The sequence below is a fragment of the Centropristis striata genome, chromosome 15, assembly GCF_030273125.1.
Source record: "Centropristis striata isolate RG_2023a ecotype Rhode Island chromosome 15, C.striata_1.0, whole genome shotgun sequence".
NCBI lineage: Eukaryota > Metazoa > Chordata > Actinopteri > Perciformes > Serranidae > Centropristis > Centropristis striata.
The window spans coordinates 27,195,776-27,318,766 of record NC_081531.1 but is presented as its reverse complement, the minus strand read 5'-3'; the positions used below and the strand labels follow the sequence as shown (position 1 = coordinate 27,318,766).

The 122,991-nt window shown below is 37.9% G+C and overlaps 5 protein-coding genes across 5 annotated transcripts; 3 read left to right on the top strand and 2 right to left on the bottom strand.

The window, feature by feature from the left end:
• Positions 1-13,019: 13,019 nt before the first annotated feature.
• ltn1 (listerin E3 ubiquitin protein ligase 1) lies at positions 13,020-27,149 on the bottom strand. Its single transcript, XM_059352091.1, has 32 exons — positions 27,009-27,149; positions 26,583-26,789; positions 26,310-26,408; positions 25,977-26,207; positions 25,839-25,891; positions 25,547-25,727; positions 25,110-25,283; positions 24,702-24,892; positions 24,241-24,388; positions 23,890-24,147; positions 23,420-23,731; positions 22,925-23,140; positions 22,787-22,828; positions 22,512-22,701; positions 22,165-22,404; positions 21,929-22,082; positions 21,613-21,763; positions 21,251-21,461; positions 20,170-20,314; positions 18,179-18,292; positions 17,946-18,073; positions 17,722-17,857; positions 17,463-17,607; positions 16,664-16,877; positions 16,200-16,437; positions 15,969-16,046; positions 15,694-15,880; positions 15,425-15,590; positions 15,114-15,334; positions 14,811-15,005; positions 14,426-14,593; positions 13,020-13,848 (listed from the first exon to the last, which is right to left on the bottom strand). Exons 1-32 carry the CDS (start codon positions 27,048-27,050, stop codon positions 13,786-13,788), a joined length of 5,298 nt encoding a protein of 1,765 aa, XP_059208074.1. The 5' UTR covers positions 27,051-27,149; the 3' UTR covers positions 13,020-13,785.
• Positions 27,150-28,653: 1,504 nt separating this feature from the next.
• tmem135 (transmembrane protein 135) lies at positions 28,654-44,065 on the bottom strand. The gene is made up of 15 exons (XM_059351755.1): positions 43,879-44,065; positions 38,746-38,873; positions 37,141-37,233; positions 36,918-36,951; positions 36,768-36,833; positions 36,538-36,584; positions 36,183-36,224; positions 35,918-36,094; positions 35,269-35,338; positions 35,000-35,167; positions 33,997-34,060; positions 33,816-33,892; positions 32,690-32,788; positions 32,543-32,610; positions 28,654-32,446 (listed from the first exon to the last, which is right to left on the bottom strand). The coding sequence occupies exons 1-15, from the start codon at positions 44,014-44,016 to the stop codon at positions 32,311-32,313; spliced, it is 1,407 nt and encodes a 468-aa protein (XP_059207738.1). The 5' UTR covers positions 44,017-44,065; the 3' UTR covers positions 28,654-32,310.
• A 3,037-nt stretch (positions 44,066-47,102) lies between these two features.
• Positions 47,103-74,792, top strand: hephl1b (hephaestin-like 1b). Its single transcript, XM_059351849.1, has 20 exons — positions 47,103-47,644; positions 50,105-50,349; positions 52,076-52,288; positions 54,581-54,796; positions 55,678-55,932; positions 56,639-56,807; positions 57,579-57,718; positions 57,829-57,960; positions 59,056-59,261; positions 59,933-60,077; positions 61,316-61,528; positions 63,436-63,655; positions 63,773-63,912; positions 63,996-64,121; positions 64,246-64,352; positions 65,166-65,400; positions 66,858-66,997; positions 69,541-69,694; positions 69,831-69,851; positions 74,371-74,792. The coding sequence occupies exons 1-20, from the start codon at positions 47,472-47,474 to the stop codon at positions 74,451-74,453; spliced, it is 3,333 nt and encodes a 1,110-aa protein (XP_059207832.1). The 5' UTR covers positions 47,103-47,471; the 3' UTR covers positions 74,454-74,792.
• Positions 74,793-77,756: 2,964 nt separating this feature from the next.
• On the top strand, positions 77,757-91,681 carry slc43a2b (solute carrier family 43 member 2b). The gene is made up of 13 exons (XM_059351730.1): positions 77,757-77,950; positions 80,884-81,172; positions 82,022-82,077; positions 82,176-82,252; positions 85,210-85,302; positions 85,401-85,534; positions 86,534-86,730; positions 86,821-86,964; positions 87,715-87,847; positions 88,022-88,154; positions 88,652-88,725; positions 88,834-88,957; positions 90,141-91,681. Exons 1-13 carry the CDS (start codon positions 77,791-77,793, stop codon positions 90,300-90,302), a joined length of 1,776 nt encoding a protein of 591 aa, XP_059207713.1. The 5' UTR covers positions 77,757-77,790; the 3' UTR covers positions 90,303-91,681.
• Positions 91,682-98,115: 6,434 nt separating this feature from the next.
• Positions 98,116-116,211, top strand: pitpnab (phosphatidylinositol transfer protein, alpha b). The gene is made up of 12 exons (XM_059351668.1): positions 98,116-98,294; positions 104,859-104,889; positions 109,745-109,890; positions 111,246-111,337; positions 112,316-112,323; positions 112,623-112,697; positions 112,881-112,964; positions 113,070-113,147; positions 113,686-113,796; positions 114,044-114,166; positions 114,303-114,385; positions 115,790-116,211. The coding sequence occupies exons 1-11, from the start codon at positions 98,278-98,280 to the stop codon at positions 114,348-114,350; spliced, it is 813 nt and encodes a 270-aa protein (XP_059207651.1). The 5' UTR covers positions 98,116-98,277; the 3' UTR covers positions 114,351-114,385; positions 115,790-116,211.
• The last annotated feature ends 6,780 nt before the right edge of the window (positions 116,212-122,991 follow it).

Here is a 122,991-nt window from a genome sequence, read left to right as displayed (position 1 = left end):
AGGAGGGGGTCAAAAATATTGTAAGATAATGAGGTGAAGGAAATTTTGACCTCCTCGTGTCTATAAAAACACCTGAAGCTAATTGTTTGAGCGAAGCTTCTAGTCTGGTGAAGGATCACGGACAACACAGATTATTTCATCTTAAAATATAAGAAAAAACGATGTAGTCTGCACGCACCCAGTTTGGAGAAGCAGACAGAAGTACTGGGGGCAGTCACAAAACAGCCACCTAAAAAAGGTCCACCAAAAAAAAAATCAATATCCGTTCCAGTGTACACTATATTTGGAATATTTTCACTGCTTTATCTTGCCGTCAGAAAGCCCTGTATAAGTTTACACAGGGGGAACTGAAGCTGTTATCTTTGCTCTTGTCATAGGTACCAAACTCCTTTTGACAAAAAACAGCAATTCACCTTAACACTGGTGTTACTGGTCTACTGCTGCTACAATAATTGTAATTGATACAGAGAGAAAGAGAAGAGAGAACTGTTTCAGCACCTTGGAGAGGGACACAAACAAAGAATGAAGGGTTTTTATTTGGTATTTTACATAATTAATCTCTAACTGTGCTATTCAGTTGCTCACAATAACTTTAAACAACTGTCATATCAGCTATTTTCTTTTTTTTGTAGTTAAAATCACAAATGTCAACTTCATTCATGATCAAGTAATATTTTTGTTTTCCTGTTTGCCTATTTTTTCAAATATTTTACAGAAGGCTTGCTGTCAGAAATGCTCAGAGTCAAACTGACTGACTTAATATGAAATACATATGTAGGTTAGGCCTGTGCATGCACTCTGTGCTGGGGTTCATGTCATTCTTTGGGACTTAATGTGATTGACACAAGGTCACAGTGGCCCTTGGCTAAAACAACATTGCAAATACAAAGTAGCATATATATTTTATATAAAGCACAATTTCACCAGAAATGAGTTAAAGGTTTAGAATATAATCAACAGTATAATTGTTTCATTCTTAACTTGTAAAACAATGTTGTATGGGTGTCCTTATTTAACTTTTACTCACACTGATGCAGTTTTCCTCCATAAAAATAACTCTTGTAATAAATCAGATGAGGAGGAAGAAGACACTAACAACAAACTTGCATTTTATTGCCTCACTAAGTGTGTGCTGACTGGACAAGATAAAGTGCCTAAAAAGGAGAAAATTTGGGACTGTTTGCATTAAAGCGCTCTTTTAAGTGATTTAACTCTGACAAAACAAAAAAGAAGAGATTTATACAGTCACAGTTTAAATACTCCCACTATGAGCTCTTGCTGAATAGACTTACTTAGAGCAATGAAATTCACATTCACAACATCATACTCTCTCTTCATATTCAGGTTTATGGAAATAATTTGACAGAATCTTGTTGGAAGTTAAGATACTGTACAGTGTGTGTGTGTGTGTGTGTGTGTGTGTGTGTGTGTGTGTGTGTGTGTGTGTGTGTGTGTGTGTGTGTGTGTGTGTGAGTGAGTGAAAGAGAGACAAAGGCAGAGGAGGAGTATCTGATCGTGGTTCAGTGAGTCTCCATGCATTCATGCATGTGTTCAGAGTGTGCTTACATGTGAATTTGATTATGTACATCTTCGTGTCTTCGGCATGGGGATCAACAATAACAACATAACCCTGGGGAGCATATTAAAGAGTAGGTGTGTGTGTGTGTGTGTGTGTGTGTGTGTGTGTGTGTATGTGTGTGTGTGTGTTAGAGTGACTGGTGAACTTGCAGCTTACTCAGGGGGACTCAATTAAAATTAGCATTTTTTTTTCCTACTGCCCTCACCTGCAGCACAAGGACTCAGGTGCAGGCCACAAGCATAGAGTTTGTGTGTTGTTTGTTTTACTCATGTTGTGGGGACATATATCAGTTTGCAGCCATGCTGTGGGGACTCTCCTTCCTTATGGGGACAAAATATAAGTCTCCATATTCTAAAACCTTAACCCTCTGGGGTCTAAGCCTATTTTGAATACTTTTAATAATTTTGCCCTTTTTGTACCACATAAAAAATGTTTACTATACCCATATTTGGTATCCATTTTGATCTGAAAATTATTTTCTCACTTTAACCTACTTTATCAACACATTGAGCCCAAAAATCGTGAAATCCGAGTTGAAAAACTATACTATTTATGACAATAAAAACCACAAATATGCTCAATGAACTGTTTTGGAAGTTGAAAATGTAAACAGGATACAAATATGAACATATAAAAAGGTAAAAATTTAAATATAATAAAACTATATACAAAAAAGTCCCATAAAAATGTATATTTAGAGGCTTTTTTTCCTTGTTAGCTGCAACTCTTCAAAACAAACTGAGCGAAATTACACAGAGAGCTACACCAATGCTCAAATATTTCTGTCCTATCAAATTAAAACTATCATATATTTGGTTTTACATGACTTAGGAATGTCAAACAAAAACTGGGAGAAAGTTTCAAGTCTGTACTTTGGAGAGAAGTTGATAGCAGCGCTCCATGTGACCTAGTTTTTTTGTTTAACGTCATGACGCCACCATCATAGACCCCAGAGGGTTAACTTTTAGACTATAAAGACTGGGTTTTAATGTAATGGTTAGGTTTGGACCAGGTTCATCTGCACAGCAAAGATTCCCTTTCTGAACTGCATCAAGAAAACATTGATTTGCAAAAGATATGATCAGGGGTCCCGATCCATAGCCTATATCCTGCCGGACTGGTACTACATCTCTCGACTCAGATGAGAAGGAAGTGAGATGGCTCACTTGTCAGCTACATACACTATATGCCATTTTATGTGTCATTTTGTACTATTCAGCCTTAGCTGGCTGTAAAATAAAAGGTGGCAGAAAATAGGCAACACCTCGCTGAAAACAGGTTCTCAAAAAATCTTAAAAATGAATATAATTATGAGAAAGGTACAATAGTAGAATCCAAATAAAGGTACATTCAGCTTACCTCACTACACACCAGCCTACACGTTTCATTTGCTGTACTATGATCCGCTAACAGAGAGCGGTGCGCTATCACAGTGGGACAGCTGTGCAGCCATGTCACTGAGGCATGCTACCACAGTGACACCGTGCTAATTCGACTGTCAGCATGTTCATTATAATACAAGGGAAACTGGGACAGAGGGACAGGGACACATTCTGTTCTGGTAAAATCCAACCAAGATGTCTAGTGTAGTAGCACGGTTCTCAAACACAGCACATTACAGTAATGACAGGGTCTCTTATCTTCAATATTGCATGGAGGAACAGCACAAGATTTCTGGCAGACAAACAGAGGAGGACAAATCTGAATGACTACAAGTCAATTTATTGTGTGTATGTGTATGTCGGTCTGAAGTTAAAACACTTACTGCTGAAAAGGAAAATATCCACTCAGATGTTTTGTGTGCACGTATTAAAGCACTGCATTTTTACACCTTAACTCAGTTTGTAATCAATAAAAATGGCAGATGGTGAAATGAATTGACTTGTGGTGATGGCTTACTTGTATTTCAGTAACCATGACACACAAATTAAGTTGTGATTTGCATATTGTGAAATATCAGTGTGATTAATGATTACCAAGCTGTCTGGTATCAACATGAGTTGATAGCAGCAACTGCAACAAATATAAACCATAAAATAAATTCATAAAAGTGTGTGTAATGTACTTGAATGTAATGTGAACAATACACTCAAACAGAATTTGTAATTTTAGTTTTCTTTTATTACCAAAAGTCCATGCTGTGCCATAAACATTTTGTTATGTGGCATCAGACTGTTGGGTTCAGCACTTACGTATCCATCCTTGTTAAAAACATAAGATATTAATGGAATATGACTAAGCCAAAAAAAGGATGTTTGGCTGATGATAGGTTACCATGACAATTTCACAGAATCAGGCTGCAAAAATGTGTAATTGGATGCTGCGTCTGATGTGAAACTAGGCTTTAAGTGGTGTTTTCTTCCTTTGTTGTTCTTGCATTGCACTGTTTCAAGTGCAGATTTTTGAGTATATGAAAATATATTTTCTCACCCCTGAGGGTCAGCATGCCTGAGTTATATATAAAGGAGTTCCCGGTGTTATCACAGTGTGACCATTGCCTTTCAAGTCTGGCTAACATTTCATGAAGAAACTCACGCAAGGGAATGTTATCTCAAATAAACAACATCTCAACACTGACATCTCTTCTCGTGTCTGTAGGATTTACGAGGCCTGCTGTGTTGTTGTTTCCATCAGCTGTTTATCTGTGCACAGTAAGCAAACTATCTAATGCATTCGTCTGTTAGATGCCCAAGCAATTTTGCTTTACTTCCTCCACAGCAAACAAAAACATACTTCAGTGCAATGATATAATCTTTATTTTTATGAAGATTCTATCAAAAGAGATTTAAGTCTATACTGCATTGGCTTAAAGAAAGCATCTCATTCCACTGGAACTTGTGTCCCTACAAACAGCTTCCTTATTCATGTTGCAGTCAGATGCATTATGTTGTTAATTTTGAGATAGGGGCCCACAGCAACCAGTGGGACTCCACTTTGCAGCTCTAACACTTGAGCTTCAAATGGCATTACTAACTCTGTAATCTAATCACTGGCCAGTGTAGTAATGCGGTCCACGGCACAAGCCCCAGGAAACTCTTGGGCATACAAGCAATTAATTAACTTAATTGCATGGTTAACTTAATTGATTACCTTGTTATTTTGCTAGCCTTGATATGGCTCCATTGCACAGAGAGATAATGTAGACATAATGTGAGTATTAGCCCACTGGCAGCATTGGTTTAAGGTATCTCTCCCCCCTCCTTTTTGCTCTTGACTCAGTGAAATACAAAAGTGTCCTAGTCGTGCAGTGACTGAATAATTGATGTCAAATTATCATTCCATTATCATAAGCTTAATTAGTTTTATTTATTGGCCATTAGCTGAATACATCCAATCCGACACAAAAATGATAAGCAGGGCATATGAGTGTACATGAGTGCTGCTGACTGGTGCCAGCGCGGCTGAGTCACGCAAAGATAAAGGCCGTGCAAGAACACAGCATGGGAATGAATTATGTTTCAGATCAGCCAATAATGGCCTCTTTTTGTGGGGAATTTATAATGATAGCTGAGATATAACTTATCTTAAACGGAAGTGTTACGAAAGAGTCGTTCTCTCAGACAGAGAAAAAGAGAAATAGTTGTGCATGCATCCCTCAGTGTGAAGGTTGGTAAAGCCAGAGGCATTTATCAGTGGAATGAGTTGGCCTCAGATTTGGCCTCAGACAACTGTCATATCAACACTGCTTTAGGGTAGGGCAGCTAGCTTCTCTCTCTTCCTCTCCGCTCTTCATCCCCCACTCCCTGCTCCAGTTCTCCATTATCTTGTTGCCTCCTCTCTCTGTCTTCCCCGTCTGACTTGTTCTAATCTCCTCTCCTCCCCTTCTGCTCACTCATCTCCATTCTTTTCTCGGTCTCACACTGTTCCTCCCTCCTTTCTCTCCTCCAGTCCTCCGTCTGCTGTGCGTATGAGGGATGACTCTTCCTCCTGGCCTGAGTATATTAGCTCCCCGGCCTCACTCTTTCCTGACAGCTCCGACCTTGTTAGAACTGGAGAGTGAGACGTCCACTTTTACAGCTGTAAAAAGCTGCAAGGGCAGATGCATGTCTTTTTTTTTTTTTTTTTTTAGGTTTTTAGTTTTACCCTTGAAGATGGATGTACATAAACACATCATCATCAGGGGATGATCATTAAGAGGAGAGCTGCCAGCGCCACAACATCTCACTTCAAAACTCTGTGTGTCTATTTTTATCCGGACTACAGCTGGGGTTTCGAGATTCTTTCCTAAACTTCTTTTGAAGAAAACTTCTCGTAATGTCTCATAATGGCTCGGCACATAAGTGGCACCACCCACCTCACAAGCACACCTTGATTTTTACACTTCTTATAAAAACCAATTACCATTCTCTATCATGCTCCATGGCACCATTAAATGAGCTCATTAAATACCTTTAGGATTACAAATCAAAGTAATTGGCAATTAGGATTTACCTAATTGTGTAAAAACTTCAAGGATCTGATGCTTTCTCACTTAGTTTGTAGCACTGCTTCGGGAAATATCACGCTGTATACTTGTTTATCACCTGAGCCATTCTGATGATTGATGCGGACAAGGAGAACCAGCCTGTATCAGACTTTGATATACTCACCACAGTAAATACTACAGCTGAAGCAGAGAAGAACAGCTAGTCCAGTAACTTAAAAAAAAGGTGTCTCTATCTTTCTGGATGACGTGTGCAACAATATCAGGGCAACGTTGATGTCAAGGTGAGAAAATGAGATGTTTTGTTTGAGCCTCATGTCTTCTTAGAGTGATACTTTGCACAAAAAAAGCTCTCTTTTGGATAAAAAGAGTCTACAGGAGTGGTGGATTGTAAGTAGGCTTTCATTTACTCAAGCCCTTTAGTTAAGTACACTTTTGAGGTACGGGTACTTTACTTGAGTATTTTCATTTTATGCTACTTTAAACTTCTACGCCTCTTCATTTTGGAGGCAAATACAGTTTTATACTTCTTACTGCCCTAGATTGATTTGGCAGTTTCAGTTACTAGATTTAGATTATTATACCAAACATAAATCAACTAGTGAATTCTGATACATTATTAGGAGTGAAGCTACCGAGCAGTATTTCATTATTATTATTATTATTATTATTATTATTAGTTTATTTAAAAGGGGACAGTGCAATTTCATAAAACACATGATCATACATGGTTAAAAAAGCCAGAGTTAGCCAGAAGGCTAGTTTTCATCTGTAGTCCCCTGGCCATGATGTAAAAAAGCAGAGAATTACAAAACAAAAAAACAAAAACAAACAAAAATAAATAAAAAAAGACGTACAATATACAAAATACATATACAAACACTTACAATACGATTAAGAAAAAATACAACATCATAACATTTTATCATAACATCAAAACAACACAACAGGCTTATCTTTTAGTGTGTGCAGCTGTAGGTCTTGATAAGCCACAATTTCAACTTTTTTGTAAAGGCCTTGTATGTTGTTAGCAGTTTAACCTCCTCAGGTACTGAGTTCCACACACTTGTACTCCTTACTGACCAGGCTGACTTGTACAATGGGCAGTACAATGACTTGTACTTGTACAGGCTGAACTGTACAATGGGCATAATGAATAACTTTACTTTTGATGCTTTAAGTATGTTAACTTTACTTAATGGAAACACTTCTTCCCAAAGCTGTAGCATCAACATTAGGGGGTGGACAACTTCTGCTGGGGGCCTGGGGATCAACCCCTCGGGGCAAAAATCTAATTTCCTACCATTCTAAAAAAAAAAAAATTACTTTGAAGTGTTATTATTGGTACAGTGTCATAATACTACACTGATACACTGATGGGAACATTAACTGATCCTAACTTTACACAAAGCTAGCAAGTAGGAAATACTCAGAATGTATGCTAACTAGCTCCCAGTCTCAAAGGCATTTAGGATAAAATTATTGTTTTGAACACTATCACAACTGGTAGTGGTCTAATATTACATTTTTGTTTTCCACTTATTTAATTAATTTGACAGGTATTAAACAATTAGTACAGTGATTGAATTTGCTTGTTTTTATTCAAAGCAGTCAAGCACTTCTTCTGCTGGGGTACGGCAACACTACTTGGACAAACTACATGCAGAACTGCAGTACATCATAATAAAAATAACAATTTGTGAATTTGTTTTCGGGATTATGATAACATTTGGGCTGAGAGTGCATGCTTGCCTGTTTTAGCATAGCATTTTTTTTAATTATGTTTGTATCAATATATTGGGGCAATATTTTGGGCATTTGAATTTGAATATTTAGAATTTTTGAATTGGAATTAATTTGAATATTGGGGATGATGGCAGTTTGATGGAATTCAGCAGTTTTCTCACTTAACCCTCTGGAGTCCATCTATTTATTGAAAATACACATTTTATTTACAGTAATAACTTTATTTATATATGATATGTAGACATGCTGAGAAAGCCAGTTAAAGTTCAATCATAGGAGCTTTCACAGTGTGCCATTTATATTTCTAAACCATTTTTAAAATGAGAATTTTCTTTCTACAATGAAAATTATTATTATTTTTAATTTACATGCAAATAGACTGTTTTGTAGTTTTATTATTTATTATCATTTCTGCTGTTTTTGTGTGTATAAATGGTAAAAAAGAAAAAGAAAAAGAAGAAGAAGACGAAGAAGAAGAAGAATAAATGGTACATTTACAAAGACACCTGTGTCTTTTGTTTGTATTTTCGGTTCCTGACAGCTTTATACTTTGTTAATTAAAATAAAATGAAAAATCTGACTGATAGCCAAGTTTGTGTCTAGAAAAAAGAGCCATGCATGTGATGTAAGGACAGACTGAAAGATGCTAAACAGAGACAGAAATTGAATGCATAGGAAGTTGACAAATTTCGACCAAATGTCCTGGACTTCAGAGGTTTAAGGACAACAACAACTGCTTATATGTGAAAAGTTTTCATTGAAAAAATCTATCCCTATGTTGGATTTAAATGCCGAGTATAATTTTGGTGAGCTAATTGCAGTGTTTTCCTTGTGTGCCTTCAGTGTTGTATGGTAAATGTCTGGTTACTTTATGGTATGATGTATCTAAACAGCCTGAGGCTAAGCAATGGAAACACCAACCTCTCTGAAACAGTGTGTCCATTTAAATAGAACAGTAAATCAAATTTTGCCGCAGGGAATAAAAGTCCATTTTCTTAGCCTCTATCACAATATATAGAACTTTTGTGCAATATATGGCATGCCTGTGGGTTTCTCTAAATTTAGGGAATGGGATGTGATTTAGGTCTGAATGTGATGTCTTGGTACCTAATTGCTACCTCTGCACTGTGAGTCATAAAAAGTGCTCAGTAGATCTGCTACTTTATATGACAATGACATTGCAGAATGAACTCAGAGTGAGCTGCTGCCAAAACTAAAAACGGCTTATTCACTGCCTCTGTTTAGCTCATGTGCAGGAGTTAACACACACACACACAAATACAAGCTAAAATATTCAGGAAGTACCACTCATGTGTGTTTGTCCTAGTTGTATCTAAAAGGATTTGGTTATGCTTGGATTCCTTCAACACTTCTCATGTGCTGTTATTTCCATGTAGACTAGGGCAACACTTTGGGGTCGCTTGGCTGCAGCTACATGCAGAGGGTTTTTCTGGTAGGACAAAAAGTACACTGCCAGTGTTATTTGTAGGCAGACTTGTGCTGCTGGTGCTTGACTGTGAACTTAAGCAGTGCTTCAGAATACTTAAACAGTCCTTTGCCATGCATTGCCCCTTTGGCTGATAAGTTTCATCATGGGAGAGAGTTAGTTGAAATGCACTTTTTAAAACTTTGATTTGAAGATATTGCGTGGATTTAGCCTCTTTGCAGTTATTCCGATAAAGTGTGTAATACTCGTTAAATGATCAAATTCAAACTTTGCATAACAAAGAGAATATGCACACAAGTAGCATCTGCTACAAAATACAATAAAGCACACAAAAAATATAACAAATCTATTAATTAATTGAATTATTACTTATTGTTGTGAGTATTGTAGGTTCGTGTTGCCAATTGTCAAATCTCTATTTGATCATGTGATGACATTATAGCCAGTCGTCAATTTAGTCGCATGAGCACATCTGCAAGCCTAGCAAGCAGTCAATCCTTTCAAACATAAAAGTGTCAGTTAAAAAAAGTAAAGGGAGAAAGGAAAAGGAGGAGAAGATAGCAAATCTCTGATAGCTTCCTGTTTGACCTCTCTACTTTCCCAATAACTCATTCGACTGTAAAATCCAGCTCATTGTTGGTACAAGATATATGCCTAATGGTGTGTGTGCTTCAGTGCACTGGGGCCCTTGATTGCACACATGCCCTATTCTTTACCAACTTGCTCTTTTTCATTTCTATGGTCTTAAAATATAGAATTTTCTCTTTAAATCTGCTCACTGTGGTTCTGTATCACAGCCATAGTCTTTTAAAAACAGCACACTCAGCCACCTGGTCTTTGGTGTCCTCCATTGCTGCTATAACATGGCAGCGGTAATAGAAAACCATAAAAGGCCTGTACGTGATGACAGAGTAATAACAGTAGATTTAAACTGTGGCAGACCAGGCGGCCTTTTCCCAGCCTTAATGACTAATACAAATGCATGTCTAGGAGCCAATAGTTTGAGGTCAATAATCATTGTTTATTACCTTCATTATATGAAAATGGCAAATGTTAATAAAATTGATCATATTGCTTTTGAGTGCAGTTGAGAGAATAGCCCCGATAGAATTGTAAAGTTCCCTGCTTTGGTTTAGGACGAATGAACCCGATAAATTCCCAGGATTACATTCAACAAATTCACATATTGATTGTATGCTGTGTGTAATTTCATAGAGTGCTATAAGATGGGGAACATGGGAGAGAGGAATGGAGAGAGAGGTGCAGGGGGTGAGGGAGGCTGGCTACACAGAGGTGATAGAACGAATATCAGCAGAGTCATATTGATAGGCACATGCACGAGTACATGCACAAAACACACACACTTAGTCAAAGCCGTTCCCTGAGCCAAGCAGTTGCCTGCAGTGCTAAGGAGTGGTGTGACTGGGATGTGACCAGCCTCCAACAAACAGCTTTGAATGCTAATAGGCTAACAAACAGGTGAGGGAGAGCTAACTAGACCCAGCTTCTAATGATTTAACCAAGCGTCAACCAATAAGTTCGAAGGCCATGAAGGCCAGTGACCTGACTGACTGTATACAGGTTGGATGCAAATTATCTTGTAGCAGTACAGCAGTTTCATGTAAGTGGGTCAGCGTGGGAGTGGGTGGATGGCATCTCAAACACTTTCAGTATTAAGGAGGAAGACACATGTATAATCTGATCTGAGCTCTTTGTCTCTTTCACCAAAGGAAATTTAATTTCATCACCTGATCGACATCAGTTCTGCAAAGACATGAATCATGCTTTGCATGTTTGAGTGTTTATATGGTGGCCTAAAAGAAATTATAAGTCAATTTACACTCGTACAATTAGGTTAATTACTCGACTAGTTGGTTTTATTGACCGATGTGCAAAATTGAGTTTTTCCATGAAGAATCATGCAAAAGCATCACATTTTAAATCTTGTGTTTTCAGAGATCTGATCATAAGTTCCTTGTAGTCATTCAGCATGACAAACATAAAATAAACAACAAATAGACTTTTTGCATTTTGTTTTGTTTGACCCGTTTGACTAATACCAGAAACAAATCAACTAAGAGTGGGCAGCCCTGCTGTATAAATTGACGTTTCACAATGAATTATCCGTTTTCAGCTATTTTCAGAATGTTTGAAGTCACTGATTTCCATGCTGACTGGCACCCAACCCTGGAAAACTATTTATATCCTTTAGCAACATTTAACCTGGGTCCCCAACTGTCAGATCGGTTAGGCTCCAGCATTGTGACTGAATTTATTCATCAAATTCATTTGAGTAATTAAAGATGGCACATTAATAATCCCTGTGGGACCCCTTATTAATTCCCTTTTAAAATTCCCCATTAATTATTTAGATGAACTGAAAAGTTATTAGTCTGAAAAGCAACGAGACAGAAAATTTAACAATAGAAATGTGATCTTTGTAGGTAATTTAATCTCCCGAGATAGTTCAGAACAATAATCCCATTTCTTTCAGATTAATATGTACACATCCTCTCAGATAGTAGTTTTATCCCTCACAGCAGAGTCCTGTGCTTATGCTGCCATCTTCTGGTCAGGATTGACCTATATTAGAAAAAGAATAGGCTGTACACAGGACTGTATTGTAGTTCATAACATTTGCGCCACTGCTTAATCAAGCAGATAATGAGCAATAAGATTTGAGGCTGTCTGTGTGAGTGTGTGTGTGTGTGTCCAAACTCGTGCAGGACGGGGATTTCAGTATAAATATTTATGCCTGGCAAACAGATCAATGGCCATTAAAAAGGTCAAGGGCAGATGATGATGGATGCTGGCTGTATATATTGATATATTTTGACCGCAATAATGAATTACAAATGCGCACAGGCTTGCACACACACATAGACAGGCAGACCAAATGATAGGGATTAATTCATTGATCATGCTTTAATCTGTCATAATTAATTCCATAGGAACAACTGTGATGAGAGCAAGCCTCCATTAAACAGATAAATTATTCAACATGAGGAGGAGGTGGACCCAAGATAAATGAGCGTAGCAGACTGGTGCCAGCAGTCACAGGCTGAGGCTAATTACAGTCTTTTCTTGGAAACTAGCACAGGTTAACTTACAGTAATGGTTATATGAAAATACCAAAGAACTGTAATTGGAGGCTCAGGTTAACGTAACAGTTCATAGAAGCACTTGGGCTTCATTACAGTTGACTTTGAATACAGCTATGTAAGATGAAATGGAAGCATATCATAAATATGTTGACCTATATTCCTTTATATAGCCACTTCCTTTTTCAGCAGAGAGGGAGAAAGCTGGTCCCAGTTGGAATCAATTCTCTAACCAACTCCCAATAGGTTTAACCTTAAAGCTTTGTATATGTTTCTTTGTTTCTTTTGTGATCATTAAATGTTTATACTTACAGAATGAAGCCCCAGAAACTTGGCAATATCCTCGATAATGATCATTAACATCATTAACTTATAAAAGAGGCTAGCTTTGGCAAAGGGATTTAATGGATCGAGGGGAATAACAATACACCTGGGGCCAGATGTATAAAACTTTGTGCATAAAAGACTTTTAATCTTGAATCCACATAGTAAAAAAATGCATAGGCAGTCTTTGTTCTAGATTTATACATCCCTGCATATGCATTGTCTTCTCAGTCTGGTAAAATCCTGTAAGGCTGCCTGATCAGCCTTCAGTGTTGTTTGCAAAGCCATTACATACTAGTATATATGTAATACGTCATAACTAAAAGTGAAAGACACATCTAAAGCTGTTATGTAACTTGCTATGCATGGTTTGTTTGTTTCAAAGAAGAATTGCACACATTAACAGTATCCATCCGGTTGTATTTTATTTACTTTGCAACGTAATTTACAGCTGTATGCAGGCACAGGAAAAGACATTGGGTTTTGAAATTTGTGAGCATTAGCATTTTAAAATAAAAAAAACTTCCTTCCCTGCTCTTCATAGATGATCTCCCCATTTCATAATGCTATAAGGCATGTCACGAATCAGACATTATCTCTTTACACTCCTAAATATTAGGAAATCTTTGTAGAACCTGTCCTTGGCATCACAAGAATTACAGCATCATCTTTTAGTTTGTTTGTGAAATGATTGATTTTGACAGGTCTTTATATATATGAGTAACACACCTGGCCAGCTTTGGTTTTCCCATTTTTGTGATTCAGCCTCTTCTAGACTTAATATTTAAAAAAATGAATTCCGCAAAAATATAAAAACTAATTATTAACAGGAAAGTATCAGCAGGGAGCTACTGATGCTGCATATACAGCACATTAAAGCACTGGTATAAACAAACTGTTGACAGCTTAACAACCCGCTCAGCTTAATATGGACATAAAATTTGCAGAAATATAATTATCACTAGATTTTACTGTAGTTTAGTTCAGACTTCCACCGAGCACATTAAACAAGATTTTCTGAACCGCATAATTTTAGCCATTTCAGTCAGAGATAGTCTCAGAGAATGAATTTCAAGTACATATTGTGTCTATTAAATCAGAGCTTATTAATAACCTCCTTCATCAAATCAACCTTGACTGGAGAGCTATCAACCCAAGTCGTGTGCTAGAAGAAAGTTTCTCTGCACAGTGGACAGGTGGACTTGTTGCTGGATGTGAACCATTTGTACTGTAGAAAGTTGAGAAAAAAAATATATGTTAGTGCAAAATAAAACAATGTCAAATAGCAAAGTGCGTTCCCTTTTAAACTGTATGTGGTCATTTATTAAATTGTATATAGGATTTGTGATATTTAACAGAGACAGTGTACAACAAAGCCAGTAGTGGACGGAACATTAATTACTTCTTTATGCACTTCTGAATTAATTTGCCTATTTCTTTTCTTTTCTGTTTAAATTTCCCTTCATTTATTTAAAAATATTTATTTATTTATATTTGCTTTTATTTTTCATTTAATCTACATGCATTTTCTGTAATAATTAATATAATTTTGGTACACTTAATGGTATTTTAATGTCTTTATTTTGCCAGTTTCCATCCTCAACATCAACTTATTCCTCATGAAATATTGTACCGTAGTTTAAATGTATATACAGATTGTTGCCAGTGCTACTGTTCTCTCTTTTTTAAAACATATACTCAAAGTTTTTAAATATAAATAGTACTTTTTTAATATCAGCAGGGATGCCACAGAATATCTTGAGAGCCCACCAATGAATAATATGATCCTGAAACAAAGATCTTACCAAACATGCAGAGTGGAATTTCTTTTTGCAGGTGCGGCAACCCTTCTTGGGCAGGGAGTAGTTGGAGCCGTGGATAACAGAGAAGCAGATCATACAATCCTCTATTCCCTCGAAACGCTTATCCACGTTGTTCTTCCAGAGAGCCAGGCCCTCCATTATACTTCCATTCTGAACATAAACAAACACACATTTACATTTTTTTCAACTGTTTTATCCTTATCATCTTTGCTGAGCCCTAAAACAAACGCATCTTCACAGCCTCCTTGGCCCTTATTGCTCAACTGCACACTGGTAGAGTTGAAATCTGGCTTCAGGTTAAAGAACAGACACTACTCTCTACACCAACTTATTTCATTTATATCCACCGTGTGTTTTGTGTTTCTACCTGATGTGTGAGATAGGTGCTCAGTTGCAGCATCCAGTTCCTCCACTGCTGTACAGAAACTCCCACGCGCCTCCCACTCTCCACAGTGATGGAGCCTAGAGGGTAGTTCTGTGGTAGCTGAATCACCAGCTCAATGAAGATGTCATCCACAGAATATGTAGCAATCACCTCCCGCGCTGCTGAGCGAGCCTTCACCTGGGGCGATAAGATAAATATGTACACTGTTTGCCTTTGCCATTGGGGGTCTGTCACTCTTACAGTAAGTAAAGTTGCAGATACAGTGCAGTGTATTTGCTAACTTACCGTCATGCTGTCAAACATTTGAGTGCTGGAGTGGACAGATGAGATCTCCTGGGCTGAGAGAACAGGGCTGACGTATTTAATGGTGAACTTCTCCACAGCGGCGCTCACCCTCTTCTCTTGGCCGTTCCACCACAGCCGCACCATGGCAGGCAGGTCCTGCACTGTGCTGTAGTACACACTGCAAGCCAGATGAGGGAGCTCCCACTCGACACTCTCGCTGTCTGTGGGCAAAAAGCACAGGAGGGGAAATATAAGCTTGTTTACAATTTCCACAGGCATGTATACATAAGTTGTGTGTATGTGCTACTTACTGTCAACAGCCAGAGACTGGCTCTCTGTAAAGAAGGTTTTGGTCTCTTTTGTCTCTGCCCCCTGGCTGGGATAGATGGGGTTCTCCGGCATCAGTTTGAAGAGGTGAAGGAGCAGCTTGTTAAGAGAGCAGCTTCTCTTAAGATACTGGGCATAGTGGGCTCGCAGCTAGAAATAAATCAGAGGAGCAGTCAATGCTGCTACATTAAGCTCTCATGCACTCCAATCTACTACCTAATATGTGATAATCTGAGAGCTTTTCATGACTCACATGGGAGGGAGAGGATTTGAAAAACGTGACAAGCAGCTTCCAAGCCAGCAGGTACCCCAGGATGCAGGAGTACTCCACACTGAGAGGCTGAACCACTGCAAACTCTCCTACTTGAACCCCTGCCAGGATGCTATCGCACAGTTCCTCACAGGTTGACAAGATGGCCATCAGAGATGCTGGAGGAGAGCTGAACACAGGGGTGAATAAGAAATTAGGAATAGTCCAAAATCCCCTGTGTGAAACCCACAGTAATAGACTTTCCTCCATTTACTTACAGACATGGCTCGTCTCTGTCATCATCAGACTTGTTGTTGTCTCCTTCTCCATCACACTCTGGCAGCTCAGGCATGACTCTGTAGCAACAATAAGCAACTATGTTAATTTTTCTTCTACATGCTGTGGTAAGAAAGAGGTGATCAGGATAGGTTTAACAGATTTTAGCGGAAATGTTTTTTCTGTTGATTCTGGGAAAAGTCAGTTTTCACACTCTGAAACAAAGCCCTTACTTTTCTAACAAGTGGTACACAGTGATCTGCAGGGGCCTGGCCTTAAACAGCAGCAGGGGGCAGAAAGTGTTGAGGAGCGTCTGGAGGGGCTCTGGCAAGTTTGTCTTCTGGTCTGCTATGAACCGTGGTGGCAGGGAGTTCTGTTTTAGCTGCTGCACAGGCACATATGTCAGAGCCACGCCGACTGACTGCAGCACCGCCAGTGGGAACACAGGGTCATCGGGTTCAGTGAAGGCATCTGCATTCAGACAACAGACAGATGGACTATGACTTGTGAACTCATGAGTGTTACATAAATTAAGAAAATAAATAAACGTGCCTTAACTCCGTAAATGTCCTTCATTTTTAAACTACCATGGGTCCTAGTGATATGCTAAATGGATAGTATTAGGCAGGTTTTGGTGCTTGACTTTTCAGAGTATGCTCAGAAATTGTCTCATAACCTGCTGAAATAAAATCAACACCTGTGATATTGACGGGCAGAGGAAGCAGCAGGTTGTAAATTCCCTCTATGAAGAAGTCTGTCCATTCAGCTGTCAGTTCAGACGGCAGCTTCTCCCGTATGTCGGACGAAGATGATGTAAAAAACTGGTTCAGGTTCACTATCAGTGCAGCGTTCTCACACACAAACAGCTGCACCCATGGGTTCCACAGACTGCTCACGTTCTCACTGGCAGTCTGAAATCAGAAGCAAGCAAATGCAGTCAAATATCGGGAAGGACAGCAGATGCAAACCATGAAATAGAATGGTAGCTGGGTGAGCGCAGACCTCCAGCAAGGCCAATGGTGCATTCACATGCAGTAGGGGAAGTCATTCTTACAACTTCTGTGCATTCATGAGCATTAAGTGGATTTTGCTTTATTTTACAAAAAATATATATTTTCATTTAATGCACATTTTAGTTGGATTTTAACAGTTTTATGGATATTTAAAAAGATCTTGATAATATTGGCTGTATAACAATGATATAAAATGTCCATATTATCACAAATCAAACACTAAATTTCATGAAAATAGAGTCAGTCAGATTTTCTGTCATCCCGCTGACGAATTAAAACCATGACCCCCATGGCAGAGGTAATTAGGAACAAAAAATATTTTTATTAAGGGGCAGCAGAGAAGCATAGTGAATACTCAACAATCAATCCAATTACCTGAGGTCAAGCGTTCACCCCATGAAAGGAAGCATCCAACCTCTGCAGCTAACAATGGTCTCTGACCAAAGCCACAAAACAACAGAGTGGCTAGGATCTATGTCTCACCTCCAACCAGGCTAACATGGAGCAGAGCAAGAAGTCCCAGTGGCTGCTCCCAAGAACTGTCGGACAATGAGTCACCAGCCAGGACAGGAAACGCATCATCTCCACAGCAAGGTTCAACTGTTCTGCAGTTGCTTTAGACAGGTCACTAAAATACCAAGATGTGACAAATGCAGATACATCAGTAAAATATCCAAACTTTGATAGTGTTTCAAGAGATACAATAAACACAACACAGTGTGTCCATGTGTGATTACAATACCTGCTAAAGAGGAACCAGTCCTCCTTGCTGGTTCTCCACTCCATCACGGTGGCCAGGATGGCGTGCACAACCTCCTCCTCGACATGAGTGTTGGCTGTCAAACAGCACAGCAGCACCGCCAGGCAGCCATACACATCTGTGACACACAGCCCAAATTATTATTTGCTTGGTTCAGGTGCAATATGTCCATGTATGTATTTGTGTGTTTACGTGTGTAATCTCACCATCATTCTCTTGCCAGTTGATTATTCCAGCAGTTGCCAGATCGATGAGGGTCTCTCTGTCCTCTTTGGTCATGGTGGGGCAGAGAACCTGCAGTGTGCTCAATGTGCTTTGAGACACGGGGAACAAACTGAACAAACACACATAGTTTTCAATAGACAACAGTGGCGAAAGTGGTCATATAACAGATTTAAATGTGAAAATTAGAATTGCACTAATAATGTTTTTTTTTTACCTGTCTGCACTGCCGTAAAGCTTCCTCACAGTTGCGCTGCCAGTGGCTGCCAAGTTGTTGGTGTGGATGTAATTTTCTAGAGTCAGAGACCATAGACCTCCATCCTCCACTGACCTGAGGGGAACAATACAATACATACATACATACATGACATGACATATATCATTGCCTGTGAAAATAAAAATTTGCATAAAAATCAGAGCTCATCTATTTCTGTTGATTGTAGGGCTGTAATGAATGGAACTTTTTCTTTACATTTCAAGCTACTACTGAGGTTTGTCAAATTAAGCTTCAAATGTCTGTCGACATGTTTTCAGTCACCAAAAAAAAAAAATGTAATCTTTTTTTTTTTACCACAGCAAAATTATTTTTGAAAAGCACCAATAGATTTAAGCAGCATATTCCATTTGAAATAAAACTAACAAACTAAGTAAAACACACTTTGGAGTTATTGGAAATGTTTTGCTGTACAAATAGTAGTAGTATACTAATTATATTAGTGTGGCTTAAGCTTGCAACTCTACATACCAGCTTTAAACAGAATTTATAGAAACTGTAAATATAAATACATTTAAAATGTCGGCACTTTTCTTTTTCTTGTTGCTGTTGTTTGGACACTGTACCCAAGTTGTGTGGTAATCCGCCATTTTGTCATATCCAATCTATTTACGTTTTAAGATGCTGCCTTGTTGTTGTTTGTTTTGTTTTTGTTGGTTTGTTTGTTGTTGTTTTGGTTTTGTTTTAACTTTTACTCTTTTTTTTTCTTGTATACCAAAAAAGCATATAAAACTATGATTGCTTTGTGTGAAACATGTATTCTAACCAATGTGAACTTGGCAATAAAAAGAATATTAACCCATTAAGGCCTAAAGCGCCTGGAAAAAAATGCCTGGAAAACCTATGGGCGATTTTCAAATGACCCCCTAAAACCTGAAGTTTTTCTGGAAATTCAACACCTACTAAATAGATTTTTCAGCCTCTGTAGCAGATAAAAATGAAATTAAAAAAGTATTTGAGAGCTTATACCCGTGACTTTCATACGAAGTTGAGTTTATTTGTCCAAACCTTCAATACATTTTTTTTTTTAAATCAACAAACTCAGCAAATGTTACATTTGACTGAATAAAAAATCCTATGCATAATACTAATACATGCCCATTAGCAAGATGCAAACACGATATGACCACTGGAAGAACAAGACATAGTTCTCATTAGCCTACTCTAATAAAAAATAAAAAATCATAAAAATAATAATAATAATAATAAATATTATATATTGCACTTTTCAGGGTACTCAACGACGCATTAAGTAATATAAGACATAAACAGTCATGATTTCTTATATCATCATCACAATCAATTAGCCTATTATTATTATTATTAATATTAATATATTATTAATAATATTATCTCCAGATGGCCACAAATCTGTCTGTTCTTTGGTGAAAATATGTCATCTAAAAACATATTCCTCATCCATAAATCCCGGTCGATTGGTTCCGAGGGTTCAAAGTCCGGATCAGCAATTAAATGATCGGCGCTGTTTCCGCCACTTACTGCCGAGCTCCTCCGCTATAGTCGTCTTCCTCCATGATTTCAAAGTTCTGGAAAAGTCCGATGTTGAATTGCGACACTCCCGCGTGTATTCTGATCATGTTCTGATGCATTTCATTGGCCAAGAGACCGAAAATAGGTGGAAAAAAATACAAATACTAAAAAATGACATATCCGCTGTCCCGGCCTTAATGGTAGAGTGACGCAACAGTGCTCCCGGCTTTAATGGTAGAAATGCGATAATGCTTTCCAATGGTTAAAAAAAACAAAAAACATTTAAAATAAATCTGTGAAGCATTCAACTGTTGTTTAAATGTCTGCGTTATGAAAAAAGTTTTGAATCTTTGCACTATTTGCTACAGCCTTAACTGATTGCATTAAATGTAATTTGAAGAAGCTCATTACATCAATACATGTTCATTCTGTGTGTAACTCACCTCGAGTAGAGGGTCCCCAGCAGACGTTTCATGGGAACCTGGCTCTGGAGTCCTTCTAAGAGCCCAGAGTCAGTCAGCAGGCTGTGATAGGCAGGCATGTACTCTACCTCCTTACACCACTGCAGTGCATACAACAGTTCTGAAACTGCCAAAGACAAGTATGCATAAACATATTACACAGGATCACAGATTGACATGGACAAAAAAAAACCATAAAAGGTTTTAACCAGACAAGCTTAACTCTGGATTCCAGTTGTAGGAAGGAAGTAAAATATTTGACATTCATAAAGAACACGTTCTAATGAAAAAATGTAGCATCCAGAGGAAGTAGAATACCTGCAACTGAGGAGCATCTCTACAATGCAAAACTAGTCTTAAATAAGTTCTTCCCTTTCATCCTTAGAAGAAATTATTATTTTTAAAAAATACATTATTAATGGTTAGATTTAATTAATATGCTTACATCTGGTTCAAGGGTAGATTTAAAGGACATTTCAGACTGATTGATCGGATTGGAACATAGTCTGTGAAGAGGCTCAGACGGGAGGCTGGCTTTAAATGTAATGAGGTTCAAAGGAACATTCATTTATACATTGAAAAGTGTGATGAAATTAGGAAATTCTGGAGGGATTTGATCAATAAAACAATAATCAATTTGTCTATGAATATTGGATTAGACCCCACAATGATATTGCTACACTGTGTAAAACATAAAAAAAAAACAGACTGCATCATATTCAGAATTTAGAGTTTATATTTTCATCAAAGGTTTCTCAGTTTGATCATAAAATATGTTGTTGGGTTTTTGTTTTTTTTTACATTTTCTTATTGAATATATGTCATAAAGGATAAGCCAACTATTCATCCCAGCTTTTTGTAAGGGGTTGTAAATGTATTGATTTTCTTATTTGCAGGCAAAACGAATAATAGCTTTTAACTGGAATAAAACATATGCATTTCTAACTGGCCTTTGGGTTAGGAAACAAGGGTTGCATGATGAAAAATCCATACAGACATTGTTAAAAAAAAAAAAAATAATACAAAGTTAAAAAAACATTTTGTTTCCCGTGTGTGTGTCTACCTGTGTACTTGAGGTTTGGCAAGTGTGAGGGACATTCTGCCTCCTTTTCATCATGAGGTGTGAATGCAACAGTCCGGGCAACTCTCCCCAACAAGGCACAGGCACATAGGTGGGCAGGCAGCCTGGTGGACACCCTAGACTTCCAGATGTCCATAGAGGGTTTTTCGCAAACTCCTCTGTGACGGCTGGCCAGTAAGGGGGTTTTGATCCACTGCACAGAGCAGAAAAAAACAAAATAATGCATGAATATAAAGTGTTTTGTGTGGAGTTACCAAATTAAAGCAGTAGTTCCACAGTAAGCTCTTCATTAGCAATGTATTGTAGTGGCTGAATTTGTTAGGATGACAGATTGGCCGACTCACCTGAGACGGTAAGGCTTGTCTGATTCTTGTCCATTCTGTCTGGCTGGGTGTCAGTTGTGTAAAGAACTGGACAAGGAGGGGGGAGTCTTGATCACAGACAGAGATGATTGTCTCCACTATGCTCTGTACTGCCAAAATTAGAACCTGCAAACTAAAACATTAGCGGAGTTAGCTGGAACCACAACAAAACCTTGCAACAGATTCTAAGATATGCCTGCACCAATTCGGTAACACCAAGCAGGCTCAAATTTGGGTGGGATTACTAACAAGCCCACCTAAAACCACGTGGGTTTAAAGAAATGTTTTGTTTCCTTACCTTTTAATATCCATAGAGACTGTGAGCAGTTGGTTTGTCACCCATAGGGCTGCACTGTGCAGGAAACCACCTTCCTTGACTTCACATTCAGAGTGCTGGACCAATGACCGGACCCCAGTCACACACACTTTCCTCAGCTTATCCAAAAGTGAGTCTTTAAATGCAATATGAACATATATTAGTTATCTAGAATTCTTGAGAAGCATATATACGTTTGGCACTGTGCAATTACTTACCAGACAGGTGAGTATGTGTTTGATCTTGGGCGGTGAGCTGGAAGACCGTGAGCAAGAGTTCCTCAGCAGAGAGAAGCAGAAGACAGTCTTGTACAGAAGAGAAGAATGTAGAAGCCACATCACAGATGAAGCAGATGAGTGGCTCCATGTTGCCTGCATCTGACAGACTCTTGGTCTCAGACAGAGTGGCATGGAGCCTCTCCAAGATCTTCTCCATGTACACCTCCCCTATCAGAACCTCTGTGCAAGTAAAGAAACAGATAAGATTATATAGTTTGATTACCGATAGGAAAATCCACTTCCACTGAAAAACAATAAAAAATGTGCTGGTGTGTGTATGCGTTTACCATTGTTGTGGTGCTGAGAGAGGACCAGGCTGATAAGCGTCCAGCTGTGTTTGCTGGTGGTAGAGGTAGAACTGGGAGAGGTGCTTCCCACCTTGCACAGCTCCTCAGTCAATCCAAGGAGTTGCTCGCCCAGAACTGAACCTTTCAGCCAATCACGACAGCTCTTAAGAGTCTCAGGATCTGTACATGCCTGACAGGACAGAATGTGACAGCAATGTAAATTTGATGTACAGGTTGATAACACACTTTGATCCGTGTAAACAAAAGATTCATACCCTCTGTATGATTTGCAGGATAATCCCCCACTGTAAGTCCATCTGTAAACCAGAGGGAGGAGGTCAATATCAGCAAAGGAACAACAGCAATATTGAAATTAATCAACAGCACATTATGATTTTTGAATCCTGTGTTACCGTTGTGATGTGGTTGAGGATGCGGGTGGTCTCTTGCTGGGTGCAGCAGCACAGTGAGCTGAAGACCATCTCCACCAGGTGCTCAGTGTCTCTGCGCCCTTTCTCAGCCAGCCACACCACCACCCGCTCCAGCAGGAACTGCATTGATGGATTCTTCATGGTCACATCGTCCCTTTCCTCACCGTCTGTTATTTTCTCATCCAATTCGACCAATGTCTAAGACGAGCAGAGTCAAAAAAATCACTTTTAAAAACATAATATTATCTGTATTCAATCCTTGGATTTTTGCATTTTCAAGCCAAATAATTGAAATTTAAAAAAACACTTTGAATATAAAATGCCAACAATTTGTTTTTGTGCCAAAAATATTTATACTGTATGCATCCGTTTCAATTGTACATTTTCCTCACAGATTTAGCCACAAAGTCAAATCCATAGCTCAAAATGACTGACACTGAAATACACTCTTGTCTGTAACCATCAAAAATGACTTACACTGAAGATCCTGGGTGTGTGGAAAGACTGCAGGAGAAGGGAGAGGAAAACAAGATGTCTCTCCGAGGTTTTCTCATTCACATGCACCAGGCACAGTTGTGCCAGCTGGCACACTACATCCTCAAAATGCTGGGTGTGTAGGGGCCCAAATGTCTTCTCATTCACTAGCTCAGACATTGTCTGAACAGGTTTCTCAACACAAGCCTCCTCAACTCCAGTTTTCTCATGGTCCTCTGGCTTCGAGAAACAGATCTTGACAGATTTCTTCTTCTGGGCGTGCTTTCTTTTTACTCTCTCAGGGTAGCGCATTACCTGGAGACATTAGAGAAAGTAAGAACTGATTTATTTTGGCATTGTGTTTTCTGTTTCACTTGGGCCTCTTTTAAAGACATGAATTGCTCTGACAGCTATATTGATCTTCTGTATCCTTGTTTGTCTAAACCCAGAGATGCCCCAAAAACCTAACTCACCTGCAGCAAGGTGGCTACCCCTTCCAAAGCCTGCGGATCTGCATCCTCATTGTCGGCATAACGCACAAACAAAAGACCAAGTCCCTCCCAGAAGTCTGCCAGAAGCCCTTTAAATACATCTCCGCTGTCATTAGCTTCATCTTCACTATGTAGGCCTGCCCTTTTCTCCCAGGACACAAGCATTTCAGTCACCAAAAGGAAAAGAGGACCATTTTGAAGGGAGGGATTTGCCAGAGCCTTTTCTAGTAGTGGCAGGAGCTACAAAAAGAGACAAGAAAACAATGTAAGACAGATAGGGACTTTAGTGGACGTGACATGATGGGGAAAGTATGTGCAATTGTGTGATCCCACCTGCTGTGAAATAAGCATGGTCCGCATTTTTTTCTGTTCCTCTTCCTCTTCTGTATTTTTCAGTATACAGTACCTCAGGCACTCAACAACAGAAGTCACTATAACTGCACTTTCCGATGGGCTCGTCGCTGCACGCTCACTAGAAAGACTGAGACAACATCACAATATATATCTCAACATATGGAAAATGTTTGCAAAACTTAGATGCAGTAAAATAGAACATGCAAACTTCACATGGTGCTAACCACTACACCACTGAGTAGCCTCAAGGATAATCATTTTTTTTTTTTAAATATGATTAAAATTAGCATAAAATCATTGATTTGAGCCATGTTATTCTAAAAATGATAACAGAATATGAGTAATATGATACTTTCACAACAAGGCTTCCTTGAAATTCAATAAATAATATCAATATGAAATTGTCATCCAACACAAGCACACTAACAATAACAAATTACCCTTGTATTAATGAAGAGAAGAATGTGGTGTAGAAGTCCAAGGTTGGATCAGTGACCTGTTGGGGCAGTTTACTGAGGAGTGGCATTAGATTAGGGTGGAGTGCTTTAGCCATTCCTTTGCCACCCTCTTTTAGGAGAGCCCAAAGTTTAGGTAAGAAGCCTTTCTTTGCATTCACATGTGTCCAGCAATCCTGAAACAGAAGCAGGAAAATCTAGGATTAGATGCCAACTGGCACAACAATATACTTGGATTCAACTCTACTGGTTAATATAACTCATATAACTCATTGTACTACCTATGGAGTCTGATGTAATAACATAGAGAGAGACAACATTACAGAGCACTTGACAATATGACAGCATAAGCATTACAGTACATGTTAAATCATCCTTTAAACACAAACTTACAGGGATTGTAGACACGACATAAAGAACAGCTTCCCACACAGGAGGCAGCACTACAGGGTCTGAGTCGTCGATGCTTAGGAGAACAGCGGTGCTGAGTCGTGCTGCTTCAGCCAGGACCAGTCCTGGAGTGAACTCACACAGAGCACACACCATCTCGAAAAATGCCCCTCTCACCTGTGGAGCAACACATAGTAGTAATTATTTTTCACAACACATTACTTCATGTATATAGGTGGCATTTGGCGGTACTCACATATATAATTTCATACAGACATCTCACATATTATCCCTTACAATCTGCACAAACTGCAGCCTTTTATTGAAATACAAAATCCACTCGAGATGTAAGATGAATGCAGGGAATTCAAATGGTAGAGGAATATTTAAATTGAGTAAAACTACATTATAAGCATGAGTCCTATTCAATGCCACAGTACCTGTGGTGTCTTGTTCTTGCTGTATTTCCAGAACTTCGCAGAGTTAAGGAGTTCTGCTAGTCTTTCCTCCATGGCCGTCCTGTCACTCTGGAGCAGCAGGGAGAGCAGTCTCTTCACTCCCAACAGAGAACTGGTCAGCATGCGTACATATTTGCCTTCTCTCTCCTCCTCTGTCACACTTCTAGAGAACAGGGGAAACCAGAGCCTCAGCAACGTTTATTCGAAATGTATTATCATTGGGAGAACTATACAATGAGACAAAGGCACAGAGACTATATTGAGCTAAACTTACTGTGGATCGCTCAGTGTGTCTGCTGTTTCCTTTAACAAAATATCTTGAAGTACCTGCAATATAAGAATAACAACAATTTAATGTTAAATTTAGCTTACAAATCACCTTGTCCACACCAAAGCCACTACCACTACTTACACTGAGGATTTCATCCTTGCAGAAGCTGAGAGCCTCTGGCTGTTTGGTGGGTGAGAATGCAGCCTGGAAGGCCTGGCATGCAGCGGAGGCTGCAGGTGTATAAGTGTCACACTGGGACAGAATCCAGTGGCCCATCAAGCTTTTCAGAAAGGGGGCCAAGTTGCGACGCACTTTCAGCACCAGCTGCTCAAAGGCTTGCTGGGTGGCCTCTCTGATCCTGCGATCATGGTCCTGATAGACATAATGATGAAGACAAAATTCTCATTAAGATGAACTGTTTACATACAAAAAATAATTTCATTAATGTGTGGAGAAATTACCAGCTTAGCTCACCACTGATATCTTGCAGTAAATCCTTGGCCAGTATGGTAGAACCCCTTTCACCTCTTCAGCATCCCGTTCCTGACACATGGTCCCAAAGTCCTGCACAGCCTGAAAGAGTCCACAGCTTTAAGACACATATTTGGGCCAAAAATGTCAGTAGTTGACTTAAACATTCCCAATGGATTGTTTGACATGTACACTGTGTGTTAAGTTGTTTTACGTGTATGTGCATTTTATGTGATTAGATCTGCATAGAAGACTGTAAATTAATTTCAGACTCACCTTCAGTCTGGTAACAACATCTCTCTTGGAGAGTTTCCTGAGCACCAGGCGGAAATCAGCATCTACCAGGTTGTCTATCTCCTCGGCACCGTGGACCGCAGGGACATAACTCAGCTCAGAAGTCACCGTGGTGTCGAAGCCCACAAACCCAGGAATGACACCTCCTTCTCGGGTAAGTACCTCAGCAGCTCGGCCGCTACTGGACGGCTAGTAGCGAGAAAGAAATACGCGGTAATAGAAATATGTTTTCATCAAAAAAAGTTCAGAAAATGTAAAAAAGGCAGAAACGTTGCGGTGTTTATGAAACAGTTGGGACACCACAGCCATATGTAGCCTAACGAGCTAACGTGAAGTTTACATTAGCTTGTACTCGTGTCGTAGCACTCTTTAACTTTAACACTGTAACGTTAGCTACTTTGTACTCACCCGAACATTTCCTTTAGTTCGCTGTTTATTCTTACCCCCCATGGATACACATTAACCTTAAAAGTATTAGTTTTCTATTTTAACTTGAGAGTTTTCAGCGGTGGCAGTAGTAAATGATAAAGAGCATGAGCTACTGGTCGTGCTAATGTGACGGAACTGACGATTTCCGGTTTAAGTCTTTCAAAATAAAGCAACATCTTCACAACTTTGAGAATACTGTATTTACTGTCTATAAACTAGAAATTGACTTCTTGCCCCAATCAAAGTCAACTATACTCGAATTACAATGGTGGCATTCTTTTCAGACTTTGGATTATCCAGAACGAACATAAGGCCATACAGTCTACAGTATACAGACATGTATGAACTAAATTAATCACTCATTCAAACCCAATATAATAATTAAAAAAGAAACCAAAAACAATGCATCAGTAATGGATCAGTTGAATTGACAAGTACATTCAACATGAGACTTGAGATCTCTATGCAATAATTCGGTGAGGGTGACAGCCTGATTCGTCTAAATCTACTGAATAGAAAGAGAAAACTGATTAAGTCTTTTCAAGAACAGGCTATGTAGGACATGTAATATTTTGTAGTCGACTAATAAATATCTTCAAGTCAAATTGCTTTGTATTAGAAACGTTCAAGTGGCCTTTTTATATAGACTTTAGTTAAAGAACGATATGCACAATAATGCTTCTTTGGTTACCCATTCTTGCTGCTACTTTTTCAGCAAGTTATTGTATGTATTTATAAATACATACAATAACTTGCCTGGGTAGTCTGATGTTGTTGTTTTTTTCTTTTATTTGAGTGGGAAGCCACAAGACAGAAGTGCTAACACTGCTTACATATGTCAACTTGACATCGATATAATTACTTCCGTTATGAATTTCTTCTTCTCCTCAACATGGAGCAAACCAAAAGCATTTTGCACTCATGCCTTCCCTCCATCAATATAATGCAGATACTGCAGCCCTGTAAATAATCCACATGATTGTTAGATAAAGAACATTTAGCCCGAGGGTGAGGGAAGAGGAAAGCTTTTGAGGTGCTCCCTGAAGCCCTCATGTAAATCAGGCTGCTAATTTTCTATACCAGGGATGGGCAACTTAAATGCTGGAGGGGGCCACCATTTTTCATCGACACTACCACAGGGCCACATATAGGGCCGTGCACTTAACCAGATATGATGAAACTGCAATTTTAGATATGTTTACAGTGCAGTAACTTAGCATATGTCATGCTCAAATGCATGTATAACAGTATAAATAGGAATACAAATGGTTTTTCAAACAATAAAAAAATAACCACTTCCTGTGATTTCTTTTTTTAGTGCAAGAACAGCAGGCCAACATTAATTGCAAGAAGTAATTTTGTGCATTTTTACACTGCACTTTCAAGATTTCATGCGGTGCGGGCCGTATGCGGGCCCCGGACCTCCAGTTGTCCATCCCTGCTCTATACCTTTAGACCACTACAAACAGAAATAATATTTATAGTAAATTACTGGAAAGTGGAAGTCCTGCAGCCTTTTCACAAGCAAAAACAGAGAAAAAGATGCTCTTGGTAATAATAGAATTTATATAACATTATGAGATTAAACTCAGCAGAGAAAAAACAAACAAGTCATGCATTTGGATTAAAAAAAGAATATTTTAATATTCACCCATTTTGCATAAATCAAAAAGAAAAACATTTGCTGAAAATTATATTATAATTCTATTTCATTGCTTTAGTTAATATATTACACCTCCACTGTCGTCTAGGCAATAATTCTGCACTGTGTCTATTACAATCATGGCTTCTGGTATGGAGGTAAGCTGTGTCTAAAGCTGGGTTGGGCTGAAGATCTGAATGCAATATTCGAAGTAAACAAAGTTGCAGTTCAAATAACTTCCAGAAATATGAGATATGTACAAAAAGCTGTCACAATTTTACAGTGTACTTATATGGAATTTCACATATGGAATGGAGTTAACTGTGTGAAATGCAACACTCTAATTTACACAGACATTTCCACAAAAGTATTCACTGTTGCCATTATTCCATTAACTGCAGAACCACTGGTACTATTTATCACTAATGCATACTTTTCAGAGAACATGGAATATGTAAAACTCTTTTTGGCAGATATCCTCATATCTCAGTAACAAATATCAAAAACAAAAGCAGATTGAGCCGTGTGCTTTTTATTCACAAAAACAGGTTAATTGTCGCCTTCAGGTAAACACGTCGATGTGGCACCTAATTCCCCAGTAAACAATGTTTCAATCAATGAGGCTTTTAAGCTACAGGGTTCACCTTGAGACTGACAATATTAATTAATATGCCAGTATTAATTAACAGCCAACACATTTTTTTTCCATTTTATGAGCTTATGTGAATCAACCCAACATTTAATTTGAACTATGTTTGGGTCTGGGAATTGGCCTGTATTAGTGAGTATTAAATATTTAGTTAGTCTTTTGAAACCCAAACACCTCGGGGAAAATGAAAAGGATGGATCAGCTTTACTGTGGCAATGACTTATTGGAATTTGTGTAGATAATATAATTGTTTGTGACTCAGAACTTTGAATAATTTGCCAAATCACTAAAAAAAAAATCAGACTTTGAATTATATGAATCTGTAAATCTAGACTACCTTGATCATAATGTATCCCATTCCAAAGTCTCTCAGCTCATGTTATGAATTTGTCAATTAAAGGCCTTTGTTTTTTTAAACCTAGAAGCCAAGTCTCTGATGAAACCATTTCTTATGTAATTTAAATAGTTGTCTGATCTGGTTGCAACTAGGGATGGGTACCGTTCACATTTGAACCGATACGGTACCGATACCCGGTACCTGGGAATCGGTATCGGTGCTCAACGGTACCAATTTTCGGTACTTTTGCGTTTGAAAATATAAACTTTAAAAAATCTATCAAAACAATATAAAATCCAGGATGAGCAGTGCTTTATTGTTGAGTGAATGTGCATTTTTGGAGTGTTATCAAAGAATGCAGAGGAGCGCTCTCAGGTGGCAAGTGCACGGAGAAAAAAAAAAAAAAAAAAAGGTTGGAAGTGCACGTGTGATTTGTTGTGATTACGTCGTAGTTGTGCGGCGCAGCACCGGTCAGACAGTATTGTGGGCATAGCATGGTTGGAATAAACAAAGTTGAGTCGGGCTCCTCTGTGAACATATCGAGGATGACGCAGGAGTCTGAGGGATTTAATTTCAGCGAGGCAGTTTGGAATAAAGTGGCAGGTAATATTCCTGAGTTGAAGATCGGAGTTTTAGCGGAGGACCAGAGATGCAGCTGCTAGCTGTTAATGACTGATCTACAGAAGAATGGAGAAAGCAAACGGAGTAAGGAAGGTCCAATCTGGAGGTAGACTAAGGCCAAGCCCGGGTACAGACATTGGAGAGATAGCAGCTGGCGGCTAGCAGGCCGAGAGCCGGCTGTTCGTCTCTGCGCCGGGGTGGAAGAGGGCAGCAGCTAGTGGCTAGTGGCCGCGGTGAGCAGACAGGACCAGACGAGGAGGTAAATAAAAAAATAGTGCGATCGTCAGCACGCTTGTTAATCAAGACGTCAAATGAAAACAGGTTGAAATCAATGATCAGTTTAAAGGTAACGCCGTTTAGGTACCGAAACATGGTACCGTTTGATTTTACTTGAATCGGTACTCGGTAGTACCAACTGAATTCGGTCGGTACCTATAAAAGTACCGAATTCGGTACCCATCCCTAGTTGCAACCAGGTGTCAGACTGGGGAAGTATCACTGTGACAGCAGGGCAGTGGGAGGAATAGATCATAACTTGTGGCTGTACATCAATGTAACCCACAAAATTAGACTAAATCTAAGGGTAAAATAATTAGTTCCAAGTAAGATTGCAGTTAAAAACAGGCCATTCGTAACATTTAGACATATACTGTATGCACACAGTGTGAAGAAAACGGCACAATCAACATCTGACAAGATAATCTCTTCATACAATTTGGGAGAAATGTGATGACTGACAATTTGCAAACTGTAAATGCAGGTTTTAAAGTGATCACTGCATGTGTATCATAAATGCATTCTCTGATTTCCTGCCTTAACCGTAGACTGTATATATAGTTCACCCAAATAATCTGGCTTCTTATGTGCAACTATAATCATTTAAGTGATATTTACTTGTCCATAAACATTTCCTAAATTACAATTGCTCCCAATTTGTGTCTTAAATGTGAAATTATTGGTACTTTAACCCCTAAATAAACAAAAAGTAACCTTGTAAACCTGTTGTTAAGGTTTCACCATGTTCTCCTTAAAACTTCCAAACCTCACCGCTCCCATTACCACATTATCTATATAGGTGACTCACTCCATTGCAGTAATTATTGTTAAGTAGAAAAACACTCAACACAGTATAAGATTTAGGGGGAAAAATCAATGGAAACAAAATCAATTCAAGTAACTGGTTAAAAACAGTGACTTTCCACTTCTGTTTCACTTCATAAACCACAATCTAAATACATCTCCGTCTGTCTACTAAAGAATAATATATTTCATAAGGCTAGGTAATAAGATATCATCAGCCCTATCTATTGACAAAGTACACATTCAGAAAGTGTGATCGCAAATTCCTTCTCCTTTTAAAATCAGAGTGAAAATCAGGTTTCATGGTGCCTATTTGAAAAAGATTAGTCAGAGGGTGACACCCTCAGTCGTGAAAACAACCATCCAAATAACCAAAACTTATTTCAGTCAGTAAAAACGAACAGGTAACTTGCAAAATGAAGAAACATTACGATTGATGGATATCAGGAATGATTTATTATATTACTTCTATTTTCCTGTAAACTCATTTTTGCATTTATTTGTGATTTGAGTGAACTGACCTTATATGGTTATCTACCTTACTACTACTACCATCCATACTTAGCAGAACAGGTTAATAATAAAAATATAAATAAACTATTAAAATTGATCATTATTAATACTTGTTTTGTATTGTTAAGTGCTTCATTAGACTAAGAAATACTTGTTTTATTGTATGTTTCATTCATTTTACTCGTTACCTGTTATCACACAATCCCGGTCAGTAAATGTGCCTGTGCAGCACCACACTTAACGCTCAAGACGCCCTGCTGTGGACAGATCTCGGGCTTCTTCGTCCTCCAAAGCATATCTCATCTCCTAACATGACATCACCACTTCTGAGCTGTTACAACACCTTTTAAAAACCCTTAAGTTACTCAGAAAGAACAGTCAAACTGTCCATTTCCTGCTGAGGTAACCCTAGAAGCCCCTGCCAGAGCCTGGTCCCAAGTCAACCGAGTTGGATGTCGGCTCCTGGAGGAAGCATCGTGGTGAAACGGGGGTCCAGTTTGGGCACAAAGCCTTTAAAGTCCCTGGAGGCTTGAGTCCCAAACACATCTAGCAACTGTCGGTTCATCAGAGCAAACCTAGGAGAGGAGACAGAAAATAATCTCTGTACCATTATAATACATAAAACGCTCACTGACAGATTAACTATTGAAAACTACAGAAGACATCCATACCTGCCCTTCGTTAAACGCAGCAGGAACTTCCAGTATGTAGGTCTGAGGTTCTGCACTTCCATCACTGCCTGTGTAACAGTAACAAGTAATAAATTATACATGTGAAGCATGTTAACATGAGTAGATATGTGCGTTTGTGTCACTTACAGCTTGGAAACAGATAGCAGTGGAGATGGCATATATGAGCGTGTCTGCATGAGGAAAGTAAGGGAACCGTCCAGCCTCAATTCCCTTGAAGTACATGGTCTAAAGGCAGATATTATTACACATTCAGTTCATGACAAACTGTCCAAATAAATCAGTTTCATATTAACAGACAACATGGTAACATTTTACTAAAAAGCAAGTAAGAATTTGGAGTTAGCCAGGGCGAATCCAGAACTAACGCTAATACGAGAAAAAAAAGATCCCTTTGTGTGCCAAAAAGGTATATTGTTTTGTTCGGAGTATCATTTTTTATATATTATAAATATTTATTAATATAAATAATATATTAATCGAGCTGCAACAATAATCGATTATTAAATTAATCGTCAACTATTTTGATAATCGAATAATTGGTTTTTAGCAGTTTTTTACAGACAATAAGTCCAAATTCTCTGATTTCAGCTTCTTCAATGTAAATATTTCTGGTTTATTTGTGCCTTTATGACAATAAACTGAATATCTTTGGTTTGTGGACAAAACAAGAGATTTGAGGACGTCATCTTGTGGTTTGGGAAACACTGATCGATAGTTTCCAACATTTTATTGACCAAACAACTAATCGATTAATCGTTTAAATAATTGACAGATTAATCGATAATGAAAATAATTGTTAGTTGCAGCCCTAATGACAACCTTAAATGCAACTCTTGCAATTTTCTGACATTATGCTAAATTAGGAGCTACAACAATGTCCATAATATTGTACAAGGCTCTTGTATGAGTAAAAGCTGAGTAATGCTTATTCCTGGCCTGCTGCATGGATACACAGATTACAGTAACCAGGTTACTACAGTGCATGTAAATGTAATCTCAGATTTCCTATGGAGCCTTATTTCTTGCATGCATGTTATGATACCCAGGGAGATTTGTCTGGATTAGGTTGAAAATGCAGTACTAATCAGTAAACCCATACATATTAGTATTTTACATTAGAGAATTAAATTCTATTTTTTTTTTTGTATTTTTTTGTCTTTCCTTGAAATTAATGCTGGATTGTATATTATCTTGACAATGAAATAGTCTTTTTAATGTGATCAATATTACATGTGTTTGAGATTGCTTTTACCTCCACCAGCTTGGAGAAGAGATACATGGATATCGTCGTGCTTTTGTAAAAGAACATGGAGATACCGGCCAGGAAGCCTAAAAGACAGAAAGAGAAAGAGACAATTGTCAAGCAGATTAAAATCAGCTGAGACAATCTGGAGGAGAATGGCGCCACAAGAATTTTGACAATCCTGCCTCACCAGCTATCAGTGCATGGAGTTCATCATCAATGTTACGCAGCCAGCGCAGCAAGCAGCTTGTTCCCTGAGTGAAAGAAAAACAAAAAAACAAACAATACATTATACTCACATGACATCACAATAGATACTAAGATGTTTGATAAGAAAATATGCCAAAACAGTATACAAAATATGTGAGGACGAATCAGAATCAGAGATCACAAATCAAATGTGTCCTTAACCCTCTGAACCCCAGTGGATTTGAAAGGCCTGCTTCTTTCATTAAAAAAAACACTAAAATGGCACCATTTATCATAGCTAGAGACTGTAAAAACATAAGTTATCATCAGATTTTCAGATTTCCAACGGTCAACGAATCACTTGTGACAAGCTGTTTAAAATGGTGATATTTCACCAAAATCCCTATGTTCCACATGTCTTGTTTGAAAAAAATCAACAACAACAAAAAAAAAAACCATTTGCACTATTCAGATCCTGTAAAAGAAACAATAGATTCTGTGCTCCCCAATGCAACAGGTCAGATATGAGTGACTTGAGAAGGGAGGACAAGAGAGGCTGAAGGTAGAGACTATGAAAATATAACTTTGTATAGCATGTGGAGGGCCACTCCCTTTTTATTCCAATGTTGGCATTACTTGTGGGAACTTGGAAAAATATTGGATTTCTTATTTAGATTTTTTAATAATTTCTAAACAAACTTTTTATAATGGTTTGTGGCATTATAACTGTGTTATATATATATATATATATATAACTAATTTGAAGTTATCATTAATTCTATCCACGACTGTGTTATTTCCGTAAAGGTGCAGGACTTATATAGTGCTGTAAAAACTTACACCACAGTTAAAGCAATAAAAAAAGCCATAAAATTGGCTTGAGGTTCATAGGGTTAAGGAGATACAATTGAGATAATTGTTTGTCAATATTTTTGCCAAACTTAAAGCAAGAAAGGAGGCAGGGAAGGAAAAAACAAATAGTGCAACAAAAGTATGAAATGTACCTTGTAGATGCTGACGAAAGATCCCAGAAATGCCCCTAGCTGGAAGTTCTCCTTGTTGTAGAAGAGCGACGGGAGCCGTGATGGTTTAGTAAACAGGTGCCTGAACGCTGAAGGCACTTTGAGACAACACTGAATCAGGTAGCCAACACTGAACATCCTGACAAAACCCTGGACAATGAAAGAAAAAACAACAATATTGTATTATTATTGTATGAATAATACAGAATTTAAGTATTATAAATCCATCATTTTAACAAAAAGTATCTTACTTTCACACAGTAGGAAATGCAGTTGTCTTGGTAGTGTTTACAACATCTGTGTCTTGGACCCTTTTTGCATCTGGATTATTTAAGAAACAGAAACAGCAAGTCAATCCAGGGCACTCTGTAGAAATGGTGTCAGTGTAAAGGTGTATGGGCTGAAATCTGTGCCACCAGAAACTGAATCTGAATTATTTATATTTGAATTTGAATCACATAATTTGAATTTGTATTGTTCAGTTTTAATCATTGCATTGAAAAACTGAATCTGAATTGTAATTTGAAATTGAATTTATTAGTTTGGAACTGAACACTCAGTTCTCACAATTCAATTTAAATTTTCTGTGAAGAACATCCGGGTAGTTGAGGCAGAGCAATCGAGCGCAGATACACAGAGCACATCCGTTTTCTGCGCTTGATAGTTAGAATTGTGAGAACTGAATGTTCAGTTCCAAACTAATTAAATTTCAAATTACAATTCTGATTCAGTTTTTCAATGCAATGATTAAAACTGAACAATACAAATTCAAATGATGTGATTCAAATTCAGTTTATAATGCAATTATTCAAGTTAAGCGATTCAAATTCAAATATAAATAATTAAAATTCAGTTTCTGGTGGCACGTATTTCAGCTCATAAAGGTGTGTATTCTCTCACATTGACTCTAGCATCTCCCTGGTGTAGGCGAGCAGAGTTTTCCTCCTGGAGCCGGGCCCTTCTGCAGACACTTGTGAACCCTCCGCCTCTACAGCAGCTGTCCTCTCTGGTGGCCTGGTGGAGCTCTGTTCTGCTGCAATAGACTGGGTTGGAAGCTCTTCTTTCCCGACAATGAACCTGTGACAGAAAAGGCACAACACCTCTGTAAGATTTACCACAACACAATCAGTCAATCTACATGAAGGCGCAATGAGAGACAACTTACTTTAACGCAGAGAATGCAAAGCCTTTCAGATCATCTTTACTCCTACAGGATAAAACACAAAATTTAACTCAATTATAAGATTTGACTTAAAATTTTTAATATCTGAAGGCTAATGATAATACAATAAAGGCTCGAACATTGTGCAAAACTTTGCTAATCCTAAACTGTACAAAGATAATATATTTTATGCTAATAAAAACATTTAAATGTTTATTTTTATTTTTGTAAATATAAATTCTGAATTTGATGCATTCTATTTTCATTTACATTTTAAATAGCATCCCAACTTTTTTTACAATCCGAGGGTGTTATAAATGGACAATTTTTTTTTCATTTTTCACTTTAAGAATCTGACCTGAAGAAGAACATGTAGAGCGATGCAGTTATGCAGAACAAGAGCACCTAAAAGGAAAGCAGAAGGAATGTAATTATTAGGTACATTTAATCTCCAAGGAACACAAGATTAATAACAAGTTACTTCATAATCTTTACTGACATATGCATATTTAGTGGTCAGTGGTTTTAAAAAAAATATTATTTAGTCACCAACCCCAAATATTTAGCTCTATCTAGCTGTCATCTTACCTCGCCATGTTTGATGGGCTTGACGATGCCTCGTGTCACTGCCATACGGAACAAAGTCTCAGTGGCCTGAAAACAAGATTACGCTGTTAAAGGCAGACATGTCACTTTGCATGTAACAAATAATATTTAAATGAACAGGGTAGCTCTTACAAGATTCGTCATGTATATTGTCAGCAGCCCTCTCCTGGTGGAGGGAGAGAGGGAGACATAAATTCTCAATAAACAGAGAATCAATAATTACAAGGCCACGTCGGATTATACAACAATTTAATTAGGTTCCAAACAATAGGTGCCATTTTTGTGCATGAAAAGACTTTGAGAGGGTAGGAAAAGCATGAAAAGTCTAGTGAAAAGACACAGATGGGAATCTCACCTGCTCTTGCGCTCCAGGAGGATGGCAATATAGGAGGCAGGCAGTGCCGAGCCGAACCCGGCAGACCAGGAGTAGAACCCTCCCAACAGTTTCCTAAAGTTAGAAATATACAGTATTATTTCACGGGTTCTTTTTTTCAACTAGAAGGTGGACTAAAGTCAGCCTAGATTTTATTTAAAGAATCAATGTTTCTGTTAGATTTTTCCTTTTTGTTATTTAATCAATTTAAGTGGAAATGCTATCTAATGGTCAAATATTAGTATGACTTTGGTCAGTCTAAAGCACTTTGTGCTTTAAAGCACCGTTCACCCCCAAAAAACCAAAACTACATATTTTATTCATTTTTATCAATACAATAATTATTCTGGTACGAGTTGCTGGGTGATGGAGATATTGACCATAGATATGTCTTGGCTTCTCTCCAATATAATGGAACTCCATGGCACTTTGATTGTGGTGCTCAAAATGCCAAAAAAAAACCATCTGATAAACTCAACAGAAATGTCTTTCATAAAAAAATTTACACAGTTTTTCAACATAATCCTCAGACCTTGTTGTCAGCAGTTTCATGCAGGAACTATATTTTTTCTACGAAAGTTTCGACATGAAACTGCTCACAGCAAGGTCTGTGGATTATCTTGAGTAATCAGGGGCCTCATGTATCAACGCTGCGTACACACAAAAACATTGCGTACGCTGTTTTTTTCCGCACACACCACACATGTATGAAAAGTGAACTTGCCGTGAGAATGTGCGGACCGCTCCGCAACCTTTCGAGGTGCCGTGAGGATGTGCGGTGGCACCGCAAACTTTTGTTTGGCAGAAACTACTGTCTTTTATGCTCTATTTAAAACTTGATTCGTGTCTAAACTCATACTACACACAACTGGCATTATTTTTATAGTTTATAGCTCTCGGAAAATGGAGGGAAAATGCCGTTTTCCACCATCAATAACCCGTTCTAAATATGAGGGGATAGATGATTTTTTTTCATCTATAATCATATTTTAGACTTCACCTGCTGCTTACTTGTGCAATGATAGTATCTTGAAGTCTATATGTTTTGATGTTAAGATTGTTTATTCTATATATTCTGCTATTTCCACTATTTTTATACATACCGAATTTCACTCCGGGGATCAATAAAGTACTTGTGATTCTGATTATGGATTATGGATTGTGGATTTTTCACAGTTAACCTGCCTTAATTACTGTGTCAAAGTCCCGATCGCCGACTGTTTCCCCTTTGGTTTAACATGGAGATGTTAACACTGCAGGTGCACATCGATCCATGATGCACAGATCCCTCTCCCCGGAGAAAAAACATGTGGGAAATCCTTTCAGAATAAGTCAGGTGTGGTGCATATTTGATCCCGTATGTGATGTTTAATTGGGACAACAAGTTAAGTGAAGAACTGTTCCCTTAAAGAGACCCTGAAGGGTTGAAGAAGTACAAAATGTTATGTTGGGCTAACTTAATATTTGTTTTGTGCCGAACCACCGAGCCTGAGATAATAATGATTAAACCATTAAGCACGTGTCCCCCATATAACCACTTTAGCTTCGGCTGAGCTGTGTGGCTGACTGTGGACTGTACCTACTAACCTGAGAATGCAAAAGAAAACGATGTAGAGACCTCCATTGGCAGTGAGGAAAGAGGTAGACCACAGAATCTCTGGGAGAAGCTTTTTCAAATAGTAATCCTTCTTCCTCCTCCTTAGAATTGCTGCTATCTGCAATACAGAGAGGTAGATGCATTACTGTTGTTACTTGGGTTCACCCCACTTGGGTAAAACTCGGGACATGGGAGATGGGGGAAGGGCAGGGTGCGCTTACTGTGTTTACAAGATGCATATGTAACAAGGCTAATTGTACAGACGTAATGCAAATAAGAGAGTAAATATTTGGTTGTGATTTATTGTATTATAATTACCCAAAATCTGTATATATAGTTCTTACCTGACATGTTATCCTCTTTACACTGTGTTCCAAATTATTATGCAACTGAGTTTTTTCTCAGATTTTCCTAAATAGTCGATGCAAATGACAGTCAGCATAATTTAAGTCATCAACCATTAGTTTAATGAATTGTAATGTGATTGGACAAACCTCTCAATGATAACAGTATTTTAAAAAAAACAAAAAACTTAAAATGCACTGTTCCACATTATTACGCACGACAGAGTTTTATAACATTTTATAGGTTTTTAAGAACTGAAAATGCTCATTTTTGGATTTTCCAGCATTCGGAGGTCATATTTACTGAAATCAAAAGCTATTTCAATCAAAATCATCTTAACAAGTCAAGTTACATTTTAACATAGGACCCCTTATTTGATAGCAGCTTCACAATTCTTGCATCCATTGACCTTGTGAGTGTTTGGAGAGTTTGTGCTTGAATTTCTTTGCAGGATGTCAGAATAGCCTCCCAGAGCTGCTGTTTGGATGTGAACTGCCTCCCACCCTCATAGATCTTTCGCTTGAGGATGCTCCAAAGGTTCTCAATAGGGTTGAGGTCAGGGAAGGATGGGGGCCACACCATGAGTTTCTCTCATTTTATGCCCATAGCAGCCAATGATGCAGAGGTATTCCTTGCAGCATGAGATGGTGCATTGTCATTCATGAAGATGATTTTGTTACTGAAAGCACGGTTAATCTTTTTGTACCATGGGAGAAAGTGGTCAGTCAGAAACTCCATATACTTTTCAGAGGTCATTTTCACACCTTCAGGGACCCTAAAGGGGCCGACCAGCTCTCTCCCCATGATTCGGCCCAAAACATGCCTCGCCACCTCCTTGCTGACGTCGCAGCCTTGTTGGGACATGGTGGCCGTCCACCAACCATCCACCACTCCATCCATCTGGACCATCCAGGGTTGCACGGCACTCATCAGTGAACAAGACTGTTTGACAATTAGTCTTCATGTATTTCTGGGCCCACTGCAGCCGTTTCTGCTTGTGAGCATTGGTTAGGGGTGGCCGAATAGAATAACTGATAGAAAAACGCATAACTGCAAGCCTCTGGAGGATGCTACACCTTGATGTTCGTGGGACTCCAGAGGCACCAGCAGCTTCAAATATCTGTTTGCTACTTTGTAATGGCATTTTAGCAGCTGTTCTCTTAATCCGATGTTTTTGTCTGGCAGAAACCTTCCTCATTGTGCCTTTATCTGCACAAACCCGTGTGTGCTATGAATCAGCCACAAATCTCTTAACAGTACGATGATCACGATTAAGTTTTCGCGAAATATCTAAAGTTTTCATACCTTGTCCAAGGCATTGAACTATTTCACGCTTTTCGGCAGCAGAGAGATCCTTATTCTTTCTCATATTGCTTGGAAATGGTCATCTGCTTAATAATGTGGAACGCCCTTCTTAAGTAGTTATTCCTTAATTGGGCTCACCTCGCAAACAAATTATCACAGGTGTCTGAAATTGATTTCAGTGATCCAAAGAGCCCTGAGACACAATACCATCCATGAGTTTAATTGAAAATCAAAAAATTTAATCTTTATGACACTTAAATACAATTTGCGTAATAATTTGGAACGCGGTGTAGTCTGCTTGTGGAATATTTTATATTAGGCTCCTGTAACCCATGTCATTTTTGTGTGTCATTCTACAGTATATATAGTTGGCCGTCGCGCTGACCTCTCCCCTATTGTCACTATAAATGGGAGTGGTGAGCTGCATTTTTCCCTGTGTATGTTCGTTAACCTTAAATCAACCGTTATGCTTAAATGTTCTATAATATACTTTTGTACATTTGCGTAGGAGCTGAAGTTGAGGGCAGGACTGAGGGATTGTTGAGGGCACTGACTGAAGATTGTTTTTGTTTACTGTATCCGTCAGAATAAATGGAGATCGCCTCCGTAAGGATATCTGGTCGTCAAATCACACAATGCAGAGTAGCCTCCACTGGTTACACATAAACCATGTCTCATTTTAAACATCTAAGATTATTAGTCAGACACAGGAGCTTACAAACACATTTTTACATTTACATTTAGTCATTTAGCAGATGCTTTTATCCAAAGCGACTTACAGGAAAAAAGGGGAACAATCAAGGTATAGTGCAGTAAGAGTCATTAGTGCAGCAATAAGGTCTAGTGACAATTCTTTAAGGGGTAGAATTATCGTGTGGTGCTAGGGAAGAAGATGCTCTCTGAGGAGCTGGGTCTTCAGGAGGTTTTTAAAGGTAGAGAGGGACGCCCCTGCTCTGGTTGGAACTGGTAGTGTGTTCCAACAGCGGGGAACAGCCAACGTAAAGAGTCTGGATTGCCTTGGACCAACGGGGGGCAGAGCCAGGCGCCGTTTATTGGAAGAGCGCAACGGTTGTGAGGTAGCATATGTCTGAATCAGGGCGTTCAGGTAGGTAGGAGCAGTACCGGAGACAACTTTGTAGGCCAGCATTAGAGATCTGAATTTGATGCTTTGGGCTGAAACAGGTAGCCAGTGGAGCTGGATGAGCAGCGGTGTGACATGTGACCTTTTTGGCTGGTTGTAGACCAGGAACACCGCCACGTTCTGGATCACCTGAAGCGGTTTTGTTGTGCAGGCTGGCAGGCCTGTCAGGAGGGCGTTACAGTAGTCAAGTTTTGAGATGACGACAGCTTGTGTCAAGAGTTGAGTGGCATGTTGAGTTAGGTATAGGGTTGCAAAGGGGCGGAAAATTTCCGGAAAATTTCCGGTAAATTTCCATGGGAAGTTAAGCTTGGGAATTTTGGAAATATTCCATATTGGAAGCTTTCCATGGGAATAATGGGAATTATGGGAATTTAGGAGAACTAATTGGGAATATATTATATACAAGCATAAATATAAGCAGAAGTCATAAGAAAACATCCATACAAAATGTTTTCAACAGATTTATTTGTAAGTAGAGTAGAACACGTTCTAATTACTTGTTTCATGGATGAACAAAAACAGGAGTGTTGGGTTTAATATCACCCATCCCCTAACCCCACTCATTCAAAAATGCACCCCCCCCTCCAAAAATCTCCACAAAGTCCCATTCAAAATGTTAAATGAAAAATGCCACTCTTCCTCCAAAACGTTCCATTAAACATGCAAATCTTCCTTCAAGCAATCCTCTGCATTTTTGCTCAGTCAATAGACTCTTCCTGCTCCTCATCAACATCCAACTCTGAGAAATCTTCTGTACATGTGATGGAGGCATGCACAGTGCCAGTAGGGGGTGTGGTCTCAATAGCCATGCAGTAAGCAGTGTGCTCTGTGCATGTGATTGAGGAATGGCATGGATATTCAAGTGTATTTGAATGGCATCTGTTTGTTTTAGTCAAGATTATGCTAAAATATACTTTCCTCAACTATATTTAAGTTCCCTAAGAAGAGCCAACCTTCAATTTTGAAAATTCCCAGTTTTTTCCCATAAATTCCCGTTAATTCCCATTAATTCCCGTTAATTCCCTTAAATTCCCATGGAAAGTTTCTGTCTTTGAGAATTTTGCAACCCTAGTTAGGTATGGTCTGATTAGTCTGATGTTGTAAAGTTCAAAGCGGCATGACTGGTAACTGAGGCGACATGACTTTAAAAGGTGAGTTGGTCATCAATCATTACCCCTAAGTTTCTCACCACCCTGGTGGGGGCCAGAGACAGGGAGTCAATTTTGATGTTGATGTCGTGGTGTATTGTAGGTTTGGCAGGGAGGTCCAGCAGTTCAGTTTTTGAAAGGTTTTTTCACAAATCCCCTTGCAGTGGCAGCTGTCCTCTCCATCATCGATTTTAAATCAGGTCAAATATATAAAAGTAGTTCCACAGATTCATAGTTAGAGCTAGAAATAGGTTTAAAAATGTATTTGATCATTTAATAAAACGGTTGTGTGGTTTGCAGCATATTGTCTCCTCAGCATTTTTAGCGTTCCAATCCATTAATTATTTATGACGATTTGGTTAAGTAGTAACTAGTTGTAATAACTAATTGACAATAGTTAGGTGCAGCATTTATTCTTACAACATACAGATAGCATTTCTGCCCTACAAAGTCTAACTGCAGTAACTACACAAAGGGTAAAACTGCTTTAAAGTTTAACATTTTTTAACCAGCCAAATGTGTTACAGGTAGGTTAATGATATAACGAAGAATTTGAAATGTTGCAAATGTGAACAAAGGTTCCAAATATAACATATAAGAGGGTTACATCCAGTTCTATCATTTTATACTAAATATATTTGAGCTTGTCTCCAATTTTACTTGATATTTCTCATCATCAAACTGAAACTGGCCTCATGGAGTTTACAGCCAGAACTTTAGAGGTACATTCATGTCAATCTTTTGGAGACTCCAGAGGGTTAAATCATTGCATGAGAGTTGAGAAATACTTCCCTGTTGAAGCTGATAATGTTTTGGACAGTAGAAAGCATTCAGTGCACCAAAAACTAGTCAAACGAGTTTGCAGAGGAATTCTTCGGACGGGAGCAAATTGACTTGTATCATGTTTTACAGTTGACAACTGTAACTTGGCCGGTTATTCATGAGTTTATCCTGCTGTGTTTTTAAATGACAAAGTAGTGTGTGCAATGTTTGCACCTTTCAGCCAGTTTCTGCACGTGTGAGAACTTGAACTTTGTCCCCGAAAACCAGATAACTAGCTAATCTTTACCTATCTACATAAATGAAGTTGGCCTTACTTGATTTGACTGTTAGCTAACGTTAGCTCAGTTTAGCCTCAATAGTCTCCAAGTCCAAACATTGCAGGTCAAACAGCAAAAACTCACCAGGTAAAGAGGGGCGTATATTTTGAAGGAGACCTCCAAAGCACCCCTGGCTACATCCACGGCAGCCCCCACACACGACGGGTCCCACGTATGACCGATCTCGTAGCAGTTGTGTGGTATTTTGCTGAGAGCGGCCATGTCTGTACGGTCTGTACACTGACAACCAACAGCAGGAAGACGGCAACCAGCCAGCGTGCGCGTTCACTCTGAGGAGAGCGCGGGCACGCAAAAATAGCCGTGAACGTGCACGGCGCTATTAGGACTGGACCATCCAATCGTCCAATAATAAATGCAATATAAGACATTGTTTTATTGAAGTGTATCAACTTCGATTCAAATGTTAATTTACTTAATCATTACTGTCAATATAACGTGACAAACAAATATCTGGAACGGCTATCATTTTAATCAAATGACAAAATGTATAGGCACTTTTTAACCCTTTGGAGTTTGGGATTATTTTGTTGGTTTTTGACTCTTTTTCATTCTGCCTGTATATGCAACTTAAATAATGATTACCATACCATGCTGGTATCATCTTTTTCAGCACAACCTCACCTGATTATTGTTTTGTCATTTTGACTTACCGGATTAACATTTTGAAACACACCAAAAATAAAAAATAAAAAAAATAAAAACACATAAAAACACAAAAAAAATGAAAAAAAAAAACCCACTAAAAAAACACTAAATACTGAAAAATTCAAAATGACAGATAAGACACAGAGAACAAACACATAAAAAACACCAAAAAAATGATTTAAACAAAACAGTAAAAACACAATATTTAAAAAAAAAAAACACAAAAAAAACAGTTAACACAAAAGATTGTATGTGTGTGTGTGTGTGTGTGTGTGTGTTTTATAAAGTAGCCTACATGATACACCTTGTCTTTTTAAGCTGTTCAGTTTTTTATGTGAAGTGATAAATATAGATATAAAAAAACCCTATGTAAAAGTCTTTGGCACAAATATGTCAACAAAATGACATAAGAATTTTTTTCAATTCTCTGGAAATGTATAAAAATGAACACACATTTAATAAGATATAACCTAATTTGCATATTTAAATGTGACATTTCAAAAACTTTTTCAATCTTTTTTTTAACCTTTGCCTGAAGTGTCTCCCATTAAGTGTAAATCATAAATGTTTGGAAAAATGAAAACAAAATGTAAGATTAAGTTTTTTAAAAAAAAGTCAAAAGAGACTCTATGATAAGACAAAAGAGAGGTGTCTTCTTTCTTCAATGATACAAAACATCACAGGTTCAATTCTCCACCTGCTCACTGTGGATAGACCTTCAGCTTAGTATGTAAATCTGCCCAAATCTTCAACTAAATACCTAAATCTGGAATCTGATTAGGTTAAATCTGACACTGGCCCTGTGGGTGCTTATGTAAAGCATGCTTTTTTCTAGTGGTTTAGTTGTAATTGCCTACCTACACATTAAATTTGGATTTCTCGTCTCTTTTGTTAGCCTGTAACATAAAGTAACAGCACAAAAACTACAGATACAAACTTGAGAATGACTCTGGGATCTGAAATAATTACTGTAATGAAATGTAGCCTGAATAGATATAGAAATCAGTCAGCAGGCATCAAATTTAATTTAAAAAGTGCTGGACTGGAGCCTGACTGAGAATACTTTCAAGAACAGATGATCTGGTGAAACAATGTGTTCTTTCAGGGGCACAATGGTGCTACAATGGGAGGAAAAAGGAACACAATCAACTCCTTGACCTTGGTGACCTGCACGCACATAAGAGAATAATAACAGTACAGGGACTACTGGGCACTTACTTGCAGCTTTAAGGACCTAATTTTCCTGAAAAACCACATTGCACTTGTTTTGGTGCAGATTGTACTCAGAGATTTGTGAGGATTATCAGAAAAAGAAGCTCAAGGATCACACTAAACTATTAAAGGGGGCGGGGGGGGGGGGGGGTGACAAGACAAGAGTGAACAGAATGATGTTTATGATGTTGGTGTATTGTCGATGTGTGCTGTATTTATGCTGTAGAGGCTGGACATGAGTTCACCCACCTTGTTCTCTGCAGCTGCACTGCTCAGAGTTGGTCAGCAGGTGTCAGTCTCAGCCTGTGATGTAAAGTCTGACTCAAGGATGATGCAAGGATGTAAGTACAGGGTGGAGGGGAAACAGGGTGAGCTGACTCATAGTTGCCTTATGAAGGATTATCTAAAAAGATGCAAGGGTTATTAAACTGTAAATAATTTCTATTTGTATGAAATGCTTCATAAATCAGTATAGGCTAACTAATAAGAACAGTTTTGTGGTCTGGCACCTGCTTTTTCATCCAACATGACATTGTTGGTCAAAACTTACTTGACTTGTTGACTAATGAGAGTGGAACTTACAAGTATTTATTAATTTATGGATTATCAACATTTATAGGTTCCTGCAGGTATATCTTGGTCAGACAAGGTTAGTTAACTATAATGGATTACATTATTTGTGGCTAAGAAATAATCTGATAATGTTTTATAAATCAATTGGAACAGTTGTCATCTTGCAGGACACTATCTTTCAAAAATGTGAATAATGAGGCCCAAAAATTCATTTATTAACTTGACTTTTATGAGTGTGACAATACGTATTTATTAATTTATGGATTATCAACATTTATAACTATATTTTACTGAATAGAGAATATAAACACAACCTGTAAATCCAATTGTTCTTATTATTGTCTTATAACTGATCTAGCACTTTATTAAACTGATCACATAGTAATTATCCAACACGCTCTAGTGGTTAATGCTTTATGCTCAATGTTCCTCGGACAAATACTGAATTTGAAAAAACTGTGTTCAGTTTTTCTGCCTCATCTACCTGGAACATCTGACAACATTCACTCAAACTCAACACAATTATAACTATGGGCCAGTTTAAAACTATGATAACCAATAACTCTGCTTTTCACTCTAACTGTTTTTAATGTTTTTGAATGTGTTTTGTCTATGCTGTTTTGTGTTTTCTCTGTACTCTCGACATCATTGTAAATGAGGGGTTTCCCTCAATGATTCCTAGAGAAAATAAATAAAGGATAAATGAAAAATGAAATATTATCTATTAGTAAATTACTTATTTGCCAATGATGGAGCAATAAGGTGAAGTTTTAGTGGGACTCATGAGAAAGTGGCGCCAGAATGTGGATTCATGTTTTAAAACTAATACATTTTTTTTAGACACCAGCTGACTAATGTGCTTATTCATCACCTGTAGAAAATTGACACCCAATTCAGACGACCCCAGGGTGCTTCAGTTTGCATTTTAGCACAAGTGGATCAATTATCTTAATTTCCCAGTTGGCAGTTTCAATAGCATTTATGGTAATTAACGCGAGAACACTGTGCAGTTATTACCCATGTGCTCTGATACCACTGGAGGCGGTAACACCGTGGTCCCTCTCAGGCTGAATAGACCAACTGTTTTCCTTTGCACAGTTTCATAAGTGCTGCAGCCCCAAACGCACTCTGCTACAACGCGCCCCATGGAAGAGTCACCGGAACTTTCCGCTTGTTAACCCCCGCTAAACAGCTCACCCCTGCGTTAACGGAGCGATCAGCTGACCATGGCGCGGACTTTGGGGCTGTTTGTGAGTTGTTTGTTGTTTATTCTCTCCTCCGGCGCGGAAGGGAAGCGCAGCAGGGAGAGAGTTTACTATGTGGGGATCATTGAGGACTCTTGGAACTACGCACCAAGTGGAAAAAACCTGCTTAACGGACAAGACGTCGAAAATGATGAGTGAGTTGTGTTACAGTCAAGTTATTTTAGAAATGATGCGCAGTGGGTGAAGGAAATATCACTACCTGTTAATATGACCAATCACGCCTTATTGGGCTACATATGCGCGCTGGGTGTGCTGTTAAAGTGAAAATGAAAACAAGTGAAACCCTTCATCTACAGACTTTACTGAAGTATTTAAAGGTCAAAAGTTGAGCAGCGTGTCGTCCCCATCATAGAGAAGTGTCTAGACCTTTGAATGTAGGGTTTTGCTGACTGAGAGATGATAGTTCTTTGGATGACTTTTAAAGGTGAATTACTTAAGTGAGACTTCCTGTGCTATGTGTTAGAGTGAGCTCAAAATAGCCTAAATAAAGTCAGAAACACTGACAGCTGCCTCTCATCTGGATGTGAAAGTAAAGTCTCAAAAAGATGTAATAGGGTTTGGAGTTTCCCAGACATTTAGATGGATAGTCAAGCATGTTAATTCTTAACAGGTACTTGAATTGACCTTTTCATGTCAGCTTGTTTCTCTGAATCATAATGAAGCTGTCGAACCATTGCACAATACTGAAATCTCCCGAGTTACTCTATCAGCCAGCAAACTTGCCCAATAGTGAGTTATATATGCCAAATACAACAATACAACACAATTACTAAAACTGCATTTATCATCATAAAGCGGGCGTATGTAAAGAGACTTGTATAGACCTATAGAGCCCATTTTCATTCAGATATCTTTAGGTCAGAGGTCAGAGGCCCGCTTGAAAATCTCCTTGTCCTTGTTGAAATAGCCTAAAAGATATCATAGCCCTGAAGTAAAGCCTGCTACAGCCTCTGAAAGGTAAAAAAAAAAAAAAATCTAACACCAACCTATTTAAACATACATTGAAAAATAATTAGAATCTTCCAGACATATTGACTATTTTTCTTCCTATTTGACTGATTATTCAACCCATAGGCAGATCACTTCTGCTAACAGTACTTCCCTTAAGTTGCTCTCAAAAAATTTTTCACATCACCCAAAAGAAAACCATTACTATAAGCACTGAAATTGTTAATACTGTTTACATTTCTACATGTCTAAATTGTAAATTGTCAATACTTTATTTTTTTACTTGTTAATTGTTAATACCATTCCTATATTTCTAGTTTATATTGCTTGTTTACTATTCATTGTTATTTTTATTGAAACTCTCTCTTGCTATCCACTCTGTAACACCAGAAATTCCCCCGTTAATAAAGGAAGTCTTATAATGTGACATAACAAAGGTATATAGATTGCAACATAGAGATGGTTTCTCAAATCTCATTAATACTGAAATTAACATGCTAACATAATCATCAAAAATAAGTTGTGTAGCAACCACATGTACTAAATCGTTCTGACCATGTGTTCAGTGGAACCCCCTTTATCAGACAGCTAGGGTGTCACTATGACCCAGTTATGAATCAAGTAAATGTAATGCTTTTTATCCTCCCTGTTGCTTATTTATGTTATGTTATGGTCTGGATATACAGAAGCAAAACTGCGTTTGCCACAGCTCCGGTAACCTGTTATTAGCCCGGAGAAACGTGTAATCACAATAATGACAAGTCTAATTGTTAGACAGCAGAAACTAGATGCAATTTGTTCTTCGGCATTACATCGACAGTTAAGGGATTCATCACTTTGTGCGTTTTATAATAAAATTTGAGGCAATAATGTTAAATAATCTGGTAGATATATAAGATCCTTTTGTGTTCAGAGTTTGCTACAATTATATCTGATGTTTTGGGATATATGCACTTTTTATACTAGTTATACAGTTGGCTCCAGTCGCACAGTCTGTATCTTGGCAATAATTGCTTCTTTTTTGCTAAACTATGTGTTGCATGATAAGGTAGGGCTGGGCGATATATCGATATATTTTTTAAATGTGATATGGAATTAGACCATATCCCATATATCGATATAGTTCAAAAACATTTTCCTTTATTTCTAAATGCTGCCCTTACTATGGTTTGTCATATTTAGTTCTTTTGTAACGTTCATTATTCTTTTCTCATATAAATATAATTATTTCAGGAAAAGATTTGCCTATTTTATTTCATAGGCTGTTTATATTTAAGATTTTTTTTTATTTAAATGTGCACTTTATGGAGCTTTGATTTATTTTAAAAAGGTACTCCTGTTGTTCGACAGTATTTATGTTCACCTAAATTAAACGGTTTTAACAAAACTACTTGTGACATGTCATATTTGGTTTTGACTTTGACTGAACATTTGCTCTCACTTTGCGATAAAAAAATAATTTTGGTCCATATCGCCCAGCCCTATGATAAGGAGATAAAACTGCATGCCATTGTGGCATCCTGTTATGTATATTATGACAATAACCTGACCTTGAGCTTCCCTCAGGATCATTGGCTGTCTCCTCTGCCTCTTCCACACACTCTTCCTTCTGTTTAAGCACTTCTTTGTCTCCACTTCTATCTCAGACATGCATCCGTGTTTCTGGAAAGAGGAGAACACCGTATTGGGAGTGTTTATAAGAAGGCAATGTACCGACAGTACACAGATGCTACGTACAGCCGAACGGCCCCCCGGCCTGCCTGGTTGGGCTTCCTGGGGCCCATACTGCGAGCTGAGGTCGATGATGTTATCGTGGTCCATCTGAAGAACTTTGCCACCAGGAGCTACTCCATGCATCCTCATGGAGTTTTCTATGAGAAGAATGCAGAGGGTATAGTGCTACATAATACACATGTGCATGTAGAGACACACAGAAAGATATATAATGATGTACCTCAGGCAGAAAGGAACACCCGTTTATACAAAATGATGCTTGAAATGCTGAAATAATAGGGCGACTAAATGGATTTCCGTCCTAAATGAAATACAATATATTGGAGGTTACAAATAATATCAATGGGGATACAGATTAGAAGTGTACATAGATGTCATTAACAGTATCAGGATCTGTTCAACCAACACAATGATCTGTATCTGTATTCAGATAGAAGAATGGAGATAGTCATGGTTTATACCAGGCACCTTAAATCTATATTGTCGTTTGTAACCTAATCAAATTAATTAATTAATAGCTCTCTCTTACTCTAGCTCACAGACTTTAAATTTTTTTTTTTTTTTTTTTAAAACACTAAATTTTCTGAACTACTACTGCTACTTCTACTAAACTGGGGGACGTTGAACAATCAGATACTGAATTTTTTTTTTTCATAAATCAAAAGATTCTTTTTGACAATAGAAATGATTCATAATAAAGATATATAGAAAACATATTTCTTGGTTGAAGGGGATAATCTTCAGTTTCAGTAGTGTTCTATTGTCTTGATTGCTAGCGACCACTTTTCAATTATCTTTACAGGATTCATTTGTGAAATCAAAGTCCCATGTTGCGAACAGGATGAAAAGTCTCTATTGCATTATATGAGTAATAAGAGTAAGTTTGGCTGATCACAAAGCTACTGTTGAGTCATTCAACAAGTGACACTGTTCTAAAACAGAAGGTTCATTCAGGCCTCAGTGATGTGTGACGTTTGTCTTGATATAAAGATTGGTTTTCAGTCAAATGGATGAAATCTTTTCGGTCTCATATTTCACCCAATCACTGTGGCTTTGTGTGATTCCAGTGTGAAAGTATGACATCTTGGCATGTTTGCCAGATTGCCTCTGAGTACAAGATACTCACAGCAGATGTGATTGGGACTTCAGTTTGGCCTGTGTTAGAGTACAAAAAAAAGACTGAGCACAATTTCCATGACTGAGTGATTATTATGGATACCGTAACTGCAACAACTATGTGAAACAAGCCCCCACCACCACTTATCTGGCAATGTATCCTGTATCCCCAGGAACCGAAACTGAAACTAAAATTCTGTTATCCCTCTTAAAACATATTATGCTTCATGTCCTGACCTCATGTCCTGGCTCATGATTTACATTCCTCTATGTGTCAGAAAGAGCATTTCTGAAGAGTGACCAACTAGTTTTTGTAAACAGGAAAGTGGACAGGAAGGGAGGGAGGGAGGAGGAGGAAGAGGGCAGTGGTATCAAGACATAAAACTGGTAAAAAGAGCTAATTCTGTGTTAAACCGTGTCATGTGAGAGCAGATTGGTACAGAGGTCACTCTCCCCATGACATCCGTCACTAAGTCATTTATGTGTCCATAGATCACTTCTACACGTGGAGGCTGAAAGCTTAACAGAGATAAGACCCATAAAAGAAGTGGATATGACCTTGATTTGGGAAATCTCCATTGAAGAATGGGATTTTAAACCTATTTTCAGTTGATGAATGATTGATTTCATGCAGGATATTTACTCCTACATCTGTGCTGCATATCATTGTTTTCTATTCAAAGTGAAAGCACACAGACTCAACTGTTCTCTAAACCTCAGAGGAAACAGAATGATCTCAGCATAAACATCTTGTATTTGTCTAACAGGGGCGCTCTATCCAGATGGGACATCAAACAAGCTGAAGGAGGATGACTCCGTCCCCCCGGGAGGCAGCTACACCTACCGCTGGGAGGTCAGACCAGAATTTGCCCCCACAGATGAGGATGCCAACTGCCTGACCTGGGTCTACCACTCTCACTTAGACGCCCCCAGAGACATCGCCTCTGGTCTTATCGGGGCTCTGCTCACCTGCAAGAAAGGTATGAAGACATGGGACTGCATGCTCTGAACCCAAAACCTTATTAGGAAGTGTTTTGCTCTTTTTACATTTTACTCACTGTGGCCTTGTATTTCACTATAATATATAAGTCCTGTAGCTCTATGGAAAGCACAATCATGGCTAGTGTCAAAAATCTATTTTGTGCAGTATATCACAGTTATAATAACATAAATCATTTAAAAAAAAAGAAAGAACGCAAGTTGAATTGGTCAGGTAAATATTTTTTTAAATAATTTAAATAAAATTGAATGTATATATAGCGTAACTGTATCCTAATTTGGACACCGTTCGGCTAAGATTCTATCAAAATCTCACATTAACTACTTATATAAATGATCATGTTATGCTTCCAAAGCAGCTTCCAGAGTCGGCAAAAGGATGCTAACGCCGGTGAATTAGCCATGCGCTAACTGTATCCCAAGTCAGACACTTGGATTTCCTGATTGTAAAAATTGAAATTTGATGTTTCTGGGTAAGCCAAATAAATAACACTGTTATCAACCATCGTTATCAACACACCCCGACCGTCCTTCTGTCCTTCACAATAAAATTCAGTAGAGTAAAAATAAAGATGTACTTTTAAGATCCTCGCCCAAGCGTTCTTATTGCTTTCCCTCATCAGATTTACTTTCACATTGTAATTAGACAAGTAAATCTACATGTACATAAATGACATTTCACACATAGTTTGTTAAATATGTATAAATTAATTATACCTACACTAGTGGTGGCGATCCTTTTCAAAACGATGTGTCCGATTTGGGATACAGTTTCTATACAAGTTTCCAAGTGCCCACAGTGTAATAAAGATTAGAAGTAAAAAATGGTTCTCCACATGCTATACATATATATGTAACTATTTGCATTTTTCTACCTCTCCTGTCCTCTCCTCTCTGCTCTGAGTAAACAGCCTGTTGTTATGTCTGATTTTATGTCACGTTACTGTTTGTCTCAGCAGAATCAATCATGGCTTGACAGTTGTGGTGAGAAATGCAGAACTTAATTTTTTAACAGGATCTAATTATTCCAAACTGTTTATTTTTGGTGACGTTTTAAATTAGACATGTAGAATAATTATATTTTGACGGAAATGTCGGAATTTGAAGCTTCGTCCGGCTACTTTTTTAAACATACACTTTTGTAACCTATGATCAGTTCAGATAATGTCTGTTTTTACAGTTTCTTTCTCCGAGAAACAGTGTAATTTTGGCAGCTTTTTAAAGCAAACATACATTTCAGTTCAGAGGGTTAACCTTAATAATTATATATCAGGAGAGTGTTTCTCATAATGTGTCCGTATGTTTCCTGTCTGTATTCTTTGTTTGTATGCCATATCAAATTAATTTATGTCCCTTAATCATAGTTACAGTCACCAAGTACCACACCCATGCTTTTACTCCAACACTCACTTACCTTAAGCCCTTAATGACTGCAATAAAAAAACTGCCAACGAAAGCTTCATAGGAAAACAAAATGATGGGAAACCACAGGGAGAGTTACTCGGCTCTCCAGGCTATCATGCATCAATTGGATGCTGATCAGATGGAAAAACAATCTGTGCTTGACTATATACACTACAGGCCAAAAGTTTGGAAGCAACTTACATTTTCTGTTCTCTTAAAAACCAGTATGGATTCTTTGGATTTTTGGATGTGTTTACTGCATAATCACACTTTACCTTTATTGAATTGAACCATTTTCCTCAATTTACCTTTAGGTATACATTGATGTTACCAGACCATTGATGAATAAATGTTACCAAAAGAAAATAATGGTCTAGTTTTAGGGTTGAGAAGATTTGGAAGAGTCACAACTTCAGTGCAAAAGTAAAAAACAAATCACAGCTTGCATTATTCACTTTGGCTCTTTGGCTTTTAAGAGTTTGGATACAAAAATCCCAATAAATCTCAACTGTGTTCATATCTCTGACAAACTACCACATAAATGGCTAAAACTGAAGCAGCTGAGTAAAGAAACAAGAGTACAGATTAATACATTAAGGAAAGAAGGATACTCAAAGTCTAAGCAATAAAAACCCAAAGACCTGATACTTATAGTAAAAATGTGTTCTAATAAGTGACTCTTTATATGATAATCATGTTTATTTTGTTGCAAAGTATAGCAATGAAACTATGATCTTTTTTTTTTAACAAATTTGATCTTGCTTCCAAACTTTTGGCCTGTAGTGTATATGTGTGTGTATGTGTGTGTGTTTGTGTGTGTTAGTAATAAACCCCTGCACGTTATGTATCATCTTTCTCCATGAGTACAGGAATCTTGAAGGAATTGAGCAATCCAGGCCAGGGTCAAACAAAGCCAGACTCTGTCGTAGAGTCAGCCCGAAATGATGTGGACCAGGACGTGTTCCTAATGTTCAACGTGGTGGACGAAAACCTGAGTTGGTACCTGGATGACAACATTGAGCTCTGCTTTGATCCAAACGGAGTCGATGAAGATGCAGACTTTCAGGAGTCGAACCTGATGCACGGTGAGAGAGATCTTTTTATGATTCACACGTTAAAGCAACAACAAGAAGTGTTTAATGAGCTACAAAACTGTCTCAGTTTAATGCTGATGCCTTTACATGACCAACATAAGCAAACAAGACCATCAGTTTGCTTTGCTTTTTCTATATGGATATTTATAATCATAGGGTCTCTCGTTTCAAAATCAGATGAAACGAGAGATGAGAGGAGCTTGAGTGTGGCAGTGAGTAGTATGTAAGCCAGTTAAAAGGACACAAGGTGAAATTTTTCTTTGCAGAATTTTTGACGTGATAGAAATGAGATATAACAATCAGCAAAGAGAAAAAGGAAAATAATTAACCAAACAAAACAAAAAAAGCTGAAAATGATCCTGAATTGGCCCTCTTTCTCTGAGAAAGGTATGTAATATGTGTGTTTTTCTATGAAATACATTGTGAGATTTATATCATTATATGAATAAACATTGGAGGCTTAAGCAAAGTTCACCTTGTTTCACTGTCATCATATTACAGTTATGAACCTTACATAGCCACAAATAGATCACCTCATAACTATGCATCATGAAAACAGATGTGTTAAATGCAAAATATAAAAATGTAAAAACAATAAACTTTCTTTCACTCGCTTCCAAAACAAATGCACATGCTTCAAGTAAGTTGAAAACAAGAATATGATTTATTGTAAATTAAGTTTTTTTTCTTAATTCTCTTCCTTTCCCACCTCCTCTGTATTCTGCTGCTCTTACATTCTTTAACTGACTATGTTATGTGATTTACTCAGCACTTCAAATGACCTTTATTTGTATAAAAGCAGGTACAGAGGTAAGGGTTTTTCACTTTGTCCCTCACTCTAATCTTTGCCTGTGTTTTTCTCTGTGTGACAGCTATTAATGGCTACATGTTTGGTAACCTGCCCGGAATCGAGTTATGCCAGGACCGTGCGGTAGCCTGGCATTTGTTTGGCATGGGCAACGAGGTGGACATTCATTCTGCCTTTTTCCACGGGAATACACTGCTGGATCGCGGCCACCGCACCGACGTCCTCAGCCTGTTCCCGGCAACGTTCGCTACAGCTGAGATGGTCCCGAAAGCCACGGGAAAGTGGTTGCTGACCTGCCAGGTTAATGACCACTTGCAGGGTAGGACACCTGACCTTTAAACCTCTGTGTGACCTTTGACCTCTCTGCTTTGAGACTTAACTGCTTGTACAGAGTTGCTGACAGTGGGGAATGCATTTTGTGTGATGTATGGCTCTGTTATTTGGCCAAAGCACGATGTTATGAAACTTCCCACAGTAGAACTTGTATTTCTACTATACACAAGCCAGGACTTGTATTTTAAAGCTGTCCAAAGTCTAAGAACTGATTCAGCCATACATGTTCAGCATAAAAAGAATAATATTTACACTTGAAATACCTTTCCTTTGTATCATACCAGACATTCCACATCAGCCCATTTATATATATATATATATCGCTGTGGCTTTAAAGAAAAGTATTTTATTTAACCTTTATTTAACCAGGAAATATCCCATTGAGATTAAGAACCCCTTTTTCAAGGGAGCCCTGAAAAAAAATATGTTTATCACACTTTACAGGCTCTGTGTCCTCACATGATCTGCTTTGTTAAAGGAGAATATAAGAAGTGTTAACTGAACCCTGAATTATTTATATTTTATAGACTACTAAATCTGACTCTTTAAAGTTGTCAGGTTGATTTATCCGAGGCTTTTAAAGATCCAGTTTCACAACCAGTTTTTACCTTATACATGTGAATTATGGTGTGTGTGTGTGTGTGTTTGTGTGTGTGTGTGTGTGTCTCTCCCTCTCTCTTTATCTGTTCCAGCTGGGATGCAGGCCTTTTATCAAGTGAAGTCATGTGGCAGTAAGGCGAGCCCTACAGTGATGAGCGGCGTTGTGAGGAATTACTACCTGGCAGCGAAAAGAATCTTTTGGGACTACGGCCCCTCAGGAATGGATCTGATCAATAATGTGTCCCTCACTGAGGCCGACAGGTGGGCAGACACCTTATGAAATATGTTCATAGTTAGTTAATTATTAGCAGCGTGGTTTCACGAGAGCTATGCCAACTATCTCAGTTATCAGGGGCCATGTCCATTTAGCTTGGTTTATTGCCAGGTCAGAGTTGTTCAAGAAGTTTGACTCTGTTTTTTGTGTTTAAATAGTGGCTAGGATCCTTAATCCCTGTGTCTCACTTTCAAAAAGTTGCTTTTTTTCCTTAGAGGACAAAAATGTACTACTTTTAACCAACATCAGTCCAACTAAATATTGATTCATTTTCAGATTTTTTTAAAGTACTGTTACAACCCAAGTTTGAGTCTAGGGAGAAGGGAACGTAACGCAACGCTGGTGTACTCATTGAGAAAGTTAAATCTCATTAGTTTTTGAGAAGAATATTTAGATATTCCATAAAGGGGTGAACTATTCCTTTAAGTCCTCTGAACAAAGTTGTCTGTGTGTGTGTATGGCCCTTGACAGAGCTGATTACATGTGGATGGATCGTTCCTGTGGCGAGGCAGTTTAGTTGTGTCTAGAGTAAACAGTTTGGATTGTGATGCAGTGACTCAGTTGTTTTTGTGCCTTTGTTATTCTTCCCTGACCTGGTACATTGAAACCCCAATGACTGGCCAGCACTTTTCTTCAGCATGAAATTACACACGGCTGCTTCTCCCAGGCCACCTATTCACTGCAACCCTTTCAGTTTTTACCTCACTTACAGTATCTTCATATCCTTCCTCCCACAACCCCACTCATTCCTCTCATAGTGCAGCAGAGATATTTTTTGGCAAAGATGGCGGAAGGATCGGCGGTAAATATGTGAAAGTGATATTCGAAGAATACACAGACGATACCTTCACCATCACAAAGCCACTGACCCCAGATTCTCAACACTTAGGAATCTTCGGTAAGGAATTGGCAAAAAGGTCCCAGCTTTGTATCTTTTGTACTGGTATCTTGTCTTAAATTCTATGAACATCTCTTGTCTGGTTACAATGTTTGTCTGTATTTGTCCAGGTCCAGTCCTGAGGGCAGAAGAAGGCGACACTCTAAGAGTCACATTCATGAATAAAGCTGATAGAAACTACAGCATCCAGCCTCATGGCCTGCACTACGATAAACACTACCAGGGAAGCAGCTATGAAGACGGTGAGACAACAGCTAAGAAAAACCTCATTAGCTAAGACATTTTTAATGTAAATAGTGCTAAGAGGAGAGAGGGTTCATTAAACTGTATTCTATAAACACGAGCGATAGCCAGTGGGTAACATTTATGACTGACAGATTTGCATGAATACTGCTTTAACCCTTTGATGCACAACATGGGTCTAAAGTGACCCGAATAAGTTTTTATATTCTATATCTTTGCAATAAATTAATTTCATCATTCCTCAAATAGCTTGTTTTTGATCATTATACATCCCAATATACATTTCATTTCTTACTTTTTGAATAAAAACCCTTTTCTTTTTATCACTATGCTTCTAATGCACAAGGTCATATTAGACCCATGTTGTTCATTAAAACGTGTTTATATGTTGTCACCAATCCAATCCACCAATCCAATCACACAAATATTAACTATCCTATTTTGTTAAATTGTTGTTTTTCAAATGGAAATTATTATTTGGTGGCTCTAATAAGTCTCAAATGTTAAAATATGTGATTTTCCAATGTAATCTGGTGGTTCCAACAACTTTTTTAAACATAGTTACACATATACTCAAATTGTTAATTTAGTGTCACTTTTTGTATCACTTCGCTTCTAATGCACAAGGTCATTTTTGACCCATGTGTGTAAACTTGATGTAATAATACAAAAACTATTTTTCTTCATAAAGTATGAAAGGAAAAATGGATATATTGATCTCTTTTAATAAAAAAAGAGAGATATTCAAACACACAGCCAGCATGAATAACACAACATAACATGGGAAATGAATGCGGGTCATTTTTGACCCATGTATTACATTAGAAGGTGTTTATATGTTGTGCTTCAAAGGGTTAAAGAGTGAAGAAAAAAACCCTGTGTGAGCCTCTGGTGTTTGTGCTAAACTAATGAATTATATCTGCAAATATCTATTCAAATATGACTTAATTACATTAACAAAAAAAAATTCATGCATGGATTGTGTTGCCATGTATTTGAATTTCAGACTAAAATGCAAAACAATTTATAGGTATTGAGTTTGACTGCTAAATGCCTGTTTCTGAACAGTTAGTTCTTTGTGTGGAACCCTGTAGGTGTTGACAAGCCGGGCTCTCACGTTGGTCCAGGGGAGAGCTTCACCTACATCTGGAAGGTGCTAGAAGGTCCATCTTCATCTGATTCTCCCTGCATCCCCTACCTGTACTACTCTGCCACTGACCCCGCCAAGGACACCAACTCTGGATTAGTGGGACCTCTGCTTGTGTGCAAGAAGGGAACGCTGGGGGAGAATGGAACCCAGGTGCTGCTTTATTATCCATTGACACATGGAAAAGTGCAGAAAACTTTCCCATTAAATAAGTTTAAATCAGTATATGTTTCTCCCGTTTGAAAATCGTTTAGATATGATGAAAGAGATACGTCACCCCAAAAAGAATCCTTTTTATACCCGTTACTCAGCCATTCTTGAAGAAAACTTTGTTTTTCTTGCATGCCTCCACTGGAAGTGAAATTCATGTTGAACTTATATCCTTTTGGCTGCTTTTAACAGTTAAACATCAGTTTACAAACTGTTTAAACACTTCTGCATAAACTGTCTCACCCTCGTCCGTGTGAGTAGTAAAACCTTAGACTTTTAACCTGAAATAGCAAAAATTCACATGTTTAGGATTTCGTGAGTGTAAGGCTGGATATATGAGACTTGGATTACACTGCACGAGAAAATACATTTTTCAAGGTAACATGGTTAGTAATTGTAATAAAAAAAAGAATAATTTTGTTTTATTTCTCCTCTTATCTTATCTGGGCTATTGCAGATAAATAAGGATGAGAATAAAATAATCTGTGCTTAAGATAATATAGCAGGTTAATTGACAGTTTTATTTAAAACAATATTGTACAGTTTTGGGTTTTTAACTGTAATGTGCAACCCCGACACATTCTCACTGTTACTGTGTGTAAATTGTTTTACAGAAGGGTCTGGATAAGGAGTTCTTCCTTCTGTTTTCTGTCCTGGATGAAAACATGAGCTGGTATTTTGAGGAGAATATTGAGATGTTTGGCAGCAACGAGACAAATACAGAGGACGAGGACTTTGAGGAGAGCAACTTGATGCATGGTAATCAATGTGTGCACTGCAAAAAAATCACAAAAAAAACTGTAAAAAAAAGTTTAAAAAAAAGTTACGTCAAAGAACAGTAAATATACATGTTGTTTTTTTTTATTTCTCTAAGAATACGAATAATATGCAGTAAAATATCTGTATTTAATTTTTTTTTTTTTTTTTTTACCAAAAGTTGCCTTAATTCAGCAATATGATGGATATTTCTACATAAGGCTCTTTCATAGTGCCATTTCATGCTGCAAGATTTATGTCTCTGTAACGTCTCGCCTCCACTATGAACGTGGCAGAAGCGGGATGCCGAGATCAAGTGATCCCACCAATTTTCCACCTCTAGAGGTAGTCACAGAGGTGGAAAATTGGTGGGACTGTTGGAAGGTGGACCAGTATGAATAGGCCATCCCAGCAAAGCCGAATAATTGACGTCACTAACAAACACCTCCCACTTGGTTCGACAGTCATTGAATCATGTTCAGCATCGGCACAACGACAACGACTGCGGCCGTCATCACAAACTGTGCACAGCGTCCGCAGCTGATTGTAAACAAACTGGCATCGCTAACTGTGCACAGTGTCCGCAGCTGATTGTACATAAACCTGCATCGCTAACTGTGCACAGAGTGTCCTGACAAACAGAGGTCACTTACTGAACACATACTGCTGCAGCACATACATACTTATTGCTACAGAGCTAACTGTGCGACCCATTAGCACTGTGCTACTGTGCAATGCTACTGCTGCTCTGCTGCACTTAACTATCGTCTCCTCCCACTAACCTCCCACCTTGCTCAGCGACATCGGCCTGCACTATGAATGTGCATGAATATCACGCCTTCGCGGAAACACTATGAACGCCCTAAGGTGAAAAGTCAGCACAGATATTTTTAGCAATATAGCAGGCCATTTGCGGGACCGCACTATGAAAGGGCCTATAGAATATGCTGTAATTTAACATTCAAGACCAATAAGCAATTGAACTCAACTCCCATTTTATGGTTAATATTTGTAATAAAATAAATGAACCTTTTTTATGCCGTTTGTACTAAATGTAGAAAAAAGCAAGAAAAAAATTGAAAAATAATTCAGTAAATTTCTGGAAACAGTGTAGTTCTATGATTGATACTGACTGTAGCTCAGTACAAGCTAGCTTAGTATCATATTCTGAAGGCAATTTTCTGTTATTCTTTTTAGCATTTGCTAACTTATCTCTGTTTAAATCTTCCCTTTGATCTCAGCTGTAAACGGACGCATGTATGGGAACCTTCAGGGACTGGAGATGTGTGCCGGGGACAGAGTTGTGTGGTACACCTTTGGCTTGGGTACAGAGGTGGACATCCATGGTGTTTATTTCGAGGGGAACACCTTCAAGAAGCAGAGCACAACACGTGACACGATCAGCCTGTTCCCTCACATCACTGCGTCTGCTATCATGCAGACACAGACTCCCGGTTAGTCGTACCAGACACACACACTCACAAGCACACACTCTACAGCCACTCCTAAACCACATCCCTTTCCTCGCAAACATTGTCAGCATTTATCTGTACTTCAGCTTTTGTTTGACAGACAGATCTTTACTACACAAACATGCTTAGATAACCTTGTATGAATGTTTTCCTGTGAGGTGTACACACAGGAAACATCAATAACTACAATGCAAACAGGAAATGTCAAAACTCTCCAGAGTATTTATTTATTGTACAGTTTCCTAAAGAGTTGACTGGCTTCATCTGATTTCAGTTAAAGGAAAACTGCAGTAAATTCAGACTAGTTCAAGTAATATAACAGAGAATGTTTTATGATTCCCTTCAGACATGTTGAATAACAATGAATAAATACATTTTAAAAATCCCATAAAAAAGTTTAATAAACACATTTGTTTTTAAAAAACACAATTTTAAGTGGAGGGGGACTTTGAACTGTCTCAGTTAGCATAAAACACTCTTAATACATCAGTCTACGTATATGCAGACATCTACAACAAGCTGCAAAGCTTTGCATGAAACAGTTGCAAACTACATATTTGCATTCGCATGTCAGGGATAATGCATTATATTACATTCAGTCTCTGAACAACAAGCCATTTCTGGGTATTTTTGCTCTTTTTACATTTTTCTTACTGTGGCCTTGTATTTCACTGCAGTGTAAGTCCTGCAGCTTTATGGAATCAGCACAATCATGGCTAGAAATGTGAACAACTCAAAAATGTCCTTTGTGCAGAATAACAGTTGTAATAACATAAGTCATTAAAACATTTTTTAAACTGTTTTCATTTTTACAACCCCCTTCTTGCAACCTCTCCTGTCTTGTCCTCTCCTCTCTGCTCTGTGTAAACAGCCTGCAGTTCTGTCCGATTTTCAGTGAATATTTCTCGTGACTGTTCATCTAAAAAAAAAAAAACAATCATGGCTTCACAGTGTTGTTATGGAGCACAGAATTTATTGTTTTTGACAGGATGTAGTTATTCTAAACAGTTTGTTTTTGACAGAAACATCCCCGTTTTAAGCTTCGTTTTGGTTTCAATCCGAGTGATGCGGGTTCATTTGCTTTTTGATGTCCTCATAAATTGAAAGCGCAACCCTCTCAAATAAACAAGTAAAGTGAGTTCAGAGAGCTACAATACAAATGCCAAGAGAGATTTATGAGCAGATGTCTGCACCAAATCAAGGTTATAATAGTTTTGGATTTTTCATGAGTTTTAGTTTTAATTTCGTTGTGAATTTTTTTCTTCAAATTCAGTTAGTTTTAGTTAGTTTTTAGTGTGAGTTTGCTAGTTTTAGTTTATTTTTTATTTTTGGAAAATGCTTAGTTTTAGTTTAGTTTTTATTAGTTTTAGCGTTGGTATTAATTTTTTTGTAATGGGCTATGTGTTGGGTGTCAGATTCAAAGGGTCATAATAAATGTTGCCTTTATTTCCTTTGTCTTATCCATTTCAGCCCCAATAAAGTTATTAACTCTTATAGTTCCAGGTGTATTGAATTGAAGTGTAGACATGCCAGTCTTAATAAACATATTTTCCATGTGTTCCTGCATGTTCACTAACAGAATCCTCTTTATAATAGAAATTGGATATGTAAGAAAAAAGTTGACAAATACGAAAATGAAGCACATTTTCACTATCATTTTAGTTAGTTTCAGTTAGTTTTGTAACCACACAATACAGTTTCAGTTAGTTATCGTTTTTTTTCCTTTAAACTCTCGTTTTTATTGTTATTTCAGTTAACCATAATGTTTTTTCAATTCTAGTTTTTGTTATTTCGTTAGTTTTCGTTAACTATAATAACCTTGCACCAAATGTTAAGCCACAAAGTATCCAGTCGTTTATCCAACTGACCTCTTTTCTCTCACCTGTCAGGTGTGTATGAGGTGAGCTGCAGAGTGACAGACCACTTCTCAGCTGGCATGAGGCAGCAGTACAAAGTGAACGTGTGCCCACGACACAAACTGAAGCTCTCACACACAGTACATCCCACCAAGATTGTGCAGTACTTTATTAGTGCTGAAGAAATTGAGTGGGACTTCTCACCTAAGAGAGACTGGGAGCTGGCGTTACACCACGCCACACCAGAGAACAGGTGTGTGAGTAAGATAATTGTAGGATGATGTGTTTCAGTGTTGGAGTCCGAGGCTGTGATTAGTGGCGTAACTTATTACTGTTTGTTAATGGACGCAAATTGTTACATGTCTCCCAGTCCAGGCAGTATATTTGTGGCAAAAGGGAAAAACAGAATCGGCTCACGCTACAAGAAGGTGGTTTACAGGGAATACACTGACGACACCTTCAGAGTTCAGAAGAAACGGCAGCCCAACCAACAGCACTTGGGAATAATGGGTAAGCTTAGCCGCTCTTTATGCAGGGTTTTTTCCCCCCCGAGAAAAGACAGAAGAAGACACAGGTTTTTTTTCCTTCTGTAGGTCCAATAATCAAAGCAGAGGTAGGAGAGCAGATCGTGATCACGTTCAAGAACAAAGCCAGCCGGCCGTACTCGATAAGTGCACATGGAGTGAGGGCCAGCGGCGCACACATTCCTGTCGAGCCTGGTGAGAATCAAAATTGAAAAAATAAATATTCTGTTGCTTTATAACAAAAGGATCGGGCTACAAAACACTGGCCTTTTCTCAGGAGGGTCTGATGCGTGTTTGTTTTCTGTTCTCTTCCCTGCAGGCCACATTATCGAGCTGACGTGGGATGTTCCTCAAAGTTCTGGTCCAGGGGTCTCAGATCCTAACTGCATCTCGTACGCCTACTACTCCAGTGTTGACTTCATTAAGGTACGTGTTCCCTGTAGGGGTGAAATGTAACTAAGTACATTCACTCAAGTACTGTACTTAAATGCAATTCTGAGCTACTTTACTTGAGTATTTCCATTTTATGTAACTTTATTCTTCAACTCCACTACATTTTAGAGGTAAATATTGTACTTTTTACTCCACTACATTTCAGGTTGATTTAACATAAAAACATGATAAATTTAAAGTGATTTTAAAGTGAAATTAAAATGTTTCTTACATATGTCTATATTGTATATATTTTTCCTTATTTTATATTATTGTTTGGTTTGTGTGAGTGTTAATACTTTTTTGTTTCTTCTTGTCTAAATTGTCAATACTTTTATATTTCATGTTAATATTGCATGTTTGTTATTTTATTGTTACTGCTTTCTATTTTTGCTCTACACTTTTTGCTGTTGTTACACTGAAAATATCCCCATTGTGGGACTAAAAAAGGAATATCTAATCTAATCTAATTAATGCATCAATACAAATAATCTAACAATCTGAGTGGGTCCATTCTGCATAACAAATTTTTGGTACTTTAAGTACATTTTGATGCTGATACTTGTGTACTTTTACCTTAATTACTCCACTACAAGTAAAAGTCCTGCATTCAAAACATACTTAACAGTGTGGTATAAATACTTTTACTTAAGTAAGGGATCTGGATACTTTTTCCAGCCTGACAGGAATGTATACAGGAATGAATACACATTAATCACAGTGTTGCTGCAAAAAGAACGTGTATTTAATGGACAACTTTACGAGTTAAAGTGAAGATGTTTGTGACAGACATTTGTTTATGTTCAGGATCTGTACAGTGGTCTTCTGGGGCCTCTGGTGATATGCAGGCCCGGGACTCTGCAGCGCGGCAAGGGGCCCGACAGACAGAGGGGTGATGTGGAGAAAGAGTTTGCTCTGCTCTTTATGGTGCATGATGAAAACCAGTCCTGGTACTTGGACGACAACATCAGAACATACCTTAACGAAGACCCGGAGACCTTCGTGCAAGACGAAGACTTTGAGGAGAGCAACATGATGCACGGTACAAGATGAGAGGAGAGCGAGGCACACAGAGTAAAACTGTCTTTTCATTAAATAATATTAGATAGATAGATAGATTACTTTATTAATCCCCGAAGGGAAATTCTGTTGTCACAGCAGTCCGGTATTTGAGTACAATAAAATACAATTCAATAAAATACTGAGGTAGAATAAATAAAAACAACAATAAAAAAAAAAACACAGAATAGAACAAGGACACTTAAGAAGTTAAAAAGAAGATCAGTTGGTAGGTAAGATACAGTAGAAAGATGATGGTAATTATACTGATGATATGATGGTAATAATGTTATGTGACTACACAGTACATAATAATAGTACAGTATATAATATAATATATAATAATAATAAGATAATATAATATAAGAATAATAAGAATACTACTTATAATAATAAGGCCAGTATGACAATAGTAGTAGTATATCACAGTATATAGTAATAATAGTAATGGCAGCAACAGTATGTATATAATAATAATAGTAGTAGAAGTAGTAGTAGTATTAATAATAACAACATAGCAATGTGTCATAGAGGGATATATATATATATATATATGTATATATATATATATATATATATATATATATATATATGTATGTAGTATATTTATATATGTAGAATGTGCAACAGGACAAGAATATTGTTTTAATATGATATATAATATAAGTTGAGATTTATTGCTTTTTTTCTAGAAAACTTTGGATCATCTCTATGGAGGCTTATTTCTCCCAATTAAATGGGGAAAAGACAAAATAATGAATTAGCATCTCCAAATAATGACCAAAAAATATTGGCTTAGTATAGAAAAATAATGGCTTAGTGTAGTAAAATAATGGCTTATTATAGTAAAATAACAAGTTGGTATTGCAAATTAATCAAACATTTTCTTTAAAAAAAAAAACAAATTAAATTAATAAACCAAAAATAAAGTGTTAGTTTATATCACAAATGTATGTCATTATGCATTATATTGAGATACTAATTAATTATTTTTGTATTACCAACTAATAATAATACTCAATATTTTAAGACGTTTTGTTTCATTTTCTTTATTTTTTTTGTTACTGGTGGAAAAGCATTAGGATTAGAGGGTTAGGAACATAAAAACTAATAAAATAAAATAAAACCACTGAAACTTTTTTTGTCAATGAGGAGAAATGGAAAATACACACACACTCAAAAGTTGAAATTAAAATATCACACATTAAAAAACAGAGAGCCTAAACCTACCACACAAGCTCATGTAAAACAGTGGACATCCTTAAAATTAACACGTAAATATGCAAACCAAGGCTGTATAATGTGATATAATGCAAATTGCTCCTCATCAGCATTTAGAAAGTATAAAAATGAATAAAAGATCACTTAAACAATTGTTTCAGAGATCCTATGTGTGATGATGCTAATGTGCAGTAATCTGTATGTGTGAATCTATTGAAGGGATCAATGGTAGACTGTACGGTAACCTGCATGGACTGGTGATGACGCAGGGCCAGAAAGTGGACTGGTACCTCCTGGGAATGGGCAACGAAGTGGACATGCACACTGTTCACTTCCACGCTGAGACTTTCACCTACAAGGTAACCTCACCAGCACAACTAAAGCTGATTAGGATGCAGAATTAAAACCCTATCGGGCAAATTATTTTTATACATATGATCAGTGGTGGAAGAAGTATTACAATCAGATAAAATCACACAACTAAAGTCTCAAAGGTCTCATGAACTACCTGCAGCTGAAGAAACCTTTTCAGGTGGTCAATGCTTCTCCCTAGTGGGTAAGAGAGGGAGGGCTGCTGGAGATATGCACACACCTGGTTAAAGTTAATACAAGTTTTATTAAAAAAAAAAAAAAAAAAAGAAGAAGAAGTCGTGGTCATATAGCCTGAAACATCAAATAATCTAGTAGCTGGTACTGTGGCGGTTTTGATGCTCAAAAATAGGAATATATGAGACATATAGAGACCAAAGCGTTCATGGGGAGTGAGTATAGGCCTGGGACGATAACAAATTTTGCTGGACGATATATTGTCCCACAAATTATTGCCAATAAACGATATTATTGTCAACATGATAATATATCATAATAATGCACACCCTTTCAAATACAATACACTTTTATTTCTCAGTGTTTTTTACCATTGTAATTGTAATTTTAAGAACGTTTAAATATCCTAAATAAATAAAACAAACATTTTTTTTTTTTTTTTTTTTTAAAGGGCAGCATTTATTTTGCGATGTAGCAAACTCCACTTTCTGTGAGCGCACAGCGTTTATATTGACTTTGTCGAACAGTGTTGACTGTCGGGACGAAGGCTCTGCATCTCCAGGTGCAGTTTTTTTTTCCCAGCTGGGAAAACTGGGTCGGGTGGTTCTGCTTTACATGGGCATGCAAGTTTGTTGTGGTGGCTTTTTTTGTTGCCACCACTTTTGAACAAATTGGGCATACAGGCTCGTCCGTGTGTTGATGGGCTCACCTTTTTCATTCGGTTTGAAACCGACATATTCCCACACCGGGGCTGTGGCTTTTGGCTTTGCAATCATCTTTTTCCTGGCGTTGCTCCGCACGAGGCTCACCTGCTGCACTCTGTGTGCAGCCAATGCTAGCGGCCCAGCCTTCCCCACAGAGACAAAGAGACTGGATGACTGACAGGAGGGTTCACTCCGCTCATTCTGCTATGGAACAAAAGAGATCCAGCACAGAGTGAACCCTCTTGTCATCCAGCCTGCTTGGAGGCAACAGACGAGGAAAACAAACACACATGCGCATGGCGATATATCGAGGCCGGCAAAATTATTGAGTTCATTTAATTTATCGTGCGATTAATTGATTTATTGATTATCGGCCCAGGCCTAAGTGAGTACATGAGCTACATGGACACAAACACGTCTCCATGTGCAACACGTGTTAAGTGCATCAGTGTCGTGTTTTCACTTCCAGCAAGCAGTAAAAATAAGTATTCAGATCCCTTACTGCAGTTAAAGTACTAATACCACACTGTGAAACGACTCCACTACAAGTTAAAGCCCTGCATTCAAGACTTACTGAAGTTAAAGGACAAAAGTTTCAGCATCATAATGTACTTAAAGTATCAACAGTAAAAGTACTTATACTGAATGGCCCCATTCAGATCGTTTTATACATTCTAAATATATTATTAGATAAATATGGTAATTTTGTAAAGATATGGCTCATTTTATACACTGCAAAAAAGGTGTGTCTAAAAATAAGATAAAAACACTAAATCTGAGGGAAATGATCTTGCTGCATGGACAGATAATTTCACTTGACAAGATTTCTCAAATTAAGATTGTTAAATCCAGAAATAAGCATGTTGAACGCTTAAAATAAGAAAGAAAGTCTTAAAACAAGATAAATTATCGAACACTTCTAAATCTAAAGTTTTTTTTATCTTGGTAAGAAAAAAATAATTGTCAGGTCACTCTGCTTGGGCCAGTTCATCGCTGTTTGCAGCTTTAATTTATCTTATTTTAAGAGTTAATTTCTTATTTTAAGTGTTCAACATGCTTATTTCTAGATTTTATAATCTTAATTTAAGAAATCGTATCAAGTGAAATTATCTGTCCATGCAGCAAGATCATTTCCCTCAGATTTAGTGTTTTTATCTTGTTTTTAGACACACCTATTTTGCAGTGTACTGTTATGAGGTTTAATTTATAAAAAGGTCTCATCTTTACTTACTTAAATCTTCACCTGAAAAGTAACTAAAGCTGGCAGATAAATGTAGTGGAATGAAAAGTACAACATTTGCCTCGAAATGTAGTCGAGAAGAAGTATAAGGTTACATGAAATGAAAATACTCAAGTAAAGTACACAGTTACATTAAAGTACCTAGTTACATTCCACCGCTGCATATAATACATATCTTACACGTTCGTAATCTCATTCACACAGTGCAGAACTGGTCTGAACTCGTCTGCTTGAATTAAATCAAATGATAATTTTGTTGTCCTTGGCATGAAAAACATTACACAAAAACTTTCTCTGCTCAGTTTCCTCAGTAGGGCTTATTTCCTTTTCTCAGTTCCCCTCTGATTGTTTGCATTGTATCTGGTGTGTGTGTGTGTGTGTGTGTGTGTGTGTGTGTGTGTGTTTGTGTCAGACGGACCGTGTGCACCGTGCAGACGTCTTTGATCTCTTCCCCGGGACTTTCCAGACTGTGGAGATGGTTGCTGGAAACCCAGGAACTTGGTTGCTCCACTGTCATGTGACTGACCACATCCACGCTGGCATGGAGACCACTTTCACCATCGAAGGTGTGTGTGCATGTGTTGTGTGTAAATGATTTCACACGTGCATGCGCGTTTACATCATTTTTAGTATGTACTGTACATGGATATGAACATCTATTGAAGAAGGTTTGTCTGACATTTCACATTTTATTTGTTTCAGTTCCAAAAATCTCCCCACCTGGTAAGATATGTTTTTTGTTTTTTACCTAATGATGCACAAATTATTAGAACACACTCTAAATAAGTCTCTGCTGTGTTGTACGGGCTTCGCCTCACCATACGGGTCGATGTGGTCATGGCAACATAGCCGCATGCAGTAGCATCTTACTTAATATTATATCTACATTCAAAACCAATTTAGGCTTTAAAATATTTGATTTTGATTAATGTATTCCTTGTAGGCAAGCATTGCTTTCCATTCATTTATATATCGTATAACAAATAAATTAAATTACTGTTAAACTTCCTTATTATTTCTTATTCCTTATTATATATAAAAATAATGAACCACTGTCAAATGTAACCAAGTCGCAACCTACAGGTCTAAAAGTGAAGCCAATGCATAAGTGCCCAAAACCTGCATTCTGGCCAGCAGGAGGCGACTCCACTGGTTGCAAATAATATTGTATAGAAGTCTATGAGAAAATTAACCTGTTTCCCACTTGATTCAATATTGCAATTAAAAAATCTGATGATTTTGTGGTCTCAAGTATTTTTCAATATAGCATGTTACCGTTTTTCTCAGTCACTTTGGTGCATTTCTCACATCACTATTAACATTTGCACAACAGTTAATACATTTTTCAAAACAATTAGTACAAAACTGCAAAACCTAGTTGATAACCTGCTGAAATGTGTCGCTTGCTCAAAATGGATAGCTCATTCCTCAAAAGCAAGGATTCATGTCAATGAAAGTGTCAGTGAATCAAGATGAAAAGTCCTGACACCATGTTTATGAACAAGATAGTCAAATGTCTCTGTCATGTTTTCATTATGACAGTTTACTCTGGAAATGTTTTCAATGCAAAAAAGTCAGATCTTGGTGACGCTACCTGAAAATGCTCCAGACAGACTATATACTATTTACACAGCCATTTGAAAACTACAGAAAAGTTACACATTACTGTATTTAGTGAGGTAACTGAGTACAACACACTGAATATGTATGTTTCATATATTTACTGCATATGCTCTTTACAATTCTTATTTGTTTACAGCATTGTGCAAAAGAAAAAAAACACCCTTATTTACAACAAACGTGACGTCCCTTTGGGTAGAGCTGAGACAGTACAGTGTCCACACTATGTCCTGCTGGTTCATATATGTTGTAAAGTGTTTCTGGGTTTATGGATTCAGCTCTGAGTGATTGTAGAGAAGTGGCTTATCATTGGTTCAACTAATGCTTCACACAGCCCTTCTTCTCATCAGTGAAAGCTGAGGTTCACCTCAGAGAAATTATTCAATTCTGGAGACATTTTCAGTAAAAAATAAAGATTTTTTAAAATGTATAAAATTAACTTGACAGATTTTGATAACTAGTTCAACATTTTTGTATGTAATGACTCAAGCAATGAAATTAGGACTATAAGTTTTATATGGAATGACTATCCAGCATTCACAAGTATAGTTCATTTTGACTGACATGACATAAGCAACTAATAATATTATAAAACAGAGAATTGTATTACAGTAAAGCACTTGATGCATGTCCAAAATCATTTGTAATGTGTTGTAAGGAATGAGAAACTACTGCTATGATGTACACAAATGAGTTAATGTTTTGGAGGTTAATGTTAATATTGATGTGAGAAATGCACCAAAGCAACTTAGAAAAACTGTAATTATGTAAATAACAGTCCCATTCAGAGAAAAATAAACATGGAAGCAGGGTGTTTAGGGTGAGGCAACTTTGTGATTTCCAGGCTGCTAACAGAGTGAACTTCGTGTTTTCGACTTAGAACGTTGACCCTTTCACAGTGTGTTTTTAGTTCATCAAAGTTTATTGAGAACCCTGATTCTGATACTGATTCATAATAATAATAATTCATTGATAACTGATATGGTGGCCGATATATTAAACTGGAATCAAAATAGACCTTTTTATGTGGATTGTGCGTCAATATTTCACCACTCTGCAAATGTACCCAGAGAGCTACTTTCTTACACATGCCACTTTATTAGATAATATTTAACATTGTTATGCATTATCACATATCATACATACAATGTATTACACTGTCAGTTAATTCTGTAAATGAAAACTAAATAAAGAATAAATAGGAGTAAAATAAATAGCTAAATAAACCTCATTACTGTTCAGTTTCCATCAATTGCTGACAATTTAAAAAATAACCCCATTCCTAAAAAAAATTTCTGCATTATATATTGTGTAAAAAATGTTTTTATAAAGGCACATATCGGACAGCATGTACACTGATACTGACTCAATATCAGCGATAATATCTTTGGCTTTGGTTTATTGTATAATGTTTGAAAGATCCAGCACCAACAGTCGCTGGTTCCAAAAAACCAAGATGGCGACAGCAAAAATGTCACATTTGATGCTTCAAAAGCATAATCTACAAACCAATGGCTGACATCACAATGAGTACTTCCACTTCTTTTATACAGTCTGATTATAATGAATGTGGGGTGTGTTCACTGTGATGGATTACTAGTAACACTGTAGAATAGACCAGTGGTTGTCAACCTTTTTTCAGTGATGTACCCCCTGTGAAATATTTTTTCAGCCAAGTACCCCCTAACCAGGGCAAAGCATCTTTGATTGAAAAAAAAAAGCCTTAAAAACAGAGCGCTGTGCCATCAGTGTCTGATTTATTAAACTTTGGAACTGATAAACGCATACAAAATTCAAACATTTGAAAAAAAAACCCTATTTCAAACATTTTAAATGTTAATAACCCATGACTAAATGTATTGCAAATATTTCTCATCACTAAAATGTAGTGATTCAAACTAATGTAGGAAAAACAGTGATCATATAACCATTTAAAACTATAACTGCTACGCTTCAACCACGACTCCATCTTTGAGTTTTCAAGTGATTAACAGGTGATGCCAGGTGGCATATGAGGGAGACTGAATATGAAATTATTTTTATAAACTTATACTTATATTTTCCTAAAATATTTATTAAATAATTATTTTTAAAGGATTTTTGCCTGGATGCTACTTTTTAAATGTTTTAATTTTCACGTCAGCAGAATGGTTCATACATTTGTTAGTTGGTGATGATAATAAATCTAAAACCTACATAAACCCCTTAAATGGCCCTTTAAGACTACTGAGAATTTTATTTGGTCACAACGTTAGCAGGCCTTTAGGTCAAAGGGGAGCTAAAGGTATTGCACTTTTTGTATCTCTGCTGTGATGTAATGGATCTGAAATGTTTTGTTAAATGTTATCTGTTATCAGTTTGCTTAGTGTTGAGAAACAATTCACCATTCGGGTCAGACATTCCTTGAACTGTTGTAAGATGTAGTGCAGCAGATGAACTCCTGACCCTATAAAGCATGAAATCTACTGTATTATTGCTTCTAAACCAGTAGAGGTGATGATCAGGGATTTTGGGTAATCCTGTGAATGCATCACTAAATAAATTACTTAAGGTGACACACTACAGGCATCCCATAACATGTCTCCTTTAAAAATAGTGGAAAGAAAATATCCCAAACAAACATTTAGGTGTATGTTTTAATATATTTGATCCATATGTGGCTGTAGATTTCTCCTAAATTCACTGAAAGTTAGTGTTTTATTGCAGCTTGTAGTTTCGCAAACATAGTCTAAACCTTGTTATCACAGGCAGCGTTAGAAGGCTCCCACTCTCCTGCTCAAAATATGTGTTTTACATGTTCTATACTGTTGTTGCTATGAATTAGATTCAGTATTTTTTCTTCATGTAGTCTAAATGCATCAAATCTTTAAAGGCCATTTTCTCAAAATGAGTTTTTTCTCATACGCTGAGCCATAAATCTCAACTTCAGCACCATTTACAGACACCAAACTGACAGGTTTTATTCCTAGCTATATTCTGAAAGTTTTTCACAGAGGAGTTTTGTCTGTATGTCATTCATACCCTGTTTTATAGAACATTTTGTTCCTAAAAAAGTGATGAAAATTGTTTTTTTTATGGCTTTTAACACTATTTTCTAATTTATTAAATTATAAAAGGTTATATCCAAATGTCCTTCTGTAAAAAAAACTTTGAATCCAATATATAAACAAAATTAAATAATAAATTTGCTTCATCCAATCAAATATATGCAAATTAGTGCTAATTTAATGAGGTCACACAGTTTTCTTTTATCTTGGTAAGAAACAAATAATTTGCAGTGCACTCTGCTCGGGCCAGTTCATCGCTGCTTGCAGCTTTAATTTGATTTCTTATTTTAAGCGTTCAACATGCTTATTTCTAGATTTAATAATCATAATTTAAGAAATCTTGTCAAGTGAAATTATCTGTCCATGCAGCAAGATCATTTCGCTCAGATTTAGTGTTTTTATCTTGTTTTTAGACACACCTTTTTTGCAGTGTACTGCACCTGTAGTGTCTCCCATTAAAATATAACACAGATTAGGTTTTGACTCAGGTTGTGCATCTAACAGATTTTATAGTAAAAATGCATTTAACAAGATGTCTCATTATCATGTTTCTGACTTCCTCTTGGTCTTTCCAGCTGCAGCAGCAGGAACTGAAGGCTCCATGAAGACGCTGCTGCTCTCTCTGGCTCTGTGTCTCCTGGCTGTAGGTGGACTCTGACACTGGGCGCTATGCCTGTTAGCACAACTGTGGTCATTAATGCACTTAACAAAAATTCAGGGAACGAAATCACTGTTGCATTTGTGTTTTGAGGTCATGTATGTAAATATTGAACAATAAATCTGACCGGTCGATATATATTAAGGGCTGCTTAATCATGTATAAAGTTTATTTTATTTCTTAGGACTGAAAAAAGCTTTTTTTTTTTATTTGCAATTGTTTATATGTTGCCGTTTCCTGTCATGTTTGCACTGTGTTTGATGTTAGATTTATAGAAATTGCTGTACCAAAAATCTGATTCAAGTTCTGAATGTACAATAAAGACATTTATTCAGCTTAGTTGAGATATTTGTATATTTTATTTTCATGTGCTGCATCACCTACAACCACAAGATGGCGTTAATTCAAGTGTAAACAGTGAGTCACCAACATAACAGACCAATGATAACTCATTTTCCTTTTGTGTGTGGTAAAGTATGTAGAACCAACTCTTTTTTTTTAGCTTTCATGGCAGTTAACCCTTCATTTTCAGTAAAGTATTTTACAGTGAGATGTAAATAAACAGCCAGGGTTCATCAGAAAACTAAACCCTGTCTTAAAAATCTGTGGCATCCTAGATGATAGAAAGCAGATACTTCAGGGTGCCACAGATTAGATCAGTAAATGCTTTTGATAAAGAGCAGGAAATAAACAATGCAAGTTGTGTTTGATGTGTGTGCTTTGTAATGAGGTTGTCAACTGTAACTGTTAGATCCATTGATCAGTCGATGGCTCATGCTCAGGAACAGTCTGATTGGTTAATCTAGGATTGATCAAATGCCCCATCAACATGAATGGCTGCAGTTTAATGTCTGAATTTGAATTTCAAACCATTAATCTGATTAATCTGATTACTGTAACAGCACAAATTACCAGTGTTTGTTTAGATAGGGTCATTGTTGGTCACACAGAGATTGATTTGCGTAGTGATTAATTAGTGACTGGAAACAGGTTTTAACTGATGATAGCCCCCAGTCTCAAACATATTTAATGTACATTTACAGACTCAAGAAGGTAAAAATGTTTTGTTTTTTTAAATAAAAGTGTAAAATTGGTCGCAATCGAATAATGAACTTTATTATTGTTTTAAAATGTCTGTTTTTCTGAATTAATTCATCAGAATTTTATTTTCATATTGTTATTTTAATAATTTAATTATCTAAATCAGTAAGGCAATTATCGCATTATTCTGAGAGAAGTTTAATGAAAATTAAATTTCTGTTTTTCTGAATTAATTTTCGAATTGTATTTTTAATTTTATATCAATTATACATAATTATGATTTATATATATATATATATATATATTCAATCATAAAATTAATACGTTTTAGTTAATAATGTTTCATGATCAATGAGACCGTTATCACAGAATTCTGAGAAAGCTTTTAATGAAAATTTTTTTTCAATAATTCAATAATTATCTCACAATTCAGAAAACGACAGCAGATTTATTCCCTTGAAAAACTTTTACAAAATTCAGAGATACTATCTCAGTAATACAAATAATGTGATTTTTTTTCCTCAAGTAAATGCTTTACACTTATCAGTAATAATCTGAAAAGAGTTTCTGTTGCATTGTTTCTTCTGCGATCACGAAACCAAAGACACGTCACCAATCATGCAAATTTAACATCAGGTCAATGCAGTTTTAAGGACCTAATCTGTGCAAGAATGCACAAAATTTAAATAATAATGTCGTCTCACATTAGTAGGCTGAATATGAATGTGGTGTATCAGTCAACTGCATCTCTGAAAAAAACACCACATGCAAACATCAGTAAACACTTTACGCAACAACTGAAACGGGTAGTCACCACTCCAGTCTGCCTCCTTCACTCTATCAATACTCCTTATTGATCCAGACAACTGTTGACGCATCCTTATCTGCACAAGTCCATTATGTTTACCCAACAAGACTTTGTTTGTCCTGATTAATCGTTTCCACTAGACAGTTAAAGCGCTTTCCTACCATTGCCCAATTGGTACAATCCACCCAGTTTGTATTAGTTCACACTTGGATTATATGCAGCTTTAACATTAAAGTAACATTAAAGTTTAACATTAAAACCTATTCCAAAATTGCTTATACGCAGTCTGTGGGGGTATCAAAGCCTGCTGCATGTGCACAATGTTGTTGAGTGCTGATTGGCCGAGGTGCAGACATCAGGCAGCCAATGGTCGATAGGGGGCGCCATGTGGGGACCGCCTTAGAAGACCCTATATAAACGTGGCTTCTCACAAATATCGTTTAAAGCCAACCATCAGGTTATTTGGAGCTGGATGGAGCTGCTTACAGTTTAGAGGTAAGAAAGTTTCTCATTATTATACCTGTAATTTATATTTTTGTTGTATTGCATTGCTTTTTATTAAATGACACACCAGAAACAGGCTATTCTCCAATTATAACATGGTCGCTTGCTCATTTTTTTCCTGTAAAAGTTGAAGCCAACTCTGTCATTTTTTTTTATCTTACTGTTAGAACAGATTGTGAGTGGGTACATGTTAAGTCCTGTGTGTGTGTGTGTGTGTGTGTGTGTGTGTGTGAGAGAGAGAGAGAGAGAGAGAGAGAGAGAGAGAGAGAGAGAGAGGGGTTGGCTGTGTGAGCTGTTTTGTTTATTGTTTATTTGTCTGGCAGCTCCTTTTTGTTTTGGATGCTCCACAGTAATTGCAGAGGAAAGTTGCGGTTGGATGGTCCTGAGAGGACATTTAGGGGTTGTAGAGAGATAGAGAGGGGCCACAGGGTAGAGAGTCCAGTTTGGACCAGTTTGCATTTTCCACCAAACAGCAGAAACTCTGTGATGCCACATACACTGTGGGATGCTTCTTATTATCATTATCACCATTATTAGTGCATGTAACATGATATAAGATCTTTGTCCCAGCAGCAGAGTGATGTAATGATCTTTGCACTAGCAGGGGAGTTAATAATTTGCCATGTTGTTAGTTCTACTTCTCGTCTGTGTCTATTAAGAACTTTAAATTAATCACAAAGGTGTAAAATACACAGCAGGTCATTTTCATTTCATTCAGTTGTCTTCAGTTAGGTTCAAAGTTAAATCTTTTTATCTTGAGATCTTATAAAAACGGAACCTTCTGTTTTTCAGTAACTACAGTGATAGGCCAACTATAAAACCTCCCCCTTCCTCTTGTGTCTTTCTCTTCACAGATAAGTGATCAGCGATCATCCTGAGCGTCAGTCAGGGAGACTCTCTCTTTGCTTTTCCTTCTTTGCTGGTGGTCTCTTTCTCCTCTCTACATTTCTTCCTCTCTGCCTGTAACTTCTCTCCTCCTCAACCATGCCTCCGACCCTGGCCACAGCGTTCGCCAGGCGCTGGTGGATGGCAGTGACTGCCATCGTGGAGAATCTGCTCTTCTCTGCTGTGCTGTTGGGATGGGGATCGCTCCTCATCATGCTCAAGTCAGAAGGCTTCTACTCGTACCTTTGCAACGAGGAGGGTGAGTCACAACTGTTGCATTTCTGTCCTGAGAAGCACCGTCACATAATTTATCTGTTGCACTTGCTCACACAAGCAAATAGTCTTGAGCATCAACCTTTGTGAGGTTAATGTCTTTCTTACTTAAATGTGGTTTCATGAGTTAGGGCAAAGTAGGTATCGTAACTTAAAGCTGCTGCCTTTTCGCCTCTTCCTTTCTTTCCAAAGAATAAGTGTCTGTAGGACCCTTTTTAGGCACTCTGGAGATTAAATCCGATCGGTTAAATTAAGGAGAAAGCAGGGTCGACAAAGTTGTCCCAAGTTGATAGGAAAAAGACTCCACTGTCTCCTAAACTTTGACAGAGTATCTCATTCTACCGAGAGAGCTTTAACGTTCAGCGGCTCGGACTAAACTGAAGACAGGGCAGCAGCTCATTGAGAGGGATCTGATAAACCGGTGACAGCTCTCCCCATCCCTTCGTCTTCCCATTTTGTCCTCATCACTCTCTTTTAGCAAAGTTAAGCAGATGCTTTGTGTTTTTAAGTACAAAGGTGGAATTGATGCACACAATGGGTCCAGTCAGTCTGAGAGAAGAGAGCAGTGAGAGAGGAATCAGGCCACACTTATCCTTTGGACCTCGGGCGACACTGTGTCGTGCCCCATGTGGGGAGACCTGCTAATCCCACAGACACTAAACTATTGGTTTTATTCTGTGTTTTTTTTTACTTGTGGCCACCCTATCTCCTAGGTAGTTTACACAGTTGATTTATCTCACTGCTGATTTGTAGGAGGATGTTTTTTCCAACAGCTAGTGTCTGGCACTGTCTTCCTTTTAATCTTCATTCACAAGTGATGCAACTTTGATGCATGTCCAGCATCACTAACAGCTTCAAATTCAACATGGTCTCACAGAAATCCGTGGAATAGCCACAGAATCACTCAAATTTCCGTGAAACTGACACGGATTTTGCTGCAATGCAAGTTAATGACAGTCATATCCCGTGGCTATTCCAACATACAAAGTGATTGTGTACATTGACTGAGCGAATATTTAGAAAATAAAACATATTTCTCGCTAGAAATGTAATCAAAATCAATTTTTATGCAGAAACTAAGTCAAAATATTATAATATAACTGTCCGCCATGTTTTTTGTGCTGACTGCCGGAACCTTGAAAGTCACGTGACTTGAACACAAACCAATCAGAAAAAATGAAATCATGAATTTGAAAATGTCATTAACTTGCATTGTAGCGAAATCCGTGTCACAGATTTTGAGTTAAGCGAATCCGTGGATATTTCACGGATTCCTGTGAGACCAGGTTCTTCAAATTCAACCATAAACTTTAATTATGTGAGGCTAATTCCAGTTGCATTACAGGATAGTAAAACTGTTGCGACAGACTCGCCACTGAAGTAACAATTAGCCATCAACGTCTGTCGGGGACATCCTGGAGGGTTGCCTGCCTGCCTCAGACGTCTTATCTTGTTCTGGTGATGTAAGAGGAAGAGGGCAGCAGAAGCAACTCAGCTCTTTTCAGGCATGTGACATGTGATAGGGGGACAGATTTTATGACAGGTAATATGGAAGTTTAAAGTCCACTGATAAAGTACAGGGAGGGAGGAGATAGAAAAGGGATGAACAGTAAAAATCAGCCCACACCGGCAGTAAAAAAAACCACAATGTTGGATAAATTAGATAATGATGATGCAGCAGTGTAGATTAGGCTTTTTGTGCACATGTAGCAGAGCTATTTGAGGAAGAGTTAATATGTGTCAGTGGTCACGATGCAAGGGAAAACAAGGCCTTCACAAGCTGGTCATTTCAGATCTTCTTGAAACAACAATTATTTTGTGCACGTGCAGACTTTTTACGCTTCTCTGATCTGCTTTCCTGATGAAGACTTTGGCACTTTGTTATGAAGCACGTCATTGTTTTCACACAGGGATGCCACACACATGTTTGCCTCACGTGACTACAAAGACGTCGTGTGGCTTATACCATAGAGGTGTCATTCAGAAACCATCAGCCCACACGTGCACCAATAGGTTCCAAAACTGCCGCCTCCCCTCCTCCCTCACATGGACTTCTCCTGGACTTTTGTACTTTTTCACATTATCTCCTTGCAGGTTTGCAAGTTTATTGCCAATGCCAGCTTATCACTTTTAGCCTTGGCATTCCAGATTAGTAATAACATCCAAATCGCATCTCAGTCAAGGCAACTTGGCACATTTTAATCTTTCTATATGTTTATTTATATAGGAGTTGGATTCTGCTGTTGTGCCTGACAGTGGTGGAAGAAGTACTCAGACATTTTACCTAAGTAAAAGAAGTTTTACCACAGTTTAAAAACACAATGTTACAAGTGAAAGGCATGCATTCAATGTTATACTTAAAAAAAATAGTAAAAATACAAAAGTGTTATCAAAATATACAAATATCCACATCAAAAATGGTTTGTTAATTATATTTTCTATTATTAATCAGCATCTGCAATATACTGTTACTAACTAAAAGTATAATATTTGCCTTTAAAGTAAAAGTTTAAAGTAGCAGAAAATGGAACTACCCAAGTGCAAGCACCTCAAAAATGTATGTAATGTGATATGAAGTTATGCGATCTAGTTATAACTCTGCACGTGCTCAGTGCACATGTGGCCACTATGTGTTAATGTATCAGTATCCTGTGAATAAGCAGAACTCCCACTTTCACATTTGATCCGTGTGCCAAGAAGCCGCAGCTCCCCATACATTGAGCCACCTACACGAGTTCACAGCTGAACTCTTACACTGTTGTGTGAATATTCACATCACTCAACCTTTATGAACTCTGTTTTTTTGTGTATCAGTAAGACTAAATAAACTTTCCCACTTGCTAGAATGCACTATCTTAGATATTTTCTGTCAGAAAATGCATCCTAACACCCTGTCTTCTACTTTTTTGTGTTCTAAAGGCAACAGTACCAGCTTTAATGTGTCCCAACCCCTGGCAACCCCAGCACCGGATGAGTATTCAGAGTACTATGACAGCGAGGTGGTTGGTCTGGGAGACGGAGTGGAGATGAGGCCCCTGGTACCTATGGATGGGCCCCTGAGGATGAACGGCTGGCTGATTTGTAAAGAACAGGACGAGATGCTGAACTTAGCGTTCACAATTGGCTCCTTCCTGCTCTCAGCCATCACCTTGCCACTGGGGATCGTCATGGATAAATATGGGCCTCGCAAGCTACGACTGCTGGGAAGGTAAGCAAAGGAAACTAGAAAGTATCCAGACTAACTATGGTGTAGGGTTGTCACGATACTAAAATTTTCAACTCGATACTGATACTGAGGAAAATATTCAATACTCGATACCATTTTCGATACCACATGAATAAAAACAAAGACTCCAAATTTTTACAAAAATATTTTTATTAACCCTTAATAGGGCTCTCATTGAAATACTTGCAAATTCCAAATTTCAACCCTAATACTGGAGGATATTACGTACTACCAGAATGTGTATAAAAAAACATACAGACCCAGGGGAGGGGGGTAATATTTTGAGAAATAAATTTACGAGATTAAAAGTGGCAAATCTACGAGAAAAAATGCTTTTTTATCATAAAAAGAAAAAAAGCTTTTTTCTCGTAAATCTGTGACTTTTTTCACGCAGATTTGCCACGTTAAATCTTTTGAATCTGCAACTTTTTTTCTTGTAGATTTGCCACTTTAATCTACTAAATTTGCAACTTTTTTCACGAAATATTTTTTATTTTTTATTTTGGATATCCGCTGAAGTTACTAAATACGGTTCTTCGCCGGATAAAGGGTTAACAAGAGAAATGCAACATGTTAAATATGTATAATAAAAAACAGTTGTGCAAAAAGAAACTGCAACTATGATAACAAGCTTCAGATACTCGATACTTTTGAAATTGAGTATTGTATCTGGATACAACATTTTAGTATCGATACTTTTGACAACCCTACTATGGTGTTACTTCTAAGAAATATATATTCACTTCAGTTGTTTTGGAGAATGTAAAACTGTCAAAGAGCAGAAAAACATCAGAGATAGCCTACGACTGAACTGTCATCATTTATTTTCAGCACGTGTTTTGGCTTGTCCTGCCTTATGATTGCATACGGAGCCTACAATCCAAATGGTAAGTCTCATGTGCAAGTTTTTTGCACTGTATTTGAAACAATGTACAGCTGTTTGGTTGTTGAGTCAGTCATGAGCTAACTTGTGTGTCATTTGCAGAACTCTCTGTCCTTATCTTCATTGCCCTGACTTTCAATGGCTTCGGAGGCATGTGCATGACCTTCACCTCTCTCACAGTAAGTACGCTTGTGTGTGCTTTGTAATCTTCCTGCTGCAGAGCCTTTTGCACCTGCTGCAAAATGTTTGTCCAGATGTACATTTTCTATCATCATAGCTCTTTGTCTTGCTGTTACTGCTCTGTTATAATAGTTAGCTCGCTCCTCGCCCGCTCACCTGCTCCCTCACGCTTGTCTGGCAGTGTTTTTGGCTTCTTACACTGCACTCTGTGTTCCTAGCAGGAGGGGGTGTGTGGGGTTTATTAGAGAGAGGGGGTGTAACTTGATGGTTCATTATCACTTTCCGCTGCATCTATTATTGTGCTTCAGCAGGAACATCATAGCAACTGTTTGAACATTTCAGCTGCTCATCTCTTTCTCTTCTAACACACACAGACATGCACTCACTGCACTGTGCATCCACAAAAATACACATAACTTAAGTCAATATTTGCAAACTAATGTACTCAAGCACAACTCGCTTTAAGTTTACCATAATCGCCAATTGTTTTGGGGGGGGGGGGGGATACACACTTTGTCCTTTGGGATTAATTTTGTTTTTACAGGCAAGTTAAACAAGTACTTGCACTTCTATAATTCTATCAGACTTATCATTTGAAAACAAACGCTAATCTTACTCCCAACTTGTTACATAAAGATGCTGGGTCAGGTCAGTGGACCCCTTCACTGTACCCCTTTACCGTCACTTTTGGACGTGCAGGGCTGCCTGAGGAAGCCAGGCGATGCAGTATAAAGAGCGACAGAGTCTGTGTAGACAGGCATGAATGTTTTAAAGAACATTGAACCTAGAAAACAACTGATCGTGCCCCGTATGAAACCATCACAAATGTACTATAACCCATAATCACTATGCTTTCCCACTTAATTTATCCAAGTAGTTTTGTGTGAATGCAGAGCGAGTCTGTGAGCAGCAAAAGGCATTAGACAATTTTTTTACATAAACAGTGAGACTACCCCAAGATCTTTCCACTGACTTTGGTGTGTGAAATCGCTGGTGTTGGCCTTTAAGCTTAACCCTCTGGAGTCCACGAAAGCGCCGGAGCATGATTTCTTAATGACGTCATGACGTAAAAACGAAGCAGCATCTGTCAGCTTCCCTCTAAAGTTCTGGCTTTTCCAGAAGTTTCCATGTCCAATTAGTTTGTCAACTCTTTTTTTAGCAAAGGTAAAAATCATCACGACCAAGTGTAACATGATTTTACTTTTTTTTATTATTTAGATTTTTCAAATTTTGCAGTGTGCGTTTCAACATTTTTAATGCAATCCTTTGTGTTTGCTGTTTTTTTGTGTGATTTTTGTTTTTATGGGGTTTTTTGTGTGTGTTTATATCTTGGGTTTTTTTCTTTATTTATTTGTGTTTTTTGTATTTTTTGTGTTTTTTATGTGTGGGTTTTGTGGGTTTTTATGTGGGGGTTTTTTGTTTAAAAATGTGTTTTTGTGTTCTTTATATGTGTGTTTTTGGTATTTTTTTGTGGGGTTTTTTTTGTGTTTCAAAATGTTGATCCAGTAAGTCAAAATGACAAAGTAATAATCAGGCAAAGTTGTGCTGAAAAAGATGATACCAGCATGGCATGGTAATCATTATTTAAGTTGCATATACAGGCAGAATGAAAAAGAGTCAAAAACCAACCAAATAGCCCCAAACTCCAAAGGGTTATAAAACGGAACCAGAGGCACACAGGGACAGAAAAACAACTGATGCTTTTTGGGATTCACAGGGTCAACCTTCACCACTCCTTTGCATTCTTTCCCTGCTCTTCTTCCCGTCCCCTCCTTCTTGTCATCAGTTCAGCCTTACAGTGACTCACACAGGAGTCCTGGGGCTCTACTATGGTGATGCTGTTCACTAGAGCGGGGCTCTATTCCAGTAAATCTCCCAATAAATACCCTGTCTCTATACTACCACAGGCTGTTACTGTGATGTACATCTCCTATATGTTGTTTTTCTGCATCGCCCTAAATCTCTCATTAGCTGCTGCCACTGGCCTGAATGTCAGTGATGTAGTAAAACCATAATTTATTTCTTTGTTTGCTCTTTGGTATTACAGTCCCCCACATTTCCCCCCTTATACTGCCTTTTCACACCACCTCCTTCACAGCCTGACACTATACTTGAAAGCCTCAGCGTTGGGTTAATAATTAGACTATGCTGCTCCTTGATGACTGCACCTCAGACGTACAGGCATTTATTCTGAGCTGAAGGGTGTTGGGTAACTCTCAGCTGCCCTCAGCGGCCACCACTGGCTCTGTGCCAATGTCACTTGTCAGGTCACCTTTTCCCTTTAAGGTTGCCTGGCAGCTGCTAATGTATGTGTAATAAAATAAAAATCTATTGCAAGAGTTTTCTCTTTCTCATGTACTCCTGCTGATATTGCTGGAAGATACTGGGTGCTTTAATATGCATACTTTATCAATTCAGTACACACAAACGCATACCTCTTCCTCAGCTTCCCCGGTCTTATGTAATTGGATGTGCTTGTTGTTGTTCAGTCTCTTGAAAACAGAACAGCTTGTGAATGCCTTTGTATTTGGATGTTTTGCCACCCACTGTCTCCTGTTTTCTCTGTTTCCCCTCCCAGCCCTCTTTTCTCTTGTCCTCAAACGGGAGTAAAGCATGTAAAAGACAGAGAAAATGTCACCTCACCTCAGTCACCCCGTCTCTGCTGCACCGTGTTTGTGTTGGACAGCTGTGCGTGTTATGCGATGCTCTGTTATATTGCGTTTGCTGGTGTTCCATGTCGCTGTGTTGTGTTTTAGTTTCTCTGATGTCTGCTTGCTAATTGGTTCCCACTGTCCACTCTGACCCCGGTGTCAGTAGGCACCATCCTCATCGTGTCCCCAATCTGTCTAAGAGCAGCTACACTGCAGCTGAGATCCCCATGATCTTGGCAATAGATGTTTTATATTTACAAAACAATATCTAATAATCATAATAACTTCATTCTCTTTCCCTCTAGCTCCCTACCATGTTTGGGGACCTCCGTTCCACCTTCATCGCCCTGATGATCGGCTCCTATGCCTCCTCTGCTGTCACCTTCCCCGGTGTCAAGGTAACAAACGCACTATTTTTTTTTTGGGTTTATATATATATAGGCTTTCCTATAAAGGAATCAGTCAATATTTATTGGTCATGTTCTGATGTGCACAGGTGATCTATGATCTTGGCATACCTTTCATCACTATCCTGGTGGTGTGGGCTTCCTGTGCTGCACTGGTCTTCTTGAACTGCATGTTCAACTGGCCACTGGAACCATTCCCCGGACCAGAGGACATGGACTACACGTGAGTATCTATCAATCAATCAATCAATCAATCAATCAATCAATCAATCAATCAATCAATCAATCAATCAATCAATCAATCAATCAATCAATCAATCAATCAATCAGACTTTATTTGTACAGCACTTTTCATACAAGAGAGATGTAACACAAAGCGCTTTACATAAAAAAAGGAGAAAATAATAATAATAAAAAGATAACGAAACATAGAAACAAGCCAACTTTCTGTCTTTCAGAGGCTGGAACAGACTCAGTTTTATTTACTACAATGACGTTACTACTATAAGACCTAAGCAATCCACTGGTTCTAACCATGTCATAATATATTAGAGGCTAAATATTCTCCAAAGTTAAGCTTCAGTTAGGGGAAAGGTTTTTTAATACCATATCCCAATAAGGTCTCGGTGTCTTAATGTGGAATTTTGGGTAATCATTTTAAATATTAACATTTAGAACCAAATTTGTGTAAAAATGGCATCCATCCAAAAATTGCAAAAACAACCTGTGAGACATAATGAAGCATGGGAATGACCACCATATACTTCCATCATAGTGTTCTAAATGCTTATACACTTCCAATTTGATTTCTGATTTCTGACTAAAAAAACTTGACTCACAGTGTTGAGTTGCGATTAAAGTAATCCTGTCCCTCACCTCTCTATAAAAGGAGGCAGAATTGTAAGAGGTTAACACCACTGACACGCTCTGACAAAATCATTATGTAATATGTGCAAAATGTGCAGTGTAAGGCTGCAAGGTTAAAGTCTATCTGTTGATGATCATACTTGTGGACCTTGTAAATCCTTCTTAATTAAAATGACTTGCTTGTTCGTCAAAAAACATTTCAAGAAGACTGATTCAGACACATGACACACATTTCCCCTGCTTTTTAATTCATGATATTTACTTTTTCTTACACTTTTTTCTCTATCCTTTCTCCTGCTCTCTATTCCCATTCATTTTCTATATCATCCCCCTTTTTCCTCTCCCGTTTTCTCAGTGTAAAGATCAAGTTCAGCTGGCTGGGTTTCGACCATAAAATCACAGGAAAGCAGTTCTACAACCAAGTGACCACAGTGGGCCGTCGTCTCAGCGTGGGCAACAGCCTCAAGCAGAAGGAGCTGGCCACAAAGCACGGACACAAGCTCTGTCTCTCCACTATGGACCTGGAAATGGATTGCAAATCAAAAGAAGAATGTAAGAATGCAGAATCTGTTGAATCTTGATCGACAATGCCCTCCTCTTTTTGTGCCTGTCACTCTAATACGTGTTGTTTCTCCTCTGCAGCCCAGTCATTCATGAAAACCATCACCACCCCAATTTTCCTGCTCAGTCTCGTGACCATGTCCATCACTCAGCTCCGTCTCTTGTTCTACATGGGGGCCATGAACAGCGTCCTGGAGTCGCTCACAGATGGAGACCTCAACACAGGTATATGGCTCTGCCTTTTGTTTTCTGTCTGTATGCTGACAAATAAAAATGATTTATTTTTCTTTACCTTGAATCAAGTTGTTTCTGTGTTCTATAATGTGATGTGACATATATAACTGTGATTCATGATTTAATAGCAGTTGGTTTTAATTTAATTTTCAGTGGAGAAAATGGAAGTTGGTAAGACTGAAAACTTATCATATAGTAGCTTACTAAAGCATTAAACTCTAACCTCTAGTCTTGTGTAGGTTTGCCATCATACTAGTGCACTAAGTCTGCTATCGCTACTCTTTGCTTTTCAACAAAGATTGGCTTGTTATTTCATTTGACCTTGCCTGTAGTCAATAATAACCTGTAGTCATTCAGCCGTCCTTCAGCTTTATTCGGAAACCACCAGGTACCATTTGTTGTACTTATTAACTAACTCTGCCCCTCAGCACCAGCAAAGAGCTCACATCATATGATATGAGCGGTTCCACATGACTCACTTTTCATTTATCATTACTCCCCTAGCCATAAATCCACTCATAATGGCATCAAATTGACTTTTGAACAGCTGTTTTCTTCATATCTGCTGTTTTTTCACTCAATATGGCACTACCGCTTTGGACTAATAATTAACTGTACCGTCATGGTCATTAACCAGGTAGAAAACAGCCCGAACCCTCCGTCTCTGTCATATCTTTCTTCCTCCTATGAACCTCCCCGTTCTTATTTTGTCTTAAATTTCTTTTTCCTTTTTGTCCTCAGTGAGTCTGTACTCCTCCATCTTCGGTATTCTGCAGCTACTTTGCCTAATGACCACTCCCGTGATTGGTCAGATCATGGACTGGAAGCTGAAGGAGTGTGATGATGGAGAGGAGGAAAAGGAGCCCTGCAGCAAGTGAGTCAACTTGTTCCTGCTTTTGCCCCTTTCCATTTAGAAGTCTAGACATTACTGCAATGTTTACTTGCCAGTGTGATAAATTGAACCAAGAAATAATCCTTTTTTGTAAAACAGTTGCAACATCAGTGCTTGTATAATCTGATCTCTCCTCTTTCTGATTTTGGCTACTAGGGGAGAGATAAAGAAGAAGCGCAGAGACAAAAAGACCCAGAAAGTGACCAATGCTTTGCGAGCATTCGTCCTCACAAACACCCTTTTGGTGGGATTTGGAGTCACCTGTTTAGTGCCCAATCTCCCCCTGCAGGTGAGTAGTTCAAGTCAGGTGCCAGAGATACACACAGGCATTCAAACTGACTCGATAGCATATCATTTTATTACCTTATGTGTACTTTTTATTTGTGTTTACACTTAATCTGTGTATGTATGCGGGTCAACCGGAAGTTCATTCACTCCTATGGGAACTTACCTGATCTTCAATGTGTTTGCAAACTCTTTTTTTTCCAGTTTGGAATTTGTTTAGAGTAATAAAAGTGAAAATGTGAACTTTTCTAGTAGATATCAGTCTTCTGATGGTTCTAGTCTTAATGCTAAGCCAGGCTTACTAGCAGCTGGCTGTAGCTTTATATTAAATGTGAGAGTGTCAATGCTTTTCTTAAATAAAGCTTGACAAGAAAGAAAAAAAAAGAATTTTCCAAAATTTTGCGCTGTTTCTTCAAGACCCCATAGACTGAATAATGAGTGCCATAAATAATTGTGAACATTATATAATTAAATACCTCTTCTGCCTCAATCTTTCCTCAGATTGTGTCATTTGTTCTACACACTGTGGTGAGAGGATTCATCCACTCTGCCGTTGGTGGCCTCTATGCTGCTGTGTAAGTGTCTACTAACCCCACACACATGCATCATCATCACCTTCTTCTTCTATTTGTGGATGCAGCTTTGAACTGAGAAACTAAATGTACCTACTTCTATCCCTGCAGGTATCCCTCTTCCCAGTTTGGCAGTCTTACAGGCATGCAGTCTCTGGTCAGTGCTGTGTTTTCTCTGCTGCAGCAACCCCTGTTTCAGGCTATGATGGGACCTCTGCAGGGAGACCCATTCTGGGTATGAATGCACACATACACACACTCAAAAACTCTCACAAAACTTGTCAGGGGATGGAAGACGGAGGGTGTGCCCTCTCTGAGAGAATGGGCTGTTGAGATGTCATGTAAACAACTGGGTAGACTGGATCTATATGAAGCAAAATGGGGTTAATATTTACACTTTCTAAAAGGGCCTTGAAGGGGGTTATATAGTGGAGAGACGTTAGTTGTTGTTGTTTTTTTTTTTTCTAATTTATTTATTTTTAGTTATTTGTGGATAAATATATACCCGTGCTTCTTCTTTTTCTTGTATGTATTTATGTTTGCTATTATTATTCTTAATCTCTTTATTTGTTAACAAATTATGTCTTCCATGCAACGATTATTTTATTTACTTGTTGTATGGACCTTCTTTGAGTCAGTCTTTGAGTCTGAGTTTTAGTTAATTTTATGTTCTGTCTGACACCTGGTCTCACAGGAATCCGTGAAATAGCCACGGAATTGCTTAACTCAAAATCCGTGGAATAGCCACGGAATCACTCAAATTTCCGTGAAACTGACACGGATTTCGCTACAATGCAAGTTTATGACAGTCATATCCCGTGGATATTCCATGGATATTTTTCCAATTGGTTTGTGTCCAAGTCACGTGACTTTCAAGGTCCCGGCGGTCAGAACAAAAAACATGGCGGACAGTTCTCTCATTTTTAGTGAAAAAATCAATATTTTGACTTAGTTTCTGCATAAAAATGTATTTTGATTACATTTCTAGCAAGAAATATATGTTTTATTTTCTAAATATTCACTTAGTGAATGTACATAATCACTTTGTATGTTGGAATAGCCACGGGATATGACTGTCATTAACTTGCATTGTAGCGAAATCCGTGTCAGTTTCACGGAAATTTGAGTTATTCCGTGGCTATTCCACAGATTTTGAGTTAAGCGAATCCGTGGCTATTTCACAGATTCCTGTGAGACCAGGTTGTCTGTATGTGTGTAATAGATGTACATGAAGGAGCACGGTGAGAGATGATTGTAACCAGAAAAGTATTAGCACTGATGGTGATGGTGTTTGGTTGTTGTTGTTGTTGGGGGGTGGGGGGTCGTATTTTTTTTAATTTTTTTTTATTTTATTGTTGTACAATGAATATGGTAAATAAAAAATGTTAATCACAAAAAAAACTCTTTGTTGCCCCCAGGTCAACATTGGACTCTTCGCTCTCAGTATGCTGGGCTTCTTGCTGCCTCTCTACCTGCTCTGCTATAGACGGACGCTCAACAGGCAGCAACAGGAGAGGGAGGACGACGCTAAGATCTACATCAAAATCAACGGCTCTGATATCCCTGAGGCCTACGTCTAGAATAAAGGAAATGCAGAGAAGTGGATTGCAAACGAAGAAATATTTTTTACCCAGAAGCAATTGCATTCCATCAAATCATGCAAAAGGACAACTGAAATCTTACCTATTTAGAATATCACATTTAAACCAACTGTATAATTGGGTACATACACAAACAGACTGCCACATCAAGTTTCCAAAATCCCGCCAAGATCGACTGATGCTGTGGCTTTAAAGTGAGTTGGACAGTTGCTGAGGAGATATGTATCTCACATTTCGAGGGGAAAAGGAAATAACAAGAGGAAAGACTGTGAAAGGAAAGAGGCATGAGCCCTCTGTATTCCCCCAAATCCTCTGACTTCTCTTTTTATTCCCTCCTCTCAGAAAAGACTGCTTTAATATTCCCCATATAGGAGCGTTTGCTTAATATTCCCCCCGTGACACCAACAACACTGTCACCCTCACAACCAACCTCACCAACGTTAGTGAGCGATTCCAATTTTATGATTTTTGTTTTTGTTTATGACTTTAAATCATCCTGATTGTAAATCTCATAACATGGTGCTACCTATCTATTCATCACCTGGATGTTTTTGTGATAGATGGTGTACGGTCAGTGTGGACTAAATGGCATTAATGAGTGACAGGGAGGAGAGAAGCGCCTTATGGCTGATGTTTCTTAAGACTGATTAGGCTTAATTATAGTGCTTTTTTTTTTTTTGCTGGACTAACATCTTAATACAACTTAAAACTACTGTAGCTTAGAATATGCTGCAGTATTGGAAGAATGACAGTGTTTTTATGGGCTGTACTGTATTCCATAAGAGGGAAGTCAAACTGCGGTATGTTTCGCGAAAAGCAGATGTACATTTAGAGTATTTATTTTATGTTATGCTTTCTATAGTTTTTTTTTATACGTTAGGTTTACCAGCGTACCTGTTGAATATACCTTCATGTGAAAAAGGTTTCTTCATTGGGTATCAAGTATTTATACACATATCAGTGACAATGGTAATACTATTTAAAGACAGTAGTTCACTCAGTCTGTCTACCTACTGTTCAGCACTTTATACCCTGTTAACCCCTTTAGTCAGCTCATTACAGCACTTCTCTCCTAATGCCTCTCCACAGATATAGTCCCACTTTCATGTTGAGCTCCTCCCACTGTCATATGTGTATTTATTTCATTTTAAACTAACTTTTCCATAATACCTTTCATCATGTATGTAAATTGTGCTGTGCTGGCTTTGACTCATATGTCTGATCATATACTGAGTGGTTTGCATAGAGCTCTTTCTTCTACCGTTGAAGATAATGTAGAGATGTTTTATTGTACAGGCGTTCCTGCCTGAAGATGGAAGAATTTGGGGGGTTATTAAAGATGGGTTGATCTCTTTAAATGGGCTCCTCTGTTTATGTGTTTCTTACCTCTCACAGGGTTTTATTATACTCTATGTGTCTGTGTAATTCTTACCTTTGTCACAGAAACTGGCAATTTAACACTCACATTGTGTGTTGTGAGTGTGGCGACATTATAACAGATCTTGAACTAGTTCTCATTGAGGGGTTGCTTGTTTTTTTTTCATATGCAGGAACTTTGTTATGGATGCATTATTTTTGTCTTTATCTAAAACTGCCTCTTTTTCAAATTTCTATGGTGCAAGTCCACTGAAGTTGGTAGTGTCTCACATCAGGCTTCACTTGACTATGACGATCTAATGTTGTGCTTTTAACCCATAAGAACCCATGGTGACACCCGTGTAACAAACACTTTAAATCTTCTAGAATCTCCCATATTCAGCTTTATACTTCACCTTAACTCATTAAATCCCTAAGCGACACATACTCAACACCCTGGTGTGGTGGTCATGTAACTTTGACAAGAAGTGATACGAGGCTAAGTTTAAACCCATTTAACAATTCTAATCCGTTCATAAGGTGTCCTGTATTGCATTTAATTTGTTCTGACCAGATTTCCTGAACAAATTAAAGTCACAATTTTGATATATGTTGTGGAGGTGCAAAGAAAAAGGCAAATTTGTGTCTCTGTAAGCAGAAAATGTGTCTAGTTTTTTTGTGTTTTTTTTTAAATAAGAAATATCATAAACACAAATACCATAAACGCCCAATGTCACATCACAGATCTTTGACATTTAGTGGTAGATTTTTTTTAAAACAAATGTTATGTGAACAAATAAATGTGTTCTATGTGGTCCACTTGGTCTGTGGTATATCCCCCATAATTTTCCTTTAAGTATTACTGGGTCTGGGTTCTTATGGGTTAATTTTAAATTCAACTGTAGCCAGTTGAAATGTGTGAAGTTTTTAAAAAAATTATGTCTGTATTTGAAGTTTAGTAAAGCTAAAAAACAAACAAATTTGAGCTTTTAGGTTTTTGCACCACTAACCAGCAGAGGTCAGTATTAACAGTGTTTAAGAGTGTTTTTTAGGACCACCACAGTAGATGAAGAGATATTTTGGTCCTCATTCTCAGCCTAATTGCAACAAAATTATAGTTATGTTTTACTAGATTTTCACCAGGATTTGAGAACAGAAACTTGTTTACAAAACATTTAAACCAAACCTGCAATGATAGAGACACTGTGAAGGATTCCTGTTTTCAACACACACACTTCTGTATAACTCCACAGTTCAAGTATATACATATATAACATATTTATCCAAAATTGTCCACATGTGAAATCAGCTTTACCAGCAGTGTTTACAGTCAAGAGGGTGTGTCCTGACTCCATGTTTCACAGAAAGTTTGTTCAGAGGTGAGATAAAGAGTCATTTTGAACAGTTTTTCCACCAGATGTTGCCTGGCATACTCTCACTACATGTTTGGTGTTTACCAAGCCTGTCAGCCCTCGGCTCTGCCATCTGATACTACACTCCACCAGATGGTAATCACTTGACACCCCAGTCCCACTCGTCACCTGAGAATAGATCTGACAACGTCACTCACATCAGGGACAGTGGACTCCTGGAGCTCCGCTGCTGCGCTGCTGCTGGTGAAGTAAATGTATGTTGGCTTATTGACCCCTGTGTGAGTCCAGGTACACAGTTCAAAGAGGCAACATGAGACCACTGCCTTATAAAGTCATTATAAAACAAGAAGTGGACATATTGGGTATAGTCCCAGATAATGTTATAGATGGGAATTTGACTTTGTTACTGAGAATTCTGCTTTTAATAGCGAAGAAAACGATTACAGCGTCTTGGTTAAAGCCACAACCCCCCAGTATAACGGAATGGAGAGAAAGAGTAAAAAAATACATTTATCATGGAGAAAATCACAGCAAGGTTACAGCTTAAATCAGACAGGTTTGAACAAAGATGGCTACCAGTAATACAGACAATGGCAGAACTTTAGTCACCTCTTCTTTTTCTTCTTTTTCTATCTTTTCGACTTTAGTTGTTCAGTAAATGTATCTAGTCATGAATACATGTTGCCCATATTACCTCCTTTTAAGGAGGAAGAAATATTTGAAGATAGGATGTGAGGGCATGATTATAAGTTAGAACTGAAACTAACTCCTTATGTGTGTTCTTAATGTATGTGTTGTGTGTATGTGTGTTTGTCATCTCATGTGAAATAAAGAAGTGAGTTAAAAATAAATAAATAAATAAATAAATAAATAAATAAATAAAGCAAGAAGTGGACCAGATGCATTATGTTGTGTAGAATATTTTAAGCATGCACTTGATCAGCTAAACGTGCATTTTCTCATAGATAGATAGATAGATAGATAGATAGATAGATAGATAGATAGATAGATAGACATTGTACTACAGTATACATATACAGGACAGATGAGGAGAGAGAGGAATGATAAGCGGATGTTGGCAGACGGATACAGATGCGCTATAAATACAGCAGCACTGCGCTGTTACATAATTTTAGACTCACACGCACTCAGATCGCGCGATCCCCGGGACGTGGGGCTGGATTAGGGACCTGTGATGCCTTGTCATCGCATCACGCACCAGCACAATCTTATAGATTTGTGGGTGGTGGAGTAAAGCGTGGTCAGAAGACCTCCAGGGGTCCTTGAGAGAATAACAGGTCCAAGTCCTGCTGTGTGGATTCACGACTGCACAAGCTTGCCGATATGATTATTGTGAGAAATGCACCCTGAATATGTGACACAATCTCAGGCATCAGAGATATGAGATATCTAGAGGACAGGAGTGTGTTTGGAGTTTCCGGAGGCAGATAATCACATTAGATGCGGGGACTTTGTTTAAAGGGCTTAGAGAGCTGACGCACCGTGCGTCTGTGCCAGCGGTGGTGGTCCCCGTGCCATGCCCATATATACTCTGATGGTGAATAACCACGCTTCTACGTCACCGTGACAGCGATGACGCAGGGTGTAGCACACTCTGAAGAAAAATGGTCCAGAGAAGCCTTGTAATTCTGTCTCCCAAACCAGATCAGAGAAGTTCATTTTAAAATTTTGCATAATATTTACCCATGTAATAAATTAATTTCCAGGTTTGCTGATGTAGGCGAATGTGCACTTTTTGTTGAGATGAGCCAGAGACAACTTTACATTTATTCTATGTTTGCCCACTGTCATCTATATTTTGGAGGGATATGGAAAAATTCATACTCGATAAGACTGGACAGCCTTTTAACCTAAAAATATTATCTAAAAATTTGAATCTAATAACAAAACAGTATGCTTAACAACCAATCTGATGCTTCTGATGGGTAAGTTTCACATCCACAAGATGAAGTTTTCCAAATCCCTACCAAACTTAAAAGTGTTTTTACGATAGAATTGAATTTTATATTGAGACTTTAGAGTTGATGTCAAATAAGAAATGTGAACGCACTCTGCTACACTTTAAAAGCTTATTTTCAGAAACCACAGAATAGTATAAAAGATACTTTGTTATACCCTATGTGCCTTATGTTATATATATATATATGTTTTCTTTTCTTTATTTAATTCATTATGAGCCTGTCTAAAGTGCATTCTGGTGCTGCTGTTTTGGGCACTAGAAGATTATTAAAATAATATATGTTGTGTGTATCAGCAAAGTCCTTTTTTTTAAACAAAATAAATTTAACTGAACAAATTTAACTATTTAATTTAAGTGGTCCAGAATTAGCAGAATTGGGCACCTTTTCCCTTCACTTGATGTCTTAAGTACTCTTTTCTAATGTTCATTTAATGTAGTTTTATTTTTTGCCAGTGGCCCTAATTAAGAAGAACATTTAACTATTATTGATAATTTAGCTATAAATAAAATGAGCTGGCTGGCGTCACTTAGTTTGACGTCACATGATCACCCGCGGCTGGTGAAAGGTCATCATGTGACGTAGCCTCCGTTTTGCATACGTGCAGCTGTGACGCAGGACGCTGCAGACACACAGCAGCAATGTTTAGATAGTGTTACTGCCTTATAAATGTTGCATCTCTAATAAGATTAAAGAAATACACTTTAACATTTTACACAAAATCTTATGGATACGGATAGTTTATCGATACGGGTAGTAAAGGTGTCTTCTGTGATGTGGAGGAATCTATTGCTCATGCATTTTCAGAATGTAATGTTGTGGATTGGATGGACTTGAGAAATCATTTATCTAACTTTCTTAGTATCTCATACCTATTTACCAAAACAGATGTTCTTTGTTATTTTACTCATTGTAATGAATCTGTTGAATGTGTAACCAATTTCTTAATTCTCTCTTGTAAGTCCTTTATACACAAACACAGATTTCTCAAAGCTAAGCCGAAGTTTCAGGTGTTTCTACTTGAATTCAACTATCTTCTTAAGTCTCTCAGAATTGTAAAAGACAAAAAAATGAACTATTTCTTCAACATTATGACAGCCTGATGAATGTATAACCTTAATTTCTAATAACTATATGATTTTTTTTATCATTATCAGTGAATGCACAGACGTTATGTACTTCGTATTCTCTGTGTGACCAATGTATGTACCTCTTTCTTTTTAAAAAAAAATTATTTTTATTTTTTACTACTATTTCTCCTGACTAGTTCTTTGTGTCATGACATTTATTTGTTTCTTGAAATCACTTCGTCTGACCTCATGATTGTAATGTTCCTTAATTGTCAATAAAGACAATAACATAAAATAAAATAAAAAAATATTAAGATAGTGAGTTTTTTGTGATTGATTATCATATTTTATTAGTTTTATATATAGACATAATATCGGTCCTGACTGCTGCTTCTTCTGATAGATTGTTGGGACTCCCAGTGATGCTCACCTGTATTTAACTGGTTGCTGTGCAGTGGTTGATGTTAAGGATCAACACTAAAGCTGTTGATGTTACAGACACTCTGAATCTTTAGCACTTTCTTCCTTTTTTGCAAGTCGTGGTTGTTCAGTCAGCTGTTGATCTGTGCTGAATGAGTCTGTGCAGGTCTGCTGGGAGCTTTGAGGACTTCAGATCATCAGACCTCAGCTTTGATTTCAGTGAAGTTGTGCTCTATAATGAGTCCTTAGTAATAGTCCTTAGGGTAATAAGACCATGTTTTTGATACATGAATTTAAACGTTTTGATGTCGACACAGCCTTGAATATGCTTTTTGTGTTCAACCTTTTGAGCAGTATGCAAAGAAGTAAGTCATGTGTCTACAATATGTGCATGGTATGATAAACCATCTTAAGATTTTCTAACTGTGTTTTGTTTTTTTCCACACTTCTGTCAAACTCAATTTTCATATGTCATTTGTTTTATATATAAGACTAAAGAGAATACAGCCCATTATAGAATGCAGAATACAGTCCATTATATCCAAGATCAGTTTTTTCTCAGTAATTGAATTACTCACTTTTTACCAGTGCCTCTTTAACTGAGTTGAGTTTAGATTCTACCAATCTGTTGCAGGGAGGTTAAGTGTTACTTATGGGAGGTTAAGGGTCATTCCATATTTGGCATAAGGCAGTGCATATTTTATGCCACAAGAGGGCAGACCATTGAGAGATGTTTTTTTATTACTATAATGTTTTATAGCGATGGTGTACTGGTTGGCACTCTCGCCCATCTACGGCTCTTCTGAGTGGAGTTTGCATGTTCTCCCCGTGTCAGTGTGGGTTCTCTCCAGGTTCCTCCCACAGTCCAAAAACATGCACTTAGGTTTAATTGGTGACTCTAAATTGCCCTTAGGTGTGAATAAGAGCGTGATTGTCTGTCTCTATGTGTCAGCCCTGTGATAGTCTGGCGACCTGTCCAGGGTGAACCCCGCCTCTCGCCCAATGTCAGCTGGGATCGGCTCCAGCCCCCCGCGACCCGAGTGCGGACAAGCGGTTAAGGATAATGAATGAATGTTTTATACTTTATCACAGGAGTTAATAGAAATGTACACTTGTTTACATATCATGTTTTTTGTACTTGTGTGACTTGCAGGAAATGTATTGTTTTATAGTGAATAACTCATAATTTAAAAAATGTCCCACATATATAATAAAAAATATTGACTTTGGGCACCTGCCCCTTTACATTGCTCTGCACGGTCCTGCATTGGTATTTTCACTGTGGAGCATATTTATCAATTATCTATCTATGGTTTCTGTCATGTTTTTGTCTGCTGCGTAATTTATTTTCTGTATTGTTTCCTGTTTTTAATATCTGTCTCCTATGGACCCTGAGTCTTGAATAAAATTTGATTGATTGATTATAAAGTTGTGCGGCTCAGTTTGTCTCATTCATTTTGTGTAGGTTGTGCAGAGCGACCACCAAGCACCCACTGGTGAACCATCCGTTTTCTGTGTGTGGTCTCTGTCTGCACAGGCCTCGGTGCTCTGCGCGCAACAGCAACGCCGCGCCGCGGCCCCGATCAGGAAGTGAATTTGAAGAAAATAAGCGACTGTGGAGGTAGAATGACATAGAGGGGAGAGGTGGGAGAGAAGCAAGCGGAGAAAGAAGCGACCAACGGAGGGAGGGATCGACCCTTGTTTCTGGACCTGTATTGAGCTGCTCCCCTTCTTGAAGATACTGCACCGCCAAAAAATGCTCATAAAGGAATTGTAAGTAGCTGTGTGTGCATGTGTGTGTGAGCGTAAGCTGGGAATGTGTGCGCGTTTATCCACCTCGGTTCGCAGCGCTGACATTGTAGCCCGAGAGTGGAATTACAAGAGTGCGGTCAGGGGGACGTCGACATCCCGTATCTGCTCTGACTCCGTGTCCGTCATTATTTTTCATGCACAGGCCTCCATCACCATAAAGCATTCAGCGAATAAACCGAGAGATAATAAAGCGGCTGCAGTCGCATCAGCAGCCGGTGCTGCATGGCTGTGCCCTTCACATTTTCATCCCCTCAAGTGAAATCGGAAGGCTAGATAAATGTCCTTTGGCTGTAGTGCTAAAATGACGGATGCTGTAGAGGAGTGGTGGTGCTCAGGGAGAAATAACTGGTGTAAGCCGAGCCGTGCCGTGCCAGCGTCCATCCCTGTATAAGCCGCTGTGGCCATGTTATTGATGCGCGGTGAAGGTGAAACGACTGATGGAGCGTTCCGGCATTTACCTCTGGAGGAATGGAGATGGCCGGGTGGAGAGGGGACCCCGGGCAGTGGAGGGAAAAAGAGGTTGGGAGTGGGCAGGTGTAGGAGAGGTGGTTGCAAAGCTTTGGCAAAAAATGGCAGATAGCGAGGGGTTTGACGCACGAGTCAGAGATTGCTGACAATTTGACAGCTGGGCCGAAGGGACGGGATGGCACATCAAGTGGGATCGTGCGTGCAAACGGAAAGATTTGGCGATATATAACACATTTAACACATAGCAGGCCTCAGTGTTCTGTGAGGATAGCTGACCGAGGCCTAGTTAGAATCAGTTTAGGGTAAGGCCGATGGATTGCAGATGAATTGGGACGATATTGGCCTTCAAGTAAAGAATCTGCTATTGGTCGTGGTTGTGGACTTCATAGAGAGTGGTGGTTGCTTCATTTAAATGATCTTAACTGGTGCCAGCCTGTACATCAGACTCATTTTGCCTTAAGGGGCGAGTGACCCACCTGTTAAAAAAATTCTCTGGTTTCCTCCACCCTTTTAGTGCTACAGTACAGTTCCAAATGTTTTTCCACACCATTTTCTTTGAAGTGTTTTTTAGATATGTGGATTTTTTTATTGCAATCTATGGCAAGGTCAGTGCTATCTGGCACACATGTGTAGCTATTTGCAGCTTCAACCTAAAAATAACACTCTGATCTTGAAAAAAAACTATATTGATCAGGCTTAAATGGGCATACATTAATCAACACTCGTTATTGTCAGGATTTCTCACCACATGCATTCAATCAATTAATGGCCTAGTATTAAAAAAAAAAAAGCTCAGGATGAGAGTGATGGCATGGCTAAAGATCTGAAGTGATTAGGGAGAGTCTGGGTCTCAGCAGTCTGCCTGGAAATTAATTAAATCAGTCACGATTAAATGCTGAATGCACTTATACATGCTGTCAACACAAAGGGGGTTGTGCACACACATACACAGAGATAGCATCATGGGGGGTCAAGAGACAGTGAAGTGATCCATGTCCTGCTCTATTACAGACAGTTTTCTTTTCTTTACTCTGTACTGCTCACCTGAACCACTGACCTAAATCACTCCTGGTCCACTTTTTTTTTTCCAATTCCTTGAGTTTTGGCAGGTGTACAGCGACAGAAGAGCCACTGTACAATGTATAGTGTGGTTAAGAGAATAGGAAAGGAGCAGTGAAACAGTAGAGACAGACTTAAAAGGGGGTGAGACGAGAAGAGAGAAAAGACGAGCAATGCAGGAGAGAAGAGGGGTGTTTGTTTTCTGAAGTAACAGAGAGACACCTGATCTTCCTGTCAAGACCTTTAGACCAAGGAGATTTGCGGAGAGAGAGAGAGAAAGAAAGAGAAGAGGTGACTTTAGTTCTTGTTTTTCTTTACTCTAAATTCTATTAAGTATTTAAATTGATCTCTTTTTAACATGTACCACATATTAAGCTGGACAGCAGACTTGTTTTAGGAGATCTTTACTTTCACCTATATTACTATATAGTGTTTTAATTGTGTCATTTGACATCACAGATAGTTTTCCACTGTCTCTGCCTTCCTTGCAGCATCTGGCCTCCGATCCAATGTCTGGCTGGGACTCAGACCCAGATTACATTCAGTGGCGAATGGGATGCAGGATTATCTGAATTTGGGCATACATCACACAGTTACAAAACAATCAACAAAGCTGCATACTATACATGTGCATTGCGTGATACAAGATGTGCACGAGTCAGAGAATGGAGGAAGTGTACTTCCTTTTATGCCAATACTGTATATGTGTAGGAATACAATCAAAAATGTTCCCATAAACTTGCAGCCTTGTGCCATTTTAGGGTTTACTACTTGTAATCAGCTGTGTCATGTTTTCCATAAACATAGTGATTATATTCATAATTTTACATTGTGCCAAGCTGAAGAAAACCATTTCATCATGTTCTATTTTATTCCTCACAGCTCGTAATTTATAGAAAGTGATTATATTTCCAAATTAGATTACGTATTATATTACATTATGCACCTAAATTAACAAGCAAATTAAAGACATTAGTGTTTGTTCCCTTGTGCATTGTTTGCACAAGGGAACAAACAAACACTAATGTGCTCCTGCACTGATAATGATTACTGAGTCACCACCGCACCTATTGGTTTGTGGACTACTGTTTTACAATTTGGCCGTCACCATTTGGTTTTTTAGGAGCCAGAAGTAACCACATTTGAATGAGAGGGTGGATTTATGGGTTAGCAGGTCCATTAGCTTAGAAAACACTGAGTTACCAGCTAAGGCTAGTGTGATCTTGCTCACTTGGTAAGCAAGGTGTATCTTTAATTCATGCTAACTGTTGGCTTGCGAAAAACAGATTAAAATAATAATATAAGTTTACCAAATCAACATCATATTGTACTGAAGACTTGTAACTAGAGATCGAGACTATAAACTCATTAGGGTCAGTTTCCTATAGACGACTATACAATATTACTTATTTTTGCAACCAATGGAGTCGCCCCCTGCTGACAATTAGAGAGAATGCAGGTTTAAGGCACTCCCGCATTTGGCTTAATTTAACAAAGCTGAAGGGATTATTTTATTGTTTCGCTTTGTTCATGCAAGAGACCATGCATGTGTGCTTTTTCAACATTCATTCTCACTATTTTAGGTCCAGTACACTGTAAAAAAAAAAAAAAAAAAAAAACCTGTTGTTTTTACGGTAAAGAAACAGCAGCTGTGGTTGCCAGAACTTTACCGTAATAAATATGGTAGAACTTTTTTAAATATTAAGTTTAAAAGATATTGGCACTGTTGATTTCATGTTTAAGATTGCCATTTTATTCCAATTTTTACCATATAAATAAAAAGTTTTTCCATCAAAAGAAATGCTGTTTTGCCATATAATTGACAAGAAAATACTTTATAAATGAAGCATAAATTAAAGATTTTATCATTAGATATTACAGTATATTTTTGTTAGAAATATGGTGTTTAGTACATTTAACAGTGAGAAAAGGTTGTTGTTTTTTTTTACAAAAAATGAATGCAAAACTTACAGTGATGCTTGTATATATACTACAGTATATTTTTGTTACACACACGGTGCCAGTGTATTTTACAGTGGAGTAATGTTGTTGTTTTAAAACTGTAAAAAAAACACCACAGTTTTGGCTGATACATACATTTAGAATGTTTCATTGTTACTGAAACTGAATGAACTCATTTATAATTTATGGTCTTTTACTGTCATGGTTTAGCAGTTTTTCACTGTAAAATCTACAGACAGTGTACAGTCAGAAGGTGTTCACCTGACCTGCAGGATCATTGAAGCATTTTTTTTGTAACTATAAAAACAATTGCAAATGGAAAGTATTAAATACAAAAACGTCCAAGAAAAGTATAGAGCACAATGATCACAGGGTTGGGTTTCAGCAGAAACATCCACATACATAAATAACACCGGTATCATGAGGAGGAAGAGTAGCTGGTGAGCAAACAGCTGCTTGCTTTACACTAGGAAGAGCAGCCTTTGTAGTCATAGATAATGGTAACTTTCATTAAGTTATGACGTTAACAGGTCTCTTTATGGTCCCTTTATGTTGCTATAATAAATACTTGGAAAGCCTATCAATAATAAGATCATAACTTGATTCTATGATTCTATATTTCTATATTAAAAATCAATATTTTCTCCTCAAATTAAGTATAGCCTCTGATGGAAACTGTTATAAACCCTTTAAGAAGACCCGCTCAGCCTGAAAAGCAGATTCACAGCTCAGTTTTTGCATTCTGTCTCTCGCTGTTTTCTTGCTTCATTGAAGCATATTCTCATCTTCTCCTCCAGAATAGCAAAGAATAGATCATTTATTCTCTCTTGATGACTCAGTGTTACAGCGTCAAAGTGAAATACGTGAATTTCATTCTTAATGGGCTGTTTTCTTTGTTCATTTTGAGATCCACATTATATTTTATCATCCTATTATCAATAAAGGATGTGTCATGCCAAAAATGAGAAAAGTAGCCTTGTCATTTAATTTGCAAAAACACTGAAGGAAGTCTAGTCTTTGCTCGGTGAAAGGTAAAATTCTTCTGAAAAGAAGTAACTTGTGAAGTGCTTATCTATCAAGTTGACTGAAGTCTCTGCTATAACTGTATGATTGTCATGAACTGTTCATATATCGAATATAGTTCCTAATTACAAATCCCTGTCGACTTACTCCATCTCAGTGTCCTCAGAGACAGCATCATGGAAAAGACACACGTTTGCCAGATAATTGGTGTCCAGATCTGTATTGAGCTGAACAGTTAAATATGTCAGTTCATTTTTTCAGTGTGTCACTCACAGGATTTCTTCAGGCTAAGCCATTTCACAGAGAAAGTTCATTATTAAAGGGTGTTAATTTCATATTTTAAAGCCAATAATGAGTTCAGAAACACAATTGTTGGGGACTTTTTTGCCTCACTGTGGACAGCACAGTGAAACTAAAACAACTCGTAAAGGAGTAACGTGGAATTTTCTGATAATCGTTAATGACACCATTAAGCAGTCAGCATTACGTTACGCTAGGTGCGAGCAAGCATAACAGTGATGTGACATGAATAGATTGAATGTGATTGACTGGCATCATGTTGATATCATGTATGTTGGTCCTTCATACTAACTAGCTAAAAACTTTACGAGTTAATGCCAACCAATGCCAGAACCGTGCCACTTTGGCTAAAATCAACAGTTTGTCATAATACATAAGCATATGTCATGGGTCATGTTATGTCATTTTGGTGATGTATTTTTGGCGAGTTAGCTAACTAATAGCTAACATATATGTTCTGTTGCTGCTCTTTATATCTTAAACTGTGCTCTCATTTATTTTCTTTTTTTTCATTGCTCATTTTCTGTTTAGTATTTGACTCTGTACTGATACTTGTGGTCAGACTTAGTTGTGACTCATGCGCTAGAAAGAAAATCGGCCATTAGGACATTGCTTGTTTTTCTACAGAGTAATTTATTGGATTTTGGCTGATAAAAACTTATCAATTGTGAAATCCTCTCTGGTTTCTAAATTGTGGGTTTTCTCTGGGGACGTTGTTGCTTTGTTATATGTGTGTAAAAGGGAAAACTATGACTTTAATCTCTCTGCGAGCAAGCATCGGCCAAAACAGTAACGTGACATGTATAGATTAAGTGTGATTGACTGGCATCATGTTGATATCATGTTCCTGTATGTTGGTCCTTCATACTAAATAGCTAATAACTTTACCAGTTAATGCCAACCAATGCCAGAACTGTGCCACTTTGGCTAAAATCAACAGTTTGTCATAATACATAAGCATATGTTATGGGTCATGTAATGTAATTTTGGTGATGTATTTTTGGCAAGTTAGCTAATTAATATTTCCACTCAGATAGTATTGTGGTAGTGGTAATGATTGCAAGCAAGTAAAGTACAGGGAAAAAAGGCCAAAAAAATGGGGGAAACTTTCTCCCAATAGGATGAAATCGAGTTTAGGTTAATTTGACCCGCTGTTGTCCTTGGTTTTCCACCCAACATCCATTACATTCCCGTTTGGCTTTTTTTTTTTTTGTGGTTACGTGGACTTTGTGTTGGACTCTGTGTTATGCTGGTTGCAGGTCGTTTGTTGACGATGACTCCATTTCTAAGCTGATATTAGTTATTATTGCACACTGCAGCCGAGAAAGTTGGGAAAGTCTCAGTTTTTAAAATATGTTATAATATAATTCAATTCAAACATTAGCACTGCTATACAATTGATTATGTTAACTGCTTCACATAATACCATTATTACAATATCAGATACATTTCAATTGTTAGGTGTGACGGAGTTTAAGTAATCCAAATAAAAAGACACGATTACAGTCTTCAGTCACATAGTTCACAGGAACAAACACTGTGACTAAAACACTACATTTTGAGTTTGAGCTGGTTAAACAAGTATTAATCTTAAGGCAAAATAAACTATCTGTATCTTACTGTAATACCCTTTTCCTCAGAATGTAATAACTATATCTGAGATTGTTTCTTAATATGTTTGAGTAAATTCCTTCCCTTTTCTTTCTCTTTCAGTCGAGTGATTCTTCCTATCTCTGTGGAAGAGGTAAGTTTTATTTTAGTTTATTTCAGTGTGTGTGTGTGTGCTTACTTGTACTTCCTACATAGTGAGGACCGGAACAAGTTCTTAACCAACAGAGAGACATTTTTGGGAAGTGAGGACATTTCAGTCAGTCCCCACTTCTCCAAAGGCCTGTTTGAGAGTAAAGAAATGATGTTACGGTTACAGTTAATTTAAGGTTAGGACAAGGTTGAGGTTAGACATTAAGTTCGGAGGGTCCTCACAAAGATAGATGTTCAAGGGGTGTGTGTGTGCGTGTGCGTGTGTGTACGTGTGTGTGTGTGTGTGTGTGTGTGTGTGTGTGTGTGTGTGTGTATGTGTGTGTGTGTGTCTGTGTGTGTTAACTAAATGGCTCTAGGCTCAGCTTTTGTTATCTGATTCTCTGGTTCATTGTATTCACAAAAGTGAACCACAAGTGTCTTTCATCACCAAAGCTGCTCTTCTTTGAGTGGCCTTTTGACTTTAATATGTGTTTATATATATATTTAAACACACACACACATAAGACCCAGTATATTTCCAAAAGTGATCTGTTACATAGAAACAATGCAGCAGGGATCACCTTGGGGGGCAAAAACTCTTCATCACATTAAAGCAGGTTCCAATCAGATAGAGCACTGGACCAACACGGTCAGCAAAAGTTTTCACTGTCCTCGTTCTCTTTTCTCTCTGTGTCCCTCTGTCCCTTGCTATCCTCATTTCCATTGCAGTTTGATCTTCCATTCAGTCCTGCATCTTAAATGAGTCACCTGAAACTACTTCCATGACTTACTCTGCACCCCCTCCCTCTCCCTGTTGCCCTCATATTAATGCACTGACATGAGAGTAATCTACTTCTGGTGGACATTTGACTTGTGCTGTTTATTAATGCAAAATAAATACCGACTAATGTACGCACTTAATCTGCTCTTACACACAATAAATAGCTTCAAGTAGAGCAAAGCAGCAGTGAGCGCTCAAACACAATAACTGGTTTGCGGCTGAGACAGCATCTGCCCCTAATGCATTGTGGCCACGTCATCGCCACATGAGCCACAGGACTTCAAGAATCTGAGAAATTCTTTGTGACTGCTCGGATCAAGGCTGCTTATACTAAAATATTTTCATTTTCGTTTGAACTCGAAACCACAAAGCAGTTCCCCTGATTTCTTCCTTTTGCATTTCCTCTGGCTCATGGAGGCTCATGGAGGCTTTAGATCCACACATGTTGCTTCTCATTAACTGTGTGTGTTTGTAGCTTTTATCTTAATCATATCTCTACATAATAAGGCAGGTTTCCTCTACAGCAGGAGGCCCGGTAATTGCGTGACAGCCAGCATGCTATGTCTCACCCTAAGAAAAGATTCAGGAGGTTAGTTAGTATGACTTAAAAACATGAGCTTTTTCAGCATAAAAAATACAATTTGTTACATGTCCATTGTTTTATTAAGTTGATAACTTATTTCAAGAAGTTGATCAAAATTAAAAATGAAGAAAGATGTCTTAACTCAGATATATATTGATTTTGGAGAAGCATTTCTGCCTTCACTTAACAAGGAAAAGTATTAAGGTGATGAAACTTAGTATTGTATTACAATATATGTCTGGCTTAAGTGAAATAAGTTTCTTATACTCGATAAAATTGAGGTAACAATTTGCATGTACTCTGCTGAGTAGAAAGAAAGTAAAATAAAGGAGTTATAGCAACTTAAATAGAGTAATTTGACCACTTATTAACACTAAAACATTGATATAAAAATTGAGTTTATTCAAGATAATTAAGCTTGTAGAGGACAAAGTCTCATGGGAAATACTCAATAATGTCTTAGTTGGAATTACTTACAATGAAAAATGCAAATTGTTACAACAATTTTTTAAAGTTGAGCCAGTGTCATTTTTTTAGAGTGCACAATTAGACGGTGAAAAACATACTAAGAGAATTATTTGACTAAAATGTGAGCCACAAAGCCTGAATACAGTTGAGTAATGTCCCCTGTCTTTTGAACCACGTGTGCCCCCTCTGCCCTTGAATCACGTCCCTCCAGAGCTCCATTTTCTCTGTTTTTCTCTCTTTATTCAAACTCTCTGAAATAGCAGTCTTCAGTTATTTGTCACCAAATCACACACAGGGTCTTGTGATTTAACCCTCTGGAGTCCATCTATTTATTGAAAATACATGTTTTATTTGCAGTAATAACTTTATTTATATATGATATGTAGTTGAAAGTGCAATCATAGGAGCTTTCACAGTGTGCCATTTTTGTTTTTAGACCATTTTTAAAATGTGAATGTTCTTTCTACAATGAAAACTATTACTATTTTTAATTTACACCTGTGTCTTTTATTTGTATTTTCGGTTCCTGGCAGCTTTATACTTTGTTAATTAAAATAAAATGAAAATCTGACTGATAGCCAAGTTTGTGTGGAGAAAAAGGAGCCATGCATGTGATGTAAGGACAGACTGAAAGATGCTAAACAGAGACAGAAACGAATGCATAGGAAGTTCACAAATTTGAAGCAAATTCTCCTGGACTTCAGAGGTTTAAACCTTTATTTCATGGAATAAATTTGGTTCTTTCAAAAAAATATAACAGTTGTATCTTCACTGGGGATGGCTACAAATTAATATCTTTGAACAAAGGATTTGTTTTGGGGAGTACATGTTGAATGAGGCTGTTCCAGCTGTTGGAACCCCTGGAGAGGACACTGAATTGAATATCCTTCCTCCCAGGAGCAGATTTTTACCCACAGTCTTTTGTTTTTGTGAAAGAATGAAGTTCTGGTACAACTGAGCATGGATTCACCCCACAAGGCAAGGTTGAATTATATTTGTCCAACCCTGTTACCCAGGAGGCTTTGCTGTTCCTGCATCCCATTTATTCAGTCGGCAGTTGCTGTGTCTGCGGCTGACTTAAGGGAACAGTCTCTCTGTTTCTCACCCTGTCTAGTAATTCAACCCAGAGACCATCATGATCACAGTCATTACTTCCATCTTAGTGTTCAAATTATGTGAAGGTCATTTAAACCACTTTGGCACAGGTTGTCTTGGGCTTGGTCTTTGTGTCTTTCATTGTCGTTGCTGTGGAAGAATAACTTTTAAAATGCACACCAAACGTAAAAATCAGTATGCATTGTTGGCCATTTTTAAGGAATTTTATACTTAGAAATCCATAGAAACCGTGCAAGTAGTGATTTTTCTTTGGTCATATATCTACACTGCAAAAAAGGTGTGTCTAAAAACAAGATAAAAACACTAAATCTGAGGAAAATGATCTTGCTGCATGGACAGATAATTTCACTTGACAAGATTTCTTGAATTATTAATATTTTTTAATATATTTCTATTTCTATGCTTATTTCTAGATTAATAAATCTAGAAATAAGCATGTTGAACGCTTAAAATAAGAAATTAACTCTTAAAACAAGATCAATTATCTAACACTTCTAAATGTAAAGTTTTGCACCCTGCTCGGGCCAGTTCATCGCTGTTTACAGCTTTAATTTATCTTTAAAAGGTTCAACATGCTTATTTCTAGATTTAACAGTCTTAATTTAAGAAATTATCTGTCCATGCAGCAAGATCATTTCCCTCAGATTGAGTGTTTTTTAATCCTTTTTTTAGACAACCCTTTTTTGCAGTGTACAATCTACAATGTCATTTAGCAGACGATTTTAACCAAAGCGACGTACATTTGAGAGAATATATCCAAAAGTCGAGGGGTAAGTGTGTGTCACTAGTGCTGTTGTTGGATCTGTTTTACCATCCAGTCCCACTGTATAAGATAAACCAAATTCATCATAGACAGCAACTGTCCACACATCATTACAGCCACAAGACTGTTTTGTCCCTATAGTTTACTCTGAATTTTACAATGTACATTAATTGTACTGCTCAAAAGTTGTTTTTTAAAACTATATTCATCATATTTATTTTTTATTGCTTTTGGTTGTTTTCCATTGCCTTTTTAATTTTATCAGCTTTTTACAGTCTTGTTCGTATAGGTTCTGTTGCTGCTCTTTATATCTTAAACTGTGCTCTCATTTCTTTTCTTTTTTTTCATTGCTCATTTTCTGTTTTGTATTTGACTCTGTACTGATACTTGTGGTCGGACTTAGTTGTGACTCATGCCCTGGAAAGAAAATCGGCCAAAGGACATTGCTTGTTTTTCTTCAACGTGATTTATTCGATTTTTCCTGAAAAAAACGTATCAGTTGTGAAATCCACTCTGGTTTCTAGATTGTGGGTTTTCTCTAGGGACATTGTTGCTTTGTTATATGTGTGTAAAAGGGAAAACTATAACTTTAATCTCTCTCCTGTGAAAATGATAGAATAACTCTGAATACATAGACTTCTTCCATCTTTGTGAAGTCGTAAGTGTGTGTGTGTGTGTATGTGTGTGTTTTAGTCCAGCTTTGTGCAGAGGTTATATGGTGGATTAGAGGTGATTAAGAAATGAAAGGAGACATTGTCTTGCGTTGCATGCACAGGACCAGGAAAGTAGGGAATAAGTGGAAGAAAGGGATGAAAGAAGGAGAAAGTGTATAGTTTGTGAAAGAGGAAACAAGCTGGCTGCAAAAACAAAGTTGATCGGTCAAGAAGACAAACAGGAGTGTATGTGAGAGATTATAGGGATTCAGAGACAAGGAAAGGAGAAGGTAGAGGTCAGGAAGAGGATCAGAAGAAAAAGTAATCCACCACTAGAATAGATGAGCTGATGAAAGAAATGAAAAAGGATATCTGTATGTGACAGTGAAAGCTCAGCCATCTACAGGATAATACATGTGGAGGGAAACATCTCCTTATTTCTCCCTCGAAACACTTTATTCCTCAGTCTAACCTGTCTTTTTTTCTGTTTTTTAGTACCAGGTCGGCCAGCTGTACTCTGTGGCTGAGGCCAGTAAGAATGAGACGGGTGGAGGAGAGGGAGTGGAGGTGCTAAAAAATGAGCCCTACGAGAAAGATGGAGAGAAGGGACAGTACACACACAAAATCTACCATTTGCAGAGGTAAGCGGTTGTCCGACAGGTTCAAAAGTTCACTCAGGAAGACCACTTCATTTAGCTTTCCCTCGAGGCCTCGTCTCTTGGCTGCTATCCATTCATACATTTCTCTGCTGTAGTCTGTTGTCTCACCCAAGCAATACAAAGCAAAACAAAACAAGCATTCTCCCTGGTTTACTCCAAACAGTCTATTAAACTGAAAACTGCTTTTTAAGGAATGGACCACTTGCACATTGTGGTCGGATTTATATCCGTTTTACAAACTGCATGTTACTTTACTTCCTGTCCACTATACAGTAGCAATGTGATCCCATTACAGTGTTTTTTTTTATCCCTAAGTTAGTTACTTCACTTGTCACAGTTATCTTTATTTGTTTAATATAACAGGTTTTTAGCCATTTTAATATTATTTATAGTCACCTCAGTGTCTTACAATACTGAGGTTAGCTAACCAGCTGGCTACTAAAACCAGGAAAAACACCATCAAGTTCATGAGGAGTGTGTTTGCTTTTCGTCAGTTAGTTTTTATTTCTCCGTTAGCTTTCACTCCTTTCCAGCTGATGCTAAGGCAGAGCGACCCAAGATTAGCTAAGCTGTAAAAAAAAAAAAAAGCGGGCTAACGTTGGTGGGGAGCATGTCTATGTTCCTTGGGTCCTATGTTCCCCTCTTTGTATGTGACTGGGGAATATAGCACTCTTTTTCCCCGCTTTTCCGAAAAAGGGTCCTATGTTCCCCGGTCTGTTACTTTTTCCACCATTGCCGCCAAATTCCATGGCAAATAGGCCTACGGGCTGTTTGACGAACATATGCAGATAGGGCAAGAAGGAAAGATTAGGTCAGGGTGGCAAACCTGCAGGTCTCGAGCTAACCCTAGCCCCGCAACAGTGGGGAACATAGGACCCTTTTTCAGAAAAAGGGTCCTAGTTCTCCGGTATGTTTTGCTACAGGGGAACATAGGACCCTTTTTGGGAAAAACAGGGAACATAGTTGCATGCTAGCACATTACCTAATGGTAGTTAAACAGTGTTCTACTTCCACTTAGTCAGTTTCTTCACTTTTCACAGTTAGCTTGACATGTGGTGCTTTCTCTTTACATCCACGCTGCTAACATGCTGGTGCTAAGAAGATATAATTTTGACCATGTTCACCATCTTAGTTTAGCATGTTAGCTGTCTCCTTTTAGTCTTTACGCTAAGCTTAACTAAGCTAATCACCATTTACACCATTTTGCACTAAAATCTAATTTTGAAACAGCTTTGAACCAGTGTAACTTTATCTTTCCTTATTCAAATCTAGTAAAATAATTCCAATCCAATCAGACTTACCTTTGTCTGTTCTCTCTTCCTTCCTCTGTCCTGCAGTAAAGTGCCGCCATTTGTCAGAATGTTGGCTCCAGCTTCAGCTCTCAACATCCACGAGAAAGCCTGGAACGCATACCCATACTGTCGCACAGGTAGCCCACGCACGCACACACACACACACACACACACGCACACACACACACACTCGTAAACCCTGTACTGACACAAGAAAATTCACACAGCATCATCTTTCAAAGCTGAGTGGAAAAGCAATCTAGGCAGGTGGGAAGCTGCATAGATATTCATACTAAAGCTTTAGCGGGAGGCTACACCAAAAATAGCAATCGTTGTCATCATGGTTTTATTTTTAATTTTTTTAAGGAAAGGGTTTGCAACAAGAACAGGCATTTCATCAGTCTATGTAAAAAGAATACCGGAGGAAGTCCGATTGTCCAAACTACCCTTTAATCTGTTGGGCCTGGACTCATGTTATCTCGATCTCAAACCATTGCATTTACCTAATCTTTCAAATCTTTATAATGCCCCAAATTTATTCAGGAGTCTGCAACCATACTCACCATAATAACTGATAACTCACATTTTAAAATATTTGGTGTTGGAGCTGTGTCCCGTGATAAACCAAAAATGTAATGTACCTTAATGTGTGAATACAGTTGACACAAATGACATAGAGGTCACATAGATGCCGATCTGCCAAAGGGATTTTCGTTCTCTCATTCTCTTACCTTTCTCTCTCTCTCTCTCTCTCTCTCTCTCTGTCTCTGTCACCTTGAAGGAGTAGCTAAATTATTAACTGCATGTCCAGTGAGAAGAGCCATGCAATCACTCGAGCCTTTCAGACTGAGATCACACACACACACACACACACACACACACACACACTAGCAGTTGCCAGACAGCCATCTTTCATACAAGCACACGGGACAATCAAAGACACAGGCTGAACCTACACACTCAGTACCCAATAACAAATACAGCTGAACAGTTCTCCTTGACCTATTAATATGTTCCATAAGTGTAAATCGTATTACATTTCATATATTCCTCAACTGCATTATTTTTTCTTCTCTCTCTCTTTGCTCCTGCACTTCTTTCATCTGGCTCTGCAGTTATCACTGTAAGTATTTCTTTTCTATTACGTTTGCAGATATCCTGTATGTTGACACAAAGAAACATTTGGTGCCTATTAGAGCTAGCAAATTAACCTGAAAGTTGAGAAAGAAATTTGATCCATTTCAGTGACAAGGCAGTAGAAGGGATAGTCAGACACCATTACTTTGTGTGAATGTGTGTGTGTGTGTGTGTGTGTGTGTGTGTTTGAGAGCAGGAAACTGTCTTTTGTCAGATGTATTTACAACTGCTTACAATTTATTCTGTAGATTTTCGATTCCCTCATTATTTCTGTTTCCTCTGCAGAACGAGTATATGAAAGAAAACTTCCTGATCAAGATCGAGACATGGCACAAACCTGACACGGGACACCTTGAAAATGTAATTAGTAAAGACTGTAATGAGCTGAGGAGGGGCTCCACTAATTATCAGAGAAAAGTGTCGCTTATGTATATTTTTCATTGCATCATATTGGTTTTAAAACACCTTCTTATCCTGACGCTTGTATTCTCGTCTCTGTTATATATGGCTGCCTGTAGAAATTTGCACATTCTTCTGTTTCAGGTCCACGGTTTGGATCCAGAAACCTGGAAGAAGGTGGATGTAGTCTATATTGATATCGCAGACAGAAGCCAAGTAGAGCCGAAGGTAAAAATGTGTAGTTTAAACTCCACATTGAGATGCACACTGTGACTAGAAGTCTTTATTTTTGTGTTGCCTCATGCATGTTGTTCATTTTCCTGATCTGTGCAGGACTACAAGCCAGAAGAGGACCCTTGCAGGTACAAGTCAGTGAAGACAGGACGAGGACCTCTAGGACCAGACTGGAAGGTACAGCATCCTGTTGCTAATTTCTCAGCTGGTTGAGGCACATTTTAAGCTACTGAAATACATGATAAACACAGAACTCCAAGCACATTACCTTTAGTTACTGATGTGCAAAAAAGTGCATATGTTCCAGTAATGTTCTTTACTCAAAATTTTTAAATTTAACTAATTTTGAGCACCACAAGCCAAATAGTTTTTATTATATTCGAGAGAAGGCAGACAACTCTATGGCCAGTATCTCCAACATTTTGGCAACTCACACTAAAACAATCTTGATAGAAAATAGACTGATAGCCCAACAGATAAGGGGAAGAATATGTGTTTTTGATTTTTGAGTGAATTGCCCCTTTAGGCTATCCTTTCTGAAATTCAGTTATGGACAAAACTAATCTGAATCTCTAAAATTAGAAAAAAAGCCAAATCGGCACTTTACATTGTAGGGGCTGTCAAGATGGCTATAAAAATGTATTAGTATATTTTATAGCCAAGGCATCCTTGTAAACAGTTTTAAAGTCTCTTATGTATACTTGTGCACTTGCAGAAGGAACTTCCTAAGAAGACAGACTGCCCACACATGTGTGCCTACAAACTGGTCACTGTCAAATTCAAGTGGTGGGGCCTGCAAAATAAAGTGGAGAATTTCATTCAAAAGGTTTGTTTACTGGTTGAACTGTGGTACAGTGCATACAGTGTAGTGGAAAAGTACCACCCACTATGATGCTGTATGTATGGGCTGCACCAGCCTCTAGTGGATAAACACAGTATAGCAGGGAAGTAACTTAAACATTTCTAAAAATCAGCTTCATTTTAATATTTGGACAAAAAAAAATCTGTTCCTTTTTTTTTTTTTCTGTTCCTACGATATGACTTTCTCTTTATCCTCTTGTGTTGTTTCACAGCAAGAGAAGCGTTTGTTCACTAATTTCCACCGTCAGCTGTTCTGCTGGATCGACAAGTGGATTGACTTGAACATGGAAGACATTCGTCGCATGGAGGAGCAGACACGCAGGGAGCTAGATGAGGTGAGCGAAGATGTATTCCTCAGTATATATATGAGCCAAAAAATAATTCAACCACAGAGTCATGAAACTGGGCAGACTCTGAGGTCATGCTTATGTCTGAACATGAATTATGATTTGTTTGTCTTGTGTGCGTCAGATGAGAGTGAAGGACCCAGTGAAAGGGATGGTGGCTCTAGAGGACTGAGGTTGTGTTGGAACGTGAATGCTGCTGCTCATCAGGTGAGAGGAATTTAAAGGTCCAGTGTGTAGGATTTATAGGTATCTAGCTGTGATACTCAATACCCCCTTACTTCCCTTTTCCTGCGTGTCGGAGAACCTAAGATGGCCATCAAAACATTAAAGGACCTTTTATGCCAGGAGATCCCTACATCCTACACTCTGCACTGCTGCAATATACCTGATTGATTTGTTATTTAAAGGGACAACTCACTCCAACATCAAAAAATACATACCTTGATTGCTATGTATTAGTCTAGATTCTGTTGATGTGAATTGCTAAGTCTTGGAGATATTAGAAAGAAGGCGAGGCAAGCTTATTTAAATAGCACATTTCAGCAGCAAGACAATTCACATTCCTTTAGATAAAACTATAAAATCCTCAAGAAAGGGCAAAAGCACAGCCATTAGGGGGCCAATAAAACTGAACTAAGAACAAGCTAAAAATAGAAATAAACAGTATAGTTCCAATTAGAGTTGTTCTGATTCCGATACCAGTATTGGAAATTGCTCCGATACTGCAGAAAATGCTGGCATCGGTATCGGCGAGTATTAGAGTCCATCACAGAGCCGATACCACGTAATTTATTAAATTAGTAAATTGTACATTACAGCGCACACCGAGAGTCCGGCGGCTAATGGTGCATCCAACGTCTACATGAATGTCGGGATTTTCAACGTTGTTCCTAGCTACAAGTTTCGCCTTTCAAGTTCTGACTTTTGAGTGTAAAAACACACCATACGCCGTTACGGTAAGAACGTGTTAGACCTGCCTTCAAAATAAAGGCAAACACGTAGCTTTCAACGTAAGAGCACATGGATGTGTTAGCATAGTCCACCACAGAATTTACAAGAAGACTGTCAAAATAAGATACCTTAAATAAAACATAGAAGAACCCTTATTCCTCTTTACAATAATTCTCTAAAATATGCAATGATTAAGATGGAATCGTGGCATTAGAATGTCCGACTTATTTAAGTTGCTGTTGCACTACTGTTTTAGATACTGTTTTATTCAAAAATAAATGGCTTGGATCTACTGTATTTATTCATGTTTTACAAAGGGTTTAACCTGAGCCAGACCTTACCACAATGATAATCATATCACAGTCATGCAGGTGTAGTATGATATTTTTTTAATAACATACTGGTATCGGATCAGTACTTGGTATCGGCCGATACCCACAGTATCGGAATCGGTATCGGGAGAGAAAAAATGGTATCGCAACATTTCTAGTTCCAATATATTCAAGACAAGGCAGACATCTTTTCAGCAACTCAGTCAAAAGCAATCTAGACTGATAAATTGCACTTCAAGTAGGAGAAGAAATACGTATTGTTGATTTTGTGGTGAACTGTCCCTTTAGTGGGAATGTCCTCTCGTTTACCTCCTTCTATCTCTTCCAGACCAGACTACCCAGACACCAGCGGATTCACATCCTCCTTCTGATCCAACTGACGCAACATCTGACCGGCCGGTCCAACCCCCCCTCCCCCCTCCCTCCGGTACAATCTGGCTTTCAGGGACCTGGACCCAGTAAACTAACAGTTTTCAGATCTCAGATCTCCTCCACCTCTAACATTTCCCACCTCCCTCGAGTCCCATCCATCTCTTATTTGTTTTTTTTTCATCCAGTGTTCCCATCTTGCTCTGAGGCCTCCAGTAGCAACACTATAGATCTTGTCAGTCAGCCCTCTCTTTCTCCCTCTCAGTCTCTAAAGCATTCTAAACTACAGAGAATAGTGTCATTTATCTCTGCAATTTAGGATTTATTTCTATTTAAGATTTCCCAATGGTCTATATGTACAGTATACCGTATATCGGGGAGCTAAATAATTGTATTGAAATATATGTATATATACATATAAATAAATATATATATATATATATATATATATATATATATATATATATATATATATATATATATATATATATATATAAACAGGGTTTTTAAAATGATTTTGTCTGTATGTTTGTCTGTGGATGTTTATTTTTCCAGACCAAGCTGTATCTGCTCAGTGTTGAGTTTTGATCCTGTGATTTATTTTTTTTTTCTGATTTGTCATAATTCCTCCTTATCTCCATTTGTGTAATGCTTTATGCAGTGTTTCCTTTTGTTGTTAAAATCAATTTGCAAGTCTACAACCCGCAGCTGCAAGGTTGGGATTGTGCTCAGAGTGTTATGTTGTCTCTGCTATACTCCTGCCCTACCAGATAGACCACATTTCTTCCCAGTATCTTCCTTAATATGTTCGGGTACTCATCGGCTTTTCTGCTGCTTTGTGAGTTTGTGTGTGTGTGTGTGTGTATGTTTCGGTAGCGTTGTAAGGTCATCAAGGTTTCCATTCATGTTTTTAATTTTTCTCTCTCTCTCTCTCATTTTTGGCTCTTCAGTTTCACCAGGCTGTTCAAAATAGGCAGCTTAAAAGTGCAGTAATTTAAACATACAGTAATGCACAGACAGACATACACACACACACACACACACACACATACACACACAAACACAGATAGTATAAAAGGATAGAAGTAAAATGTGTGACTCTGCATAAGGAAATACACAGTAGATCAGCCATAAATGAGTCTTTCTTTCTACAGAGTTCACATCCTTTTAGCTGCAGAACATTAGCAGCCATCATTAATATACAGCTCCCCTCGCTCTCTGTAGATAGATAAATGGTTCTTTGAAAGTAAAACTTAATGTGATCTGCATCAGTTCTTGCCCTGTCACCCATTCTGTCACCTCCAGTGGATAAATGGTCTTATCCAGCGATAGCAATAACTACCATGACACGTTGGTCTCTCCTTTTATCATCGCAAAATCTAATCTTACTCTACTGTTTGTTCCTATCCTGAAAACAGTTTTAGTAAAGCAGAGCCCAAGCTGAAAGTAAAGGATGATGAAGTTGTTGATTCATTATTTATTAATGCTGGTTTTATTGTGTTTGTCTTTGGATGAGGCGGATTCTTCTCCTACTGGAATCGAAAGCCTGTTATTTGTAATAGTGTGGTTTTACTGTATATGCATGAGTGTACATGAGTGATGTACAGTAGCGTGTCTTTGAAGAGATCTGATGCTGGCTGGGTAAACAAGAGAGGAAGTAAGGGAGCTAGTGATAGGTGTGATAACAGCAGGCACTAACCTTCTTCCTCTTGTTGACGTCTGTTTGGCCTCCTTTGTCTTCAGTTACTTTTATCATTTCCCACTTTTCCATCCTCCTTTTTCTTTTTTTCTGAACATATTTTAACAGTGTGGAAACTTTAAAGAGCAAGCAACAAAAAATGTCAAAACGCTTGCAATTAACACATTTGGATCATTAAAAAAATCCATGGCCAAAAAACTGAATAGAAAATGTTAAAAGCAAACATTTATACTACTAAGCATGGTAAATAATGTAAAATTGGGTAATTTTCAAATCTCCAACCATTTGAATCTAACTTTATGCATACACAATTTACATAATTACAAAAGCGTAATTGTACACAGTTTTGCAGAGTCCGATTGAATGTTTATTAGTATAAATATGGAAAAGTGCGCATACCTAAACAGAAGAACAGGGAGGTTGCCAATGAGTCCAAAATTATATATATGGCTTTTCTGTTTGAGGTTGTGAAACGGTCGTATCGTTGCAGTTTTTGACAGGTGACTAATGTTGCGTATTTGAAATACTTAGTTATGTTAAGGCAACAAAACTACTTGGTTAGGTTCAGGAAAAGATCATGGTTTGGATTAAAATATGTAAATTACGTAATTATGTTCTGTAATATTATGTACAACTCGGTCAAACATGTAACTTAGAATAACAAAGTTGACTTTCGGTTTCACACGGGACACGAACATCGCTCTCCTAGATCAAAGGTCTTTCTTTGTCACTCTTTATACTACGTCACCTGATTCCTGCTGCTCCTCTTATAATCACCACGAGAGGTCAACACCGGAGAACTAACGGATATAGGAGTAATCATAAGCTGCTTGCACAGGCGACCTATACGGCTTTTTTAAGTGAGAGTAGTCTGGAATATAGCTTTTGATAAAATAGGCCTTGTGTTTAGTTTTTTTTTAAATATTTCATTGGTTTGACTGGTCAATAGTAACTCTAGCTACAAGGCTAGCGCAACTTTAAAAGGTTTTGTCATTCTGGAGAAGTATCCGGAAGAAGAAATAATAGTCAAAGCAGAGCAAATTATTATAGTTAAATGAATTGAAAGTATATCCTCATATCCTTGTTATAGCTGACTGTAACCCTGAGGTGCTCACAGAATCAGAGTGGAGCAGCATCGAGTCTCCCAGGACCTTTTGATTTATGGGTACTATTGTGACGTATCACCAGTTGTCATGAACTTGACAAACTTTTTCCAGGTAGACATACAGAATGTTGACCTGTATTAAGAAGGAAAATTTACTGTAATGGTCATGAGTGTGACAGATTTGATACTGCCTTTTAACCTTCATGATCTCACACACAGGAGACAGAGAATGTTAATAACTTTATGCCTCATTTTTAAGGAGTTACTGTATGGTCATTGACCTATATATTTACGGACCTGTATTTAGCCCAAGCACAGAAGCCAATAAATCCAAATTGTTTTTATTTTCCATGAGGAAAAGGACATTAAGAACTGCTCAGGGCAATGTTGGCACCCATTCAAGTGTAATAGTTTAGACTTGCTTCAACTTTTCATGCCCCCATATATCAATATGTCCAATAAGGTTTATAAACCAATCACTGCGAGACATTTTCTGTTGCCTCCCCTTTAAAAAAAAACACTTGGCCTGGATGTCCAACCCTTCCACCTCTGTGTGTGTCCATCGAGCATCTCACTCACTGTCTGTGATGGGGCTACCAACTGAATCATGGAGATTTGTGGATGTACTCTATGTATTGACTATGTAAATAGTAAATAAATTAATGTAGATGAACACATATATATAGATCAGACTGTCCTGCCAGACCTACAGCACACCCTCTTGACACTTGATCCTCTTTTTCCATCACCATCACACAGACCACAGTGACCGAGTTTTTCTCACAGAGGTATTATTGTGAGGAAATGTAGAGTTATAGTTGCTGAACTTTAGCACTGGTTAAGACATTTTAAAGAATACTGTCAGCTGTAGACATTAAAACACATCTTTAAAAAAATGACATTGATATTTTGCTGCAGATTTTAGGACGCTCCAGCAAAGCAGTAAAGAGTTGTTGTGCGGTTTGTAGTTTGAGGGGGAAAAAATAAAAAGCAAAACCCTGTTCACTATTTCCTCTCCTTCTCACCTTGCTCTTCCCTCACTGGGACCACGTCTCATTGGCAGGACAGTGTATAGATATATATTTTTGTTCTGAGTGTTGTTGTACCTCTGTTGTCAGTCTCTGAACTACACTCGCTTCTCTCACTGAAAAGGAACATAAAAGGGCAGCTTGGGTCAGTTCATTGATCCACATACTTAGCTGATGGTGTCAGCCCTACTGAAAGTGGAACCTTGGTGCAAGTTAGATTTTACCCTCCCGTATGGTTTGTGACGGGGATTGAGGGGAAATTATGCTGCATTCAGGAGCACTGGGTGCTGAAGGGGTTGGAGTTATAGCTACGTAGAAAAAAAGACAATTAGATGTGGTGGTTTGAAAACCGATAATGATAGTAGGTCTATTTTAAGAGCCTGAAGACACCATACAAACTTGTGAGAGAACATGGTTTAATAGAGACAATCTCATAGATATCTGTTATTAGATTCCTCAATTTATAATCAGAATATGAAACCAAATGATTCCACAATCCCAAACTGTTTTTAAATCTCTTCTCTCTCTTTCTCTCTCTTACTCTCTCTCACTCCTGTTAACTTGTCTCCTGTTTTTTTTCTTTTATTGTGAATTTGTGCCTTTTTGTCATCTTATCTTCCAATAACACTACTGTACATTGGAGACGTAAAGAAATGAATAAAAAGAAGCAAAGCAACTGTATATAAATTCTGATGTGAATGTTGTGGGTTTTTTTTACTACACTGTAAAAAAGGTTTGTAGAATTAACAGTAAAACATATTTTATACAGTCTATGAGTAAAACACTGTCAAATTACATCAGAAATAGGACGTAAAATTAAAAGTTGTATATCACTGTTGTAAACACTTAATTTCTGTAAATCAAAGAATAGCACAAAACTTTTACTTTTTTCTGTCATAAACTGGAAGAAACACACAGTTTTGCTGTAAAAATATAACATTTCCATGCAAAATGTATTTTATATTAAATATATATTATTTTATATCTATGGGAGAAATACCATGATGTATGAATGAATGACACAATTACCCTAAAAAAACGGGAATATTCAGTCCAAATTACAGTCTTTGCTGATATTTATATTTAAATTTAGAATAGAAAACCAAGTCACTGTAATTTTTACGGTGAAGTTCTGGCAACCACAGCTGCCGCTGTTTTACCGTAAATAAAATATTTTAGCAAGATTACCTAATGTATGTCACAGCTTTGAAAGCCAAACAGAAAGCAGAAGAGAAACCATAAACATCCATCTTAGAGACGACTTGTTGGTACAGAGAGCAAGATATTATTATTATTATTATTATTATTATTAATAATAATAATAATAATAATAATAACAATAATAATAATAGTAGTATTAGTAATATAAATATCGTAGCAAATTTATTTTTCACAACACTAACGCAGTGTCGCCAATTTAGCGACTTTGTTGGTATAATTAGCAACTTTTCGGCTATTCTTAAAAAGCCGGAGGCTCGTTAAGAAGAGTAAGAATGAGTCGAAGCGGCACAGTCCTCCTGCAGCAGTCTCTCCCAGCTGCAGTCACAGAGCCGGCTAACAGTTAGCTCTGTAGCAGTACAGTGTGTATGTGCTGCTGCTGCAGGAGGTGTTCACTTAGCAATCTCTGTTTGTTTACAACAAGCACCGGACACTCTTGGCACAGTTAGCGATACCGGTTAACTACTATCACTATGTTTATGATCAGCAGAGAAGCTGTGCATAATTAGTCATGCTGCTTTGATGTGATCAGCTGCTGACGTTGTGCACAGTTAGTGACAGCGGTCACAGTTGCCTCTCCCGTGTTTAATCCGTCGTGACAATCGAAAGCCATACGTCACCTCCAGAGTCTAGTAAATCCCTCTGGGGGCCTTTTTGTAATGAAGACACGCAGAGTGAGCAGACTTTTGAGAGGGCATGGCCTGAGACTTTCCCTGTGGCCACTTTTCCCCTAAAGGAAACACGGCTATGGTTACAATCCACCTGAAAGAACGTAAACTAACATTTGAACGTGTTCATGGAGCTTTAGATTGATGGTAGATGGATTTTGTGACCAGTTGTTTCCCTCTGGTTCCAGTCCTTATGCTAAGTTAAGATATTTTTTTCCTAGCTGTAGCTTCATACTTATCAGACAAACATGAAAGGGGTATTCCTTTTCTTGTCTATGTCTCAGCAAGAAACAAATCATGATGAGCTATTCATTTAACCAACAACATGCAGGGTTTTCTGTATTTTGATTGAATTATAACACAGTAAAGCAGAGCACCCTACACATTCCATCCTGTTAAGAAAGTGGGGGATTATTTATGAACATACAAAGAGGGCTTTGGAGCAACAAATACCATGCGTCATGGTGACATTCAATAAACAGACATGTCCATTCATGATTAAGATCACACTTTCTCACCGGATTGTTAACCAACCTGGGATAATAGCTTGATCCGATGTTACGCTTTAAGTCCAGAGCAGGTTGTGTGTGGGAGCTTGAAGGGGAGCAGCTGTGAACAAAGCGAGGGAACCAAAAAGGAGAACAAACAGTCAAACAACGGGACTCACGGCAGGAAAGCAGATCCGGTCTCCTGACGCCCCTTTGGAGACCTTTATCGTCTGTGCGCAGGGGGTCTGCGGATTTTTCCAGACACCACAAGAAGGACCCAAAGAGAAAGGTACAGCACCCAATTGGACTGATACTGTTTTTGTTCTCAGCAGCTTCTTAAAACAGAGTAAGCAATCATTCTCATTCTCGTGATATTAATTTGATTTAAGTTAAGAGACACTGTTAAGAAGATAAATGTGTTAACTTATTACGAAGAGGCAAACTGAGGTTGTCGAAGGTCACAAACATATGTAGAAGTGTCCTATAAGGGCAAGTATTTAACTAATGGGTTACAAGATGGCTAGACCCTTGCATTATCTAAAAAAAACATCTTAAAACACTAGTGTGTGAAATTGGTTTAAGGAAAAATCTAGTGGGGACATTTTCATACCTTCTGTTCAATAATATAATCCCGTCCCCCCACAGATGCCTGTGCAGTAGCCTATTATAAAAATCCAGTCTCTTAATTAGTCTGTATGTTTGTGTGTGTGTTTTTGTATTTTGAAATAGGCTTTTGCAAAGGCAGTTACCTATTAACAATATTAACTATTAATATTAAGTTTCATGATTGACCTTATGGAGACCAAAAAGCACTTATGTAAGTGTCAGTCAGATTTGGACAAAAAGTAGTTATTGTTAATGTCACACTAATAAACATTTTTAAATGAACAATGGATGAAATGACTACATGTTAAATGAGAGGAACATTCGGAGTTGCAATTATGAACCCTCAGAT

Excerpts from the sequence above, each read along its gene's own strand:
- tmem135 (XM_059351755.1), bottom strand. The coding sequence starts at position 44,016 with ATGGCCGCTCTCAGCAAAATACCACACAACTGCTACGAGATCGGTCAT. Across the intron at positions 35,168-35,268 it reads GCATTTCCTACTGTGTGAAA|GGTTTTGTCAGGATGTTCAG; the intron begins GTAAGATACTTT and ends TTCATTGTCCAG. Across the intron at positions 32,447-32,542 it reads CTGCGTTTAACGAAGGGCAG|GTTTGCTCTGATGAACCGAC; the intron begins GTATGGATGTCT and ends CTCCTCTCCTAG.
- slc43a2b (XM_059351730.1), top strand. The coding sequence starts at position 77,791 with ATGCCTCCGACCCTGGCCACAGCGTTCGCCAGGCGCTGGTGGATGGCA. Across the intron at positions 81,173-82,021 it reads AAGCTACGACTGCTGGGAAG|CACGTGTTTTGGCTTGTCCT; the intron begins GTAAGCAAAGGA and ends ATTTATTTTCAG. Across the intron at positions 88,726-88,833 it reads GGTGGCCTCTATGCTGCTGT|GTATCCCTCTTCCCAGTTTG; the intron begins GTAAGTGTCTAC and ends CTATCCCTGCAG.
- hephl1b (XM_059351849.1), top strand. The coding sequence starts at position 47,472 with ATGGCGCGGACTTTGGGGCTGTTTGTGAGTTGTTTGTTGTTTATTCTC. Across the intron at positions 69,695-69,830 it reads GACCACTTTCACCATCGAAG|TTCCAAAAATCTCCCCACCT; the intron begins GTGTGTGTGCAT and ends TATTTGTTTCAG. Across the intron at positions 69,852-74,370 it reads TCCAAAAATCTCCCCACCTG|CTGCAGCAGCAGGAACTGAA; the intron begins GTAAGATATGTT and ends TGGTCTTTCCAG.
- ltn1 (XM_059352091.1), bottom strand. The coding sequence starts at position 27,050 with ATGGGGGGTAAGAATAAACAGCGAACTAAAGGAAATGTTCGG. Across the intron at positions 18,293-20,169 it reads CTGGGGACCCTCTACTCGAG|GTCAGTGGAGGATGGAGGTC; the intron begins GTGAGTTACACA and ends TGTTCCCCTCAG. Across the intron at positions 16,438-16,663 it reads TCTGCCCGTCAATATCACAG|ATGCCTTCACTGAACCCGAT; the intron begins GTGTTGATTTTA and ends GTCTGAATGCAG.
- pitpnab (XM_059351668.1), top strand. Across the intron at positions 112,965-113,069 it reads GAAGCCAAGTAGAGCCGAAG|GACTACAAGCCAGAAGAGGA; the intron begins GTAAAAATGTGT and ends TGATCTGTGCAG. Across the intron at positions 114,167-114,302 it reads CACGCAGGGAGCTAGATGAG|ATGAGAGTGAAGGACCCAGT; the intron begins GTGAGCGAAGAT and ends TGTGTGCGTCAG.